The sequence below is a fragment of the Somniosus microcephalus genome, chromosome 2 (genome assembly GCF_052327205.1).
Source record: "Somniosus microcephalus isolate GS21.2 chromosome 2, FLI_Smic_1.0, whole genome shotgun sequence".
NCBI classification, from domain to species: Eukaryota; Metazoa; Chordata; class Chondrichthyes; order Squaliformes; family Somniosidae; genus Somniosus; species Somniosus microcephalus.
In genome coordinates this window covers 115,974,356-116,109,461 of record NC_140988.1, presented here as the reverse complement: position 1 = coordinate 116,109,461, position 135,106 = coordinate 115,974,356, and positions in this window count along the sequence as shown.

Below are 135,106 nucleotides of genomic sequence, written 5' to 3'. Positions count from 1 at the left end.
TGCACCGGCCGAGGAGAAGAAGTGCTGCACCAGCTGAGAAGAAGTGCTGCACCGGCCGAGAAGAAGTGCTGCACCGGCCGAGGAGAAGAGGTGCTGCACAGGCCGAGAAGAAGTGCTGAACCGGCCGAGGAGAAGAAGTGCTGCACCGGCCGATAAGAAGTGCTGCACCGGCCGAGGAGAAGAAGTGCTGCACCGGCCGAGAAGAAGTGCTGCACCAGCCGAGGAGAAGAAGTGCTGCACCGGCCGAGAAGAAGTGCTGCACCGGCCGAGGAGAAGAAGTGCTGCACCGGCCGACAAGAAGTGCTGCACTGGCCGAGGAGAAGAAGTGCTGCACCGGCCGAGAAGAAGTGCTGCACCGGCCGAGGAGAAGACGTGTTGCACCGGCCGAGAAGAAGTGCTGCACCGGCCGAGGAGAAGAAGTGCTGCACCGGCCGAGAAGAAGTGCTGCACCGGCCGAGGAGAAGAAGTGCTGCACCGGCCGAGGAGAAGAAGTGCTGCAAAGGCCGAGGAGAAGAAGTGCTGCACCAGCTGAGAAGAAGTGCTGCACCAGCCGAGGAGAAGAAGTGTTGCACCGGCCGAGAAGAAGTGCTGCACCGGCCGAGGAGAAGATGTGCTGCACCGGCCGAGAAGAAGTGCTGCACCGGCCGAGGAGAAGAAGTGCTGCACCGGCCGAGAAGAAGTGCTGCACCGGCCGAGGAGAAGAAGTGCTGCACCGGCCGAGAAGAAGTGCTGCACCAGCCGAGGAGAAGAAGTGCTGCGCCGGCCGAGAAGAAGTGCTGCACCGGCCGAGGAGAAGAAGTGCTGCACCGGCCGACAAGAAGTGCTGCACCGGCCGAGGAGAAGAAGTGCTGCACCGGCCGAGAAGAAGTGCTGCACCGGCCGAGGAGAAGACGTGTTGCACCGGCCGAGAAGAAGTGCTGCACCGGCCGAGGAGAAGAAGTGCTGCACCGGCCGAGAAGAAGTGCTGCACCGGCCGAGGAGAAGAAGTGCTGCACCGGCCGAGGCGAAGAAGTGCTGCACCGGCCGAGGAGAAGAAGTGCTGCACCGGCCGAGGAGAAGAAGTGCTGCACCAGCCGAGAAGAAGTGCTGCACCGGCCGAGAAGAAGTGCTGTACCGGCCAAGGAGAAGAAATGCTGCACCGGCCGAGAAGAAGCGCTGCACCGGCCGAGGAGAAGAAGTGCTGCACCGGCCGAGAAGAAGTGCTGCACCGGCCGAGTGGAAGACGTGCTGCACAGGCCGAGAAGAAGTGCTGCACCGGCTGAGGAGAAAAAGTGCTGCACCGGCCGAGGAGAGAAGTGCTGCACCAGCCGAGGAGAAGAAGTGCTGCACCGGCCGAGGAGAAGAAGTGCTGCACCGGCCGAGAAGAAGTGCTGCACCGGCCGAGAAGAAGTGCTGCACCGGCCGAGAAGAAGTGCTGCACCGGCCGAGGAGAAGAAGTGCTGCACCGGCCGAGAAGAAGTGCTGCACCGGCCGAGGAGAAGAAGTGCTGCACCGGCCAAGAAGAAGTGCTGCACCGGCCGAGGAGAAGAAGTGCTGCACCAGCCGAGAAGAAGTGCTGCACCGGCCGAGGAGAAGAAGTGCTGCACCGGCCGAGAAGAAGTGCTGCACCGGCTGAGAAGAGGTGCTGCACCGGCCGAGGAGAAGAAGTGCTGCACCGGCCGAGAAGAAGTGCTGCACCGGCCGAGAAGAAGTGCTGCACTGGCCGAGAAGAAGTGCTGCACCGGCCGAGGAGAAGAAGTGCTGCACCGGCCGAGAAGAAGTGCTGCACCGGCCGAGGAGAAGAAGTGCTGCACCGGCCGAGAAGAAGTGCTGCACCGGCCGAGGAGAAGAAGTGCTGCACTGGCCGAGGAGAAGAAGTGCCGCACCGGCCGAGAAGAAGTGCTGCACCGGCCGAGGAGAAGAAGTGCTGCAACGTCCGAGAAGAATTGCTGCACCGGCCGAGGAGAAGAAGTGCTGCACCGGCCGAGAAGAAGTGCTGCACCGGCCGAGGAGAAGAAGTGCTGCACCGGCCGAGGAACAGAACTGCTGCGCCGGCCGAGAAGAAGTGCTGCACAAGCCGAGAAGAAGCGCTGCACCGGCCGAGGAGAAGTTGTGCTGCACCGGCCGAGGAGAAGAAGTGCTGCGCCGGCCGAGAAGAAGTGCTGCACAAGCCGAGAAGAAGTGCTGCACCGGCCGAGGAGATGAAGTGCTGCACCGGCCGAGAAGAAGTGCTGCACCGGCTGAGGAGAAAAAGTGCTGCACCGGCCGAGGAGAGAAGTGCTGCACCAGCCGAGGAGAAGAAGTGCTGCACCGGCCGAGGAGAAGAAGTGCTGCACCGGCCGAGAAGAAGTGCTGCACCGGCCGAGAAGAAGTGCTGCACCGGCCGAGAAGATGTGCTGCACCGGCCGAGGAGAAGAAGTGCTGCACCGGCCGAGAAGAAGTGCTGCACCGGCCGAGGAGAAGAAGTGCTGCACCGGCCGAGAAGAAGTGCTGCACCGGCCGAGGAGAAGAAGTGCTGCACCGGCCGAGAAGAAGTGCTGCACCGGCTGAGGAGAAGAAGTGCTGCACCGGCCGAGAAGAAGTGCTGCACCGGCTGAGAAGAGGTGCTGCACCGGCCGAGGAGAAGAAGTGCTGCACCGGCCGAGAAGAAGTGCTGCACCGGCCGAGAAGAAGTGCGGCACTGGCCGAGAAAAAGTGCTGCACCGGCCGAGAAGAAGTGCTGCACCGGCCGAGGAGAAGAAGTGCTGCACCGGCCGACAAGAAGTGCTGCACCGGCCGAGGAGAAGAAGTGCTGCACCGGCCGAGAAGAAGTGCTGCACCGGCCGAGGAGAAGAAGTGCTGCACCGGCCGAGAAGAACTGCTGCACCGGCCGAGGAGACGAAGTGCTGCACCGGCCGAGAAGAAGTGCTGCACCGGCCGAGGAGAAGAAGTGCTGCACTGGCCGAGAAGAAGTGCTGCACCGGCCGAGGAGAAGAAGTGCTGCACTGGCCGAGAAGAAGTGCTGCACTGGCCGAGAAGAAGTGCTGCACTGGCCGAGAAGAGGTGCTGCACTGGCGGAGAAGAAATGCTGCACTGGCGGAGAAGAAGTGCTGCACTGGCCGAGAAGAAGTGCTGCACTGGCCGAGAAGAAGTGCTGCACTGGCCGAGAAGAAGTGCTGCACCGGCCGAGAAGAGGTGCTGCACTGTCCGAGAAGAACTGCTGCATCGGCCGAGAAGAAGTGCTGCACCGGCCGAGAAGAAGTGCTGCACCGGCCGAGGAGAAGAAGTGCTGCAAAGGCCGAGGAGAAGAAGTGCTGCACCAGCTGAGAAGAAGTGCTGCACCAGCCGAGGAGAAGAAGTGTTGCACCGGCCGAGAAGAAGTGCTGCACCGGCCGAGGAGAAGATGTGCTGCACCGGCCGAGAAGAAGTGCTGCACCGGCCGAGGAGAAGAAGTGCTGCACCGGCCGAGAAGAAGTGCTGCACCGGCCGAGGAGAAGAAGTGCTGCACCGGCCGAGAAGAAGTGCTGCACCGGCCGAGGAGAAGAAGTGCTGCACCAGCCGAGAAGAAGTGCTGCACCGGCCGAGGAGAAGAAGTGCTGCACCGGCCGAGAAGAAGTGCTGCACCGGCTGAGAAGAGGTGCTGCACCGGCCGAGGAGAAGAAGTGCTGCACCGGCCGAGAAGAAGTGCTGCACCGGCCGAGAAGAAGTGCTGCACCGGCCGAGAAGAAGTGCTGCACCGGCCGAGGAGAAGAAGTGCTGCACCGGCCGAGAAGAAGTGCTGCACCGGCCGAGGAGAAGAAGTGCTGCACCGGCCGAGAAGAAGTGCTGCACCGGCCGAGGAGAAGAAGTGCTGCACCGGCCGAGGAGAGGAAGTGCTGCACCGGCCGAGAAGAAGTGCTGCACCGGCCGAGGAGAAGAAGCGCTGCAACGGCCGAGAAGAATTGCTGCACCGGCCGAGGAGAAGAAGTGCTGCACCGGCCGAGAAGAAGTGCTGCACCGGCCGAGGAGAAGAAGTGCTGCACCGGCCGAGGAACAGAACTGCTGCGCCGGCCGAGAAGAAGTGCTGCACAAGCCGAGAAGAAGTGCTGCACCGGCCGAGGAGAAGAAGTGCTGCACTGGCCGAGAAGAAGTGCTGCAGCGGCCGAGGAGAAGAAGTGCTGCAGTGGCCGAGAAGAAGTGCTGCACTGGCCGAGAAGAAGTGCTGCACTGGCCGAGAAGAGGTGCTGCACTGGCGGAGAAGAAGTGCTGCACTGGCGGAGAAGAAGTGCTGCACTGGCCGAGAAGAAGTGCTGCACTGGCCGAGAAGAAGTGCTGCACTGGCCGAGAAGAAGTGCTGCACTGGCCGAGAAGAAGTGCTGCACCGTCCGAGAAGAACTGCTGCACCGGCCGAGAAGAAGTGCTGCACCGGCCGAGAAGAAGTGCTGCACAGGCCGAGGAGAAGAAGTGCTGCACCGGCCGAGGAGAAGAAGTGCTGCACCAGCTGAGAAGAAGTGCTGCACCGGCCGAGAAGAAGTGCTGCACCGGCCGAGGAGAAGAGGTGCTGCACCGGCCGAGAAGAAGTGCTGAACCGGCCGAGGAGAAGAAGTGCTGCACCGGCCGATAAGAAGTGCTGCACCGGCCGAGGAGAAGAAGTGCTGCACCGGCCGAGAAGAAGTGCTGCACCAGCCGAGGAGAAGAAGTGCTGCACCGGCCGAGAAGAAGTGCTGCACCGGCCGAGGAGAAGAAGTGCTGCACCGGCCGACAAGAAGTGCTGCACCGGCCGAGGAGAAGAAGTGCTGCACCGGCCGAGAAGAAGTGCTGCACCGGCCGAGGAGAAGACGTGTTGCACCGTCCGAGAAGAAGTGCTGCACCGGCCGAGGAGAAGAAGTGCTGCACCGGCCGAGAAGAAGTGCTGCACCGGCCGAGGAGAAGAAGTGCTGCACCGGCCGAGGAGAAGAAGTGCTGCAAAGGCCGAGGAGAAGAAGTGCTGCACCAGCTGAGAAGAAGTGCTGCACCAGCCGAGGAGAAGAAGTGTTGCACCGGCCGAGAAGAAGTGCTGCACCGGCCGAGGAGAAGATGTGCTGCACCGGCCGAGAAGAAGTGCTGCACCGGCCGAGGAGAAGAAGTGCTGCACCGGCCGAGAAGAAGTGCTGCACCGGCCGAGGAGAAGAAGTGCTGCACCGGCCGAGAAGAAGTGCTGCACCAGCCGAGGAGAAGAAGTGCTGCACCGGCCGAGAAGAAGTGCTGCACCGGCCGAGGAGAAGAAGTGCTGCACCGGCCGACAAGAAGTGCTGCACCGGCCGAGGAGAAGAAGTGCTGCACCGGCCGAGAAGAAGTGCTGCACCGGCCGAGGAGAAGACGTGTTGCACCGGCCGAGAAGAAGTGCTGCACCGGCCGAGGAGAAGAAGTGCTGCACCGGCCGAGAAGAAGTGCTGCACCGGCCGAGGAGAAGAAGTGCTGCACCGTCCGAGGCGAAGAAGTGCTGCACCGGCCGAGGAGAAGAAGTGCTGCACCGGCCGAGGAGAAGAAGTGCTGCACCAGCCGAGAAGAAGTGCTGCACCGGCCGAGAAGAAGTGCTGTACCGGCCAAGGAGAAGAAATGCTGCACCGGCCGAGAAGAAGCGCTGCACCGGCCGAGGAGAAGAAGTGCTGCACCGGCCGAGAAGAAGTGCTGCACCGGCCGAGTGGAAGACGTGCTGCACAGGCCGAGAAGAAGTGCTGCACCGGCTGAGGAGAAAAAGTGCTGCACCGGCCGAGGAGAGAAGTGCTGCACCAGCCGAGGAGAAGAAGTGCTGCACCGGCCGAGGAGAAGAAGTGCTGCACCGGCCGAGAAGAAGTGCTGCACCGGCCGAGAAGAAGTGCTGCACCGGCCGAGAAGAAGTGCTGCACCGGCCGAGGAGAAGAAGTGCTGCACCGGCCGAGAAGAAGTGCTGCACCGGCCGAGGAGAAGAAGTGCTGCACCGGCCGAGAAGAAGTGCTGCACCGGCCGAGGAGAAGAAGTGCTGCACCAGCCGAGAAGAAGTGCTGCACCGGCCGAGGAGAAGAAGTGCTGCACCGGCCGAGAAGAAGTGCTGCACCGGCTGAGAAGAGGTGCTGCACCGGCCGAGGAGAAGAAGTGCTGCACCGGCCGAGAAGAAGTGCTGCACCGGCCGAGAAGAAGTGCTGCACCGGCCGAGAAGAAGTGCTGCACCGGCCGAGGAGAAGAAGTGCTGCACCGGCCGAGAAGAAGTGCTGCACCGGCCGAGGAGAAGAAGTGCTGCACCGGCCGAGAAGAAGTGCTGCACCGGCCGAGGAGAAGAAGTGCTGCACCGGCCGAGGAGAAGAAGTGCTGCACCGGCCGAGAAGAAGTGCTGCACCGGCCGAGGAGAAGAAGTGCTGCACCGGCCGAGAAGAAGTGCTGCACCGGCCGAGAAGAAGTGCTGCACCGGCCGAGGAGAAGAAGTGCTGCACCGGCCGAGAAGAAGTGCTGCACCGGCCGAGGAGAAGAAGTGCTGCACCGGCCGAGAAGAAGTGCTACACCGGCCGAGGAGAAGAAGTGCTGCACCAGCCGAGAAGAAGTGCTGCACCGGCCGAGGAGAAGAAGTGCTGCACCGGCCGAGAAGAAGTGCTGCACCGGCTGAGAAGAGGTGCTGCACCGGCCGAGGAGAAGAAGTGCTGCACCGGCCGAGAAGAAGTGCTGCACCGGCCGAGAAGAAGTGCTGCACCGGCCGAGAAGAAGTGCTGCACCGGCCGAGGAGAAGAAGTGCTGCACCGGCCGAGAAGAAGTGCTGCACCGGCCGAGGAGAAGAAGTGCTGCAACGGCCGAGAAGAAGTGCTGCACCGGCCGAGGAGAAGAAGTGCTGCACCGGCCGAGGAGAAGAAGTGCTGCACCGGCCGAGAAGAAGTGCTGCACCGGCCGAGGAGAAGAAGTGCTGCAACGGCCGAGAAGAATTGCTGCACCGGCCGAGGAGAAGAAGTGCTGCACCGGCCGAGAAGAAGTGCTGCACCGGCCGAGGAGAAGAAGTGCTGCACCGGCCGAGGAACAGAACTGCTGCGCCGGCCGAGAAGAAGTGCTGCACAAGCCGAGAAGAAGTGCTGCACCGGCCGAGGAGAAGAAGTGCTGCACCGGCCGAGAAGAAGCGCTGCACCGGCCGAGGAGAGGTTGTGCTGCACCGGCCGAGGAGAAGAAGTGCTGCGCCGGCTGAGAAGAAGTGCTGCACAAGCCGAGAAGAAGTGCTGCACCGGCCGAGGAGATGAAGTGCTGCACCGGCCGAGAAGAAGTGGTGCACCAGCCGAGAAGAAGTGCTGCACCGGCCGAGAGGAAGTGCTGCACCGGCCGAGGAGAAGAAGTGCTGCACCGGCCGAGAAGAAGTGCTGCACCGGCCGAGGAGAAGAAGTGCTGCACCGGCCGAGAAGAAGTGCTCCACTGACCGAGGAGAAGAAGTGCTGCACCGGCCGAGGAGAAGAAGTGCTGCACCGGCCGAGGAGAAGAAGTGCTGCACCGGCCGAGAAGAAGTGCTGCACCGGCCGAGGAGAAGAAGTGCTGCACCGGCCGAGAAGAAGTGCTGCACCGGCCGAGGAGAAGAAGTGCTGCACCGGCCGAGAAGAAGTGCTGCACTGGCCGAGAAGAAGTGCTGCACCGGCCGAGAAAAAGTGCTGCACCGGCCGAGGAGAAGAAGTGCTGCACCGGCCGAGAAGAAGTGCTCCACCGGCCGAGGAGAAGAAGTGCTGCACCGGCCGAGAAGAAGTGCTGCACCGGCCGAGAAGAAGTGCTGCACCGGCCGAGGAGAAGAAGTGCTGCACCGGCCGAGAAGAAGTGCTGCACCGGCCGAGGAGAAGAAGTGCTGCACCGGCCGAGAAGAAGTGCTGCACCGGCTGAGGAGAAGAAGTGCTGCACCGGCCGAGAAGAAGTGCTGCACCGGCCGAGAAGAAGTGCGGCACCGGCCGAGAAAAAGTGCTGCACCGGCCGAGAAGAAGTGCTGCACCGGCCGAGGAGAAGAAGTGCTGCACCGGCCGACAGGAAGTGCTGCACCGGCCGAGGAGAAGAAGTGCTGCACCGGCCGAGAAGAAGTGCTGCACCGGCCGAGGAGAAGAAGTGCTGCACCGGCCGAGAAGAAGTGCTGCACCGGCCGAGAGGAAGTGCTGCACCGGCCGAGGAGAAGAAGTGCTGCACCGGCCGAGAAGAAGTGCTGCACCTGCCGAGGAGAAGAAGTGCTGCACCGGCCGAGAAGAAGTGCTGCACCGGCCGAGGAGAAGAAGTGCTGCACCGGCCGAGAAGAAGTGCTGCACCGGCCGAGGAGAAGAAATGCAGCACCGGCCGAGAAGAAGTGCTGCACAGGCCGAGGAGAAGAAGTGCTGCACCGGCCGAGAAGAATTGCTGCACCGGCCGAGGAGATGAAGTGCTGCACCGGCCGAGAAGAAGTGCTGCACCGGCCGAGGAGATGAAGTGCTGCACCGGCCGAGAAGAAGTGCTGCACCGGCCGAGGAGAAGAAGTGCTGCACCGGCCGAGGAGAAGTGCTGCACCGGCCGAGGAGAAGAAGTGCTGCACCGGCCGAGAAGAAGTGCTGCACCAGCCGAGGAGAAGAAGTGCTGCACCGGCCGAGGAGAAGAAGTGCTGCACCGGCCGAGAAGAAGTGCTGCACCGGCCGAGGAGAAGAAGTGCTGCACCGGCCGAGGAGAAGAAGTGCTGCGCCGGCCGAGGCGAAGAAGTGCTGCACCGGCCGAGGAGAGGAAGTGCTGCACCGGCCGAGAAGAAGTGCTGCACAAGCCGAGAAGAAGTGCTGCACCGGCCGAGGAGAAGAAGTGCTGCACCGGCCGAGGAGAAGAAGTGCTGCACCGGCCGAGGAGAAGAAGTGCTGCACCGGCCGAGAAGAAGTGCTGCACCGGCCGAGGTGAAGAAGTGCTGCACCGGCCGAGAAGAAGTGCTGCACCGGCCGAGGAGAAGAAGTGCTGCACCGGCCGAGAAGAAGTGCTGCACCGGCCGAGAAGAAGTGCTGCACCGGCCGACAAAAAGTGCTGCACCGGCCGAGAAGAAGTGCTGCACCGGCCGAGAAGAAGTGCTGCACAGGCCGAGAGGAAGTGCTGCACCGGCCGAGGAGAAGAAGTGCTGCACCGGTCGAGATGAAGTGCTGCACCGGCCGAGGAGAAGAAGTGCTGCACCGGCCGAGAAGAAGTGCTGCACCGGCCGAGGAGAAGTGCTGCACCGGCCGAGAAGAAGTGCTGTACCGGCCAAGGAGAAGAAGTGCTGCACCGGCTGAGGAGAAGAAGTGCTGCACCGGCCGAGAAGAAGTGCTGCACCGGCCGAGTGGAAGACGTGCTGCACCGGCCGAGAAGAAGTGCTGCACCGGCTGAGGAGAAAAAGTGCTGCACCGGCCGAGGAGAGAAGTGCTGCACCAGCCGAGGAGAAGAAGTGTTGCACCGGCCGAGGAGAAGAAGTGCTGCACCGGCCGAGAAGAAGTGCTGCACCGGCCGAGAAGAAGTGCTGCACCGGCCGAGAAGAAGTGCTGCACCGGCCGAGGAGAAGAAGTGCTGCACCGGCCGAGAAGAAGTGCTGCACCGGCCGAGGAGAAGAAGTGCTGCACCGGCCGAGAAGAAGTGCTGCACCGGCCGAGGAGAAGATGTGCTGCACCGGCCGAGAAGAAGTGCTGCACCGGCTGAGGAGAAGAAGTGCTGCACCGGCCGAGAAGAAGTGCTGCACCGGCTGAGAAGAGGTGCTGCACCGGCCGAGGAGAAGAAGTGCTGCACCGGCCGAGAAGAAGTGCTGCACCGGCCGAGAAGAAGTGCGGCACCGGCCGAGAAAAAGTGCTGCACCGGCCGAGAAGAAGTGCTGCACCGGCTGAGGAGAAGAAGTGCTGCACCGGCCGACAAGAAGTGCTGCACCGGCCGAGGAGAAGAAGTGCTGCACCGGCCGAGAAGAAGTGCTGCACCGGCCGAGGAGAAGAAGTGCTGCACCGGCCGAGAAGAACTGCTGCACCGGCCGAGGAGACGAAGTGCTGCACCGGCCGAGAAGAAGTGCTGCACCGGCCGAGGAGAAGAAGTGCTGCACTGGCCGAGAAGAAGTGCTGCACCGGCCGAGGAGAAGAAGTGCTGCACTGGCCGAGAAGAAGTGCTGCACTGGCCGAGAAGAAGTGCAGCACCGTCCGAGAAGAACTGCTGCACCGGCCGAGAAGAAGTGCTGCACCGGCCGAGAAGAAGTGCTGCACAGGCCGAGGAGAAGAAGTGCTGCACCGGCCGAGGAGAAGAAGTGCTGCACCAGCTGAGAAGAAGTGCTGCACCGGCCGAGAAGAAGTGCTGCACCGGCCGAGGAGAAGAGGTGCTGCACCGGCCGAGAAGAAGTGCTGAACCGGCCGAGGAGAAGAAGTGCTGCACCGGCCGATAAGAAGTGCTGCACCAGCCGAGGAGAAGAAGTGCTGCACCGGCCGAGAAGAAGTGCTGCACCAGCCGAGGAGAAGAAGTGCTGCACCGGCCGAGAAGAAGTGCTGCACCGGCCGAGGAGAAGAAGTGCTGCACCGGCCGACAAGAAGTGCTGCACCGGCCGAGGAGAAGAAGTGCTGCACCGGCCGAGAAGAAGTGCTGCACCGGCCGAGGAGAAGACGTGTTGCACCGGCCAAGAAGAAGTGCTGCACCGGCCGAGGAGAAGAAGTGCTGCACCGGCCGAGAAGAAGTGCTGCACCTGCCGAGGAGAAGAAGTGCTGCACCGTCCGAGGCGAAGAAGTGCTGCACCGGCCGAGGAGAAGAAGTGCTGCACCGGTCGAGGAGAAGAAGTGCTGCACCGGCCGAGAAGAAGTGCTGCACCGGCCGAGAAGAAGTGCTGTACCGGCCAAGGAGAAGAAGTGCTGCACCGGCCGAGGAGAAGAAGTGCTGCACCGGCCGAGAAGAAGTGCTGCACCGGCCGAGTGGAAGACGTGCTGCACCGGCCGAGAAGAAGTGCTGCACCGGCTGAGGAGAAAAAGTGCTGCACCGGCCGAGGAGAGAAGTGCTGCACCAGCCGAGGAGAAGAAGTGCTGCACCGGCCGAGGAGAAGAAGTGCTGCACTGGCCGAGAAGAAGTGCTGCACCGGCCGAGAAGAAGTGCTGCACCGGCCGAGAAGAAGTGCTGCACCGGCCGAGGAGAAGAAGTGCTGCACCGGCCGAGAAGAAGTGCTGCACCGGCCGAGGAGAAGAAGTGCTGCACCGGCCGAGAAGAAGTGCTGCACCGGCCGAGGAGAAGAAGTGCTGCACCGGCCGAGAAGAAGTGCTGCACCGGCTGAGGAGAAGAAGTGCTGCACCGGCCGAGAAGAAGTGCTGCACCGGCTGAGAAGAGGTGCTGCACCGGCCGAGGAGAAGAAGTGCTGCACCGGCCGAGAAGAAGTGCTGCACCGGCCGAGAAGAAGTGCGGCACCGGCCGAGAAAAAGTGCTGCACCGGCCGAGAAGAAGTGCTGCACCGGCCGAGGAGAAGAAGTGCTGCACTGGCCGACAAGAAGTGCTGCACCGGCCGAGGAGAAGAAGTGCTGCACCGGCCGAGAAGAAGTGCTGCACCGGCCGAGGAGAAGAAGTGCTGCACCGGCCGAGAAGAACTGCTGCACCGGCCGAGGAGACGAAGTGCTGCACCGGCCGAGAAGAAGTGCTGCACCGGCCGAGGAGAAGAAGTGCTGCACTGGCCGAGAAGAAGTGCTGCACCGGCCGAGGAGAAGAAGTGCTGCACTGGCCGAGAAGAAGTGCTGCACTGGCCGAGAAGAAGTGCTGCACTGGCCGAGAAGAGGTGCTGCACTGGCGGAGAAGAAATGCTGCACTGGCGGAGAAGAAGTGCTGCACTGGCCGAGAAGAAGTGCTGCACTGGCCGAGAAGAAGTGCTGCACTTGCCGAGAAGAAGTGCTGCACCGGCCGAGAAGAAGTGCTGCACTGTCCGAGAAGAACTGCTGCACCGGCCGAGAAGAAGTGCTGCACCGGCCGAGAAGAAGTGCTGCACCGGCCGAGGAGAAGAAGTGCTGCAAAGGCCGAGGAGAAGAAGTGCTGCACCAGCTGAGAAGAAGTGCTGCACCAGCCGAGGAGAAGAAGTGTTGCACCGGCCGAGAAGAAGTGCTGCACCGGCCGAGGAGAAGAAGTGCTGCACCGGCCGAGAAGAAGTGCTGCACCAGCCGAGGAGAAGAAGTGCTGCACCGGCCGAGAAGAAGTGCTGCACCGGCCGAGGAGAAGAAGTGCTGCACCGGCCGACAAGAAGTGCTGCACCGGCCGAGGAGAAGAAGTGCTGCACCGGCCGAGAAGAAGTGCTGCACCGGCCGAGGAGAAGACGTGTTGCACCGGCCGAGAAGAAGTGCTGCACCGGCCGAGGAGAAGAAGTGCTGCACCGGCCGAGAAGAAGTGCTGCACCGGCCGAGGAGAAGAAGTGCTGCACCGGCCGAGGCGAAGAAGTGCTGCACCGGCCGAGGAGAAGAAGTGCTGCACCGGCCGAGGAGAAGAAGTGCTGCACCAGCCGAGAAGAAGTGCTGCACCGGCCGAGAAGAAGTGCTGTACCGGCCAAGGAGAAGAAATGCTGCACCGGCCGAGAAGAAGCGCTGCACCGGCCGAGGAGAAGAAGTGCTGCACCGGCCGAGAAGAAGTGCTGCACCGGCCGAGTGGAAGACGTGCTGCACAGGCCGAGAAGAAGTGCTGCACCGGCTGAGGAGAAAAAGTGCTGCACCGGCCGAGGAGAGAAGTGCTGCACCAGCCGAGGAGAAGAAGTGCTGCACCGGCCGAGGAGAAGAAGTGCTGCACCGGCCGAGAAGAAGTGCTGCACCGGCCGAGAAGAAGTGCTGCACCGGCCGAGAAGAAGTGCTGCACCGGCCGAGGAGAAGAAGTGCTGCACCGGCCGAGAAGAAGTGCTGCACCGGCCGAGGAGAAGAAGTGCTGCACCGGCCGAGAAGAAGTGCTGCACCGGCCGAGGAGAAGAAGTGCTGCACCGGCCGAGAAGAAGTGCTGCACCGGCCGAGGAGAAGAAGTGCTGCACCGGCCGAGAAGAAGTGCTGCACCGGCTGAGAAGAGGTGCTGCACCGGCCGAGGAGAAGAAGTGCTGCACCGGCCGAGAAGAAGTGCTGCACCGGCCGAGAAGAAGTGCTGCACCGGCCGAGAAGAAGTGCTGCACCGGCCGAGGAGAAGAAGTGCTGCACCGGCCGAGAAGAAGTGCTGCACCGGCCGAGGAGAAGAAGTGCTGCACCGGCCGAGAAGAAGTGCTGCACCGGCCGAGGAGAAGAAGTGCTGCACCGGCCGAGGAGAAGAAGTGCTGCACCGGCCGAGAAGAAGTGCTGCACCGGCCGAGGAGAAGAAGTGCTGCAACGGCCGAGAAGAATTGCTGCACCGGCCGAGGAGAAGAAGTGCTGCACCGGCCGAGAAGAAGTGCTGCACCGGCCGAGGAGAAGAAGTGCTGCACCGGCCGAGGAACAGAACTGCTGCGCCGGCCGAGAAGAAGTGCTGCACAAGCCGAGAAGAAGTGCTGCACCGGCCGAGGAGAAGAAGTGCTGCACCGGCCGAGAAGAAGCGCTGCACCGGCCGAGGAGAAGTTGTGCTGCACCGGCCGAGGAGAAGAAGTGCTGCGCCGGCCGAGAAGAAGTGCTGCACAAGCCGAGAAGAAGTGCTGCACCGGCCGAGGAGATGAAGTGCTGCACCGGCCGAGAAGAAGTGGTGCACCGGCCGAGAAGAAGTGCTGCACCGGCCGAGAGGAAGTGCTGCACCGGCCGAGGAGAAGAAGTGCTGCACCGGCCGAGAAGAAGTGCTGCACCGGCCGAGGAGAAGAAGTGCTGCACCGGCCGAGAAGAAGTGCTCCACTGACCGAGGAGAAGAAGTGCTGCACCGGCCGAGGAGAAGAAGTGCTGCACCGGCCGAGGAGAAGAAGTGCTGCACCGGCCGAGAAGAAGTGCTGCACCGGCCGAGGAGAAGATGTGCTGCACCGGCCGAGAAGAAGTGCTGCACCGGCCGAGGAGAAGAAGTGCTGCACCGGCCGAGAAGAAGTGCTGCACTGGCCGAGAAGAAGTGCTGCACCGGCCGAGAAGAAGTGCTGCACCGGCCGAGGAGAAGAAGTGCTGCACCGGCCGAGAAGAAGTGCTCCACCGGCCGAGGAGAAGAAGTGCTGCACCGGCCGAGAAGAAGTGCTGCACCGGCTGAGGAGAAGAAGTGCTGCACCGGCCGAGAAGAAGTGCTGCACCGGCCGAGAAGAAGTGCGGCACCGGCCGAGAAAAAGTGCTGCACCGGCCGAGAAGAAGTGCTGCACCGGCCGAGGAGAAGAAGTGCTGCACCGGCCGACAAGAAGTGCTGCACCGGCCGAGGAGAAGAAGTGCTGCACCGGCCGAGAAGAAGTGCTGCACCGGCCGAGGAGAAGAAGTGCTGCACCGGCCGAGAAGAAGTGCTGCACCGGCCGAGGAGAAGAAGTGCTGCACCGGCCGAGAGGAAGTGCTGCACCGGCCGAGGAGAAGAAGTGCTGCACCGGCCGAGAAGAAGTGCTGCACCGGCCGAGGACAAGAAGTGCTGCACCGGCCGAGGTGAAGAAGTGCTGCACCGGCCGAGAAGAAGTGCTGCACCGGCCGAGGAGAAGAAGTGCTGCACCGGCCGAGAAGAAGTGCTGCACCGGCCGAGGAGAAGAAGTGCTGCACCGGCCGAGGAGAAGAAGTGCTGCACCGGCCGAGAAGAAGTGCTGCACCGGCCGAGGAGAAGAAGTGCTGCAACGGCCGAGAAGAATTGCTGCACCGGCCGAGGAGAAGAAGTGCTGCACCGGCCGAGTAGAACTGCTGCACCGGCCGAGGAGAAGAAGTGCTGCACCGGCCGAGGAACAGAACTGCTGCGCCGGCCGAGAAGAAGTGCTGCACAAGCCGAGAAGAAGTGCTGCACCGGCCGAGGAGAAGAAGTGCTGCACCGGCCGAGAAGAAGCGCTGCACCGGCCGAGGAGAAGTTGTGCTGCACCGGCCGAGGAGAAGAAGTGCTGCGCCGGCCGAGAAGAAGTGCTGCACAAGCCGAGAAGAAGTGCTGCACCGGCCGAGGAGATGAAGTGCTGCACCGGCCGAGAAGAAGTGGTGCACCGGCCGAGAAGAAGTGCTGCACCGGCCGAGAGGAAGTGCTGCACCGGCCGAGGAGAAGAAGTGCTGCACCGGCCGAGAAGAAGTGCTGCACCGGCCGAGGAGAAGAAGTGCTGCACCGGCCGAGAAGAAGTGCTCCACTGACCGAGGAGAAGAAGTGCTGCACCGGCCGAGGAGAAGAAGTGCTGCACCGGCCGAGGAGAAGAAGTGCTGCACCGGCCGAGAAGAAGTGCTGCACCGGCCGAGGAGAAGAAGTGCAGCACCGGCCGAGAAGAAGTGCTGCACCGGCCGAGGAGAAGAAGTGCTGCACCGGCCGAGAAGAAGTGCTGCACTGGCCGAGAAGAAGTGCTGCACCGGCCGAGAAGAAGTGCTGCACCGGCCGAGGAGAAGAAGTGCTGCACCGGCCGAGAAGAAGTGCTCCACCGGCCGAGGAGAAGAAGTGCTGCACCGGCCGAGAAGAAGTGCTGCACCGGCTGAGGAGAAGAAGTGCTGCACCGGCCGAGAAGAAGTGCTGCACCGGCCGAGAAGAAGTGCGGCACCGGCCGAGAAAAAGTGCTGCACCGGCCGAGAAGAAGTGCTGCACCGGCCGAGGAGAAGAAGTGCTGCACCGGCCGACAAGAAGTGCTGCACCGGCCGAGGAGAAGAAGTGCTGCACCGGCCGAGAAGAAGTGCTGCACCGGCCGAGGAGAAGAAGTGCTGCACCGGCCGAGAAGAAGTGCTGCACCGGCCGAGGAGAAGAAGTGCTGCACCGGCCGAGAGGAAGTGCTGCACCGGCCGAGGAGAAGAAGTGCTGCACCGGCCGAGAAGAAGTGCTGCACCGGCCGAGGAGAAGAAGTGCTGCACCGGCCGAGGAGAAGAAGTGCTGCACCGGCCGAGAAGAAGTGCTGCACCTGCCGAGGAGAAGAAGTGCTGCACCGGCCGAGAAGAAGTGCTGCACCGGCCGAGGAGCAGAAGTGCTGCACCGGCCGAGAAGAAGTGCTGCACCGGCCGAGGAGAAGAAATGCAGCACCGGCCGAGAAGAAGTGCTGCACAGGCCGAGGAGAAGAAGTGCTGCACCGGCCGAGAAGAATTGCTGCACCAGCCGAGGAGATGAAGTGCTGCACCGGCCGAGAAGAAGTGCTGCACCGGCCGAGGAGATGAAGTGCTGCACCGGCCGAGAAGAAGTGCTGCACCGGCCGAGGAGAAGAAGTGCTGCACCGGCCGAGGAGAAGTGCTGCACCGGCCGAGGAGAAGAAGTGCTGCACCGGCCGAGAAGAAGTGCTGCACCAGCCGAGGAGAAGAAGTGCTGCACCGGCCAAGGAGAAGAATTGCTGCACCGGCCGAGAAGAAGTGCTGCACCGGCCGAGGAGAAGAAGTGCTGCACCGGCCGAGAAGAAGTGCTGCACCGGCCGAGGAGAAGAAGTGCTGCACCGGCCGAGGAGAAGAAGTGCTGCGCCGGCCGAGGCGAAGAAGTGCTGCACCGGCCGAGGAGAGGAAGTGCTGCACCGGCCGAGAAGAAGTGCTGCACAAGCCGAGAAGAAGTGCTGCACCGGCCGAGGAGAAGAAGTGCTGCACCGGCCGAGGAGAAGAAGTGCTGCACCGGCCGAGGAGAAGAAGTGCTGCACCGGCCGAGAAGAAGTGCTGCACCGGCCGAGGTGAAGAAGTGCTGCACCGGCCGAGAAGAAGTGCTGCACCGGCCGAGGAGAAGAAGTGCTGCACCGGCCGAGAAGAAGTGCTGCACCGGCCGAGAAGAAGTGCTGCACCGGCCGACAAAAAGTGCTGCACCGGCCGAGAAGAAGTGCTGCACCGGCCGAGAAGAAGTGCTGCACAGGCCGAGAGGAAGTGCTGCACCGGCCGAGGAGAAGAAGTGCTGCACCGGCCGAGATGAAGTGCTGCACCGGCCGAGGAGAAGAAGTGCTGCACCGGCCGAGAAGAAGTGCTGCACCGGCCGAGGAGAAGTGCTGCACCGGCCGAGAAGAAGTGCTGTACCGGCCAAGGAGAAGAAGTGCTGCACCGGCCGAGGAGAAGAAGTGCTGCACCGGCCGAGAAGAAGTGCTGCACCGGCCGAGTGGAAGACGTGCTGCACCGGCCGAGAAGAAGTGCTGCACCGGCTGAGGAGAAAAAGTGCTGCACCGGCCGAGGAGAGAAGTGCTGCACCAGCCGAGGAGAAGAAGTGTTGCACCGGCCGAGGAGAAGAAGTGCTGCACCGGCCGAGAAGAAGTGCTGCACCGGCCGAGAAGAAGTGCTGCACCGGCCGAGGAGAAGAAGTGCTGCACCGGCCGAGAAGAAGTGCTGCACCGGCCGAGGAGAAGAAGTGCTGCACCGGCCGAGAAGAAGTGCTGCACCGGCCGAGGAGAAGAAGTGCTGCACCGGCCGAGAAGAAGTGCTGCACCGGCTGAGAAGAGGTGCTGCACCGGCCGAGGAGAAGAAGTGCTGCACCGGCCGAGAAGAAGTGCTGCACCGGCCGAGAAGAAGTGCGGCACCGGCCGAGAAAAAGTGCTGCACCGGCCGAGAAGAAGTGCTGCACCGGCCGAGGAGAAGAAGTGCTGCACCGGCCGACAAGAAGTGCTGCACCGGCCGAGGAGAAGAAGTGCTGCACCGGCCGAGAAGAAGTGCTGCACCGGCCGAGGAGAAGAAGTGCTGCACCGGCCGAGAAGAACTGCTGCACCGGCCGAGGAGACGAAGTGCTGCACCGGCCGAGAAGAAGTGTTGCACCGGCCGAGGAGAAGAAGTGCTGCACTGGCCGAGAAGAAGTGCTGCACCGGCCGAGGAGAAGAAGTGCTGCACTGGCCGAGAAGAAGTGCTGCACTGGCCGAGAAGAAGTGCTGCACTGGCCGAGAAGAGGTGCTGCACTGGCGGAGAAGAAATGCTGCACTGGCGGAGAAGAAGTGCTGCACTGGCCGAGAAGAAGTGCTGCACTGGCCGAGAAGAAGTGCTGCACTGGCCGAGAAGAAGTGCTGCACCGGCCGAGAAGAAGTGCTGCACTGTCCGAGAAGAACTGCTGCACCGGCCGAGAAGAAGTGCTGCACCGGCCGAGAAGAAGTGCTGCACCGGCCGAGGAGAAGAAGTGCTGCAAAGGCCGAGGAGAAGAAGTGCTGCACCAGCTGAGAAGAAGTGCTGCACCAGCCGAGGAGAAGAAGTGTTGCACCGGCCGAGAAGAAGTGCTGCACCGGCCGAGGAGAAGATGTGCTGCACCGGCCGAGAAGAAGTGCTGCACCGGCCGAGGAGAAGAAGTGCTGCACCGGCCGAGAAGAAGTGCTGCACCGGCCGAGGAGAAGAAGTGCTGCACCGGCCGAGAAGAAGTGCTGCACCAGCCGAGGAGAAGAAGTGCTGCACCGGCCGAGAAGAAGTGCTCCACCGGCCGAGGAGAAGAAGTGCTGCACCGGCCGACAAGAAGTGCTGCACCGGCCGAGGAGAAGAAGTGCTGCACCGGCCGAGAAGAAGTGCTGCATCGGCCGAGGAGAAGACGTGTTGCACCGGCCGAGAAGAAGTGCTGCACCGGCCGAGGAGAAGAAGTGCTGCACCGGCCGAGAAGAAGTGCTGCACCAGCCGAGAAGAAGTGCTGCACCGGCCGAGAAGAAGTGCTGTACCGGCCAAGGAGAAGAAATGCTGCACCGGCCGAGAAGAAGCGCTGCACCGGCCGAGGAGAAGAAGTGCTGCACCGGCCGAGAAGAAGTGCTGCACCGGCCGAGGAGAAGAAGTGCTGCACCGGCCGAGAAGAACTGCTGCACCGGCCGAGGAGACGAAGTGCTGCACCGGCCGAGAAGAAGTGCTGCACCGGCCGAGGAGAAGAAGTGCTGCACTGGCCGAGAAGAAGTGCTGCACCGGCCGAGGAGAAGAAGTGCTGCACTGGCCGAGAAGAAGTGCTGCACTGGCCGAGAAGAAGTGCTGCACTGGCCGAGAAGAGGTGCTGCACTGGCGGAGTGAAATGCTGCACTGGCGGAGAAGAAGTGCTGCACTGGCCGAGAAGAAGTGCTGCACTGGCCGAGAAGAAGTGCTGCACTGGCCGAGAAGAAGTGCTGCACCGGCCGAGAAGAAGTGCTGCACTGTCCGAGAAGAACTGCTGCACCGGCCGAGAAGAAGTGCTGCACCGGCCGAGAAGAAGTGCTGCACCGGCCGAGGAGAAGAAGTGCTGCAAAGGCCGAGGAGAAGAAGTGCTGCACCAGCTGAGAAGAAGTGCTGCACCAGCCGAGGAGAAGAAGTGTTGCACCGGCCGAGAAGAAGTGCTGCACCGGCCGAGGAGAAGATGTGCTGCACCGGCCGAGAAGAAGTGCTGCACCGGCCGAGGAGAAGAAGTGCTGCACCGGCCGAGAAGAAGTGCTGCACCGGCCGAGGAGAAGAAGTGCTGCACCGGCCGAGAAGAAGTGCTGCACCAGCCGAGGAGAAGTGCTGCACCGGCCGAGGAGAAGAAGTGCTGCACCGGCCGAGAAGAAGTGCTGCACCGGCCGAGGAGAAGAAGTGCTGCACCGGCCGAGAAGAAGTGCTGCACCAGCCGAGGAGAAGAAGTGCTGCACCGGCCGAGAAGAAGTGCTGCACCGGCCGAGGAGAAGAAGTGCTGCACCGGCCGACAAGAAGTGCTGCACCGGCCGAGGAGAAGAAGTGCTGCACCGGCCGAGAAGAAGTGCTGCACCGGCCGAGGAGAAGACGTGTTGCACCGGCCGAGAAGAAGTGCTGCACCGGCCGAGGAGAAGAAGTGCTGCACCGGCCGAGAAGAAGTGCTGCACCGGCCGAGGAGAAGAAGTGCTGCACCGGCCGAGGAGAAGAAGTGCTGCACCGGCCGAGAAGAAGTGCTGCACCGGCCGAGGAGAAGAAGTGCTGCACCGGCCGAGAAGAAGTGCTCCACTGACCGAGGAGAAGAAGTGCTGCACCGGCCGAGGAGAAGAAGTGCTGCACCGGCCGAGGAGAAGAAGTGCTGCACCGGCCGAGAAGAAGTGCTGCACCGGCCGAGGAGAAGAAGTGCTGCACCGGCCGAGAAGAAGTGCTGCACCGGCCGAGGAGAAGAAGTGCTGCACCGGCCGAGAAGAAGTGCTGCACCAGCCGAGGAGAAGAAGTGCTGCACCGGCCGAGAAGAAGTGCTGCACCGGCCGAGGAGAAGAAGTGCTGCACCGGCCGACAAGAAGTGCTGCACCGGCCGAGGAGAAGAAGTGCTGCACCGGCCGAGAAGAAGTGCTGCACCGGCCGAGAAGAAGTGCTGCACAGGCCGAGAGGAAGTGCTGCACCGGCCGAGGAGAATAAGTGCTGCACCGGCCGAGATGAAGTGCTGCACCGGCCGAGGAGAAGAAGTGCTGCACCGGCCGAGAAGAAGTGCTGCACCGGCCGAGGAGAAGTGCTGCACCGGCCGAGAAGAAGTGCTGTACCGGCCAAGGAGAAGAAGTGCTGCACCGGCCGAGGAGAAGAAGTGCTGCACCGGCCGAGAAGAAGTGCTGCACCGGCCGAGTGGAAGACGTGCTGCACCGGCCGAGAAGAAGTGCTGCACCGGCTGAGGAGAAAAAGTGCTGCACCGGCCGAGGAGAGAAGTGCTGCACCAGCCGAGGAGAAGAAGTGTTGCACCGGCCGAGGAGAAGAAGTGCTGCACCGGCCGAGAAGAAGTGCTGCACCGGCCGAGAAGAAGTGCTGCACCGGCCGAGGAGAAGAAGTGCTGCACCGGCCGAGAAGAAGTGCTGCACCGGCCGAGGAGAAGAAGTGCTGCACCGGCCGAGAAGAAGTGCTGCACCGGCCGAGGAGAAGAAGTGCTGCACCGGCCGAGAAGAAGTGCTGCACCGGCTGAGAAGAGGTGCTGCACCGGCCGAGGAGAAGAAGTGCTGCACCGGCCGAGAAGAAGTGCTGCACCGGCCGAGAAGAAGTGCGGCACCGGCCGAGAAAAAGTGCTGCACCGGCCGAGAAGAAGTGCTGCACCGGCCGAGGAGAAGAAGTGCTGCACCGGCCGACAAGAAGTGCTGCACCGGCCGAGGAGAAGAAGTGCTGCACCGGCCGAGAAGAAGTGCTGCACCGGCCGAGGAGAAGAAGTGCTGCACCGGCCGAGAAGAACTGCTGCACCGGCCGAGGAGACGAAGTGCTGCACCGGCCGAGAAGAAGTGTTGCACCGGCCGAGGAGAAGAAGTGCTGCACTGGCCGAGAAGAAGTGCTGCACCGGCCGAGGAGAAGAAGTGCTGCACTGGCCGAGAAGAAGTGCTGCACTGGCCGAGAAGAAGTGCTGCACTGGCCGAGAAGAGGTGCTGCACTGGCGGAGAAGAAATGCTGCACTGGCGGAGAAGAAGTGCTGCACTGGCCGAGAAGAAGTGCTGCACTGGCCGAGAAGAAGTGCTGCACTGGCCGAGAAGAAGTGCTGCACCGGCCGAGAAGAAGTGCTGCACTGTCCGAGAAGAACTGCTGCACCGGCCGAGAAGAAGTGCTGCACCGGCCGAGAAGAAGTGCTGCACCGGCCGAGGAGAAGAAGTGCTGCAAAGGCCGAGGAGAAGAAGTGCTGCACCAGCTGAGAAGAAGTGCTGCACCAGCCGAGGAGAAGAAGTGTTGCACCGGCCGAGAAGAAGTGCTGCACCGGCCGAGGAGAAGATGTGCTGCACCGGCCGAGAAGAAGTGCTGCACCGGCCGAGGAGAAGAAGTGCTGCACCGGCCGAGAAGAAGTGCTGCACCGGCCGAGGAGAAGAAGTGCTGCACCGGCCGAGAAGAAGTGCTGCACCAGCCGAGGAGAAGAAGTGCTGCACCGGCCGAGAAGAAGTGCTGCACCGGCCGAGGAGAAGAAGTGCTGCACCGGCCGACAAGAAGTGCTGCACCGGCCGAGGAGAAGAAGTGCTGCACCGGCCGAGAAGAAGTGCTGCATCGGCCGAGGAGAAGACGTGTTGCACCGGCCGAGAAGAAGTGCTGCACCGGCCGAGGAGAAGAAGTGCTGCACCGGCCGAGAAGAAGTGCTGCACCAGCCGAGAAGAAGTGCTGCACCGGCCGAGAAGAAGTGCTGTACCGGCCAAGGAGAAGAAATGCTGCACCGGCCGAGAAGAAGCGCTGCACCGGCCGAGGAGAAGAAGTGCTGCACCGGCCGAGAAGAAGTGCTGCACCGGCCGAGGAGAAGAAGTGCTGCACCGGCCGAGAAGAACTGCTGCACCGGCCGAGGAGACGAAGTGCTGCACCGGCCGAGAAGAAGTGCTGCACCGGCCGAGGAGAAGAAGTGCTGCACTGGCCGAGAAGAAGTGCTGCACCGGCCGAGGAGAAGAAGTGCTGCACTGGCCGAGAAGAAGTGCTGCACTGGCCGAGAAGAAGTGCTGCACTGGCCGAGAAGAGGTGCTGCACTGGCGGAGTGAAATGCTGCACTGGCGGAGAAGAAGTGCTGCACTGGCCGAGAAGAAGTGCTGCACTGGCCGAGAAGAAGTGCTGCACTGGCCGAGAAGAAGTGCTGCACCGGCCGAGAAGAAGTGCTGCACTGTCCGAGAAGAACTGCTGCACCGGCCGAGAAGAAGTGCTGCACCGGCCGAGAAGAAGTGCTGCACCGGCCGAGGAGAAGAAGTGCTGCAAAGGCCGAGGAGAAGAAGTGCTGCACCAGCTGAGAAGAAGTGCTGCACCAGCCGAGGAGAAGAAGTGTTGCACCGGCCGAGAAGAAGTGCTGCACCGGCCGAGGAGAAGATGTGCTGCACCGGCCGAGAAGAAGTGCTGCACCGGCCGAGGAGAAGAAGTGCTGCACCGGCCGAGAAGAAGTGCTGCACCGGCCGAGGAGAAGAAGTGCTGCACCGGCCGAGAAGAAGTGCTGCACCAGCCGAGGAGAAGTGCTGCACCGGCCGAGGAGAAGAAGTGCTGCACCGGCCGAGAAGAAGTGCTGCACCGGCCGAGGAGAAGAAGTGCTGCACCGGCCGAGAAGAAGTGCTGCACCAGCCGAGGAGAAGAAGTGCTGCACCGGCCGAGAAGAAGTGCTGCACCGGCCGAGGAGAAGAAGTGCTGCACCGGCCGACAAGAAGTGCTGCACCGGCCGAGGAGAAGAAGTGCTGCACCGGCCGAGAAGAAGTGCTGCACCGGCCGAGGAGAAGACGTGTTGCACCGGCCGAGAAGAAGTGCTGCACCGGCCGAGGAGAAGAAGTGCTGCACCGGCCGAGAAGAAGTGCTGCACCGGCCGAGGAGAAGAAGTGCTGCACCGGCCGAGGAGAAGAAGTGCTGCACCGGCCGAGAAGAAGTGCTGCACCGGCCGAGGAGAAGAAGTGCTGCACCGGCCGAGAAGAAGTGCTCCACTGACCGAGGAGAAGAAGTGCTGCACCGGCCGAGGAGAAGAAGTGCTGCACCGGCCGAGGAGAAGAAGTGCTGCACCGGCCGAGAAGAAGTGCTGCACCGGCCGAGGAGAAGAAGTGCTGCACCGGCCGAGAAGAAGTGCTGCACCGGCCGAGGAGAAGAAGTGCTGCACCGGCCGAGAAGAAGTGCTGCACTGGCCGAGAAGAAGTGCTGCACCGGCCGAGAAGAAGTGCTGCACCGGCCGAGGAGAAGAAGTGCTGCACCGGCCGAGAAGAAGTGCTCCACCGGCCGAGGAGAAGAAGTGCTGCACCGGCCGAGAAGAAGTGCTGCACCGGCCGAGAAGAAGTGCTGCACCGGCCGAGGAGAAGAAGTGCTGCACCGGCCGAGAAGAAGTGCTGCACCGGCCGAGGAGAAGAAGTGCTGCACCGGCCGAGAAGAAGTGCTGCACCGGCTGAGGAGAAGAAGTGCTGCACCGGCCGAGAAGAAGTGCTGTACCGGCCGAGAAGAAGTGCGGCACCGGCCGAGAAAAAGTGCTGCACCGGCTGAGAAGAAGTGCTGCACCGGCCGAGGAGAAGAAGTGCTGCACCGGCCGAGAAGAAGTGCTGCACCGGCCGAGGAGAAGAAGTGCTGCACCGGCCGAGAAGAAGTGCTGCACCGGTCGAGGAGAAGAAGTGCTGCACCGGCCGAGAAGAAGTGCTGCACCGGCCGAGGAGAAGAAGTGCTGCACCGGCCGAGAGGAAGTGCTGCACCGGCCGAGGAGAAGAAGTGCTGCACCGGCCGAGAAGAAGTGCTGCACCGGCCGAGGAGAAGAAGTGCTGCACCGGCCGAGGAGATGAAGTGCTGCACCGGCCGAGAAGAAGTGCTGCACCTGCCGAGGAGAAGAAGTGCTGCACCGGCCGAGAAGAAGTGCTGCACCGGCCGAGGAGAAGAAGTGCTGCACCGGCCGAGAAGAAGTGCTGCACCGGCCGAGGAGAAGAAATGCAGCACCGGCCGAGAAGAAGTGCTGCACCGGCCGAGGAGATGAAGTGCTGCACCGGCCGAGAAGAAGTGCTGCACCGGCCGAGGAGAAGAAGTGCTGCACCGGCCGAGGAGAAGTGCTGCACCGGCCGAGGAGAAGAAGTGCTGCACCGGCCGAGAAGAAGTGCTGCACCAGCCGAGGAGAAGAAGTGCTGCACCGGCCGAGGAGAAGAAGTGCTGCACCGGCCGAGAAGAAGTGCTGCACCGGCCGAGGAGAAGAAGTGCTGCACCGGCCGAGAAGAAGTGCTGCACCGGCCGAGGAGAAGAAGTGCTGCACCGGCCGAGGAGAAGAAGTGCTGCGCCGGCCGAGGCGAAGAAGTGCTGCACCGGCCGAGGAGAGGAAGTGCTGCACCGGCCGAGAAGAAGTGCTGCACAAGCCGAGAAGAAGTGCTGCACCGGCCGAGGAGAAGAAGTGCTGCACCGGCCGAGGAGAAGAAGTGCTGCACCGGCCGAGGAGAAGAAGTGCTGCACCGGCCGAGAAGAAGTGCTGCACCGGCCGAGGTGAAGAAGTGCTGCACCGGCCGAGAAGAAGTGCTGCACCGGCCGAGGAGAAGAAGTGCTGCACCGGCCGAGAAGAAGTGCTGCACCGGCCGAGAAGAAGTGCTGCACCGGCCGACAAAAGGTGCTGCACCGGCCGAGAAGAAGTGCTGCACCGGCCGAGAAGAAGTGCTGCACAGGCCGAGAGGAAGTGCTGCACCGGCCGAGGAGAAGAAGTGCTGCACCGGCCGAGATGAAGTGCTGCACCGGCCGAGGAGAAGAACTGCTGCACCGGCCGAGAAGAAGTGCTGCACCGGCCGAGGAGAAGAAGTGCTGCACCGGCCGAGAGGAAGTGCTGCACCGGCCGAGGAGAAGAAGTGCTGCACCGGCCGAGGAGAAGAAGTGCTGCACCGGCCGAGAAGAAGAAGTGCTGCACCAGCCGAGGAGAAGAAGTGCTGCACCGGCCGATGAGAAGAAGTGCTGCACCGGCCGAGGAGAAGAAGTGCTGCACCGGCCGAGGAGAAGAAGTGCTTCACCGGCCGAGGAGAAGAAGTGCTGCACCGGCCGAGGAGAAGAAGTGAAGCACCAGCCGAGGAGAAGAAGTGCTGCACCGGCCGAGAAGATGTGCTGCACCGGCCGAGGAGAAGAAGTGCTGCACCGGCCGAGAAGAAGTGCTGCACCGGCCGAGGAGAAGAAGTGCTGCACCGGCCGAGAAGAAGTGCTGCACCGGCCGAGGAGAAGAAGTGCTGCACCGGCCGAGGAGAAGTGCTGCACCGGCCGAGGAGAAGAAGTGCTGCACCGGCCGAGGAGAAGAAGTGCTGCACCGGCCGAGGAGAAGAAGTGCTGCACCGGCCGAGGAGAAGAAGTGCTGCACCGGCCGAGAAGAAGTGCTGCACAGGACGAGGAGAAGAAGTGCTGCACCGGCCGAGAAGAATTGCTGCACCGGCCGAGGAGAAGAAGTGCTGCACCGGCGGAGAAGAAGTGCTGCACCGGCCGAGGAGAAGAAGTGCTGCACCGGCCGAGAAGAAGTGCTGCACCGGCCGAGGAGAAGAAGTGCTGCACCGGCCGAGGAGAAGTGCTGCACCGGCCGAGGAGAAGAAGTGCTGCACCGGCCGAGAAGAAGTGCTGCACCGGCCGAGGAGAAGAAGTGCAGCACCGGCCGAGGAGAAGAAGTGCTGCACCGGCGAAGAAGAAGTGCTGCACCGGCCGAGAAGAAGTGCTGCACCGGCCGAGGAGAAGAAGTGCTGCACCGGCCGAGAAGAAGTGCTGCACCGGCCGAGAGGAAGTGCTGCACCGGCCGAGGAGAAGAAGTGCTGCACCGGCCGAGAAGAAGTGCTGCACCGGCCGAGGAGAAGAAGTGCTGCACCGGCCGAGAAGAAGTGCTCCACTGACCGAGGAGAAGAAGTGCTGCACCGGCCGAGGAGAAGAAGTGCTGCACCGGCCGAGGAGAAGTGCTGCACCGGCCGAGTGGAAGACGTGCTGCACCGGCCGAGAAGAAGTGCTGCACCGGCTGAGGAGAAAAAGTGCTGCACCGGCCGAGGAGAGAAGTGCTGCACCAGCCGAGGAGAAGAAGTGTTGCACTGGCCGAGGAGAAGAAGTGCTGCACCGGCCGAGAAGAAGTGCTGCACCGGCCGAGAAGAAGTGCTGCACCGGCCGAGAAGAAGTGCTGCACCGGCCGAGGAGAAGAAGTGCTGCACCGGCCGAGAAGAAGTGCTGCACCGGCCGAGGAGAAGAAGTGCTGCACCGGCCGAGAAGAAGTGCTGCACCGGCCGAGGAGAAGAAGTGCTGCACCGGCCGAGAAGAAGTGCTGCACCGGCTGAGGAGAAGAAGTGCTGCACCGGCCGAGAAGAAGTGCTGCACCGGCTGAGAAGAGGTGCTGCACCGGCCGAGGAGAAGAAGTGCTGCACCGGCCGAGAAGAAGTGCTGCACCGGCCGAGAAGAAGTGCGGCACCGGCCGAGAAAAAGTGCTGCACCGGCCGAGAAGAAGTGCTGCACCGGCCGAGGAGAAGAAGTGCTGCACCGGCCGACAAGAAGTGCTGCACCGGCCGAGGAGAAGAAGTGCTGCACCGGCCGAGAAGAAGTGCTGCACCGGCCGAGGAGAAGAAGTGCTGCACCGGCCGAGAAGAACTGCTGCACCGGCCGAGGAGACGAAGTGCTGCACCGGCCGAGAAGAAGTGCTGCACCGGCCGAGGAGAAGAAGTGCTGCACTGGCCGAGAAGAAGTGCTGCACCGGCCGAGGAGAAGAAGTGCTGCACTGGCCGAGAAGAAGTGCTGCACTGGCCGAGAAGAAGTGCTGCACCGTCCGAGAAGAACTGCTGCACCGGCCGAGAAGAAGTGCTGCACCGGCCGAGAAGAAGTGCTGCACAGGCCGAGGAGAAGAAGTGCTGCACCGGCCGAGGAGAAGAAGTGCTGCACCGGCTGAGAAGAAGTGCTGCACCGGCCGAGAAGAAGTGCTGCACCGGCCGAGGAGAAGAGGTGCTGCACCGGCCGAGAAGAAGTGCTGAACCGGCCGAGGAGAAGAAGTGCTGCACCGGCCGATAAGAAGTGCTGCACCAGCCGAGGAGAAGAAGTGCTGCACCGGCCGAGAAGAAGTGCTGCACCAGCCGAGGAGAAGAAGTGCTGCACCGGCCGAGAAGAAGTGCTGCACCGGCCGAGGAGAAGAAGTGCTGCACCGGCCGACAAGAAGTGCTGCACCGGCCGAGGAGAAGAAGTGCTGCACCGGCCGAGAAGAAGTGCTGCACCGGCCGAGGAGAAGACGTGTTGCACCGGCCGAGAAGAAGTGCTGCACCGGCCGAGGAGAAGAAGTGCTGCACCGGCCGAGAAGAAGTGCTGCACCGGCCGAGGAGAAGAAGTGCTGCACCGTCCGAGGCGAAGAAGTGCTGCACCGGCCGAGGAGAAGAAGTGCTGCACCGGCCGAGGAGAAGAAGTGATGCACCGGCCGAGAAGAAGTGCTGCACCGGCCGAGAAGAAGTGCTGTACCGGCCAAGGAGAAGAAGTGCTGCACCGGCCGAGGAGAAGAAGTGCTGCACCGGCCGAGAAGAAGTGCTGCACCGGCCGAGTGGAAGACGTGCTGCACCGGCCGAGAAGAAGTGCTGCACCGGCTGAGGAGAAAAAGTGCTGCACCGGCCGAGGAGAGAAGTGCTGCACCAGCCGAGGAGAAGAAGTGCTGCACCGGCCGAGGAGAAGAAGTGCTGCACCGGCCGAGAAGAAGTGCTGCACCGGCTGAGAAGAAGTGCTGCACCGGCCGAGAAGAAGTGCTGCACCGGCCGAGGAGAAGAAGTGCTGCACCGGCCGAGAAGAAGTGCTGCACCGGCCGAGGAGAAGAAGTGCTGCACCGGCCGAGAAGAAGTGCTGCACCGGCCGAGGAGAAGAAGTGCTGCACCGGCCGAGAAGAAGTGCTGCACCGGCTGAGGAGAAGAAGTGCTGCACCGGCCGAGAAGAAGTGCTGCACCGGCTGAGAAGAAGTGCTGCACCGGCCGAGGAGAAGAAGTGCTGCACCGGCCGAGAAGAAGTGCTGCACCGGCCGAGAAGAAGTGCGGCACCGGCCGAGAAAAAGTGCTGCACCGGCCGAGAAGAAGTGCTGCACCGGCCGAGGAGAAGAAGTGCTGCACCGGCCGACAAGAAGTGCTGCACCGGCCGAGGAGAAGAAGTGCTGCACCGGCCGAGAAGAAGTGCTGCACCGGCCGAGGAGAAGAAGTGCTGCACCGGCCGAGAAGAACTGCTGCACCGGCCGAGGAGACGAAGTGCTGCACCGGCCGAGAAGAAGTGCTGCACCGGCCGAGGAGAAGAAGTGCTGCACTGGCCGAGAAGAAGTGCTGCACCGGCCGAGGAGAAGAAGTGCTGCACTGGCCGAGAAGAAATGCTGCACTGGCCGAGAAGAAGTGCTGCACTGGCCGAGAAGAGGTGCTGCACTGGCGGAGAAGAAATGCTGCACTGGCGGAGAAGAAGTGCTGCACTGGCCGAGAAGAAGTGCTGCACTGGCCGAGAAGAAGTGCTGCACAGGTCGAGAAGAAGTGCTGCACCGGCCGAGAAGAAGTGCTGCACTGTCCGATAAGAACTGCTGCACCGGCCGAGAAGAAGTGCTGCACCGGCCGAGAAGAAGTGCTGCACCGGCCGAGGAGAAGAAGTGCTGCAAAGGCCGAGGAGAAGAAGTGCTGCACCAGCTGAGAAGAAGTGCTGCACCAGCCGAGGAGAAGAAGTGTTGCACCGGCCGAGAAGAAGTGCTGCACCGGCCGAGGAGAAGATGTGCTGCACCGGCCGAGAAGAAGTGCTGCACCGGCCGAGGAGAAGAAGTGCTGCACCGGCCGAGAAGAAGTGCTGCACCGGCCGAGGAGAAGAAGTGCTGCACCGGCCGAGAAGAAGTGCTGCACCAGCCGAGGAGAAGAAGTGCTGCACCGGCCGAGAAGAAGTGCTGCACCGGCCGAGGAGAAGAAGTGCTGCACCGGCCGACAAGAAGTGCTGCACCGGCCGAGGAGAAGAAGTGCTGCACCGGCCGAGAAGAAGTGCTGCACCGGCCGAGGAGAAGACGTGTTGCACCGGACGAGAAGAAGTGCTGCACCGGCCGAGGAGAAGAAGTGCTGCACCGGCCGAGAAGAAGTGCTGCACCGGCCGAGGAGAAGAAGTGCTGCACCGGCCGAGGCGAAGAAGTGCTGCACCGGCCGAGGAGAAGAAGTGCTGCACCGGCCGAGGAGAAGAAGTGCTGCACCAGCCGAGAAGAAGTGCTGCACCGGCCGAGAAGAAGTGCTGTACCGGCCAAGGAGAAGAAATGCTGCACCGGCCGAGAAGAAGCGCTGCACCGGCCGAGGAGAAGAAGTGCTGCACCGGCCGAGAAGAAGTGCTGCACCGGCCGAGTGGAAGACGTGCTGCACAGGCCGAGAAGAAGTGCTGCACCGGCTGAGGAGAAAAAGTGCTGCACCGGCCGAGGAGAGAAGTGCTGCACCAGCCGAGGAGAAGAAGTGCTGCACCGGCCGAGGAGAAGAAGTGCTGCACCGGCCGAGAAGAAGTGCTGCACCGGCCGAGAAGAAGTGCTGCACCGGCCGAGAAGAAGTGCTGCACCGGCCGAGGAGAAGAAGTGCTGCACCGGCCGAGAAGAAGTGCTGCACCGGCCGAGGAGAAGAAGTGCTGCACCGGCCGAGAAGAAGTGCTGCACCGGCCGAGGAGAAGAAGTGCTGCACCGGCCGAGAAGAAGTGCTGCACCGGCCGAGGAGAAGAAGTGCTGCACCGGCCGAGAAGAAGTGCTGCACCGGCCGAGGAGAAGAAGTGCTGCACCGGCCGAGAAGAAGTGCTGCACCGGCTGAGAAGAGGTGCTGCACCGGCCGAGGAGAAGAAGTGCTGCACCGGCCGAGAAGAAGTGCTGCACCGGCCGAGAAGAAGTGCTGCACCGGCCGAGAAGAAGTGCTGCACCGGCCGAGGAGAAGAAGTGCTGCACCGGCCGAGAAGAAGTGCTGCACCGGCCGAGGAGAAGAAGTGCTGCACCGGCCGAGAAGAAGTGCTGCACCGGCCGAGGAGAAGAAGTGCTGCACCGGCCGAGGAGAAGAAGTGCTGCACCGGCCGAGAAGAAGTGCTGCACCGGCCGAGGAGAAGAAGTGCTGCAACGGCCGAGAAGAATTGCTGCACCGGCCGAGGAGAAGAAGTGCTGCACCGGCCGAGAAGAAGTGCTGCACCGGCCGAGGAGAAGAAGTGCTGCACCGGCCGAGGAACAGAACTGCTGCGCCGGCCGAGAAGAAGTGCTGCACAAGCCGAGAAGAAGTGCTGCACCGGCCGAGGAGAAGAAGTGCTGCACCGGCCGAGAAGAAGCGCTGCACCGGCCGAGGAGAAGTTGTGCTGCACCGGCCGAGGAGAAGAAGTGCTGCGCCGGCCGAGAAGAAGTGCTGCACAAGCCGAGAAGAAGTGCTGCACCGGCCGAGGAGATGAAGTGCTGCACCGGCCGAGAAGAAGTGGTGCACCGGCCGAGAAGAAGTGCTGCACCGGCCGAGAGGAAGTGCTGCACCGGCCGAGGAGAAGAAGTGCTGCACCGGCCGAGAAGAAGTGCTGCACCGGCCGAGGAGAAGAAGTGCTGCACCGGCCGAGAAGAAGTGCTCCACTGACCGAGGAGAAGAAGTGCTGCACCGGCCGAGGAGAAGAAGTGCTGCACCGGCCGAGGAGAAGAAGTGCTGCACCGGCCGAGAAGAAGTGCTGCACCGGCCGAGGAGAAGAAGTGCTGCACCGGCCGAGAAGAAGTGCTGCACCGGCCGAGAAGAAGTGCTGCACCGGCCGAGGAGAAGAAGTGCTGCACCGGCCGAGAAGAAGTGCTGCACCGGCCGAGGAGAAGAAGTGCTGCACCGGCCGAGAAGAAGTGCTGCACCGGCCGAGGAGAAGAAGTGCTGCACCGGCCGAGAAGAAGTGCTGCACCGGCCGAGGAGAAGAAGTGCTGCACCGGCCGAGAAGAAGTGCTGCACCGGCTGAGAAGAGGTGCTGCACCGGCCGAGGAGAAGAAGTGCTGCACCGGCCGAGAAGAAGTGCTGCACCGGCCGAGAAGAAGTGCTGCACCGGCCGAGAAGAAGTGCTGCACCGGCCGAGGAGAAGAAGTGCTGCACCGGCCGATAAGAAGTGCTGCACCGGCCGAGGAGAAGAAGTGCTGCACCGGCCGAGAAGAAGTGCTGCACCGGCCGAGGAGAAGAAGTGCTGCACCGGCCGAGGAGAAGAAGTGCTGCACCGGCCGAGAAGAAGTGCTGCACCGGCCGAGGAGAAGAAGTGCTGCAACGGCCGAGAAGAATTGCTGCACCGGCCGAGGAGAAGAAGTGCTGCACCGGCCGAGAAGAAGTGCTGCACCGGCCGAGGAGAAGAAGTGCTGCACCGGCCGAGGAACAGAACTGCTGCGCCGGCCGAGAAGAAGTGCTGCACAAGCCGAGAAGAAGTGCTGCACCGGCCGAGGAGAAGAAGTGCTGCACCGGCCGAGAAGAAGCGCTGCACCGGCCGAGGAGAAGTTGTGCTGCACCGGCCGAGGAGAAGAAGTGCTGCGCCGGCCGAGAAGAAGTGCTGCACAAGCCGAGAAGAAGTGCTGCACCGGCCGAGGAGATGAAGTGCTGCACCGGCCGAGAAGAAGTGGTGCACCGGCCGAGAAGAAGTGCTGCACCGGCCGAGAGGAAGTGCTGCACCGGCCGAGGAGAAGAAGTGCTGCACCGGCCGAGAAGAAGTGCTGCACCGGCCGAGGAGAAGAAGTGCTGCACCGGCCGAGAAGAAGTGCTCCACTGACCGAGGAGAAGAAGTGCTGCACCGGCCGAGGAGAAGAAGTGCTGCACCGGCCGAGGAGAAGAAGTGCTGCACCGGCCGAGAAGAAGTGCTGCACCGGCCGAGGAGAAGAAGTGCTGCACCGGCCGAGAAGAAGTGCTGCACCGGCCGAGGAGAAGAAGTGTTGCACCGGCCGAGAAGAAGTGCTGCACTGGCCGAGAAGAAGTGCTGCACCGGCCGAGAAGAAGTGCTGCACCGGCCGAGGAGAAGAAGTGCTGCACCGGCCGAGAAGAAGTGCTCCACCGGCCGAGGAGAAGAAGTGCTGCACCGGCCGAGAAGAAGTGCTGCACCGGCTGAGGAGAAGAAGTGCTGCACCGGCCGAGAAGAAGTGCTGCACCGGCCGAGAAGAAGTGCGGCACCGGCCGAGAAAAAGTGCTGCACCGGCCGAGAAGAAGTGCTGCACCGGCCGAGGAGAAGAAGTGCTGCACCGGCCGACAAGAAGTGCTGCACCGGCCGAGGAGAAGAAGTGCTGCACCGGCCGAGAAGAAGTGCTGCACCGGCCGAGGAGAAGAAGTGCTGCACCGGCCGAGAAGAAGTGCTGCACCGGCCGAGGAGAAGAAGTGCTGCACCGGCCGAGAGGAAGTGCTGCACCGGCCGAGGAGAAGAAGTGCTGCACCGGCCGAGAAGAAGTGCTGCACTGGCCGAGGAGAAGAAGTGCTGCACCGGCCGAGGAGAAGAAGTGCTGCACCGGCCGAGAAGAAGTGCTGCACCGGCCGAGGAGAAGAAGTGCTGCACCGGCCGAGAAGAAGTGCTGCACCGGCCGAGGAGAAGAAGTGCTGCACCGGCCGAGGAGAAGAAGTGCTGCACCGGCCGAGAAGAAGTGCTGCACCGGCCGAGGAGAAGAAGTGCTGCAACGGCCGAGAAGAATTGCTGCACCGGCCGAGGAGAAGAAGTGCTGCACCGGCCGAGAAGAAGTGCTGCACCGGCCGAGGAGAAGAAGTGCTGCACCGGCCGAGGAACAGAACTGCTGCGCCGGCCGAGAAGAAGTGCTGCACAAGCCGAGAAGAAGTGCTGCACCGGCCGAGGAGAAGAAGTGCTGCACCGGCCGAGAAGAAGCGCTGCACCGGCCGAGGAGAAGTTGTGCTGCACCGGCCGAGGAGAAGAAGTGCTGCGCCGGCCGAGAAGAAGTGCTGCACAAGCCGAGAAGAAGTGCTGCACCGGCCGAGGAGATGAAGTGCTGCACCGGCCGAGAAGAAGTGGTGCACCGGCCGAGAAGAAGTGCTGCACCGGCCGAGAGGAAGTGCTGCACCGGCCGAGGAGAAGAAGTGCTGCACCGGCCGAGAAGAAGTGCTGCACCGGCCGAGGAGAAGAAGTGCTGCACCGGCCGAGAAGAAGTGCTCCACTGACCGAGGAGAAGAAGTGCTGCACCGGCCGAGGAGAAGAAGTGCTGCACCGGCCGAGGAGAAGAAGTGCTGCACCGGCCGAGAAGAAGTGCTGCACCGGCCGAGGAGAAGAAGTGCTGCACCGGCCGAGAAGAAGTGCTGCACCGGCCGAGGAGAAGAAGTGCTGCACCGGCCGAGAAGAAGTGCTGCACTGGCCGAGAAGAAGTGCTGCACCGGCCGAGAAGAAGTGCTGCACCGGCCGAGGAGAAGAAGTGCTGCACCGGCCGAGAAGAAGTGCTCCACCGGCCGAGGAGAAGAAGTGCTGCACCGGCCGAGAAGAAGTGCTGCACCGGCTGAGGAGAAGAAGTGCTGCACCGGCCGAGAAGAAGTGCTGCACCGGCCGAGAAGAAGTGCGGCACCGGCCGAGAAAAAGTGCTGCACCGGCCGAGAAGAAGTGCTGCACCGGCCGAGGAGAAGAAGTGCTGCACCGGCCGACAAGAAGTGCTGCACCGGCCGAGGAGAAGAAGTGCTGCACCGGCCGAGAAGAAGTGCTGCACCGGCCGAGGAGAAGAAGTGCTGCACCGGCCGAGAAGAAGTGCTGCACCGGCCGAGGAGAAGTGCTGCACCGGCCGAGAAGAAGTGCTGTACCGGCCAAGGAGAAGAAGTGCTGCACCGGCCGAGGAGAAGAAGTGCTGCACCGGCCGAGAAGAAGTGCTGCACCGGCCGAGTGGAAGACGTGCTGCACCGGCCGAGAAGAAGTGCTGTACCGGCTGAGGAGAAAAAGTGCTGCACCGGCCGAGGAGAGAAGTGCTGCACCAGCCGAGGAGAAGAAGTGTTGCACCGGCCGAGGAGAAGAAGTGCTGCACCGGCCGAGAAGAAGTGCTGCACCGGCCGAGAAGAATTGCTGCACCGGCCGAGAAGAAGTGCTGCACCGGCCGAGGAGAAGAAGTGCTGCACCGGCCGAGAAGAAGTGCTGCACCGGCCGAGGAGAAGAAGTGCTGCACCGGCCGAGAAGAAGTGCTGCACCGGCCGAGGAGAAGAAGTGCTGCACCGGCCGAGAAGAAGTGCTGCACCGGCCGAGGAGAAGAAGTGCTGCACCGGCCGAGAAGAAGTGCTGCACCGGCTGAGAAGAGGTGCTGCACCGGCCGAGGAGAAGAAGTGCTGCACCGGCCGAGAAGAAGTACTGCACCGGCCGAGAAGAAGTGCGGCACCGGCCGAGAAAAAGTGCTGCACCGGCTGAGAAGAAGTGCTGCACCGGCCGAGGAGAAGAAGTGCTGCACCGGCCGACAAGAAGTGCTGCACCGGCCGAGGAGAAGAAGTGCTGCACCGGCCGAGAAGAAGTGCTGCACCGGCCGAGGAGAAGAAGTGCTGCACCGGCCGAGAAGAACTGCTGCACCGGCCGAGGAGACGAAGTGCTGCACCGGCCGAGAAGAAGTGTTGCACCGGCCGAGGAGAAGAAGTGCTGCACTGGCCGAGAAGAAGTGCTGCACCGGCCGAGGAGAAGAAGTGCTGCACTGGCCGAGAAGAAGTGCTGCACTGGCCGAGAAGAAGTGCTGCACTGGCCGAGAAGAGGTGCTGCACTGGCGGAGAAGAAATGCTGCACTGGCGGAGAAGAAGTGCTGCACTGGCCGAGAAGAAGTGCTGCACTGGCCGAGAAGAAGTGCTGCACTGGCCGAGAAGAAGTGCTGCACCGGCCGAGAAGAAGTGCTGCACTGTCCGAGAAGAACTGCTGCACCGGCCGAGAAGAAGTGCTGCACCGGCCGAGAAGAAGTGCTGCACCGGCCGAGGAGAAGAAGTGCTGCAAAGGCCGAGGAGAAGAAGTGCTGCACCAGCTGAGAAGAAGTGCTGCACCAGCCGAGGAGAAGAAGTGTTGCACCGGCCGAGAAGAAGTGCTGCACCGGTGAGGAGAAGATGTGCTGCACCGGCCGAGAAGAAGTGCTGCACCGGCCGAGGAGAAGAAGTGCTGCACCGGCCGAGAAGAAGTGCTGCACCGGCCGAGGAGAAGAAGTGCTGCACCGGCCGAGAAGAAGTGCTGCACCAGCCGAGGAGAAGAAGTGCTGCACCGGCCGAGAAGAAGTGCTGCACCGGCCGAGGAGAAGAAGTGCTGCACCGGCCGACAAGAAGTGCTGCACCGGCCGAGGAGAAGAAGTGCTGCACCGGCCGAGAAGAAGTGCTGCACCGGCCGAGGAGAAGACGTGTTGCACCGGCCGAGAAGAAGTGCTGCACCGGCCGAGGAGAAGAAGTGCTGCACCGGCCGAGAAGAAGTGCTGCACCAGCCGAGAAGAAGTGCTGCACCGGCCGAGAAGAAGTGCTGTACCGGCCAAGGAGAAGAAATGCTGCACCGGCCGAGAAGAAGCGCTGCACCGGCCGAGGAGAAGAAGTGCTGCACCGGCCGAGAAGAAGTGCTGCACCGGCCGAGGAGAAGAAGTGCTGCACCGGCCGAGAAGAACTGCTGCACCGGCCGAGGAGACGAAGTGCTGCACCGGCCGAGAAGAAGTGCTGCACCGGCCGAGGAGAAGAAGTGCTGCACTGGCCGAGAAGAAGTGCTGCACCGGCCGAGGAGAAGAAGTGCTGCACTGGCCGAGAAGAAGTGCTGCACTGGCCGAGAAGAAGTGCTGCACTGGCCGAGAAGAGGTGCTGCACTGGCGGAGTGAAATGCTGCACTGGCGGAGAAGAAGTGCTGCACTGGCCGAGAAGAAGTGCTGCACTGGCCGAGAAGAAGTGCTGCACTGGCCGAGAAAAAGTGCTGCACCGGCCGAGAAGAAGTGCTGCACCGGCCGAGGAGAAGAAGTGCTGCACCGGCCGACAAGAAGTGCTGCACCGGCCGAGGAGAAGAAGTGCTGCACCGGCCGAGAAGAAGTGCTGCACCGGCCGAGGAGAAGAAGTGCTGCACCGGCCGAGAAGAAGTGCTGCACCGGCCGAGGAGAAGTGCTGCACCGGCCGAGAAGAAGTGCTGTACCGGCCAAGGAGAAGAAGTGCTGCACCGGCCGAGGAGAAGAAGTGCTGCACCGGCCGAGAAGAAGTGCTGCAACGGCCGAGTGGAAGACGTGCTGCACCGGCCGAGAAGAAGTGCTGCACCGGCTGAGGAGAAAAAGTGCTGCACCGGCCGAGGAGAGAAGTGCTGCACCAGCCGAGGAGAAGAAGTGTTGCACCGGCCGAGGAGAAGAAGTGCTGCACCGGCCGAGAAGAAGTGCTGCACCGGCCGAGAAGAAGTGCTGCACCGGCCGAGAAGAAGTGCTGCACCGGCCGAGGAGAAGAAGTGCTGCACCGGCCGAGAAGAAGTGCTGCACCGGCCGAGGAGAAGAAGTGCTGCACCGGCCGAGAAGAAGTGCTGCACCGGCCGAGGAGAAGAAGTGCTGCACCGGCCGAGAAGAAGTGCTGCACCGGCCGAGGAGAAGAAGTGCTGCACCGGCCGAGAAGAAGTGCTGCACCGGCTGAGAAGAGGTGCTGCACCGGCCGAGGAGAAGAAGTGCTGCACCGGCCGAGAAGAAGTACTGCACCGGCCGAGAAGAAGTGCGGCACCGGCCGAGAAAAAGTGCTGCACCGGCTGAGAAGAAGTGCTGCACCGGCCGAGGAGAAGAAGTGCTGCAGCGGCCGACAAGAAGTGCTGCACCGGCCGAGGAGAAGAAGTGCTGCACCGGCCGAGAAGAAGTGCTGCACCGGCCGAGGAGAAGAAGTGCTGCACCGGCCGAGAAGAACTGCTGCACCGGCCGAGGAGACGAAGTGCTGCACCGGCCGAGAAGAAGTGTTGCACCGGCCGAGGAGAAGAAGTGCTGCACTGGCCGAGAAGAAGTGCTGCACCGGCCGAGGAGAAGAAGTGCTGCACTGGCCGAGAAGAAGTGCTGCACTGGCCGAGAAGAAGTGCTGCACTGGCCGAGAAGAGGTGCTGCACTGGCGGAGAAGAAATGCTGCACTGGCGGAGAAGAAGTGCTGCACTGGCCGAGAAGAAGTGCTGCACTGGCCGAGAAGAAGTGCTGCACTGGCCGAGAAGAAGTGCTGCACCGGCCGAGAAGAAGTGCTGCACTGTCCGAGAAGAACTGCTGCACCGGCCGAGAAGAAGTGCTGCACCGGCCGAGAAGAAGTGCTGCACCGGCCGAGGAGAAGAAGTGCTGCAAAGGCCGAGGAGAAGAAGTGCTGCACCAGCTGAGAAGAAGTGCTGCACCAGCCGAGGAGAAGAAGTGTTGCACCGGCCGAGAAGAAGTGCTGCACCGGTGAGGAGAAGATGTGCTGCACCGGCCGAGAAGAAGTGCTGCACCGGCCGAGGAGAAGAAGTGCTGCACCGGCCGAGAAGAAGTGCTGCACCGGCCGAGGAGAAGAAGTGCTGCACCGGCCGAGAAGAAGTGCTGCACCAGCCGAGGAGAAGAAGTGCTGCACCGGCCGAGAAGAAGTGCTGCACCGGCCGAGGAGAAGAAGTGCTGCACCGGCCGACAAGAAGTGCTGCACCGGCCGAGGAGAAGAAGTGCTGCACCGGCCGAGAAGAAGTGCTGCACCGGCCGAGGAGAAGACGTGTTGCACCGGCCGAGAAGAAGTGCTGCACCGGCCGAGGAGAAGAAGTGCTGCACCGGCCGAGAAGAAGTGCTGCACCAGCCGAGAAGAAGTGCTGCACCGGCCGAGAAGAAGTGCTGTACCGGCCAAGGAGAAGAAATGCTGCACCGGCCGAGAAGAAGCGCTGCACCGGCCGAGGAGAAGAAGTGCTGCACCGGCCGAGAAGAAGTGCTGCACCGGCCGAGGAGAAGAAGTGCTGCACCGGCCGAGAAGAACTGCTGCACCGGCCGAGGAGACGAAGTGCTGCACCGGCCGAGAAGAAGTGCTGCACCGGCCGAGGAGAAGAAGTGCTGCACTGGCCGAGAAGAAGTGCTGCACCGGCCGAGGAGAAGAAGTGCTGCACTGGCCGAGAAGAAGTGCTGCACTGGCCGAGAAGAAGTGCTGCACTGGCCGAGAAGAGGTGCTGCACTGGCGGAGTGAAATGCTGCACTGGCGGAGAAGAAGTGCTGCACTGGCCGAGAAGAAGTGCTGCACTGGCCGAGAAGAAGTGCTGCACTGGCCGAGAAGAAGTGCTGCACCGGCCGAGAAGAAGTGCTGCACTGTCCGAGAAGAACTGCTGCACCGGCCGAGAAGAAGTGCTGCACCGGCCGAGAAGAAGTGCTGCACCGGCCGAGGAGAAGAAGTGCTGCAAAGGCCGAGGAGAAGAAGTGCTGCACCAGCTGAGAAGAAGTGCTGCACCAGCCGAGGAGAAGAAGTGTTGCACCGGCCGAGAAGAAGTGCTGCACCGGCCGAGGAGAAGATGTGCTGCACCGGCCGAGAAGAAGTGCAGCACCGGCCGAGGAGAAGAAGTGCTGCACCGGCCGAGAAGAAGTGCTGCACCGGCCGAGGAGAAGAAGTGCTGCACCGGCCGAGAAGAAGTGCTGCACCAGCCGAGGAGAAGTGCTGCACCGGCCGAGGAGAAGAAGTGCTGCACCGGCCGAGAAGAAGTGCTGCACCGGCCGAGGAGAAGAAGTGCTGCACCGGCCGAGAAGAAGTGCTGCACCAGCCGAGGAGAAGAAGTGCTGCACCGGCCGAGAAGAAGTGCTGCACCGGCCGAGGAGAAGAAGTGCTGCACCGGCCGACAAGAAGTGCTGCACCGGCCGAGGAGAAGAAGTGCTGCACCGGCCGAGAAGAAGTGCTGCACCGGCCGAGGAGAAGACGTGTTGCACCGGCCGAGAAGAAGTGCTGCACCGGCCGAGGAGAAGAAGTGCTGCACCGGCCGAGAAGAAGTGCTGCACCGGCCGAGGAGAAGAAGTGCTGCACCGGCCGAGGCGAAGAAGTGCTGCACCGGCCGAGGAGAAGAAGTGCTGCACCGGCCGAGGAGAAGAAGTGCTGCACCAGCCGAGAAGAAGTGCTGCACCGGCCGAGAAGAAGTGCTGTACCGGCCAAGGAGAAGAAATGCTGCACCGGCCGAGAAGAAGCGCTGTACCGGCCGAGGAGAAGAAGTGCTGCACCGGCCGAGAAGAAGTGCTGCACCGGCCGAGTGGAAGACGTGCTGCACAGGCCGAGAAGAAGTGCTGCACCGGCTGAGGAGAAAAAGTGCTGCACCGGCCGAGGAGAGAAGTGCTGCACCAGCCGAGGAGAAGAAGTGCTGCACCGGCCGAGGAGAAGAAGTGCTGCACCGGCCGAGAAGAAGTGCTGCACCGGCCGAGAAGAAGTGCTGCACCGGCCGAGAAGAAGTGCTGCACCGGCCGAGGAGAAGAAGTGCTGCACCGGCCGAGAAGAAGTGCTGCACCGGCCGAGGAGAAGAAGTGCTGCACCGGCCGAGAAGAAGTGCTGCACCGGCCGAGGAGAAGAAGTGCTGCACCGGCCGAGAAGAAGTGCTGCACCGGCCGAGGAGAAGAAGTGCTGCACCGGCCGAGAAGAAGTGCTGCACCGGCTGAGAAGAGGTGCTGCACCGGCCGAGGAGAAGAAGTGCTGCACCGGCCGAGAAGAAGTGCTGCACCGGCCGAGAAGAAGTGCTGCACCGGCCGAGAAGAAGTGCTGCACCGGCCGAGGAGAAGAAGTGCTGCACCGGCCGAGAAGAAGTGCTGCACCGGCCGAGGAGAAGCAGTGCTGCACCGGCCGAGAAGAAGTGCTGCACCGGCCGAGGAGAAGAAGTGCTGCACCGGCCGAGGAGAAGAAGTGCTGCACCGGCCGAGAAGAAGTGCTGCACCGGCCGAGGAGAAGAAGTGCTGCAACGGCCGAGAACAATTGCTGCTCCGGCCGAGGAGAAGAAGTGCTGCACCGGCCGAGAAGAAGTGCTGCACCGGCCGAGGAGAAGAAGTGCTGCACCGGCCGAGGAACAGAACTGCTGCGCCGGCCGAGAAGAAGTGCTGCACAAGCCGAGAAGAAGTGCTGCACCGGCCGAGGAGAAGAAGTGCTGCACCGGCCGAGAAGAAGCGCTGCACCGGCCGAGGAGAAGTTGTGCTGCACCGGCCGAGGAGAAGAAGTGCTGCGCCGGCCGAGAAGAAGTGCTGCACAAGCCGAGAAGAAGTGCTGCACCGGCCGAGGAGATGAAGTGCTGCACCGGCCGAGAAGAAGTGGTGCACCGGCCGAGAAGAAGTGCTGCACCGGCCGAGAGGAAGTGCTGCACCGGCCGAGGAGAAGAAGTGCTGCACCGGCCGAGAAGAAGTGCTGCACCGGCCGAGGAGAAGAAGTGCTGCACCGGCCGAGAAGAAGTGCTCCACTGACCGAGGAGAAGAAGTGCTGCACCGGCCGAGGAGAAGAAGTGCTGCACCGGCCGAGGAGAAGAAGTGCTGCACCGGCCGAGAAGAAGTGCTGCACCGGCCGAGGAGAAGAAGTGCTGCACCGGCCGAGAAGAAGTGCTGCACCGGCCGAGGAGAAGAAGTGCTGCACCGGCCGAGAAGAAGTGCTGCACTGGCCGAGAAGAAGTGCTGCACCGGCCGAGAAGAAGTGCTGCACCGGCCGAGGAGAAGAAGTGCTGCACCGGCCGAGAAGAAGTGCTCCACCGGCCGAGGAGAAGAAGTGCTGCATCGGCCGAGAAGAAGTGCTGCACCGGCCGAGAAGAAGTGCTGCACCGGCCAAGGAGAAGAAGTGCTGCACCGGCCGAGAAGAAGTGCTGCACCGGCCGAGGAGAAGAAGTGCTGCACCGGCCGAGAAGAAGTGCTGCACCGGCTGAGGAGAAGAAGTGCTGCACCGGCCGAGAAGAAGTGCTGCACCGGCCGAGAAGAAGTGCGGCACCGGCCGAGAAAAAGTGCTGCACCGGCCGAGAAGAAGTGCTGCACCGGCCGAGGAGAAGAAGTGCTGCACCGGCCGAGGAGAAGAAGTGCTGCACCGGCCGAGAGGAAGTGCTGCACCGGCCGAGGAGAAGAAGTGCTGCACCGGCCGAGAAGAAGTGCTGCACCGGCCGAGGAGAAGAAGTGCTGCACCGGCCGAGGAGAAGAAGTGCTGCACCGGCCGAGAAGAAGTGCTGCACCTGCCGAGGAGAAGAAGTGCTGCACCGGCCGAGAAGAAGTGCTGCACCGGCCGAGGAGAAGAAGTGCTGCACCGGCCGAGAAGAAGTGCTGCACCGGCCGAGAAGAAGTGCTGCACCGGCCGAGGAGAAGAAATGCAGCACCGGCCGAGAAGAAGTGCTGCACCGGCCGAGGAGATGAAGTGCTGCACCGGCCGAGAAGAAGTGCTGCACCGGCCGAGGAGAAGAAGTGCTGCACCGGCCGAGGAGAAGTGCTGCACCGGCCGAGGAGAAGAAGTGCTGCACCGGCCGAGAAGAAGTGCTGCACCAGCCGAGGAGAAGAAGTGCTGCACCGGCCGACAAAATGTGCTGCACCGGCCGAGAAGAAATGCTGCACCGGCCGAGAAGAAGTGCTGCACAGGCCGAGAGGAAGAGCTGCACCGGCCGAGGAGAAGAAGTGCTGCACCGGCCGAGATGAAGTGCTGCACCGGCCGAGGAGAAGAAGTGCTGCACCGGCCGAGAAGAAGTGCTGCACCGGCCGAGGAGAAGAAGTGCTGCACCGGCCGAGAGGAAGTGCTGCACCGGCCGAGGAGAAGAAGTGCTGCACCGGCCGAGGAGAAGAAGTGCTGCACCGGCCGAGAAGAAGAAGTGCTGCACCAGCCGAGGAGAAGAAGTGCTGCACCGGCCGATGAGAAGAAGTGCTGCACCGGCCGAGGAGAAGAAGTGCTGCACCGGCCGAGGAGAAGAAGTGCTTCACCGGCCGAGGAGAAGAAGTGCTGCACCGGCCGAGGAGAAGAAGTGAAGCACCAGCCGAGGAGAAGAAGTGCTGCACCGGCCGAGAAGAAGTGCTGCACCGGCCGAGGAGAAGAAGTGCTGCACCGGCCGAGAAGAAGTGCTGCACCGGCCGAGGAGAAGAAGTGCTGCACCAGCCGAGAAGAAGTGCTGCACCGGCCGAGGAGAAGAAGTGCTGCACCGGCCGAGGAGAAGTGCTGCACCGGCCGAGGAGAAGAAGTGCTGCACCGGCCGAGGAGAAGAAGTGCTGCACCGGCCGAGGAGAAGAAGTGCTGCACCGGCCGAGGAGAAGAAGTGCTGCACCGGCCGAGGAGAAGAAGTGCTGCACCGGCCGAGAAGAAGCGCTGCACCGGCCGAGGAGAAGAAGTGCTGGACCGGCCGAGAAGAAGTGCTGCACCGGCCGAGGTGAAGAAGTGCTGCACCGGCCGAGAAGAAGTGCTGCACCGGCCGAGGAGAAGAAGTGCTGCACCGGCCGAGCAGAAGTGCTGCACAGGCCGAGAAGAAGTGCTGCACCGGCCGAGGAGAAGAAGTGCTGCACCGGCCGAGAAGAAGTGCTGCACCGGCCGAGGAGAAGAAGTGCTGCAATGGCCGAGAAGAAGTGCTGCACCGGCCGAGGAGAAGAAGTGCTGCACTGGCCGAGATGAAGTGCTGCACCGGCCGAGGAGAAGAAGTGCTGCACCGGCCGAGAAGAAGTGCTGCACCGGCCGAGGAGAAGAAGTGCTGCACCGGCCGAGAAGAAGTGCTGCACCGGCCGAGGAGCAGAAGTGCTGCACCGGCCGAGGAGCAGAAGTGCTGCACCGGCCGAGAAGAAGTGCTGCACCGGCCGAGGAGAAGAAGTGCTGCACCGGCCGAGAAGAAGTGCTGCACTGGCCGAGAAGAAGTGCTGCACTGGCCGAGAAGAAGTGCTGCACTGGCCGAGAGGAAGTGCTGCACTGGCCGAGAAGAAGTGCTGCACTGGCCGAGAATAAGTGCTGCACTGGCCGAGGAGAAGAAGTGCTGCACTGGCGGAGAAGAAGTGCTGCACTGGCGGAGAAGAAGTGCTGCACTGGCTGTGGAGAAGATGTGCTGCACTGGCCGAGAAGAAGTGCTGCACTGGCCGAGAAGAAGTGCTGCACTGGCCGAGAAGTAGTGCTGCAATGGCCGAGAAGAAGTGCTGCACCGGCCGAGGAGAAGAAGTGCTGCACCGGCCGAGAAGAAGTGCTGCACCGGCCGAGGAGAAGAAGTGCTGCACTGGCCGAGAAGAAGTGTTGCACCGGCCGAGGAGAAGAAGTGCTGCACCGGCCGAGAAGGAGTGCTGCACCGGCCGAGGAGAAGAAGTGCTGCACCGGCCGAGAAGAAGTGCTGCACCGGCCGAGGAGAAGAAGTGCTGCACCGGCCGGGGAGAAGAAGTGCTGCGCCGGCCGAGGCGAAGAAGTGGTGCACCGGCCGAGGAGAGGAAGTGCTGCACCGGCCGAGAAGAAGTGCTGCACAAGCCGAGAAGAAGTGCTGCACCGGCCGAGGAGAAGAAGTGCTGCACCGGCCGAGAAGAAGCGCTGCACCGGCCGAGGAGAAGAAGTGCTGCACCGGCCGAGAAGAAGTGCTGCACCGGCCGAGGTGAAGAAGTGCTGCACCGGCCGAGAATAAGTGCTGCACCGGCCGAGGAGAAGAAGTGCTGCACCGGCCGAGAAGAAGTGCTGCACCGGCCGAGATGAAGTGCTGCACCGGCCGAGGAGAAGAAGTGCTGCACCGGCCGAGAAGAAGTGCTGCACCAGCCGAGGAGAAGAAGTGCTGCACCTGCCGAGGAGAAGAAGTGCTGCACCGGCCGAGAAGAAGTGCTGCACCGGCCGAGGAGAAGAAGTGCTGCACCGGCCGAGAAGAAGTGCTGCACCGGCCGAGGAGAAGAAGTGCAGCACTGGCCGAGAAGAAGTGCTGCACTGGCCGAGGAGAAGAACTGCTGCACCGGCCGAGAAGAACTGCTGCACCGGCCGAGGAGAAGAAGTGCTGCACCGGCCGAGAGGAAGTGCTGCACCGGCCGAGGAGAAGAAGTGCTGCACCGGCCGAGAAGAAGTGCTGCACCGGTCGAGGAGAAGAAGTGCTGCACCGGCCGAGAAGAAGTGCTGCACCGGCCGAGGAGAAGAAGTGCTGCATCGGCCGAGAGGAAGTGCTGCACCGGCCGAGGAGAAGAAGTGCTGCACCGGCCGAGGAGAAGAAGTGCTGCACCGGCCGAGGAGAAGAAGTGCTGCACCGGCCGAGGAGAAGAAGTGCAGCACCGGCCGAGAAGAAGTGCTGCACAGGCCGAGGAGAAGAAGTGCTGCACCGGCCGAGAAGAATTGCCGCACCGGCCGAGGAGAAGAAGTGCTGCACCGGCCGAGGAGAAGAAGTGCTGCACCGGCCGAGAAGAAGTGCTGCACCGGCCGAGAAGAAGTGCTGCACCAGCCGAGGAGAAGAAGTGCTGCACCGGCCGAGGAGAAGAAGTGCTGCCCCGGCCGAGAAGAAGTGCTGCACCGGCCGAGGAGAAGTGCTGCACCGGCCGAGGAGAAGAAGTGCTGCACCGGCCGAGAAGAAGTGCTGCACCGGCCGAGGAGAAGAAGTGCTGCACCGGCCGAGGAGAAGAAGTGCTGCGCCGGCCGAGGCGAAGAAGTGCTGCACCGGCCGAGGAGAGGAAGTGCTGCACCGGCCGAGAAGAAGTGCCGCACCGGCCGACAAAAAGTGCTGCACCGGCCGAGAAGAAGTGCTGCACCGGCCGAGGAGAAGAAGTGCTGCACCGGCCGAGGAGAAGAAGTGCTGCACCGGCCGAGAAGAAGTGCTGCACCGGCCGAGGAGAAGAAGTGCTGCACCGGCCGAGAAGAAGTGCTGCACCGGCCGAGGAGAATACGTGCTGCACCGGCCGAGAAGAAGTGCTGCACCGGCCGAGGAGAAGAAGTGCTGCACCGGCCGAGAAGAAGTGCTGCACCGGCCGAGGAGAAGAAGTGCTGCACCGGCCGAGGAGAAGAAGTGCTGCGCCGGCCGAGGCGAAGTAGTGCTGCACCGGCCGAGGAGAGGAAGTGCTGCACCGGCCGAGAAGAAGTGCTGCACAAGCCGAGAAGAACTGCTGCACCGGCCGAGGAGAAGAAGTGCTGCACCGGCCGAGAAGAAGCGCTGCACCGGCCGAGGAGAAGAAGTGCTGGACCGGCCGAGAAGAAGTGCTGCACCGGCCGAGGTGAAGAAGTGCTGCACCGGCCGAGAAGAAGTGCTGCACCGGCCGAGGAGAAGAAGTGCTGCACCGGCCGAGCAGAAGTGCTGCACAGGCCGAGAAGAAGTGCTGCACCGGCCGAGGAGAAGAAGTGCTGCACCGGCCGAGAAGAAGTGCTGCACCGGCCGAGGAGAAGAAGTGCTGCAATGGCCGAGAAGAAGTGCTGCACCGGCCAAGGAGAAGAAGTGCTGCACTGGCCGAGATGAAGTGCTGCACCGGCCGAGGAGAAGAAGTGCTGCACCGGCCGAGAAGAAGTGCTGCACCGGCCGAGGAGAAGAAGTGCTGCACCGGCCGAGAAGAAGTGCTGCACCGGCCGAGGAGCAGAAGTGCTGCACCGGCCGAGGAGCAGAAGTGCTGCACCGGCCGAGAAGAAGTGCTGCACCGGCCGAGGAGAAGAAGTGCTGCACCGGCCGAGAAGAAGTGCTGCACCGGCCGAGGAGAATACGTGCTGCACCGGCCGAGAAGAAGTGCTGCACCGGCCGAGGAGAAGAAGTGCTGCACCGGCCGAGAAGAAGTGCTGCACCGGCCGAGGAGAAGAAGTGTTGCACCGGCCGAGAAGAAGTGCTGCACCGGCCGAGGAGAAGAAGTGCTGCACCGGCCGAGGCGAAGAAGTGCTGCACCGGCCGAGGAGAAGAAGTGCTGCACCGGCCGAGAAGAAGTGCTGCACCGGCCGAGGAGAAGAAGTGCTGCACCGGCCGAGAAGAAGTGCTGCACCGGCCGAGGAGAAGAAGTGCTGCACAGGCCGAGAAGAAGTGCTGCACCGGCTGAGAAGAGGTGCTGCACCGGCCGAGGAGAAGAAGTGCTGCACCGGCCGAGAAGAAGTGCTGCACCGGCCGAGAAGAAGTGCTGCACCGGCCGAGAAGAAGTGCTGCACCGGCCGAGGAGAAGAAGTGCTGCACCGGCCGAGAAGAAGTGCTGCACCGGCCGAGGAGAAGCAGTGCTGCACCGGCCGAGAAGAAGTGCTGCACCGGCCGAGGAGAAGAAGTGCTGCACCGGCCGAGGAGAAGAAGTGCTGCACCGGCCGAGAAGAAGTGCTGCACCGGCCGAGGAGAAGAAGTGCTGCAACGGCCGAGAACAATTGCTGCTCCGGCCGAGGAGAAGAAGTGCTGCACCGGCCGAGAAGAAGTGCTGCACCGGCCGAGGAGAAGAAGTGCTGCACCGGCCGAGGAACAGAACTGCTGCGCCGGCCGAGAAGAAGTGCTGCACAAGCCGAGAAGAAGTGCTGCACCGGCCGAGGAGAAGAAGTGCTGCACCGGCCGAGAAGAAGCGCTGCACCGGCCGAGGAGAAGTTGTGCTGCACCAGCCGAGGAGAAGAAGTGCTGCGCCGGCCGAGAAGAAGTGCTGCACTGGCCGAGAAGAAGTGCTGCACCGGCCGAGAAGAAGTGCTGCACCGGCCGAGGAGAAGAAGTGCTGCACCGGCCGAGAAGAAGTGCTCCACCGGCCGAGGAGAAGAAGTGCTGCATCGGCCGAGAAGAAGTGCTGCACCGGCCGAGAAGAAGTGCTGCACCGGCCGAGGAGAAGAAGTGCTGCACCGGCCGAGAAGAAGTGCTGCACTGGCCGAGAAGAAGTGCTGCACCGGCCGAGAAGAAGTGCTGCACCGGCCGAGGAGAAGAAGTGCTGCACCGGCCGAGAAGAAGTGCTCCACCGGCCGAGGAGAAGAAGTGCTGCATCGGCCGAGAAGAAGTGCTGCACCGGCCGAGAAGAAGTGCTGCACCGGCCGAGGAGAAGAAGTGCTGCACCGGCCGAGAAGAAGTGCTGCACCTGCCGAGGAGAAGAAGTGCTGCACCGGCCGAGAAGAAGTGCTGCACCGGCCGAGGAGAAGAAGTGCTGCACCGGCCGAGAAGAAGTGCTGCACTGGCCGAGGAGAAGAAATGCAGCACCGGCCGAGAAGAAGTGCTGCACCGGCCGAGGAGATGAAGTGCTGCACCGGCCGAGAAGAAGTGCTGCACCGGCCGAGGAGAAGAAGTGCTGCACCGGCCGAGGAGAAGTGCTGCACCGGCCGAGGAGAAGAAGTGCTGCACCGGCCGAGAAGAAGTGCTGCACCAGCCGAGGAGAAGAAGTGCTGCACCGGCCGAGGAGAAGAAGTGCTGCACCGGCCGAGAAGAAGTGCTGCACCGGCCGAGGAGAAGAAGTGCTGCACCGGCCGAGAAGAAGTGCTGCACCGGCCGAGGAGAAGAAGTGCTGCACCGGCCGAGGAGAGGAAGTGCTGCACCGGCCGAGAAGAAGTGCTGCACAAGCTGAGAAGAAGTGCTGCACCGGCCGAGGAGAAGAAGTGCTGCACCGGCCGAGGAGAAGAAGTGCTGCACCGGCCGAGGAGAAGAAGTGCTGCACCGGCCGAGAAGAAGTGCTGCACCGGCCGAGGTGAAGAAGTGCTGCACCGGCCGAGAAGAAGTGCTGCACCGGCCGAGGAGAAGAAGTGCTGCACCGGCCGAGAAGAAGTGCTGCACCGGCCGAGAAGAAGTGCTGCACCGGCCGACAAAATGTGCTGCACCGGCCGAGAAGAAATGCTGCACCGGCCGAGAAGAAGTGCTGCACAGGCCGAGAGGAAGAGCTGCACCGGCCGAGGAGAAGAAGTGCTGCACCGGCCGAGATGAAGTGGTGCACCGGCCGAGGAGAAGAAGTGCTGCACCGGCCGAGAAGAAGTGCTGCACCGGCCGAGGAGAAGAAGTGCTGCACCGGCCGAGAGGAAGTGCTGCACCGGCCGAGGAGAAGAAGTGCTGCACCGGCCGAGGAGAAGAAGTGCTGCACCGGCCGAGAAGAAGAAGTGCTGCACCAGCCGAGGAGAAGAAGTGCTGCACCGGCCGATGAGAAGAAGTGCTGCACCGGCCGAGGAGAAGAAGTGCTGCACCGGCCGAGGAGAAGAAGTGCTTCACCGGCCGAGGAGAAGAAGTGCTGCACCGGCCGAGGAGAAGAAGTGAAGCACCAGCCGAGGAGAAGAAGTGCTGCACCGGCCGAGAAGAAGTGCTGCACCGGCCGAGGAGAAGAAGTGCTGCACCGGCCGAGAAGAAGTGCTGCACCGGCCGAGGAGAAGAAGTGCTGCACCAGCCGAGAAGAAGTGCTGCACCGGCCGAGGAGAAGAAGTGCTGCACCGGCCGAGGAGAAGTGCTGCACCGGCCGAGGAGAAGAAGTGCTGCACCGGCCGAGGAGAAGAAGTGCTGCACCGGCCGAGGAGAAGAAGTGCTGCACCGGCCGAGGAGAAGAAGTGCTGCACCGGCCGAGGAGAAGAAGTGCTGCACCGGCCGAGAAGAAGCGCTGCACCGGCCGAGGAGAAGAAGTGCTGGACCGGCCGAGAAGAAGTGCTGCACCGGCCGAGGTGAAGAAGTGCTGCACCGGCCGAGAAGAAGTGCTGCACCGGCCGAGGAGAAGAAGTGCTGCACCGGCCGAGCAGAAGTGCTGCACAGGCCGAGAAGAAGTGCTGCACCGGCCGAGGAGAAGAAGTGCTGCACCGGCCGAGAAGAAGTGCTGCACCGGCCGAGGAGAAGAAGTGCTGCAATGGCCGAGAAGAAGTGCTGCACCGGCCGAGGAGAAGAAGTGCTGCACTGGCCGAGATGAAGTGCTGCACCGGCCGAGGAGAAGAAGTGCTGCACCGGCCGAGAAGAAGTGCTGCACCGGCCGAGGAGAAGAAGTGCTGCACCGGCCGAGAAGAAGTGCTGCACCGGCCGAGGAGCAGAAGTGCTGCACCGGCCGAGGAGCAGAAGTGCTGCACCGGCCGAGAAGAAGTGCTGCACCGGCCGAGGAGAAGAAGTGCTGCACCGGCCGAGAAGAAGTGCTGCACTGGCCGAGAAGAAGTGCTGCACTGGCCGAGAAGAAGTGCTGCACTGGCCGAGAGGAAGTGCTGCACTGGCCGAGAAGAAGTGCTGCACTGGCCGAGAATAAGTGCTGCACTGGCCGAGGAGAAGAAGTGCTGCACTGGCGGAGAAGAAGTGCTGCACTGGCGGAGAAGAAGTGCTGCACTGGCTGTGGAGAAGATGTGCTGCACTGGCCGAGAAGAAGTGCTGCACTGGCCGAGAAGAAGTGCTGCACTGGCCGAGAAGTAGTGCTGCAATGGCCGAGAAGAAGTGCTGCACCGGCCGAGGAGAAGAAGTGCTGCACCGGCCGAGAAGAAGTGCTGCACCGGCCGAGGAGAAGAAGTGCTGCACTGGCCGAGAAGAAGTGTTGCACCGGCCGAGGAGAAGAAGTGCTGCACCGGCCGAGAAGGAGTGCTGCACCGGCCGAGGAGAAGAAGTGCTGCACCGGCCGAGAAGAAGTGCTGCACCGGCCGAGGAGAAGAAGTGCTGCACCGGCCGGGGAGAAGAAGTGCTGCGCCGGCCGAGGCGAAGAAGTGGTGCACCGGCCGAGGAGAGGAAGTGCTGCACCGGCCGAGAAGAAGTGCTGCACAAGCCGAGAAGAAGTGCTGCACCGGCCGAGGAGAAGAAGTGCTGCACCGGCCGAGAAGAAGCGCTGCACCGGCCGAGGAGAAGAAGTGCTGCACCGGCCGAGAAGAAGTGCTGCACCGGCCGAGGTGAAGAAGTGCTGCACCGGCCGAGAATAAGTGCTGCACCGGCCGAGGAGAAGAAGTGCTGCACCGGCCGAGAAGAAGTGCTGCACCGGCCGAGATGAAGTGCTGCACCGGCCGAGGAGAAGAAGTGCTGCACCGGCCGAGAAGAAGTGCTGCACCAGCCGAGGAGAAGAAGTGCTGCACCTGCCGAGGAGAAGAAGTGCTGCACCGGCCGAGAAGAAGTGCTGCACCGGCCGAGGAGAAGAAGTGCTGCACCGGCCGAGAAGAAGTGCTGCACCGGCCGAGGAGAAGAAGTGCAGCACTGGCCGAGAAGAAGTGCTGCACTGGCCGAGGAGAAGAACTGCTGCACCGGCCGAGAAGAACTGCTGCACCGGCCGAGGAGAAGAAGTGCTGCACCGGCCGAGAGGAAGTGCTGCACCGGCCGAGGAGAAGAAGTGCTGCACCGGCCGAGAAGAAGTGCTGCACCGGTCGAGGAGAAGAAGTGCTGCACCGGCCGAGAAGAAGTGCTGCACCGGCCGAGGAGAAGAAGTGCTGCATCGGCCGAGAGGAAGTGCTGCACCGGCCGAGGAGTAGAAGTGCTGCACCGGCCGAGGAGAAGAAGTGCTGCACCGGCCGAGGAGAAGAAGTGCTGCACCGGCCGAGGAGAAGAAGTGCAGCACCGGCCGAGAAGAAGTGCTGCACAGGCCGAGGAGAAGAAGTGCTGCACCGGCCGAGAAGAATTGCCGCACCGGCCGAGGAGAAGAAGTGCTGCACCGGCCGAGGAGAAGAAGTGCTGCACCGGCCGAGAAGAAGTGCTGCACCGGCCGAGAAGAAGTGCTGCACCAGCCGAGGAGAAGAAGTGCTGCACCGGCCGAGGAGAAGAAGTGCTGCCCCGGCCGAGAAGAAGTGCTGCACCGGCCGAGGAGAAGTGCTGCACCGGCCGAGGAGAAGAAGTGCTGCACCGGCCGAGAAGAAGTGCTGCACCGGCCGAGGAGAAGAAGTGCTGCACCGGCCGAGGAGAAGAAGTGCTGCGCCGGCCGAGGCGAAGAAGTGCTGCACCGGCCGAGGAGAGGAAGTGCTGCACCGGCCGAGAAGAAGTGCCGCACCGGCCGACAAAAAGTGCTGCACCGGCCGAGAAGAAGTGCTGCACCGGCCGAGGAGAAGAAGTGCTGCACCGGCCGAGGAGAAGAAGTGCTGCACCGGCCGAGAAGAAGTGCTGCACCGGCCGAGGAGAAGAAGTGCTGCACCGGCCGAGAAGAAGTGCTGCACCGGCCGAGGAGAATACGTGCTGCACCGGCCGAGAAGAAGTGCTGCACCGGCCGAGGAGAAGAAGTGCTGCACCGGCCGAGAAGTAGTGCTGCACCGGCCGAGGAGAAGAAGTGCTGCACCGGCCGAGGAGAAGAAGTGCTGCGCCGGCCGAGGCGAAGTAGTGCTGCACCGGCCGAGGAGAGGAAGTGCTGCACCGGCCGAGAAGAAGTGCTGCACAAGCCGAGAAGAAGTGCTGCACCGGCCGAGGAGAAGAAGTGCTGCACCGGCCGAGAAGAAGCGCTGCACCGGCCGAGGAGAAGAAGTGCTGGACCGGCCGAGAAGAAGTGCTGCACCGGCCGAGGTGAAGAAGTGCTGCACCGGCCGAGAAGAAGTGCTGCACCGGCCGAGGAGAAGAAGTGCTGCACCGGCCGAGCAGAAGTGCTGCACAGGCCGAGAAGAAGTGCTGCACCGGCCGAGGAGAAGAAGTGCTGCACCGGCCGAGAAGAAGTGCTGCACCGGCCGAGGAGAAGAAGTGCTGCAATGGCCGAGAAGAAGTGCTGCACCGGCCGAGGAGAAGAAGTGCTGCACTGGCCGAGATGAAGTGCTGCACCGGCCGAGGAGAAGAAGTGCTGCACCGGCCGAGAAGAAGTGCTGCACCGGCCGAGGAGAAGAAGTGCTGCACCGGCCGAGAAGAAGTGCTGCACCGGCCGAGGAGCAGAAGTGCTGCACCGGCCGAGGAGCAGAAGTGCTGCACCGGCCGAGAAGAAGTGCTGCACCGGCCGAGGAGAAGAAGTGCTGCACCGGCCGAGAAGAAGTGCTGCACCGGCCGAGGAGAATACGTGCTGCACCGGCCGAGAAGAAGTGCTGCACCGGCCGAGGAGAAGAAGTGCTGCACCGGCCGAGAAGAAGTGCTGCACCGGCCGAGGAGAAGAAGTGCTGCACCGGCCGAGGAGAAGAAGTGCTGCGCCGGCCGAGGCGAAGTAGTGCTGCACCGGCCGAGGAGAGGAAGTGCTGCACCGGCCGAGAAGAAGTGCTGCACAAGCCGAGAAGAAGTGCTGCACCGGCCGAGGAGAAGAAGTGCTGCACCGGCCGAGAAGAAGCGCTGCACCGGCCGAGGAGAAGAAGTGCTGGACCGGCCGAGAAGAAGTGCTGCACCGGCCGAGGTGAAGAAGTGCTGCACCGGCCGAGAAGAAGTGCTGCACCGGCCGAGGAGAAGAAGTGCTGCACCGGCCGAGCAGAAGTGCTGCACAGGCCGAGAAGAAGTGCTGCACCGGCCGAGGAGAAGAAGTGCTGCACCGGCCGAGAAGAAGTGCTGCACCGGCCGAGGAGAAGAAGTGCTGCAATGGCCGAGAAGAAGTGCTGCACCGGCCGAGGAGAAGAAGTGCTGCACTGGCCGAGATGAAGTGCTGCACCGGCCGAGGAGAAGAAGTGCTGCACCGGCCGAGAAGAAGTGCTGCACCGGCCGAGGAGAAGAAGTGCTGCACCGGCCGAGAAGAAGTGCTGCACCGGCCGAGGAGCAGAAGTGCTGCACCGGCCGAGGAGCAGAAGTGCTGCACCGGCCGAGAAGAAGTGCTGCACCGGCCGAGGAGAAGAAGTGCTGCACCGGCCGAGAAGAAGTGCTGCACTGGCCGAGAAGAAGTGCTGCACTGGCCGAGAAGAAGTGCTGCACTGGCCGAGAGGAAGTGCTGCACTGGCCGAGAAGAAGTGCTGCACCGGCCGAGAAGAAGTGCTGCACTGGCCGAGGAGAAGAAGTGCTGCACCGGCCGAGAAGAAGTGCTGCACCGGCCGAGAAGAAGTGCTGCACCGGCCGAGAAGAGGTGCTGCACCGGCCGAGAAGAAGTGCTGCACCGGCCGAGGAGAAGAAGTGCTGCACCGGCCGAGAAGCAGTGCTGCACCGGTCGAGAAGAAGTGCTGCACCGGCCGAGAAGAGGTGCTGCACCGGCCGAGGAGAAGAAGTGCTGCACCGGCCGAGAAGAAGTGCTGCACTGGCCGAGGAGAAGAAGTGCTGCACCGGCCGAGAAGAAGTGCTGCACCGGCCGAGGAGAAGAAGTGCTGCACCGGCCGAGAAGAAGTGCTGCACCGGCCGAGGAGAAGAAGTGCTGCACCGGCCGAGAAGAAGTGCTGCACCGGCCGAGGAGAAGAAGTGCTGCACCGGCCGAGAAGAAGTGCTGCACCGGCCGAGAAGATGTGCTGCACCGGCCGAGGAGAAGAAGTGCTGCACCGGCCGAGAAGATGTGCTGCACCGGCCGAGGAGAAGAAGTGCTGCACCGGCCGAGGAGAAGAAGTGCTGCACCGGCCGAGAAGAAGCGCTGCACCGGCCGACGGGAAGAAGTGCTGGACCGGCCGAGAAGAAGTGCTGCACCGGCCGAGGTGAAGAAGTGCTGCACCGGCCGAGAAGAAGTGCTGCACCGGCCGAGGAGAAGAAGTGCTGCACCGGCCGAGCAGAAGTGCTGCACAGGCCGAGAAGAAGTGCTGCACCGGCCGAGGAGAAGAAGTGCTGCACCGGCCGAGAAGAAGTGCTGCACCGGCCGAGGAGAAGAAGTGCTGCAATGGCCGAGAAGAAGTGCTGCACCGGCCGAGGAGAAGAAGTGCTGCACTGGCCGAGATGAAGTGCTGCACCGGCCGAGGAGAAGAAGTGCTGCACCGGCCGAGAAGAAGTGCTGCACCGGCCGAGGAGAAGAAGTGCTGCACCGGCCGAGAAGAAGTGCTGCACCGGCCGAGGAGCAGAAGTGCTGCACCGGCCGAGGAGCAGAAGTGCTGCACCGGCCGAGAAGAAGTGCTGCACCGGCCGAGGAGAAGAAGTGCTGCACCGGCCGAGAAGAAGTGCTGCACTGGCCGAGAAGAAGTGCTGCACTGGCCGAGAAGAAGTGCTGCACTGGCCGAGAGGAAGTGCTGCACTGGCCGAGAAGAAGTGCTGCACTGGCCGAGAATAAGTGCTGCACTGGCCGAGGAGAAGAAGTGCTGCACTGGCGGAGAAGAAGTGCTGCACTGGCGGAGAAGAAGTGCTGCACTGGCCGTGGAGAAGATGTGCTGCACTGGCCGAGCAGAAGTGCTGCACAGGCCGAGAAGAAGTGCTGCACCGGCCGAGGAGAAGAAGTGCTGCACCGGCCGAGAAGAAGTGCTGCACCGGCCGAGGAGAAGAAGTGCTGCAATGGCCGAGAAGAAGTGCTGCACCGGCCGAGGAGAAGAAGTGCTGCACTGGCCGAGATGAAGTGCTGCACCGGCCGAGGAGAAGAAGTGCTGCACCGGCCGAGAAGAAGTGCTGCACCGGTCGAGGAGAAGAAGTGCTGCACCGGCCGAGAAGAAGTGCTGCACCGGCCGAGGAGCAGAAGTGCTGCACCGGCCGAGGAGCAGAAGTGCTGCACCGGCCGAGAAGAAGTGCTGCACCGGCCGAGGAGAAGAAGTGCTGCACCGGCCGAGTAGAAGTGCTGCACTGGCCGAGAAGAAGTGCTGCACTGGCCGAGAAGAAGTGCTGCACTGGCCGAGAGGAAGTGCTGCACTGGCCGAGAAGAAGTGCTGCACTGGCCGAGAATAAGTGCTGCACTGGCCGAGGAGAAGAAGTGCTGCACTGGCGGAGAAGAAGTGCTGCACTGGCGGAGAAGAAGTGCTGCACTGGCCGTGGAGAAGATGTGCTGCACTGGCCGAGAAGAAGTGCTGCACTGGCCGAGAAGAACTGCTGCACTGGCCGAGAAGTAGTGCTGCAATGGCCGAGAAGAAGTGCTGCACCGGCCGAGGAGAAGAAGTGCTGCACTGGCCGAGAAGAAGTGCTGCACCGGCCGAGGAGAAGAAGTGCTGCACCGGCCGAGAAGAAGTGCTGCACCGGCCGAGGAGAAGAAGTGCTGCACTGGCCGAGAAGAAGTGTTGCACCGGCCGAGGAGAAGAAGTGCTGCACCGGCCGAGAAGGAGTGCTGCACCGGCCGAGGAGAAGAAGTGCTGCACCGGCCGAGAAGAAGTGCTGCACCGGCCGAGGAGAAGAAGTGCTGCACCGGCCGGGGAGAAGAAGTGCTGCGCCGGCCGAGGCGAAGAAGTGGTGCACCGGCCGAGGAGAGGAAGTGCTGCACCGGCCGAGAAGAAGTGCTGCACAAGCCGAGAAGAAGTGCTGCACCGGCCGAGGAGAAGAAGTGCTGCACCGGCCGAGAAGAAGCGCTGCACCGGCCGAGGAGAAGAAGTGCTGCACCGGCCGAGAAGAAGTGCTGCACCGGCCGAGGTGAAGAAGTGCTGCACCGGCCGAGAATAAGTGCTGCACCGGCCGAGGAGAAGAAGTGCTGCACCGGCCGAGAAGAAGTGCTGCACCGGCCGAGATGAAGTGCTGCACCGGCCGACGAGAAGAAGTGCTGCACCGGCCGAGAAGAAGTGCTGCACCAGCCGAGGAGAAGAAGTGCTGCACCTGCCGAGGAGAAGAAGTGCTGCACCGGCCGAGAAGAAGTGCTGCACCGGCCGAGGAGAAGTGCTGCACCGGCCGAGGAGAAGAAGTGCTGCACCGGCCGAGAAGAAGTGCTGCACCGGCCGAGGAGAAGAAGTGCTGCACCGGCCGAGGAGAAGAAGTGCTGCGCCGGCCGAGGCGAAGAAGTGCTGCACCGGCCGAGGAGAGGAAGTGCTGCACCGGCCGAGAAGAAGTGCTGCACCGGCCGACAAAAAGTGCTGCACTGGCCGAGAAGAAGTGCTGCACCGGCCGAGGAGAAGAAGTGCTGCACCGGCCGAGGAGAAGAAGTGCTGCACCGGCCGAGAAGAAGTGCTGCACCGGCCGAGGAGAAGAAGTGCTGCACCGGCCGAGAAGAAGTGCTGCACCGGCCGAGGAGAATACGTGCTGCACCGGCCGAGAAGATGTGCTGCACCGGCCGAGGAGAAGAAGTGCTGCACCGGCCGAGAAGAAGTGCTGCACCGGCCGAGGAGAAGAAGTGCTGCACCGGCCGAGGAGAAGAAGTGCTGCGCCGGCCGAGGCGAAGTAGTGCTGCACCGGCCGAGGAGAGGAAGTGCTGCACCGGCCGAGAAGAAGTGCTGCACAAGCCGAGAAGAAGTGCTGCACCGGCCGAGGAGAAGAAGTGCTGCACCGGCCGAGAAGAAGCGCTGCACCGGCCGAGGAGAAGAAGTGCTGGACCGGCCGAGAAGAAGTGCTGCACCGGCCGAGGTGAAGAAGTGCTGCACCGGCCGAGAAGAAGTGCTGCACCGGCCGAGGAGAAGAAGTGCTGCACCGGCCGAGCAGAAGTGCTGCACAGGCCGAGAAGAAGTGCTGCACCGGCCGAGGAGAAGAAGTGCTGCACCGGCCGAGAAGAAGTGCTGCACCGGCCGAGGAGAAGAAGTGCTGCAATGGCCGAGAAGAAGTGCTGCACCGGCCGAGGAGAAGAAGTGCTGCACTGGCCGAGATGAAGTGCTGCACCGGCCGAGGAGAAGAAGTGCTGCACCGGCCGAGAAGAAGTGCTGCACCGGCCGAGGAGAAGAAGTGCTGCACCGGCCGAGAAGAAGTGCTGCACCGGCCGAGGAGCAGAAGTGCTGCACCGGCCGAGGAGCAGAAGTGCTGCACCGGCCGAGAAGAAGTGCTGCACCGGCCGAGGAGAAGAAGTGCTGCACCGGCCGAGAAGAAGTGCTGCACTGGCCGAGAAGAAGTGCTGCACTGGCCGAGAAGAAGTGCTGCACTGGCCGAGAATAAGTGCTGCACTGGCCGAGGAGAAGAAGTGCTGCACTGGCGGAGAAGAAGTGCTGCACTGGCGGAGAAGAAGTGCTGCACTGGCCGTGGAGAAGATGTGCTGCACTGGCCGAGAAGAAGTGCTGCACTGGCCGAGAAGAAGTGCTGCACTGGCCGAGAAGTAGTGCTGCAATGGCCGAGAAGAAGTGCTGCACCGGCCGAGGAGAAGAAGTGCTGCACTGGCCGAGAAGAAGTGCTGCACCGGCCGAGGAGAAGAAGTGCTGCACCGGCCGAGAAGAAGTGCTGCACCGGCCGAGGAGAAGAAGTGCTGCACTGGCCGAGAAGAAGTGTTGCACCGGCCGAGGAGAAGAAGTGCTGCACCGGCCGAGAAGAAGCGCTGCACCGGCCGAGGAGAAGAAGTGCTGCACCGGCCGAGAAGAAGTGCTGCACCGGCCGAGGTGAAGAAGTGCTGCACCGGCCGAGAATAAGTGCTGCACCGGCCGAGGAGAAGAAGTGCTGCACCGGCCGAGAAGAAGTGCTGCACCGGCCGAGATGAAGTGCTGCACCGGCCGAGGAGAAGAAGTGCTGCACCGGCCGAGAAGAAGTGCTGCACCAGCCGAGGAGAAGAAGTGCTGCACCTGCCGAGGAGAAGAAGTGCTGCACCGGCCGAGAAGAAGTGCTGCACCGGCCGAGGAGAAGAAGTGCTGCACCGGCCGAGAAGAAGTGCTGCACCGGCCGAGGAGAAGAAGTGCAGCACTGGCCGAGAAGAAGTGCTGCACTGGCCGAGGAGAAGAACTGCTGCACCGGCCGAGAAGAACTGCTGCACCGGCCGAGGAGAAGAAGTGCTGCACCGGCCGAGAGGAAGTGCTGCACCGGCAGAGGAGAAGAAGTGCTGCACCGGCCGAGAAGAAGTGCTGCACCGGTCGAGGAGAAGAAGTGCTGCACCGGCCGAGAAGAAGTGCTGCACCGGCCGAGGAGAAGAAGTGCTGCATCGGCCGAGAGGAAGTGCTGCACCGGCCGAGGAGAAGAAGTGCTGCACCGGCCGAGGAGAAGAAGTGCTGCACCGGCCGAGGAGAAGAAGTGCTGCACCGGCCGAGGAGAAGAAGTGCAGCACCGGCCGAGAAGAAGTGCTGCACAGGCCGAGGAGAAGAAGTGCTGCACCGGCCGAGAAGAATTGCTGCACCGGCCGAGGAGAAGAAGTGCTTCACCGGCCGAGGAGAAGAAGTGCTGCACCGGCCGAGAAGAAGTGCTGCACCGGCCGAGAAGAAGTGCTGCACCAGCCGAGGAGAAGAAGTGCTGCACCGGCCGAGGAGAAGAAGTGCTGCCCCGGCCGAGAAGAAGTGCTGCACCGGCCGAGGAGAAGTGCTGCACCGGCCGAGGAGAAGAAGTGCTGCACCGGCCGAGAAGAAGTGCTGCACCGGCCGAGGAGAAGAAGTGCTGCACCGGCCGAGAAGAAGTGCTGCACCGGCCGAGGAGAAGAAGTGCTGCACCGGCCAAGGAGAAGAAGTGCTGCGCCGGCCGAGGCGAAGTAGTGCTGCACCGGCCGAGGAGAGGAAGTGCTGCACCGGCCGAGAAGAAGTGCTGCACAAGCCGAGAAGAAGTGCTGCACCGGCCGAGGAGAAGAAGTGCTGCACCGGCCGAGAAGAAGCGCTGCACCGGCCGAGGAGAAGAAGTGCTGGACCGGCCGAGAAGAAGTGCTGCACCGGCCGAGGTGAAGAAGTGCTGCACCGGCCGAGAAGAAGTGCTGCACCGGCCGAGGAGAAGAAGTGCTGCACCGGCCGAGCAGAAGTGCTGCACAGGCCGAGAAGAAGTGCTGCACCGGCCGAGGAGAAGAAGTGCTGCACCGGCCGAGAAGAAGTGCTGCACCGGCCGAGGAGAAGAAGTGCTGCAATGGCCGAGAAGAAGTGCTGCACCGGCCGAGGAGAAGAAGTGCTGCACTGGCCGAGATGAAGTGCTGCACCGGCCGAGGAGAAGAAGTGCTGCACCGGCCGAGAAGAAGTGCTGCACCGGCCGAGGAGAAGAAGTGCTGCACCGGCCGAGAAGAAGTGCTGCACCGGCCGAGGAGCAGAAGTGCTGCACCGGCCGAGGAGCAGAAGTGCTGCACCGGCCGAGAAGAAGTGCTGCACCGGCCGAGGAGAAGAAGTGCTGCAGCGGCCGAGAAGAAGTGCTGCACTGGCCGAGAAGAAGTGCTGCACTGGCCGAGAAGAAGTGCTGCACTGGCCGAGAGGAAGTGCTGCACTGGCCGAGAAGAAGTGCTGCACTGGCCGAGAATAAGTGCTGCACTGGCCGAGGAGAAGAAGTGCTGCACTGGCGGAGAAGAAGTGCTGCACTGGCGGAGAAGAAGTGCTGCACTGGCCGTGGAGAAGATGTGCTGCACTGGCCGAGAAGAAGTGCTGCACTGGCCGAGAAGAAGTGCTGCACTGGCCGAGAAGTAGTGCTGCAATGGCCGAGAAGAAGTGCTGCACCGGCCGAGGAGAAGAAGTGCTGCACTGGCCGAGAAGAAGTGCTGCACCGGCCGAGGAGAAGAAGTGCTGCACCGGCCGAGAAGAAGTGCTGCACCGGCCGAGGAGAAGAAGTGCTGCACTGGCCGAGAAGAAGTGTTGCACCGGCCGAGGAGAAGAAGTGCTGCACCGGCCGAGAAGGAGTGCTGCACCGGCCGAGGAGAAGAAGTGCTGCACCGGCCGAGAAGAAGTGCTGCACCGGCCGAGGAGAAGAAGTGCTGCACCGGCCGGGGAGAAGAAGTGCTGCGCCGGCCGAGGCGAAGAAGTGGTGCACCGGCCGAGGAGAGGAAGTGCTGCACCGGCCGAGAAGAAGTGCTGCACAAGCCGAGAAGAAGTGCTGCACCGGCCGAGAAGAAGTGCTGCACCGGCCGAGAAGAAGCGCTGCACCGGCCGAGGAGAAGAAGTGCTGCACCGGCCGAGAAGAAGTGCTGCACCGGCCGAGGTGAAGAAGTGCTGCACCGGCCGAGAATAAGTGCTGCACCGGCCGAGGAGAAGAAGTGCTGCACCGGCCGAGAAGAAGTGCTGCACCGGCCGAGATGAAGTGCTGCACCGGCCGAGGAGAAGAAGTGCTGCACCGGCCGAGAAGAAGTGCTGCACCAGCCGAGGAGAAGAAGTGCTGCACCTGCCGAGGAGAAGAAGTGCTGCACCGGCCGAGAAGAAGTGCTGCACCGGCCGAGGAGAAGAAGTGCTGCACCGGCCGAGAAGAAGTGCTGCACCGGCCGAGGAGAAGAAGTGCAGCACTGGCCGAGAAGAAGTGCTGCACTGGCCGAGGAGAAGAACTGCTGCACCGGCCGAGAAGAACTGCTGCACCGGCCGAGGAGAAGAAGTGCTGCACCGGCCGAGAGGAAGTGCTGCACCGGCCGAGGAGAAGAAGTGCTGCACCGGCCGAGAAGAAGTGCTGCACCGGTCGAGGAGAAGAAGTGCTGCACCGGCCGAGAAGAAGTGCTGCACCGGCCGAGGAGAAGAAGTGCTGCATCGGCCGAGAGGAAGTGCTGCACCGGCCGAGGAGAAGAAGTGCTGCACCGGCCGAGGAGAAGAAGTGCTGTACCGGCCGAGGAGAAGAAGTGCTGCACCGGCCGAGGAGAAGAAGTGCAGCACCGGCCGAGAAGAAGTGCTGCACAGGCCGAGGAGAAGAAGTGCTGCACCGGCCGAGAAGAATTGCTGCACCGGCCGAGGAGAAGAAGTGCTGCACCGGCCGAGGAGAAGAAGTGCTGCACCGGCCGAGAAGAAGTGCTGCACCGGCCGAGAAGAAGTGCTGCACCAGCCGAGGAGAAGAAGTGCTGCACCGGCCGAGGAGAAGAAGTGCTGCCCCGGCCGAGAAGAAGTGCTGCACCGGCCGAGGAGAAGTGCTGCACCGGCCGAGGAGAAGAAGTGCTGCACCGGCCGAGGAGAAGAAGTGCTGCACCGGCCGAGGAGAAGAAATGCTGCACCGGCCGAGGAGAAGAAGTGCTGCGCCGGCCGAGGCGAAGAAGTGCTGCACCGGCCGAGGAGAGGAAGTGCTGCACCGGCCGAGAAGAAGTGCTGCACCGGCCGACAAAAAGTGCTGCACCGGCCGAGAAGAAGTGCTGCACCGGCCGAGGAGAAGAAGTGCTGCACCGGCCGAGGAGAAGAAGTGCTGCACCGGCCGAGAAGAAGTGCTGCACCGGCCGAGGAGAAGAAGTGCTGCACCGGCCGAGAAGAAGTGCTGCACCGGCCGAGGAGAATACGTGCTGCACCGGCCGAGAAGAAGTGCTGCACCGGCCGAGGAGAAGAAGTGCTGCACCGGCCGAGAAGAAGTGCTGCACCGGCCGAGGAGAAGAAGTGCTGCACCGGCCGAGGAGAAGAAGTGCTGCGCCGGCCGAGGCGAAGTAGTGCTGCACCGGCCGAGGAGAGAAAGTGCTGCACCGGCCGAGAAGAAGTGCTGCACAAGCCGAGAAGAAGTGCTGCACCGGCCGAGGAGAAGAAGTGCTGCACCGGCCGAGAAGAAGTGCTGCACCGGCCGAGGAGAAGAAGTGCTGGACCGGCCGAGAAGAAGTGCTGCACCGGCCGAGGAGAAGAAGTGCTGCACCGGCCGGGGAGAAGAAGTGCTGCGCCGGCCGAGGCGAAGAAGTGGTGCACCGGCCGAGGAGAGGAAGTGCTGCACCGGCCGAGAAGAAGTGCTGCACAAGCCGAGAAGAAGTGCTGCACCGGCCGAGGAGAAGAAGTGCTGCACCGGCCGAGAAGAAGCGCTGCACCGGCCGAGGAGAAGAAGTGCTGCACCGGCCGAGAAGAAGTGCTGCACCGGCCGAGGTGAAGAAGTGCTGCACCGGCCGAGAATAAGTGCTGCACCGGCCGAGGAGAAGAAGTGCTGCACCGGCCGAGAAGAAGTGCTGCACCGGCCGAGATGAAGTGCTGCACCGGCCGAGGAGAAGAAGTGCTGCACCGGCCGAGAAGAAGTGCTGCACCAGCCGAGGAGAAGAAGTGCTGCACCTGCCGAGGAGAAGAAGTGCTGCACCGGCCGAGAAGAAGTGCTGCACCGGCCGAGGAGAAGAAGTGCTGCACCGGCCGAGAAGAAGTGCTGCACCGGCCGAGGAGAAGAAGTGCAGCACTGGCCGAGAAGAAGTGCTGCACTGGCCGAGGAGAAGAACTGCTGCACCGGCCGAGAAGAACTGCTGCACCGGCCGAGGAGAAGAAGTGCTGCACCGGCCGAGAGGAAGTGCTGCACCGGCCGAGGAGAAGAAGTGCTGCACCGGCCGAGAAGAAGTGCTGCACCGGTCGAGGAGAAGAAGTGCTGCACCGGCCGAGAAGAAGTGCTGCACCGGCCGAGGAGAAGAAGTGCTGCATCGGCCGAGAGGAAGTGCTGCACCGGCCGAGGAGAAGAAGTGCTGCACCGGCCGAGGAGCAGAAGTGCTGTACCGGCCGAGGAGAAGAAGTGCTGCACCGGCCGAGGAGAAGAAGTGCAGCACCGGCCGAGAAGAAGTGCTGCACAGGCCGAGGAGAAGAAGTGCTGCACCGGCCGAGAAGAATTGCTGCACCGGCCGAGGAGAAGAAGTGCTGCACCGGCCGAGGAGAAGAAGTGCTGCACCGGCCGAGAAGAAGTGCTGCACCGGCCGAGAAGAAGTGCTGCACCAGCCGAGGAGAAGAAGTGCTGCACCGGCCGAGGAGAAGAAGTGCTGCCCCGGCCGAGAAGAAGTGCTGCACCGGCCGAGGAGAAGTGCTGCACCGGCCGAGGAGAAGAAGTGCTGCACCGGCCGAGGAGAAGAAGTGCTGCACCGGCCGAGGAGAAGAAATGCTGCACCGGCCGAGGAGAAGAAGTGCTGCGCCGGCCGAGGCGAAGAAGTGCTGCACCGGCCGAGGAGAGGAAGTGCTGCACCGGCCGAGAAGAAGTGCTGCACCGGCCGACAAAAAGTGCTGCACCGGCCGAGAAGAAGTGCTGCACCGGCCGAGGAGAAGAAGTGCTGCACCGGCCGAGGAGAAGAAGTGCTGCACCGGCCGAGAAGAAGTGCTGCACCGGCCGAGGAGAAGAAGTGCTGCACCGGCCGAGAAGAAGTGCTGCACCGGCCGAGGAGAATAAGTGCTGCACAAGCCGAGAAGAAGTGCTGCACCGGCCGAGGAGAAGAAGTGCTGCACCGGCCGAGAAGAAGTGCTGCACCGGCCGAGGAGAAGAAGTGCTGGACCGGCCGAGAAGAAGTGCTGCACCGGCCGAGGTGAAGAAGTGCTGCACCGGCCGAGAAGAAGTGCTGCACCGGCCGAGGAGAAGAAGTGCTGCACCGGCCGAGCAGAAGTGCTGCACAGGCCGAGAAGAAGTGCTGCACCGGCCGAGGAGAAGAAGTGCTGCACCGGCCGAGAAGAAGTGCTGCACCGGCCGAGGAGAAGAAGTGCTGCAATGGCCGAGAAGAAGTGCTGCACCGGCCGAGGAGAAGAAGTGCTGCACTGGCCGAGATGAAGTGCTGCACCGGCCGAGGAGAAGAAGTGCTGCACCGGCCGAGAAGAAGTGCTGCACCGGCCGAGGAGAAGAAGTGCTGCACCGGCCGAGAAGAAGTGCTGCACCGGCCGAGGAGCAGAAGTGCTGCACCGGCCGAGGAGCAGAAGTGCTGCACCGGCCGAGAAGGAGTGCTGCACCGGCCGAGGAGAAGAAGTGCTGCACCGGCCGAGAAGAAGTGCTGCACTGGCCGAGAAGAAGTGCTGCACTGGCCGAGAAGAAGTGCTGCACTGGCCGAGAGGAAGTGCTGCACTGGCCGAGAAGAAGTGCTGCACTGGCCGAGAATAAGTGCTGCACTGGCCGAGGAGAAGAAGTGCTGCACTGGCGGAGAAGAAGTGCTGCACTGGCGGAGAAGAAGTGCTGCACTGGCCGTGGAGAAGATGTGCTGCACTGGCCGAGAAGAAGTGCTGCACTGGCCGAGAAGAAGTGCTGCACTGGCCGAGAAGTAGTGCTGCAATGGCCGAGAAGAAGTGCTGCACCGGCCGAGGAGAAGAAGTGCTGCACTGGCCGAGAAGAAGTGCTGCACCGGCCGAGGAGAAGAAGTGCTGCACCGGCCGAGAAGAAGTGCTGCACCGGCCGAGGAGAAGAAGTGCTGCACTGGCCGAGAAGAAGTGTTGCACCGGCCGAGGAGAAGAAGTGCTGCACCGGCCGAGAAGGAGTGCTGCACCGGCCGAGGAGAAGAAGTGCTGCACCGGCCGAGAAGAAGTGCTGCACCGGCCGAGGAGAAGAAGTGCTGCACCGGCCGGGGAGAAGAAGTGCTACGCCGGCCGAGGCGAAGAAGTGGTGCACCGGCCGAGGAGAGGAAGTGCTGCACCGGCCGAGAAGAAGTGCTGCACAAGCCGAGAAGAAGTGCTGCACCGGCCGAGGAGAAGAAGTGCTGCACCGGCCGAGAAGAAGCGCTGCACCGGCCGAGGAGAAGAAGTGCTGCACCGGCCGAGAAGAAGTGCTGCACCGGCCGAGGTGAAGAAGTGCTGCACCGGCCGAGAATAAGTGCTGCACCGGCCGAGGAGAAGAAGTGCTGCACCGGCCGAGAAGAAGTGCTGCACCGGCCGAGATGAAGTGCTGCACCGGCCGAGGAGAAGAAGTGCTGCACCGGCCGAGAAGAAGTGCTGCACCAGCCGAGGAGAAGAAGTGCTGCACCTGCCGAGGAGAAGAAGTGCTGCACCGGCCGAGAAGAAGTGCTGCACCGGCCGAGGAGAAGAAGTGCTGCACCGGCCGAGAAGAAGTGCTGCACCGGCCGAGGAGAAGAAGTGCAGCACTGGCCGAGAAGAAGTGCTGCACTGGCCGAGGAGAAGAACTGCTGCACCGGCCGAGAAGAACTGCTGCACCGGCCGAGGAGAAGAAGTGCTGCACCGGCCGAGAGGAAGTGCTGCACCGGCCGAGGAGAAGAAGTGCTGCACCGGCCGAGAAGAAGTGCTGCACCGGTCGAGGAGAAGAAGTGCTGCACCGGCCGAGAAGAAGTGCTGCACAAGCCGAGAAGAAGTGCTGCACCGGCCGAGGAGAAGAAGTGCTGCACCGGCCGAGAAGAAGCGCTGCACCGGCCGAGGAGAAGAAGTGCTGGACCGGCCGAGAAGAAGTGCTGCACCGGCCGAGGTGAAGAAGTGCTGCACCGGCCGAGAAGAAGTGCTGCACCGGCCGAGGAGAAGAAGTGCTGCACCGGCCGAGCAGAAGTGCTGCACAGGCCGAGAAGAAGTGCTGCACCGGCCGAGGAGAAGAAGTGCTGCACCGGCCGAGAAGAAGTGCTGCACCGGCCGAGGAGAAGAAGTGCTGCAATGGCCGAGAAGAAGTGCTGCACCGGCCGAGGAGAAGAAGTGCTGCACTGGCCGAGATGAAGTGCTGCACCGGCCGAGGAGAAGAAGTGCTGCACCGGCCGAGAAGAAGTGCTGCACCGGCCGAGGAGAAGAAGTGCTGCACCGGCCGAGAAGAAGTGCTGCACCGGCCGAGGAGCAGAAGTGCTGCACCGGCCGAGGAGCAGAAGTGCTGCACCGGCCGAGAAGAAGTGCTGCACCGGCCGAGGAGAAGAAGTGCTGCAGCGGCCGAGAAGAAGTGCTGCACTGGCCGAGAAGAAGTGCTGCACTGGCCGAGAAGAAGTGCTGCACTGGCCGAGAGGAAGTGCTGCACTGGCCGAGAAGAAGTGCTGCACTGGCCGAGAATAAGTGCTGCACTGGCCGAGGAGAAGAAGTGCTGCACTGGCGGAGAAGAAGTGCTGCACTGGCGGAGAAGAAGTGCTGCACTGGCCGTGGAGAAGATGTGCTGCACTGGCCGAGAAGAAGTGCTGCACTGGCCGAGAAGAAGTGCTGCACTGGCCGAGAAGTAGTGCTGCAATGGCCGAGAAGAAGTGCTGCACCGGCCGAGGAGAAGAAGTGCTGCACTGGCCGAGAAGAAGTGCTGCACCGGCCGAGGAGAAGAAGTGCTGCACCGGCCGAGAAGAAGTGCTGCACCGGCCGAGGAGAAGAAGTGCTGCACTGGCCGAGAAGAAGTGTTGCACCGGCCGAGGAGAAGAAGTGCTGCACCGGCCGAGAAGGAGTGCTGCACCGGCCGAGGAGAAGAAGTGCTGCACCGGCCGAGAAGAAGTGCTGCACCGGCCGAGGAGAAGAAGTGCTGCACCGGCCGGGGAGAAGAAGTGCTGCGCCGGCCGAGGCGAAGAAGTGGTGCACCGGCCGAGGAGAGGAAGTGCTGCACCGGCCGAGAAGAAGTGCTGCACAAGCCGAGAAGAAGTGCTGCACCGGCCGAGGAGAAGAAGTGCTGCACCGGCCGAGAAGAAGCGCTGCACCGGCCGAGGAGAAGAAGTGCTGCACCGGCCGAGAAGAAGTGCTGCACCGGCCGAGGTGAAGAAGTGCTGCACCGGCCGAGAATAAGTGCTGCACCGGCCGAGGAGAAGAAGTGCTGCACCGGCCGAGAAGAAGTGCTGCACCGGCCGAGATGAAGGGCTGCACCGGCCGAGGAGAAGAAGTGCTGCACCGGCCGAGAAGAAGTGCTGCACCAGCCGAGGAGAAGAAGTGCTGCACCTGCCGAGGAGAAGAAGTGCTGCACCGGCCGAGAAGAAGTGCTGCACCGGCCGAGGAGAAGAAGTGCTGCACCGGCCGAGAAGAAGTGCTGCACCGGCCGAGGAGAAGAAGTGCAGCACTGGCCGAGAAGAAGTGCTGCACTGGCCGAGGAGAAGAACTGCTGCACCGGCCGAGAAGAACTGCTGCACCGGCCGAGGAGAAGAAGTGCTGCACCGGCCGAGAGGAAGTGCTGCACCGGCCGAGGAGAAGAAGTGCTGCACCGGCCGAGAAGAAGTGCTGCACCGGTCGAGGAGAAGAAGTGCTGCACCGGCCGAGAAGAAGTGCTGCACCGGCCGAGGAGAAGAAGTGCTGCATCGGCCGAGAGGAAGTGCTGCACCGGCCGAGGAGAAGAAGTGCTGCACCGGCCGAGGAGAAGAAGTGCTGTACCGGCCGAGGAGAAGAAGTGCTGCACCGGCCGAGGAGAAGAAGTGCAGCACCGGCCGAGAAGAAGTGCTGCACAGGCCGAGGAGAAGAAGTGCTGCACCGGCCGAGAAGAATTGCTGCACCGGCCGAGGAGAAGAAGTGCTGCACCGGCCGAGGAGAAGAAGTGCTGCACCGGCCGAGAAGAAGTGCTGCACCGGCCGAGAAGAAGTGCTGCACCAGCCGAGGAGAAGAAGTGCTGCACCGGCCGAGGAGAAGAAGTGCTGCCCCGGCCGAGAAGAAGTGCTGCACCGGCCGAGGAGAAGTGCTGCACCGGCCGAGGAGAAGAAGTGCTGCACCGGCCGAGGAGAAGAAGTGCTGCACCGGCCGAGGAGAAGAAATGCTGCACCGGCCGAGGAGAAGAAGTGCTGCGCCGGCCGAGGCGAAGAAGTGCTGCACCGGCCGAGGAGAGGAAGTGCTGCACCGGCCGAGAAGAAGTGCTGCACCGGCCGACAAAAAGTGCTGCACCGGCCGAGAAGAAGTGCTGCACCGGCCGAGGAGAAGAAGTGCTGCACCGGCCGAGGAGAAGAAGTGCTGCACCGGCCGAGAAGAAGTGCTGCACCGGCCGAGGAGAAGAAGTGCTGCACCGGCCGAGAAGAAGTGCTGCACCGGCCGAGGAGAATACGTGCTGCACCGGCCGAGAAGAAGTGCTGCACCGGCCGAGGAGAAGAAGTGCTGCACCGGCCGAGAAGAAGTGCTGCACCGGCCGAGGAGAAGAAGTGCTGCACCGGCCGAGGAGAAGAAGTGCTGCGCCGGCCGAGGCGAAGTAGTGCTGCACCGGCCGAGGAGAGAAAGTGCTGCACCGGCCGAGAAGAAGTGCTGCACAAGCCGAGAAGAAGTGCTGCACCGGCCGAGGAGAAGAAGTGCTGCACCGGCCGAGAAGAAGTGCTGCACCGGCCGAGGAGAAGAAGTGCTGGACCGGCCGAGAAGAAGTGCTGCACCGGCCGAGGAGAAGAAGTGCTGCACCGGCCGGGGAGAAGAAGTGCTGCGCCGGCCGAGGCGAAGAAGTGGTGCACCGGCCGAGGAGAGGAAGTGCTGCACCGGCCGAGAAGAAGTGCTGCACAAGCCGAGAAGAAGTGCTGCACCGGCCGAGGAGAAGAAGTGCTGCACCGGCCGAGAAGAAGCGCTGCACCGGCCGAGGAGAAGAAGTGCTGCACCGGCCGAGAAGAAGTGCTGCACCGGCCGAGGTGAAGAAGTGCTGCACCGGCCGAGAATAAGTGCTGCACCGGCCGAGGAGAAGAAGTGCTGCACCGGCCGAGAAGAAGTGCTGCACCGGCCGAGATGAAGTGCTGCACCGGCCGAGGAGAAGAAGTGCTGCACCGGCCGAGAAGAAGTGCTGCACCAGCCGAGGAGAAGAAGTGCTGCACCTGCCGAGGAGAAGAAGTGCTGCACCGGCCGAGAAGAAGTGCTGCACCGGCCGAGGAGAAGAAGTGCTGCACCGGCCGAGAAGAAGTGCTGCACCGGCCGAGGAGAAGAAGTGCAGCACTGGCCGAGAAGAAGTGCTGCACTGGCCGAGGAGAAGAACTGCTGCACCGGCCGAGAAGAACTGCTGCACCGGCCGAGGAGAAGAAGTGCTGCACCGGCCGAGAGGAAGTGCTGCACCGGCCGAGGAGAAGAAGTGCTGCACCGGCCGAGAAGAAGTGCTGCACCGGTCGAGGAGAAGAAGTGCTGCACCGGCCGAGAAGAAGTGCTGCACCGGCCGAGGAGAAGAAGTGCTGCATCGGCCGAGAGGAAGTGCTGCACCGGCCGAGGAGAAGAAGTGCTGCACCGGCCGAGGAGAAGAAGTGCTGTACCGGCCGAGGAGAAGAAGTGCTGCACCGGCCGAGGAGAAGAAGTGCAGCACCGGCCGAGAAGAAGTGCTGCACAGGCCGAGGAGAAGAAGTGCTGCACCGGCCGAGAAGAATTGCTGCACCGGCCGAGGAGAAGAAGTGCTGCACCGGCCGAGGAGAAGAAGTGCTGCACCGGCCGAGAAGAAGTGCTGCACCGGCCGAGAAGAAGTGCTGCACCAGCCGAGGAGAAGAAGTGCTGCACCGGCCGAGGAGAAGAAGTGCTGCCCCGGCCGAGAAGAAGTGCTGCACCGGCCGAGGAGAAGTGCTGCACCGGCCGAGGAGAAGAAGTGCTGCACCGGCCGAGGAGAAGAAGTGCTGCACCGGCCGAGGAGAAGAAATGCTGCACCGGCCGAGGAGAAGAAGTGCTGCGCCGGCCGAGGCGAAGAAGTGCTGCACCGGCCGAGGAGAGGAAGTGCTGCACCGGCCGAGAAGAAGTGCTGCACCGGCCGACAAAAAGTGCTGCACCGGCCGAGAAGAAGTGCTGCACCGGCCGAGGAGAAGAAGTGCTGCACCGGCCGAGGAGAAGAAGTGCTGCACCGGCCGAGAAGAAGTGCTGCACCGGCCGAGGAGAAGAAGTGCTGCACCGGCCGAGAAGAAGTGCTGCACCGGCCGAGGAGAATAAGTGCTGCACAAGCCGAGAAGAAGTGCTGCACCGGCCGAGGAGAAGAAGTGCTGCACCGGCCGAGAAGAAGTGCTGCACCGGCCGAGGAGAAGAAGTGCTGGACCGGCCGAGAAGAAGTGCTGCACCGGCCGAGGTGAAGAAGTGCTGCACCGGCCGAGAAGAAGTGCTGCACCGGCCGAGGAGAAGAAGTGCTGCACCGGCCGAGCAGAAGTGCTGCACAGGCCGAGAAGAAGTGCTGCACCGGCCGAGGAGAAGAAGTGCTGCACCGGCCGAGAAGAAGTGCTGCACCGGCCGAGGAGAAGAAGTGCTGCAATGGCCGAGAAGAAGTGCTGCACCGGCCGAGGAGAAGAAGTGCTGCACTGGCCGAGATGAAGTGCTGCACCGGCCGAGGAGAAGAAGTGCTGCACCGGCCGAGAAGAAGTGCTGCACCGGCCGAGGAGAAGAAGTGCTGCACCGGCCGAGAAGAAGTGCTGCACCGGCCGAGGAGCAGAAGTGCTGCACCGGCCGAGGAGCAGAAGTGCTGCACCGGCCGAGAAGGAGTGCTGCACCGGCCGAGGAGAAGAAGTGCTGCACCGGCCGAGAAGAAGTGCTGCACTGGCCGAGAAGAAGTGCTGCACTGGCCGAGAAGAAGTGCTGCACTGGCCGAGAGGAAGTGCTGCACTGGCCGAGAAGAAGTGCTGCACTGGCCGAGAATAAGTGCTGCACTGGCCGAGGAGAAGAAGTGCTGCACTGGCGGAGAAGAAGTGCTGCACTGGCGGAGAAGAAGTGCTGCACTGGCCGTGGAGAAGATGTGCTGCACTGGCCGAGAAGAAGTGCTGCACTGGCCGAGAAGAAGTGCTGCACCGGCCGAGGAGAAGAAGTGCTGCACTGGCCGAGAAGAAGTGCTGCACCGGCCGAGGAGAAGAAGTGCTGCACCGGCCGAGAAGAAGAAGTGCTGCGCCGGCCGAGGCGAAGAAGTGCTGCACCGGCCGAGGAGAGGAAGTGCTGCACCGGCCGAGAAGAAGTGCTGCACCGGCCGACAAAAAGTGCTGCACCGGCCGAGAAGAAGTGCTGCACCGGCCGAGGAGAAGAAGTGCTGCACCGGCCGAGGAGAAGAAGTGCTGCACCGGCCGAGAAGAAGTGCTGCACCGGCCGAGGAGAAGAAGTGCTGCACCGGCCGAGAAGAAGTGCTGCACCGGCCGAGGAGAATAAGTGCTGCACAAGCCGAGAAGAAGTGCTGCACCGGCCGAGGAGAAGAAGTGCTGCACCGGCCGAGAAGAAGTGCTGCACCGGCCGAGGAGAAGAAGTGCTGGACCGGCCGAGAAGAAGTGCTGCACCGGCCGAGGTGAAGAAGTGCTGCACCGGCCGAGAAGAAGTGCTGCACCGGCCGAGGAGAAGAAGTGCTGCACCGGCCGAGCAGAAGTGCTGCACAGGCCGAGAAGAAGTGCTGCACCGGCCGAGGAGAAGAAGTGCTGCACCGGCCGAGAAGAAGTGCTGCACCGGCCGAGGAGAAGAAGTGCTGCAATGGCCGAGAAGAAGTGCTGCACCGGCCGAGGAGAAGAAGTGCTGCACTGGCCGAGATGAAGTGCTGCACCGGCCGAGGAGAAGAAGTGCTGCACCGGCCGAGAAGAAGTGCTGCACCGGCCGAGGAGAAGAAGTGCTGCACCGGCCGAGAAGAAGTGCTGCACCGGCCGAGGAGCAGAAGTGCTGCACCGGCCGAGGAGCAGAAGTGCTGCACCGGCCGAGAAGGAGTGCTGCACCGGCCGAGGAGAAGAAGTGCTGCACCGGCCGAGAAGAAGTGCTGCACTGGCCGAGAAGAAGTGCTGCACTGGCCGAGAAGAAGTGCTGCACTGGCCGAGAGGAAGTGCTGCACTGGCCGAGAAGAAGTGCTGCACTGGCCGAGAATAAGTGCTGCACTGGCCGAGGAGAAGAAGTGCTGCACTGGCGGAGAAGAAGTGCTGCACTGGCGGAGAAGAAGTGCTGCACTGGCCGTGGAGAAGATGTGCTGCACTGGCCGAGAAGAAGTGCTGCACTGGCCGAGAAGAAGTGCTGCACTGGCCGAGAAGTAGTGCTGCAATGGCCGAGAAGAAGTGCTGCACCGGCCGAGGAGAAGAAGTGCTGCACTGGCCGAGAAGAAGTGCTGCACCGGCCGAGGAGAAGAAGTGCTGCACCGGCCGAGAAGAAGTGCTGCACCGGCCGAGGAGAAGAAGTGCTGCACTGGCCGAGAAGAAGTGTTGCACCGGCCGAGGAGAAGAAGTGCTGCACCGGCCGAGAAGGAGTGCTGCACCGGCCGAGGAGAAGAAGTGCTGCACCGGCCGAGAAGAAGTGCTGCACCGGCCGAGGAGAAGAAGTGCTGCACCGGCCGGGGAGAAGAAGTGCTACGCCGGCCGAGGCGAAGAAGTGGTGCACCGGCCGAGGAGAGGAAGTGCTGCACCGGCCGAGAAGAAGTGCTGCACAAGCCGAGAAGAAGTGCTGCACCGGCCGAGGAGAAGAAGTGCTGCACCGGCCGAGAAGAAGCGCTGCACCGGCCGAGGAGAAGAAGTGCTGCACCGGCCGAGAAGAAGTGCTGCACCGGCCGAGGTGAAGAAGTGCTGCACCGGCCGAGAATAAGTGCTGCACCGGCCGAGGAGAAGAAGTGCTGCACCGGCCGAGAAGAAGTGCTGCACCGGCCGAGATGAAGTGCTGCACCGGCCGAGGAGAAGAAGTGCTGCACCGGCCGAGAAGAAGTGCTGCACCAGCCGAGGAGAAGAAGTGCTGCACCTGCCGAGGAGAAGAAGTGCTGCACCGGCCGAGAAGAAGTGCTGCACCGGCCGAGGAGAAGAAGTGCTGCACCGGCCGAGAAGAAGTGCTGCACCGGCCGAGGAGAAGAAGTGCAGCACTGGCCGAGAAGAAGTGCTGCACTGGCCGAGGAGAAGAACTGCTGCACCGGCCGAGAAGAACTGCTGCACCGGCCGAGGAGAAGAAGTGCTGCACCGGCCGAGAGGAAGTGCTGCACCGGCCGAGGAGAAGAAGTGCTGCACCGGCCGAGAAGAAGTGCTGCACCGGTCGAGGAGAAGAAGTGCTGCACCGGCCGAGGAGAAGAAGTGCTGCACCGGCCGAGGAGAAGAAGTGCTGCACCGGCCGAGAAGAAGTGCTGCACCGGCCGAGGAGAAGAAGTGCTGCACCGGCCGAGAAGAAGTGCTGCACCGGCCGAGGAGAATACGTGCTGCACCGGCCGAGAAGATGTGCTGCACCGGCCGAGGAGAAGAAGTGCTGCACCGGCCGAGAAGAAGTGCTGCACCGGCCGAGGAGAAGAAGTGCTGCACCGGCCGAGGAGAAGAAGTGCTGCGCCGGCCGAGGCGAAGTAGTGCTGCACCGGCCGAGGAGAGGAAGTGCTGCACCGGCCGAGAAGAAGTGCTGCACAAGCCGAGAAGAAGTGCTGCACCGGCCGAGGAGAAGAAGTGCTGCACCGGCCGAGAAGAAGCGCTGCACCGGCCGAGGAGAAGAAGTGCTGGACCGGCCGAGAAGAAGTGCTGCACCGGCCGAGGTGAAGAAGTGCTGCACCGGCCGAGAAGAAGTGCTGCACCGGCCGAGGAGAAGAAGTGCTGCACCGGCCGAGCAGAAGTGCTGCACAGGCCGAGAAGAAGTGCTGCACCGGCCGAGGAGAAGAAGTGCTGCACCGGCCGAGAAGAAGTGCTGCACCGGCCGAGGAGAAGAAGTGCTGCAATGGCCGAGAAGAAGTGCTGCACCGGCCGAGGAGAAGAAGTGCTGCACCGGCCGAGAAGAAGTGCTGCACCGGCCGAGGAGAAGAAGTGCTGCACCGGCCGGGGAGAAGTGCTGCACCGGCCGAGGAGAATACGTGCTGCACCGGCCGAGAAGAAGTGCTGCACCGGCCGAGGAGAAGAAGTGCTGCACCGGCCGAGAAGAAGTGCTGCACCGGCCGAGGAGAAGAAGTGCTGCACCGGCCGAGGAGAAGAAGTGCTGCGCCGGCCGAGGCGAAGTAGTGCTGCACCGGCCGAGGAGAGGAAGTGCTGCACCGGCCGAGAAGAAGTGCTGCACCGGCCGAGGAGAAGAAGTGCTGGACCGGCCGAGAAGAAGTGCTGCACCGGCCGAGGTGAAGAAGTGCTGCACCGGCCGAGAAGAAGTGCTGCACCGGCCGAGGAGAAGAAGTGCTGCACCGGCCGAGCAGAAGTGCTGCACAGGCCGAGAAGAAGTGCTGCACCGGCCGAGGAGAAGAAGTGCTGCACCGGCCGAGAAGAAGTGCTGCACCGGCCGAGGAGAAGAAGTGCTGCAATGGCCGAGAAGAAGTGCTGCACCGGCCGAGGAGAAGAAGTGCTGCACTGGCCGAGATGAAGTGCTGCACCGGCCGAGGAGAAGAAGTGCTGCACCGGCCGAGAAGAAGTGCTGCACCGGCCGAGGAGAAGAAGTGCTGCACCGGCCGAGAAGAAGTGCTGCACCGGCCGAGGAGCAGAAGTGCTGCACCGGCCGAGGAGCAGAAGTGCTGCACCGGCCGAGAAGGAGTGCTGCACCGGCCGAGGAGAAGAAGTGCTGCACCGGCCGAGAAGAAGTGCTGCACTGGCCGAGAAGAAGTGCTGCACTGGCCGAGAAGAAGTGCTGCACTGGCCGAGAGGAAGTGCTGCACTGGCCGAGAAGAAGTGCTGCACTGGCCGAGAATAAGTGCTGCACTGGCCGAGGAGAAGAAGTGCTGCACTGGCGGAGAAGAAGTGCTGCACTGGCGGAGAAGAAGTGCTGCACTGGCCGTGGAGAAGATGTGCTGCACTGGCCGAGAAGAAGTGCTGCACTGGCCGAGAAGAAGTGCTGCACTGGCCGAGAAGTAGTGCTGCAATGGCCGAGAAGAAGTGCTGCACCGGCCGAGGAGAAGAAGTGCTGCACTGGTCGAGAAGAAGTGCTGCACCGGCCGAGGAGAAGAAGTGCTGCACCGGCCGAGAAGAAGTGCTGCACCGGCCGAGGAGAAGAAGTGCTGCACTGGCCGAGAAGAAGTGTTGCAGCGGCCGAGGAGAAGAAGTGCTGCACCGGCCGAGAAGGAGTGCTGCACCGGCCGAGGAGAAGAAGTGCTGCACCGGCCGAGAAGAAGTGCTGCACCGGCCGAGGAGAAGAAGTGCTGCACCGGCCGGGGAGAAGAAGTGCTGCGCCGGCCGAGGCGAAGAAGTGGTGCACCAGCCGAGGAGAAGAAGTGCTGCACCTGCCGAGGAGAAGAAGTGCTGCACCGGCCGAGAAGAAGTGCTGCACCGGCCGAGGAGAAGAAGTGCTGCACCGGCCGAGAAGAAGTGCTGCACCGGCCGAGGAGAAGAAGTGCTGCACCGGCCGAGGAGAAGAAGTGCTGTACCGGCCGAGGAGAAGAAGTGCTGCACCGGCCGAGGAGAAGAAGTGCAGCACCGGCCGAGAAGAAGTGCTGCACAGGCCGAGGAGAAGAAGTGCTGCACCGGCCGAGAAGAATTGCTGCACCGGCCGAGGAGAAGAAGTGCTGCACCGGCCGAGGAGAAGAAGTGCTGCACCGGCCGAGAAGAAGTGCTGCACCGGCCGAGAAGAAGTGCTGCACCAGCCGAGGAGAAGAAGTGCTGCACCGGCCGAGGAGAAGAAGTGCTGCCCCGGCCGAGAAGAAGTGCTGCACCGGCCGAGGAGAAGTGCTGCACCGGCCGAGGAGAAGAAGTGCTGCACCGGCCGAGGAGAAGAAGTGCTGCACCGGCCGAGGAGAAGAAATGCTGCACCGGCCGAGGAGAAGAAGTGCTGCGCCGGCCGAGGCGAAGAAGTGCTGCACCGGCCGAGGAGAGGAAGTGCTGCACCGGCCGAGAAGAAGTGCTGCACCGGCCGACAAAAAGTGCTGCACCGGCCGAGAAGAAGTGCTGCACCGGCCGAGGAGAAGAAGTGCTGCACCGGCCGAGGAGAAGAAGTGCTGCACCGGCCGAGAAGAAGTGCTGCACCGGCCGAGGAGAAGAAGTGCTGCACCGGCCGAGAAGAAGTGCTGCACCGGCCGAGGAGAATAAGTGCTGCACAAGCCGAGAAGAAGTGCTGCACCGGCCGAGGAGAAGAAGTGCTGCACCGGCCGAGAAGAAGTGCTGCACCGGCCGAGGAGAAGAAGTGCTGGACCGGCCGAGAAGAAGTGCTGCACCGGCCGAGGTGAAGAAGTGCTGCACCGGCCGAGAAGAAGTGCTGCACCGGCCGAGGAGAAGAAGTGCTGCACCGGCCGAGCAGAAGTGCTGCACAGGCCGAGAAGAAGTGCTGCACCGGCCGAGGAGAAGAAGTGCTGCACCGGCCGAGAAGAAGTGCTGCACCGGCCGAGGAGAAGAAGTGCTGCAATGGCCGAGAAGAAGTGCTGCACCGGCCGAGGAGAAGAAGTGCTGCACTGGCCGAGATGAAGTGCTGCACCGGCCGAGGAGAAGAAGTGCTGCACCGGCCGAGAAGAAGTGCTGCACCGGCCGAGGAGAAGAAGTGCTGCACCGGCCGAGAAGAAGTGCTGCACCGGCCGAGGAGCAGAAGTGCTGCACCGGCCGAGGAGCAGAAGTGCTGCACCGGCCGAGAAGGAGTGCTGCACCGGCCGAGGAGAAGAAGTGCTGCACCGGCCGAGAAGAAGTGCTGCACTGGCCGAGAAGAAGTGCTGCACTGGCCGAGAAGAAGTGCTGCACTGGCCGAGAGGAAGTGCTGCACTGGCCGAGAAGAAGTGCTGCACTGGCCGAGAATAAGTGCTGCACTGGCCGAGGAGAAGAAGTGCTGCACTGGCGGAGAAGAAGTGCTGCACTGGCGGAGAAGAAGTGCTGCACTGGCCGTGGAGAAGATGTGCTGCACTGGCCGAGAAGAAGTGCTGCACTGGCCGAGAAGAAGTGCTGCACTGGCCGAGAAGTAGTGCTGCAATGGCCGAGAAGAAGTGCTGCACCGGCCGAGGAGAAGAAGTGCTGCACTGGCCGAGAAGAAGTGCTGCACCGGCCGAGGAGAAGAAGTGCTGCACTGGCCGAGATGAAGTGCTGCACCGGCCGAGGAGAAGAAGTGCTGCACCGGCCGAGAAGAAGTGCTGCACCGGCCGAGGAGAAGAAGTGCTGCACCGGCCGAGAAGAAGTGCTGCACCGGCCGAGGAGCAGAAGTGCTGCACCGGCCGAGGAGCAGAAGTGCTGCACCGGCCGAGAAGGAGTGCTGCACCGGCCGAGGAGAAGAAGTGCTGCACCGGCCGAGAAGAAGTGCTGCACTGGCCGAGAAGAAGTGCTGCACTGGCCGAGAAGAAGTGCTGCACTGGCCGAGAGGAAGTGCTGCACTGGCCGAGAAGAAGTGCTGCACTGGCCGAGAATAAGTGCTGCACTGGCCGAGGAGAAGAAGTGCTGCACTGGCGGAGAAGAAGTGCTGCACTGGCGGAGAAGAAGTGCTGCACTGGCCGTGGAGAAGATGTGCTGCACTGGCCGAGAAGAAGTGCTGCACTGGCCGAGAAGAAGTGCTGCACTGGCCGAGAAGTAGTGCTGCAATGGCCGAGAAGAAGTGCTGCACCGGCCGAGGAGAAGAAGTGCTGCACTGGTCGAGAAGAAGTGCTGCACCGGCCGAGGAGAAGAAGTGCTGCACCGGCCGAGAAGAAGTGCTGCACCGGCCGAGGAGAAGAAGTGCTGCACTGGCCGAGAAGAAGTGTTGCAGCGGCCGAGGAGAAGAAGTGCTGCACCGGCCGAGAAGGAGTGCTGCACCGGCCGAGGAGAAGAAGTGCTGCACCGGCCGAGAAGAAGTGCTGCACCGGCCGAGGAGAAGAAGTGCTGCACCGGCCGGGGAGAAGAAGTGCTGCGCCGGCCGAGGCGAAGAAGTGGTGCACCAGCCGAGGAGAAGAAGTGCTGCACCTGCCGAGGAGAAGAAGTGCTGCACCGGCCGAGAAGAAGTGCTGCACCGGCCGAGGAGAAGAAGTGCTGCACCGGCCGAGAAGAAGTGCTGCACCGGCCGAGGAGAAGAAGTGCTGCACCGGCCGAGGAGAAGAAGTGCTGTACCGGCCGAGGAGAAGAAGTGCTGCACCGGCCGAGGAGAAGAAGTGCAGCACCGGCCGAGAAGAAGTGCTGCACAGGCCGAGGAGAAGAAGTGCTGCACCGGCCGAGAAGAATTGCTGCACCGGCCGAGGAGAAGAAGTGCTGCACCGGCCGAGGAGAAGAAGTGCTGCACCGGCCGAGAAGAAGTGCTGCACCGGCCGAGAAGAAGTGCTGCACCAGCCGAGGAGAAGAAGTGCTGCACCGGCCGAGGAGAAGAAGTGCTGCCCCGGCCGAGAAGAAGTGCTGCACCGGCCGAGGAGAAGTGCTGCACCGGCCGAGGAGAAGAAGTGCTGCACCGGCCGAGGAGAAGAAGTGCTGCACCGGCCGAGGAGAAGAAATGCTGCACCGGCCGAGGAGAAGAAGTGCTGCGCCGGCCGAGGCGAAGAAGTGCTGCACCGGCCGAGGAGAGGAAGTGCTGCACCGGCCGAGAAGAAGTGCTGCACCGGCCGACAAAAAGTGCTGCACCGGCCGAGAAGAAGTGCTGCACCGGCCGAGGAGAAGAAGTGCTGCACCGGCCGAGGAGAAGAAGTGCTGCACCGGCCGAGAAGAAGTGCTGCACCGGCCGAGGAGAAGAAGTGCTGCACCGGCCGAGAAGAAGTGCTGCACCGGCCGAGGAGAATAAGTGCTGCACAAGCCGAGAAGAAGTGCTGCACCGGCCGAGGAGAAGAAGTGCTGCACCGGCCGAGAAGAAGTGCTGCACCGGCCGAGGAGAAGAAGTGCTGGACCGGCCGAGAAGAAGTGCTGCACCGGCCGAGGTGAAGAAGTGCTGCACCGGCCGAGAAGAAGTGCTGCACCGGCCGAGGAGAAGAAGTGCTGCACCGGCCGAGCAGAAGTGCTGCACAGGCCGAGAAGAAGTGCTGCACCGGCCGAGGAGAAGAAGTGCTGCACCGGCCGAGAAGAAGTGCTGCACCGGCCGAGGAGAAGAAGTGCTGCAATGGCCGAGAAGAAGTGCTGCACCGGCCGAGGAGAAGAAGTGCTGCACTGGCCGAGATGAAGTGCTGCACCGGCCGAGGAGAAGAAGTGCTGCACCGGCCGAGAAGAAGTGCTGCACCGGCCGAGGAGAAGAAGTGCTGCACCGGCCGAGAAGAAGTGCTGCACCGGCCGAGGAGCAGAAGTGCTGCACCGGCCGAGGAGCAGAAGTGCTGCACCGGCCGAGAAGGAGTGCTGCACCGGCCGAGGAGAAGAAGTGCTGCACCGGCCGAGAAGAAGTGCTGCACTGGCCGAGAAGAAGTGCTGCACTGGCCGAGAAGAAGTGCTGCACTGGCCGAGAGGAAGTGCTGCACTGGCCGAGAAGAAGTGCTGCACTGGCCGAGAATAAGTGCTGCACTGGCCGAGGAGAAGAAGTGCTGCACTGGCGGAGAAGAAGTGCTGCACTGGCGGAGAAGAAGTGCTGCACTGGCCGTGGAGAAGATGTGCTGCACTGGCCGAGAAGAAGTGCTGCACTGGCCGAGAAGAAGTGCTGCACTGGCCGAGAAGTAGTGCTGCAATGGCCGAGAAGAAGTGCTGCACCGGCCGAGGAGAAGAAGTGCTGCACTGGCCGAGAAGAAGTGCTGCACCGGCCGAGGAGAAGAAGTGCTGCACCGGCCGAGAAGAAGTGCTGCACCGGCCGAGGAGAAGAAGTGCTGCACTGGCCGAGAAGAAGTGTTGCACCGGCCGAGGAGAAGAAGTGCTGCACCGGCCGAGAAGGAGTGCTGCACCGGCCGAGGAGAAGAAGTGCTGCACCGGCCGAGAAGAAGTGCTGCACCGGCCGAGGAGAAGAAGTGCTGCACCGGCCGGGGAGAAGAAGTGCTACGCCGGCCGAGGCGAAGAAGTGGTGCACCGGCCGAGGAGAGGAAGTGCTGCACCGGCCGAGAAGAAGTGCTGCACAAGCCGAGAAGAAGTGCTGCACCGGCCGAGGAGAAGAAGTGCTGCACCGGCCGAGAAGAAGCGCTGCACCGGCCGAGGAGAAGAAGTGCTGCACCGGCCGAGAAGAAGTGCTGCACCGGCCGAGGTGAAGAAGTGCTGCACCGGCCGAGAATAAGTGCTGCACCGGCCGAGGAGAAGAAGTGCTGCACCGGCCGAGAAGAAGTGCTGCACCGGCCGAGATGAAGTGCTGCACCGGCCGAGGAGAAGAAGTGCTGCACCGGCCGAGAAGAAGTGCTGCACCAGCCGAGGAGAAGAAGTGCTGCACCTGCCGAGGAGAAGAAGTGCTGCACCGGCCGAGAAGAAGTGCTGCACCGGCCGAGGAGAAGAAGTGCTGCACCGGCCGAGAAGAAGTGCTGCACCGGCCGAGGAGAAGAAGTGCAGCACTGGCCGAGAAGAAGTGCTGCACTGGCCGAGGAGAAGAACTGCTGCACCGGCCGAGAAGAACTGCTGCACCGGCCGAGGAGAAGAAGTGCTGCACCGGCCGAGAGGAAGTGCTGCACCGGCCGAGGAGAAGAAGTGCTGCACCGGCCGAGAAGAAGTGCTGCACCGGTTGAGGAGAAGAAGTGCTGCACCGGCCGAGGAGAAGAAGTGCTGCACCGGCCGAGGAGAAGAAGTGCTGCACCGGCCGAGAAGAAGTGCTGCACCGGCCGAGGAGAAGAAGTGCTGCACCGGCCGAGAAGAAGTGCTGCACCGGCCGAGGAGAATACGTGCTGCACCGGCCGAGAAGATGTGCTGCACCGGCCGAGGAGAAGAAGTGCTGCACCGGCCGAGAAGAAGTGCTGCACCGGCCGAGGAGAAGAAGTGCTGCACCGGCCGAGGAGAAGAAGTGCTGCGCCGGCCGAGGCGAAGTAGTGCTGCACCGGCCGAGAAGAAGTGCTGCACCGGCCGAGGAGAAGAAGTGCTGCACCGGCCGAGCAGAAGTGCTGCACAGGCCGAGAAGAAGTGCTGCACCGGCCGAGGAGAAGAAGTGCTGCACCGGCCGAGAAGAAGTGCTGCACCGGCCGAGGAGAAGAAGTGCTGCAATGGCCGAGAAGAAGTGCTGCACCGGCCGAGGAGAAGAAGTGCTGCACCGGCCGAGAAGAAGTGCTGCACCGGCCGAGGAGAAGAAGTGCTGCACCGGCCGGGGAGAAGTGCTGCACCGGCCGAGGAGAATACGTGCTGCACCGGCCGAGAAGAAGTGCTGCACCGGCCGAGGAGAAGAAGTGCTGCACCGGCCGAGAAGAAGTGCTGCACCGGCCGAGGAGAAGAAGTGCTGCACCGGCCGAGGAGAAGAAGTGCTGCGCCGGCCGAGGCGAAGTAGTGCTGCACCGGCCGAGGAGAGGAAGTGCTGCACCGGCCGAGAAGAAGTGCTGCACCGGCCGAGGAGAAGAAGTGCTGGACCGGCCGAGAAGAAGTGCTGCACCGGCCGAGGTGAAGAAGTGCTGCACCGGCCGAGAAGAAGTGCTGCACCGGCCGAGGAGAAGAAGTGCTGCACCGGCCGAGCAGAAGTGCTGCACAGGCCGAGAAGAAGTGCTGCACCGGCCGAGGAGAAGAAGTGCTGCACCGGCCGAGAAGAAGTGCTGCACCGGCCGAGGAGAAGAAGTGCTGCAATGGCTGAGAAGAAGTGCTGCACCGGCCGAGGAGAAGAAGTGCTGCACTGGCCGAGATGAAGTGCTGCACCGGCCGAGGAGAAGAAGTGCTGCACCGGTCGAGAAGAAGTGCTGCACCGGCCGAGGAGAAGAAGTGCTGCACCGGCCGAGAAGAAGTGCTGCACCGGCCGAGGAGCAGAAGTGCTGCACCGGCCGAGGAGCAGAAGTGCTGCACCGGCCGAGAAGGAGTGCTGCACCGGCCGAGGAGAAGAAGTGCTGCACCGGCCGAGAAGAAGTGCTGCACTGGCCGAGAAGAAGTGCTGCACTGGCCGAGAAGAAGTGCTGCACTGGCCGAGAGGAAGTGCTGCACTGGCCGAGAAGAAGTGCTGCACTGGCCGAGAATAAGTGCTGCACTGGCCGAGGAGAAGAAGTGCTGCACTGGCGGAGAAGAAGTGCTGCACTGGCGGAGAAGAAGTGCTGCACTGGCCGTGGAGAAGATGTGCTGCACTGGCCGAGAAGAAGTGCTGCACTGGCCGAGAAGAAGTGCTGCACTGGCCGAGAAGTAGTGCTGCAATGGCCGAGAAGAAGTGCTGCACCGGCCGAGGAGAAGAAGTGCTGCACTGGTCGAGAAGAAGTGCTGCACCGGCCGAGGAGAAGAAGTGCTGCACCGGCCGAGAAGAAGTGCTGCACCGGCCGAGGAGAAGAAGTGCTGCACTGGCCGAGAAGAAGTGTTGCAGCGGCCGAGGAGAAGAAGTGCTGCACCGGCCGAGAAGGAGTGCTGCACCGGCCGAGGAGAAGAAGTGCTGCACCGGCCGAGAAGAAGTGCTGCACCGGCCGAGGAGAAGAAGTGCTGCACCGGCCGGGGAGAAGAAGTGCTGCGCCGGCCGAGGCGAAGAAGTGGTGCACCGGCCGAGGAGAGGAAGTGCTGCACCGGCCGAGAAGAAGTGCTGCACAAGCCGAGAAGAAGTGCTGCACCGGCCGAGGAGAAGAAGTGCTGCACCGGCCGAGAAGAAGCGCTGCACCGGCCGAGGAGAAGAAGTGCTGCACCGGCCGAGAAGAAGTGCTGCACCGGCCGAGGTGAAGAAGTGCTGCACCGGCCGAGAATAAGTGCTGCACCGGCCGAGGAGAAGAAGTGCTGCACCGGCCGAGAAGAAGTGCTGCACCGGCCGAGATGAAGTGCTGCACCGGCCGAGGAGAAGAAGTGCTGCACCGGCCGAGAAGAAGTGCTGCACCAGCCGAGGAGAAGAAGTGCTGCACCTGCCGAGGAGAAGAAGTGCTGCACCGGCCGAGAAGAAGTGCTGCACCGGCCGAGGAGAAGAAGTGCTGCACCGGCCGAGAAGAAGTGCTGCACCGGCCGAGGAGAAGAAGTGCAGCACTGGCCGAGAAGAAGTGCTGCACTGGCCGAGGAGAAGAACTGCTGCACCGGCCGAGAAGAACTGCTGCACCGGCCGAGGAGAAGAAGTGCTGCACCGGCCGAGAGGAAGTGCTGCACCGGCCGAGGAGAAGAAGTGCTGCACCGGCCGACAAAAAGTGCTGCACCGGCCGAGAAGAAGTGCTGCACCGGCCGAGGAGAAGAAGTGCTGCACCGGCCGAGGAGAAGAAGTGCTGCACCGGCCGAGAAGAAGTGCTGCACCGGCCGAGGAGAAGAAGTGCTGCACCGGCCGAGAAGAAGTGCTGCACCGGCCGAGGAGAATACGTGCTGCACCGGCCGAGAAGATGTGCTGCACCGGCCGAGGAGAAGAAGTGCTGCACCGGCCGAGAAGAAGTGCTGCGCCGGCCGAGGCGAAGTAGTGCTGCACCGGCCGAGGAGAGGAAGTGCTGCACCGGCCGAGAAGAAGTGCTGCACAAGCCGAGAAGAAGTGCTGCACCGGCCGAGGAGAAGAAGTGCTGCACCGGCCGAGAAGAAGCGCTGCACCGGCCGAGGAGAAGAAGTGCTGGACCGGCCGAGAAGAAGTGCTGCACCGGCCGAGGTGAAGAAGTGCTGCACCGGCCGAGAAGAAGTGCTGCACCGGCCGAGGAGAAGAAGTGCTGCACCGGCCGAGCAGAAGTGCTGCACAGGCCGAGAAGAAGTGCTGCACCGGCCGAGGAGAAGAAGTGCTGCACCGGCCGAGAAGAAGTGCTGCACCGGCCGAGGAGAAGAAGTGCTGCAATGGCCGAGAAGAAGTGCTGCACCGGCCGAGGAGAAGAAGTGCTGCACCGGCCGAGAAGAAGTGCTGCACCGGCCGAGGAGAAGAAGTGCTGCACCGGCTGGGGAGAAGAAGTGCTGCGCCGGCCGAGGCGAAGAAGTGGTGCACCGGCCGAGGAGAGGAAGTGCTGCACCGGCCGAGAAGAAGTGCTGCACCGGCCGAGGAGCAGAAGTGCTGCACCGGCCGAGAAGAAGTGCTGCACCGGCCGAGGAGAAGAAGTGCTGCACCGGCCGAGAAGAAGTGCTGCACTGGCCGAGAAGAAGTGCTGCACTGGCCGAGAAGAAGTGCTGCACTGGCCGAGAGGAAGTGCTGCACTGGCCGAGAAGAAGTGCTGCACTGGCCGAGAATAAGTGCTGCACTGGCCGAGGAGAAGAAGTGCTGCACTGGCGGAGAAGAAGTGCTGCACTGGCGGAGAAGAAGTGCTGCACTGGCCGTGGAGAAGATGTGCTGCACTGGCCGAGAAGAAGTGCTGCACTGGCCGAGAAGAAGTGCTGCACTGGCCGAGAAGTAGTGCTGCAATGGCCGAGAAGAAGTGCTGCACCGGCCGAGGAGAAGAAGTGCTGCACTGGCCGAGAAGAAGTGCTGCACCGGCCGAGGAGAAGAAGTGCTGCACCGGCCGAGAAGAAGTGCTGCACCGGCCGAGGAGAAGAAGTGCTGCACTGGCCGAGAAGAAGTGTTGAACCGGCCGAGGAGAAGAAGTGCTGCACCGGCCGAGAAGGAGTGCTGCACCGGCCGAGGAGAAGAAGTGCTGCACCGGCCGAGAAGAAGTGCTGCACCGGCCGAGGAGAAGAAGTGCTGCACCGGCCGGGGAGAAGAAGTGCTGCGCCGGCCGAGGCGAAGAAGTGGTGCACCGGCCGAGGAGAGGAAGTGCTGCACCGGCCGAGAAGAAGTGCTGCACAAGCCGAGAAGAAGAGCTGCACCGGCCGAGGAGAAGAAGTGCTGCACCGGCCGAGAATAAGTGCTGCACCGGCCGAGGAGAAGAAGTGCTGCACCGGCCGAGAAGAAGTGCTGCACCGGCCGAGAATAAGTGCTGCACCGGCCGAGGAGAAGAAGTGCTGCACCGGCCGAGAAGAAGTGCTGCACCGGCCGAGATGAAGTGCTGCACCGGCCGAGGAGAAGAAGTGCTGCACCGGCCGAGAAGAAGTGCTGCACCAGCCGAGGAGAAGAAGTGCTGCACCTGCCGAGGAGAAGAAGTGCTGCACCGGTCGAGGAGAAGAAGTGCTGCACCGGCCGAGGAGAAGAAGTGCTGCACCGGCCGAGGAGAAGAAGTGCTGCACCGGCCGAGAAGAAGTGCTGCACCGGCCGAGGAGAAGAAGTGCTGCACCTGCCGAGAAGAAGTGCTGCACCGGCCGAGGAGAATACGTGCTGCACCGGCCGAGAAGATGTGCTGCACCGGCCGAGGAGAAGAAGTGCTGCACCGGCCGAGAAGAAGTGCTGCACCGGCCGAGGAGAAGAAGTGCTGCACCGGCCGAGGAGAAGAAGTGCTGCGCCGGCCGAGGCGAAGTAGTGCTGCACCGGCCGAGGAGAGGAAGTGCTGCACCGGCCGAGAAGAAGTGCTGCACAAGCCGAGAAGAAGTGCTGCACCGGCCGAGGAGAAGAAGTGCTGCACCGGCCGAGAAGAAGCGCTGCACCGGCCGAGGAGAAGAAGTGCTGGACCGGCCGAGAAGAAGTGCTGCACCGGCCGAGGTGAAGAAGTGCTGCACCGGCCGAGAAGAAGTGCTGCACCGGCCGAGGAGAAGAAGTGCTGCACCGGCCGAGCAGAAGTGCTGCACAGGCCGAGAAGAAGTGCTGCACCGGCCGAGGAGAAGAAGTGCTGCACCGGCCGAGAAGAAGTGCTGCACCGGCCGAGGAGAAGAAGTGCTGCAATGGCCGAGAAGAAGTGCTGCACCGGCCGAGGAGAAGAAGTGCTGCACCGGCCGAGAAGAAGTGCTGCACCGGCCGAGGAGAAGAAGTGCTGCACCGGCCGGGGAGAAGTGCTGCACCGGCCGAGGAGAATACGTGCTGCACCGGCCGAGAAGAAGTGCTGCACCGGCCGAGGAGAAGAAGTGCTGCACCGGCCGAGAAGAAGTGCTGCACCGGCCGAGGAGAAGAAGTGCTGCACCGGCCGAGGAGAAGAAGTGCTGCGCCGGCCGAGGCGAAGTAGTGCTGCACCGGCCGAGGAGAGGAAGTGCTGCACCGGCCGAGAAGAAGTGCTGCACCGGCCGAGGAGAAGAAGTGCTGGACCGGCCGAGAAGAAGTGCTGCACCGGCCGAGGTGAAGAAGTGCTGCACCGGCCGAGAAGAAGTGCTGCACCGGCCGAGGAGAAGAAGTGCTGCACCGGCCGAGCAGAAGTGCTGCACAGGCCGAGAAGAAGTGCTGCACCGGCCGAGGAGAAGAAGTGCTGCACCGGCCGAGAAGAAGTGCTGCACCGGCCGAGGAGAAGAAGTGCTGCAATGGCCGAGAAGAAGTGCTGCACCGGCCGAGGAGAAGAAGTGCTGCACTGGCCGAGATGAAGTGCTGCACCGGCCGAGGAGAAGAAGTGCTGCACCGGCCGAGAAGAAGTGCTGCACCGGCCGAGGAGAAGAAGTGCTGCACCGGCCGAGAAGAAGTGCTGCACCGGCCGAGGAGCAGAAGTGCTGCACCGGCCGAGGAGCAGAAGTGCTGCACCGGCCGAGAAGGAGTGCTGCACCGGCCGAGGAGAAGAAGTGCTGCACCGGCCGAGAAGAAGTGCTGCACTGGCCGAGAAGAAGTGCTGCACTGGCCGAGAAGAAGTGCTGCACTGGCCGAGAGGAAGTGCTGCACTGGCCGAGAAGAAGTGCTGCACTGGCCGAGAATAAGTGCTGCACTGGCCGAGGAGAAGAAGTGCTGCACTGGCGGAGAAGAAGTGCTGCACTGGCGGAGAAGAAGTGCTGCACTGGCCGTGGAGAAGATGTGCTGCACTGGCCGAGAAGAAGTGCTGCACTGGCCGAGAAGAAGTGCTGCACTGGCCGAGAAGTAGTGCTGCAATGGCCGAGAAGAAGTGCTGCACCGGCCGAGGAGAAGAAGTGCTGCACTGGCCGAGAAGAAGTGCTGCACCGGCCGAGGAGAAGAAGTGCTGCACCGGCCGAGAAGAAGTGCTGCACCGGCCGAGGAGAAGAAGTGCTGCACTGGCCGAGAAGAAGTGTTGCAGCGGCCGAGGAGAAGAAGTGCTGCACCGGCCGAGAAGGAGTGCTGCACCGGCCGAGGAGAAGAAGTGCTGCACCGGCCGAGAAGAAGTGCTGCACCGGCCGAGGAGAAGAAGTGCTGCACCGGCCGGGGAGAAGAAGTGCTGCGCCGGCCGAGGCGAAGAAGTGGTGCACCGGCCGAGGAGAGGAAGTGCTGCACCGGCCGAGAAGAAGTGCTGCACAAGCCGAGAAGAAGTGCTGCACCGGCCGAGGAGAAGAAGTGCTGCACCGGCCGAGAAGAAGCGCTGCACCGGCCGAGGAGAAGAAGTGTTGCACCGGCCGAGAAGAAGTGCTGCACCGGCCGAGGTGAAGAAGTGCTGCACCGGCCGAGAATAAGTGCTGCACCGGCCGAGGAGAAGAAGTGCTGCACCGGCCGAGAAGAAGTGCTGCACCGGCCGAGATGAAGTGCTGCACCGGCCGAGGAGAAGAAGTGCTGCACCGGCCGAGAAGAAGTGCTGCACCAGCCGAGGAGAAGAAGTGCTGCACCTGCCGATGAGAAGAAGTGCTGCACCGGCCGAGAAGAAGTGCTGCACCGGCCGAGGAGAAGAAGTGCTGCACCGGCCGAGAAGAAGTGCTGCACCGGCCGAGGAGAAGAAGTGCAGCACTGGCCGAGAAGAAGTGCTGCACTGGCCGAGGAGAAGAACTGCTGCACCGGCCGAGAAGAACTGCTGCACCGGCCGAGGAGAAGAAGTGCTGCACCGGCCGAGAGGAAGTGCTGCACCGGCCGAGGAGAAGAAGTGCTGCACCGGCCGAGAAGAAGTGCTGCACCGGTCGAGGAGAAGAAGTGCTGCACCGGCCGAGAAGAAGTGCTGCACCGGCCGAGGAGAAGAAGTGCTGCATCGGCCGAGAGGAAGTGCTGCACCGGCCGAGGAGAAGAAGTGCTGCACCGGCCGAGGAGAAGAAATGCTGCACCGGCCGAGGAGAAGAAGTGCTGCACCGGCCGAGGAGAAGAAGTGCAGCACCGGCCGAGAAGAAGTGCTGCACAGGCCGAGGAGAAGAAGTGCTGCACCGGCCGAGAAGAATTGCTGCACCGGCCGAGGAGAAGAAGTGCTGCACCGGCCGAGAAGAAGTGCTGCACCGGCCGAGAAGAAGTGCTGCACCGGCCGAGAAGAAGTGCTGCACCGGCCGAGGAGAAGACGTGCTGCACCGGTCGAGAAGAAGTGCTGCACCGGCCGAGGAGAAGAAGTGCTGCACCGGCCGAGAAGAAGTGCTGCACCGGCCGAGGAGAAGAAGTGCTGCACCGGCCGAGGAGAAGAAGTGCTGCACCGGCCGAGAAGAAGTGCTGCACCGGCCGAGGAGAAGAAGTGCTGCACCGGCCGAGAAGAAGTGCTGCACCGGCCGAGGAGAAGACGTGCTGCACCGGCCGAGAAGAAGTGCTGCACCGGCCGAGGAGAAGAAGTGCTGCACCGGCCGAGAAGAAGTGCTGCACCGGCTGAGGAGAAGAAGTGCTGCACCGGCCGAGGAGAAGAAGTGCTGCGCCGGCCGAGGCGAAGTAGTGCTGCACCGGCTGAGGAGAGGAAGTGCTGCACCGGCCGAGAAGAAGTGCTGCACAAGCCGAGAAGAAGTGCTGCACCGACCGAGGAGAAGAAGTGCTGCACCGGCCGAGAAGAAGCGCTGCACCGGCCGAGGAAAAGAAGTGCTGCACCAGCCGAGAAGAAGTGCTGCACCGGCCGAGGTGAAGAAGTGCTGCACCGGCCGAGAAGAAGTGCTGCACCGGCCGAGGAGAAGAAGTGCTGCACCGGCCGAGAGGAAGTGCTGCACCGGCCGAGAGGAAGTGCTGCACCGGCCGAGGAGAAGAAGTGCTGCACCGGCCGAGCAGAAGAAGTGCTGCACCGGCCGAGAAGAAGAAGTGCTGCACCAGCCGAGGAGAAGAAGTGCTGCACCGGCCGATGAGAAGAAGTGCTGCACCGGCTGAGGAGAAGAAGTGCTGCACCGGCCGAGAATAAGTGCTGCACCGGCCGAGAAGAAGTGCTGCACCGGCCGACAAAAAGTGCTGCACCGGCCGAGAAGAAGTGCTGCACCGGCCGAGAAGAAGTGCTGCACCGGCCGAGAGGAAGTGCTGCACCGGCTGAGGAGAAGAAGTGCTGCACCGGCCGAGATGAAGTGCTGCACCGGCCGAGGAAAAGAAGTGCTGCACCAGCCGAGAAGAAGTGCTGCACCGGCCGAGGTGAAGAAGTGCTGCACCGGCCGAGAAGAAGTGCTGCACCGGCCGAGGAGAAGAAGTGCTGCACCGGCCGAGAAGAAGTGCTGCACCGGCCGAGAAGAAGTGCTGCACCGGCCGAGGCGAAGAAGTGGTGCACCGGCCGAGGAGAGGAAGTGCTGCACCGGCCGAGAAGAAGTGCTGCACAAGCCGAGAAGAAGTGCTGCACCGGCCGAGGAGAAGAAGTGCTGCACCGGCCGAGAAGAAGTGCTGCACCGGCCGAGGAGCAGAAGTGCTGCACCGGCCGAGGAGCAGAAGTGCTGCACTGGCCGAGGAGAAGAACTGCTGCACCGGCCGAGAAGAACTGCTGCACCGGCCGAGGAGAAGAAGTGCTGCACCGGCCGAGAGGAAGTGCTGCACCGGCCGAGGAGAAGAAGTGCTGCACCGGCCGAGAAGAAGTGCTGCACCGGTCGAGGAGAAGAAGTGCTGCACCGGCCGAGAAGAAGTGCTGCACCGGCCGAGGAGAAGAAGTGCTGCATCGGCCGAGAGGAAGTGCTGCACCGGCCGAGGAGAAGAAGTGCTGCACCGGCCGAGGAGAAGAAGTGCTGCACCGGCCGAGGAGAAGAAGTGCTGCACCGGCCGAGGAGAAGAAGTGCAGCACCGGCCGAGAAGAAGTGCTGCACAGGCCGAGGAGAAGAAGTGCTGCACCGGCCGAGAAGTATTGCTGCACCGGCCGAGGAGAAGAAGTGCTGCACCGGCCGAGGAGAAGAAGTGCTGCACCGGCCGAGAAGAAGTGCTGCACCGGCCGAGAAGAAGTGCTGCACCAGCCGAGGAGAAGAAGTGCTGCACCGGCCGAGGAGAAGAAGTGCTGCCCCGGCCGAGAAGAAGTGCTGCACCGGCCGAGGAGAAGTGCTGCACCGGCCGAGGAGAAGAAGTGCTGCACCGGCCGAGAAGAAGTGCTGCACCGGCCGAGGAGAAGAAGTGCTGCACCGGCCGAGGAGAAGAAGTGCTGCGCCGGCCGAGGCGAAGAAGTGCTGCACCGGCCGAGGAGAGGAAGTGCTGCACCGGCCGAGAAGAAGTGCTGCACCGGCCGACAAAAAGTGCTGCACCGGCCGAGAAGAAGTGCTGCACCGGCCGAGGAGAAGAAGTGCTGCACCGGCCGAGGAGAAGAAGTGCTGCACCGGCCGAGAAGAAGTGCTGCACCGGCCGAGGAGAAGAAGTGCTGCACCGGCCGAGAAGAAGTGCTGCACCGGCCGAGGAGAATACGTGCTGCACCGGCCGAGAAGAAGTGCTGCACCGGCCGAGGAGAAGAAGTGCTGCACCGGCCGAGAAGAAGTGCTGCACCGGCCGAGGAGAAGAAGTGCTGCACCGGCCGAGGAGAAGAAGTGCTGCGCCGGCCGAGGCGAAGTAGTGCTGCACCGGCCGAAGAGAGGAAGTGATGCACCGGCCGAGAAGAAGTGCTGCACAAGCCGAGAAGAAGTGCTGCACCGGCCGAGGAGAAGAAGTGCTGCACCGGCCGAGAAGAAGTGCTGCACCGGCCGAGGAGAAGAAGTGCTGGACCGGCCGAGAAGAAGTGCTGCACCGGCCGAGGTGAAGAAGTGCTGCACCGGCCGAGAAGAAGTGCTGCACCGGCCGAGGAGAAGAAGTGCTGCACCGGCCGAGCAGAAGTGCTGCACAGGCCGAGAAGAAGTGCTGCACCGGCCGAGGAGAAGAAGTGCTGCACCGGCCGAGAAGAAGTGCTGCACCGGCCGAGGAGAAGAAGTGCTGCAATGGCCGAGAAGAAGTGCTGCACCGGCCGAGGAGAAGAAGTGCTGCACTGGCCGAGATGAAGTGCTGCACCGGCCGAGGAGAAGAAGTGCTGCACCGGCCGAGAAGAAGTGCTGCACCGGCCGAGGAGAAGAAGTGCTGCACCGGCCGAGAAGAAGTGCTGCACCGGCCGAGGAGCAGAAGTGCTGCACCGGCCAAGGAGCAGAAGTGCTGCACCGGCCGAGAAGAAGTGCTGCACCGGCCGAGGAGAAGAAGTGCTGCACTGGCCGAGAGGAAGTGCTGCACTGGCCGAGAAGAAGTGCTGCACTGGCCGAGAATAAGTGCTGCACTGGCCGAGGAGAAGAAGTGCTGCACTGGCGGAGAAGAAGTGCTGCACTGGCGGAGAAGAAGTGCTGCACTGGCCGTGGAGAAGATGTGCTGCACTGGCCGAGAAGAAGTGCTGCACTGGCCGAGAAGAAGTGCTGCACTGGCCGAGAAGTAGTGCTGCAATGGCCGAGAAGAAGTGCTGCACCGGCCGAGGAGAAGAAGTGCTGCACTGGCCGAGAAGAAGTGCTGCACCGGCCGAGGAGAAGAAGTGCTGCACCGGCCGAGAAGAAGTGCTGCACCTGCCGAGGAGAAGAAGTGCTGCACTGGCCGAGAAGAAGTGTTGCACCGGCCGAGGAGAAGAAGTGCTGCACCGGCCGAGAAGGAGTGCTGCACCGGCCGAGGAGAAGAAGTGCTGCACCGGCCGAGAAGAAGTGCTGCACCGGCCGAGGAGAAGAAGTGCTGCACCGGCCGGGGAGAAGAAGTGCTGCGCCGGCCGAGGCGAAGAAGTGCTGCACCGGCCGAGGAGAGGAAGTGCTGCACCGGCCGAGAAGAAGTGCTGCACAAGCCGAGAAGAAGTGCTGCACCGGCCGAGGAGAAGAAGTGCTGCACCGGCCGAGAAGAAGCGCTGCACCGGCCGAGGAGAAGAAGTGCTGCACCGGCCGAGAAGAAGTGCTGCACCGGCCGAGGTGAAGAAGTGCTGCACCGGCCGAGAATAAGTGCTGCACCGGCCGAGGAGAAGAAGTGCTGCACCGGCCGAGAAGAAGTGCTGCACCGGCCGAGATGAAGTGCTGCACCGGCCGAGGAGAAGAAGTGCTGCACCGGCCGGGGAGAAGAAGTGCTGCGCCGGCCGAGGCGAAGAAGTGGTGCACCGGCCGAGGAGAGGAAGTGCTGCACCGGCCGAGAAGAAGTGCTGCACAAGCCGAGAAGAAGTGCTGCACCGGCCGAGGAGAAGAAGTGCTGCACCGGCCGAGAAGAAGCGCTGCACCGGCCGAGGAGAAGAAGTGCTGCACCGGCCGAGAAGAAGTGCTGCACCGGCCGAGGTGAAGAAGTGCTGCACCGGCCGAGAATAAGTGCTGCACCGGCCGAGGAGAAGAAGTGCTGCACCGGCCGAGAAGAAGTGCTGCACCGGCCGAGAAGAAGTGCTGCACCAGCCGAGGAGAAGAAGTGCTGCACCTGCCGAGGAGAAGAAGTGCTGCACCGGCCGAGAAGAAGTGCTGCACCGGCCGAGGAGAAGAAGTGCTGCACCGGCCGAGAAGAAGTGCTGCACCGGCCGAGGAGAAGAAGTGCTGCACCGGCCGAGAAGAAGTGCTGCACCGGCCGAGAAGAAGTGCTGCACCGGCCGAGGCGAAGAAGTGGTGCACCGGCCGAGGAGAGGAAGTGCTGCACCGGCCGAGAAGAAGTGCTGCACAAGCCGAGAAGAAGTGCTGCACCGGCCGAGGAGAAGAAGTGCTGCACCGGCCGAGAAGAAGTGCTGCACCGGCCGAGGAGCAGAAGTGCTGCACCGGCCGAGGAGCAGAAGTGCTGCACTGGCCGAGGAGAAGAACTGCTGCACCGGCCGAGAAGAACTGCTGCACCGGCCGAGGAGAAGAAGTGCTGCACCGGCCGAGAGGAAGTGCTGCACCGGCCGAGGAGAAGAAGTGCTGCACCGGCCGAGAAGAAGTGCTGCACCGGTCGAGGAGAAGAAGTGCTGCACCGGCCGAGAAGAAGTGCTGCACCGGCCGAGGAGAAGAAGTGCTGCATCGGCCGAGAGGAAGTGCTGCACCGGCCGAGGAGAAGAAGTGCTGCACCGGCCGAGGAGAAGAAGTGCTGCACCGGCCGAGGAGAAGAAGTGCTGCACCGGCCGAGGAGAAGAAGTGCAGCACCGGCCGAGAAGAAGTGCTGCACAGGCCGAGGAGAAGAAGTGCTGCACCGGCCGAGAAGAATTGCTGCACCGGCCGAGGAGAAGAAGTGCTGCACCGGCCGAGGAGAAGAAGTGCTGCACCGGCCGAGAAGAAGTGCTGCACCGGCCGAGAAGAAGTGCTGCACCAGCCGAGGAGACGAAGTGCTGCACCGGCCGAGGAGAAGAAGTGCTGCCCCGGCCGAGAAGAAGTGCTGCACCGGCCGAGGAGAAGTGCTGCACCGGCCGAGGAGAAGAAGTGCTGCATCGGCCGAGAGGAAGTGCTGCACCGGCCGAGGAGAAGAAGTGCTGCACCGGCCGAGGAGAAGAAGTGCTGCACCGGCCGAGGAGAAGAAGTGCTGCACCGGCCGAGGAGAAGAAGTGCAGCACCGGCCGAGAAGAAGTGCTGCACAGGCCGAGGAGAAGAAGTGCTGCACCGGCCGAGAAGAATTGCTGCACCGGCCGAGGAGAAGAAGTGCTGCACCGGCCGAGGAGAAGAAGTGCTGCACCGGCCGAGAAGAAGTGCTGCACCGGCCGAGAAGAAGTGCTGCACCAGCCGAGGAGAAGAAGTGCTGCACCGGCCGAGGAGAAGAAGTGCTGCCCCGGCCGAGAAGAAGTGCTGCACCGGCCGAGGAGAAGTGCTGCACCGGCCGAGGAGAAGAAGTGCTGCACCGGCCGAGAAGAAGTGCTGCACCGGCCGAGGAGAAGAAGTGCTGCACCGGCCGAGGAGAAGAAGTGCTGCGCCGGCCGAGGCGAAGAAGTGCTGCACCGGCCGAGGAGAGGAAGTGCTGCACCGGCCGAGAAGAAGTGCTGCACCGGCCGACAAAAAGTGCTGCACCGGCCGAGAAGAAGTGCTGCACCGGCCGAGGAGAAGAAGTGCTGCACCGGCCGAGGAGAAGAAGTGCTGCACCGGCCGAGAAGAAGTGCTGCACCGGCCGAGGAGAAGAAGTGCTGCACCGGCCGAGAAGAAGTGCTGCACCGGCCGAGGAGAATACGTGCTGCACCGGCCGAGAAGAAGTGCTGCACCGGCCGAGGAGAAGAAGTGCTGCACCGGCCGAGAAGAAGTGCTGCACCGGCCGAGGAGAAGAAGTGCTGCACCGGCCGAGGAGAAGAAGTGCTGCGCCGGCCGAGGCGAAGTAGTGCTGCACCGGCCGAGGAGAGGAAGTGATGCACCGGCCGAGAAGAAGTGCTGCACAAGCCGAGAAGAAGTGCTGCACCGGCCGAGGAGAAGAAGTGCTGCACCGGCCGAGAAGAAGTGCTGCACCGGCCGAGGAGAAGAAGTGCTGGACCGGCCGAGAAGAAGTGCTGCACCGGCCGAGGTGAAGAAGTGCTGCACCGGCCGAGAAGAAGTGCTGCACCGGCCGAGGAGAAGAAGTGCTGCACCGGCCGAGCAGAAGTGCTGCACAGGCCGAGAAGAAGTGCTGCACCGGCCGAGGAGAAGAAGTGCTGCACCGGCCGAGAAGAAGTGCTGCACCGGCCGAGGAGAAGAAGTGCTGCAATGGCCGAGAAGAAGTGCTGCACCGGCCGAGGAGAAGAAGTGCTGCACTGGCCGAGATGAAGTGCTGCACCGGCCGAGGAGAAGAAGTGCTGCACCGGCCGAGAAGAAGTGCTGCACCGGCCGAGGAGAAGAAGTGCTGCACCGGCCGAGAAGAAGTGCTGCACCGGCCGAGGAGCAGAAGTGCTGCACCGGCCAAGGAGCAGAAGTGCTGCACCGGCCGAGAAGAAGTGCTGCACCGGCCGAGGAGAAGAAGTGCTGCACTGGCCGAGAGGAAGTGCTGCACTGGCCGAGAAGAAGTGCTGCACTGGCCGAGAATAAGTGCTGCACTGGCCGAGGAGAAGAAGTGCTGCACTGGCGGAGAAGAAGTGCTGCACTGGCGGAGAAGAAGTGCTGCACTGGCCGTGGAGAAGATGTGCTGCACTGGCCGAGAAGAAGTGCTGCACTGGCCGAGAAGAAGTGCTGCACTGGCCGAGAAGTAGTGCTGCAATGGCCGAGAAGAAGTGCTGCACCGGCCGAGGAGAAGAAGTGCTGCACTGGCCGAGAAGAAGTGCTGCACCGGCCGAGGAGAAGAAGTGCTGCACCGGCCGAGAAGAAGTGCTGCACCTGCCGAGGAGAAGAAGTGCTGCACTGGCCGAGAAGAAGTGTTGCACCGGCCGAGGAGAAGAAGTGCTGCACCGGCCGAGAAGGAGTGCTGCACCGGCCGAGGAGAAGAAGTGCTGCACCGGCCGAGAAGAAGTGCTGCACCGGCCGAGGAGAAGAAGTGCTGCACCGGCCGGGGAGAAGAAGTGCTGCGCCGGCCGAGGCGAAGAAGTGCTGCACCGGCCGAGGAGAGGAAGTGCTGCACCGGCCGAGAAGAAGTGCTGCACAAGCCGAGAAGAAGTGCTGCACCGGCCGAGGAGAAGAAGTGCTGCACCGGCCGAGAAGAAGCGCTGCACCGGCCGAGGAGAAGAAGTGCTGCACCGGCCGAGAAGAAGTGCTGCACCGGCCGAGGTGAAGAAGTGCTGCACCGGCCGAGAATAAGTGCTGCACCGGCCGAGGAGAAGAAGTGCTGCACCGGCCGAGAAGAAGTGCTGCACCGGCCGAGATGAAGTGCTGCACCGGCCGAGGAGAAGAAGTGCTGCACCGGCCGGGGAGAAGAAGTGCTGCGCCGGCCGAGGCGAAGAAGTGGTGCACCGGCCGAGGAGAGGAAGTGCTGCACCGGCCGAGAAGAAGTGCTGCACAAGCCGAGAAGAAGTGCTGCACCGGCCGAGGAGAAGAAGTGCTGCACCGGCGGAGAAGAAGCGCTGCACCGGCCGAGGAGAAGAAGTGCTGCACCGGCCGAGAAGAAGTGCTGCACCGGCCGAGGTGAAGAAGTGCTGCACCGGCCGAGAATAAGTGCTGCACCGGCCGAGGAGAAGAAGTGCTGCACCGGCCGAGAAGAAGTGCTGCACCGGCCGAGAAGAAGTGCTGCACCAGCCGAGGAGAAGAAGTGCTGCACCTGCCGAGGAGAAGAAGTGCTGCACCGGCCGAGAAGAAGTGCTGCACCGGCCGAGGAGAAGAAGTGCTGCACCGGCCGAGAAGAAGTGCTGCACCGGCCGAGGAGAAGAAGTGCTGCACCGGCCGAGAAGAAGTGCTGCACCGGCCGAGAAGAAGTGCTGCACCGGCCGAGGCGAAGAAGTGGTGCACCGGCCGAGGAGAGGAAGTGCTGCACCGGCCGAGAAGAAGTGCTGCACAAGCCGAGAAGAAGTGCTGCACCGGCCGAGGAGAAGAAGTGCTGCACCGGCCGAGAAGAAGTGCTGCACCGGCCGAGGAGCAGAAGTGCTGCACCGGCCGAGGAGCAGAAGTGCTGCACTGGCCGAGGAGAAGAACTGCTGCACCGGCCGAGAAGAACTGCTGCACCGGCCGAGGAGAAGAAGTGCTGCACCGGCCGAGAGGAAGTGCTGCACCGGCCGAGGAGAAGAAGTGCTGCACCGGCCGAGAAGAAGTGCTGCACCGGTCGAGGAGAAGAAGTGCTGCACCGGCCGAGAAGAAGTGCTGCACCGGCCGAGGAGAAGAAGTGCTGCATCGGCCGAGAGGAAGTGCTGCACCGGCCGAGGAGAAGAAGTGCTGCACCGGCCGAGGAGAAGAAGTGCTGCACCGGCCGAGGAGAAGAAGTGCTGCACCGGCCGAGGAGAAGAAGTGCAGCACCGGCCGAGAAGAAGTGCTGCACAGGCCGAGGAGAAGAAGTGCTGCACCGGCCGAGAAGAATTGCTGCACCGGCCGAGGAGAAGAAGTGCTGCACCGGCCGAGGAGAAGAAGTGCTGCACCGGCCGAGAAGAAGTGCTGCACCGGCCGAGAAGAAGTGCTGCACCAGCCGAGGAGACGAAGTGCTGCACCGGCCGAGGAGAAGAAGTGCTGCCCCGGCCGAGAAGAAGTGCTGCACCGGCCGAGGAGAAGTGCTGCACCGGCCGAGGAGAAGAAGTGCTGCACCGGCCGAGAAGAAGTGCTGCACCGGCCGAGGAGAAGAAGTGCTGCACCGGCCGAGGAGAAGAAGTGCTGCGCCGGCCGAGGCGAAGAAGTGCTGCACCGGCCGAGGAGAGGAAGTGCTGCACCGGCCGAGAAGAAGTGCTGCACCGGCCGACAAAAAGTGCTGCACCGGCCGAGAAGAAGTGCTGCACCGGCCGAGGAGAAGAAGTGCTGCACCGGCCGAGGAGAAGAAGTGCTGCACCGGCCGAGAAGAAGTGCTGCACCGGCCGAGGAGAAGAAGTGCTGCACCGGCCGAGAAGAAGTGCTGCACCGGCCGAGGAGAATACGTGCTGCACCGGCCGAGAAGAAGTGCTGCACCGGCCGAGGAGAAGAAGTGCTGCACCGGCCGAGAAGAAGTGCTGCACCGGCCGAGGAGAAGAAGTGCTGCACCGGCCGAGGAGAAGAAGTGCTGCGCCGGCCGAGGCGAAGTAGTGCTGCACCGGCCGAGGAGAGGAAGTGCTGCACCGGCCGAGAAGAAGTGCTGCACAAGCCGAGAAGAAGTGCTGCACCGGCCGAGGAGAAGAAGTGCTGCACCGGCCGAGAAGAAGTGCTGCACCGGCCGAGGAGAAGAAGTGCTGGACCGGCCGAGAAGAAGTGCTGCACCGGCCGAGGTGAAGAAGTGCTGCACCGGCCGAGAAGAAGTGCTGCACCGGCCGAGGAGAAGAAGTGCTGCACCGGCCGAGCAGAAGTGCTGCACAGGCCGAGAAGAAGTGCTGCACCGGCCGAGGAGAAGAAGTGCTGCACCGGCCGAGAAGAAGTGCTGCACCGGCCGAGGAGAAGAAGTGCTGCAATGGCCGAGAAGAAGTGCTGCACCGGCCGAGGAGAAGAAGTGCTGCACTGGCCGAGATGAAGTGCTGCACCGGCCGAGGAGAAGAAGTGCTGCACCGGCCGAGAAGAAGTGCTGCACCGGCCGAGGAGAAGAAGTGCTGCACCGGCCGAGAAGAAGTGCTGCACCGGCCGAGGAGCATAAGTGCTGCACCGGCCGAGGAGCAGAAGTGCTGCACCGGCCGAGAAGAAGTGCTGCACCGGCCGAGGAGAAGAAGTGCTGCACTGGCCGAGAGGAAGTGCTGCACTGGCCGAGAAGAAGTGCTGCACTGGCCGAGAATAAGTGCTGCACTGGCCGAGGAGAAGAAGTGCTGCACTGGCGGAGAAGAAGTGCTGCACTGGCGGAGAAGAAGTGCTGCACTGGCCGTGGAGAAGATGTGCTGCACTGGCCGAGAAGAAGTGCTGCACTGGCCGAGAAGAAGTGCTGCACTGGCCGAGAAGTAGTGCTGCAATGGCCGAGAAGAAGTGCTGCACCGGCCGAGGAGAAGAAGTGCTGCACTGGCCGAGAAGAAGTGCTGCACCGGCCGAGGAGAAGAAGTGCTGCACCGGCCGAGAAGAAGTGCTGCACCGGCCGAGGAGAAGAAGTGCTGCACTGGCCGAGAAGAAGTGTTGCACCGGCCGAGGAGAAGAAGTGCTGCACCGGCCGAGAAGGAGTGCTGCACCGGCCGAGGAGAAGAAGTGCTGCACCGGCCGAGAAGAAGTGCTGCACCGGCCGAGGAGAAGAAGTGCTGCACCGGCCGGGGAGAAGAAGTGCTGCGCCGGCCGAGGCGAAGAAGTGGTGCACCGGCCGAGGAGAGGAAGTGCTGCACCGGCCGAGAAGAAGTGCTGCACAAGCCGAGAAGAAGTGCTGCACCGGCCGAGGAGAAGAAGTGCTGCACCGGCCGAGAAGAAGCGCTGCACCGGCCGAGGAGAAGAAGTGCTGCACCGGCCGAGAAGAAGTGCTGCACCGGCCGAGGTGAAGAAGTGCTGCACCGGCCGAGAATAAGTGCTGCACCGGCCGAGGAGAAGAAGTGCTGCACCGGCCGAGAAGAAGTGCTGCACCGGCCGAGATGAAGTGCTGCACCGGCCGAGGAGAAGAAGTGCTGCACCGGCCGAGAAGAAGTGCTGCACCAGCCGAGGAGAAGAAGTGCTGCACCTGCCGAGGAGAAGAAGTGCTGCACCGGCCGAGAAGAAGTGCTGCACCGGCCGAGGAGAAGAAGTGCTGCACCGGCCGAGAAGAAGTGCTGCACCGGCCGAGGAGAAGAAGTGCAGCACTGGCCGAGAAGAAGTGCTGCACTGGCCGAGGAGAAGAACTGCTGCACCGGCCGAGAAGAACTGCTGCACCGGCCGAGGAGAAGAAGTGCTGCACCGGCCGAGAGGAAGTGCTGCACCGGCCGAGGAGAAGAAGTGCTGCACCGGCCGAGAAGAAGTGCTGCACCGGTCGAGGAGAAGAAGTGCTGCACCGGCCGAGAAGAAGTGCTGCACCGGCCGAGGAGAAGAAGTGCTGCATCGGCCGAGAGGAAGTGCTGCACCGGCCGAGGAGAAGAAGTGCTGCACCGGCCGAGGAGAAGAAATGCTGCACCGGCCGAGGAGAAGAAGTGCTGCACCGGCCGAGGAGAAGAAGTGCAGCACCGGCCGAGAAGAAGTGCTGCACAGGCCGAGGAGAAGAAGTGCTGCACCGGCCGAGAAGAATTGCTGCACCGGCCGAGGAGAAGAAGTGCTGCACCGGCCGAGAAGAAGTGCTGCACCGGCCGAGAAGAAGTGCTGCACCGGCCGAGAAGAAGTGCTGCACCGGCCGAGGAGAAGACGTGCTGCACCGGTCGAGAAGAAGTGCTGCACCGGCCGAGGAGAAGAAGTGCTGCACCGGCCGAGAAGAAGTGCTGCACCGGCCGAGGAGAAGAAGTGCTGCACCGGCCGAGGAGAAGAAGTGCTGCACCGGCCGAGAAGAAGTGCTGCACCGGCCGAGGAGAAGAAGTGCTGCACCGGCCGAGAAGAAGTGCTGCACCGGCCGAGGAGAAGACGTGCTGCACCGGCCGAGAAGAAGTGCTGCACCGGCCGAGGAGAAGAAGTGCTGCACCGGCCGAGAAGAAGTGCTGCACCGGCTGAGGAGAAGAAGTGCTGCACCGGCCGAGGAGAAGAAGTGCTGCGCCGGCCGAGGCGAAGTAGTGCTGCACCGGCTGAGGAGAGGAAGTGCTGCACCGGCCGAGAAGAAGTGCTGCACAAGCCGAGAAGAAGTGCTGCACCGACCGAGGAGAAGAAGTGCTGCACCGGCCGAGAAGAAGCGCTGCACCGGCCGAGGAAAAGAAGTGCTGCACCAGCCGAGAAGAAGTGCTGCACCGGCCGAGGAGAAGAAGTGCTGCACCGGCCGAGAAGAAGTGCTGCACCGGCCGAGGAGAAGAAGTGCTGCACCGGCCGAGAAGAAGTGCTGCACCGGCCGAGGAGCAGAAGTGCTGCACCGGCCGAGGAGCAGAAGTGCTGCACCGGCCGAGAAGAAGTGCTGCACCGGCCGAGGAGAAGAAGTGCTGCACTGGCCGAGAGGAAGTGCTGCACTGGCCGAGAAGAAGTGCTGCACTGGCCGAGAATAAGTGCTGCACTGGCCGAGGAGAAGAAGTGCTGCACTGGCGGAGAAGAAGTGCTGCACTGGCGGAGAAGAAGTGCTGCACTGGCCGTGGAGAAGATGTGCTGCACTGGCCGAGAAGAAGTGCTGCACTGGCCGAGAAGAAGTGCTGCACTGGCCGAGAAGTAGTGCTGCAATGGCCGAGAAGAAGTGCTGCACCGGCCGAGGAGAAGAAGTGCTGCACTGGCCGAGAAGAAGTGCTGCACCGGCCGAGGAGAAGAAGTGCTGCACCGGCCGAGAAGAAGTGCTGCACCGGCCGAGGAGAAGAAGTGCTGCACTGGCCGAGAAGAAGTGTTGCACCGGCCGAGGAGAAGAAGTGCTGCACCGGCCGAGAAGGAGTGCTGCACCGGCCGAGGAGAAGAAGTGCTGCACCGGCCGAGAAGAAGTGCTGCACCGGCCGAGGAGAAGAAGTGCTGCACCGGCCGGGGAGAAGAAGTGCTGCGCCGGCCGAGGCGAAGAAGTGGTGCACCGGCCGAGGAGAGGAAGTGCTGCACCGGCCGAGAAGAAGTGCTGCACAAGCCGAGAAGAAGTGCTGCACCGGCCGAGGAGAAGAAGTGCTGCACCGGCCGAGAAGAAGTGCTGCACCGGCCGAGGAGAAGAAGTGCTGCACCGGCCGAGAAGAAGTGCTGCACCGGCCGAGGTGAAGAAGTGCTGCACCGGCCGAGAATAAGTGCTGCACCGGCCGAGGAGAAGAAGTGCTGCACCGGCCGAGAAGAAGTGCTGCACCGGCCGAGATGAAGTGCTGCACCGGCCGAGGAGAAGAAGTGCTGCACCGGCCGAGAAGAAGTGCTGCACCAGCCGAGGAGAAGAAGTGCTGCACCTGCCGAGGAGAAGAAGTGCTGCACCGGCCGAGAAGAAGTGCTGCACCGGCCGAGGAGAAGAAGTGCTGCACTGGCCGAGAAGAAGTGCTGCACCGGCCGAGGAGAAGAAGTGCAGCACTGGCCGAGAAGAAGTGCTGCACTGGCCGAGGAGAAGAACTGCTGCACCGGCCGAGAAGAACTGCTGCACCGGCCGAGGAGAAGAAGTGCTGCACCGGCCGAGAGGAAGTGCTGCACCGGCCGAGGAGAAGAAGTGCTGCACCGGCCGAGAAGAAGTGCTGCACCGGTCGAGGAGAAGAAGTGCTGCACCGGCCGAGAAGAAGTGCTGCACCGGCCGAGGAGAAGAAGTGCTGCATCGGCCGAGAGGAAGTGCTGCACCGGCCGAGGAGAAGAAGTGCTGCACCGGCCGAGGAGAAGAAATGCTGCACCGGCCGAGGAGAAGAAGTGCTGCACCGGCCGAGGAGAAGAAGTGCAGCACCGGCCGAGAAGAAGTGCTGCACAGGCCGAGGAGAAGAAGTGCTGCACCGGCCGAGAAGAAGTGCTGCACCGGCCGAGAAGAAGTGCTGCACCGGCCGAGGAGAAGACGTGCTGCACCGGTCGAGAAGAAGTGCTGCACCGGCCGAGGAGAAGAAGTGCTGCACCGGCCGAGAAGAAGTGCTGCACCGGCCGAGGAGAAGAAGTGCTGCACCGGCCGAGGAGAAGAAGTGCTGCACCGGCCGAGAAGAAGTGCTGCACCGGCCGAGGAGAAGAAGTGCTGCACCGGCCGAGAAGAAGTGCTGCACCGGCCGAGGAGAAGACGTGCTGCACCGGCCGAGAAGAAGTGCTGCACCGGCCGAGGAGAAGAAGTGCTGCACCGGCCGAGAAGAAGTGCTGCACCGGCTGAGGAGAAGAAGTGCTGCACCGGCCGAGGAGAAGAAGTGCTGCGCCGGCCGAGGCGAAGTAGTGCTGCACCGGCTGAGGAGAGGAAGTGCTGCACCGGCCGAGAAGAAGTGCTGCACAAGCCGAGAAGAAGTGCTGCACCGACCGAGGAGAAGAAGTGCTGCACCGGCCGAGAAGAAGCGCTGCACCGGCCGAGGAAAAGAAGTGCTGCACCAGCCGAGAAGAAGTGCTGCACCGGCCGAGGTGAAGAAGTGCTGCACCAGCCGAGAAGAAGTGCTGCACCGGCCGAGGAGAAGAAGTGCTGCACCGGCCGAGAGGAAGTGCTGCACCGGCCGAGAGGAAGTGCTGCACCGGCCGAGGAGAAGAAGTGCTGCACCGGCCGAGCAGAAGAAGTGCTGCACCGGCCGAGAAGAAGAAGTGCTGCACCAGCCGAGGAGAAGAAGTGCTGCACCGGCCGATGAGAAGAAGTGCTGCACCGGCCGAGGAGAAGAAGTGCTGCACCGGCCGAGAATAAGTGCTGCACCGGCCGAGAAGAAGTGCTGTACCGGCCGACAAAAAGTGCTGCACCGGCCGAGAAGAAGTGCTGCACCGGCCGAGAAGAAGTGCTGCACCGGCCGAGAGGAAGTGCTGCACCGGCTGAGGAGAAGAAGTGCTGCACCGGCCGAGATGAAGTGCTGCACCGGCCGAGGAAAAGAAGTGCTGCACCAGCCGAGAAGAAGTGCTGCACCGGCCGAGGTGAAGAAGTGCTGCACCGGCCGAGAAGAAGTGCTGCACCGGCCGAGAAGAAGTGCTGCACCGGCCGAGGAGAAGAAGTGCTGCACCGGCCGAGCAGAAGAAGTGCTGCACCGGCCGAGAAGAAGAAGTGCTGCACCAGCCGAGGAGAAGAAGTGCTGCACCGGCCGATGAGAAGAAGTGCTGCACCGGCCGAGGAGAAGAAGTGCTGCACCGGCCGAGAATAAGTGCTGCACCGGCCGAGAAGAAGTGCTGCACCGGCCGACAAAAAGTGCTGCACCGGCCGAGAAGAAGTGCTGCACCGGCCGAGAAGAAGTGCTGCACCGGCCGAGAGGAAGTGCTGCACCGGCTGAGGAGAAGAAGTGCTGCACCGGCCGAGATGAAGTGCTGCACCGGCCGAGGAGAAGAAGTGCTGCACCGGCCGAGAAGAAGTGCTGCACCGGCCGAGGAGAAGAAGTGCAGCACTGGCCGAGAAGAAGTGCTGCACTGGCCGAGGAGAAGAACTGCTGCACCGGCCGAGAAGAACTGCTGCACCGGCCGAGGAGAAGAAGTGCTGCACCGGCCGAGAGGAAGTGCTGCACCGGCCGAGGAGAAGAAGTGCTGCACCGGCCGAGAAGAAGTGCTGCACCGGTCGAGGAGAAGAAGTGCTGCACCGGCCGAGAAGAAGTGCTGCACCGGCCGAGGAGAAGAAGTGCTGCATCGGCCGAGAGGAAGTGCTGCACCGGCCGAGGAGAAGAAGTGCTGCACCGGCCGAGGAGAAGAAATGCTGCACCGGCCGAGGAGAAGAAGTGCTGCACCGGCCGAGGAGAAGAAGTGCAGCACCGGCCGAGAAGAAGTGCTGCACAGGCCGAGGAGAAGAAGTGCTGCACCGGCCGAGAAGAATTGCTGCACCGGCCGAGGAGAAGAAGTGCTGCACCGGCCGAGAAGAAGTGCTGCACCGGCCGAGAAGAAGTGCTGCACCGGCCGAGAAGAAGTGCTGCACCGGCCGAGGAGAAGACGTGCTGCACCGGTCGAGAAGAAGTGCTGCACCGGCCGAGGAGAAGAAGTGCTGCACCGGCCGAGAAGAAGTGCTGCACCGGCCGAGGAGAAGAAGTGCTGCACCGGCCGAGGAGAAGAAGTGCTGCACCGGCCGAGAAGAAGTGCTGCACCGGCCGAGGAGAAGAAGTGCTGCACCGGCCGAGAGGAAGTGCTGCACCGGCCGAGGAGAAGAAGTGCTGCACCGGCCGAGCAGAAGAAGTGCTGCACCAGCCGAGAAGAAGAAGTGCTGCACCAGCCGAGGAGAAGAAGTGCTGCACCGGCCGATGAGAAGAAGTGCTGCACCGGCTGAGGAGAAGAAGTGCTGCACCGGCCGAGAATAAGTGCTGCACCGGCCGAGAAGAAGTGCTGCACCGGCCGACAAAAAGTGCTGCACCGGCCGAGAAGAAGTGCTGCACCGGCCGAGAAGAAGTGCTGCACCGGCCGAGAGGAAGTGCTGCACCGGCTGAGGAGAAGAAGTGCTGCACCGGCCGAGATGAAGTGCTGCACCGGCCGAGGAAAAGAAGTGCTGCACCAGCCGAGAAGAAGTGCTGCACCGGCCGAGGTGAAGAAGTGCTGCACCGGCCGAGAAGAAGTGCTGCACCGGCCGAGGAGAAGAAGTGCTGCACCGGCCGAGAAGAAGTGCTGCACCGGCCGAGAAGAAGTGCTGCACCGGCCGAGGCGAAGAAGTGGTGCACCGGCCGAGGAGAGGAAGTGCTGCACCGGCCGAGAAGAAGTGCTGCACAAGCCGAGAAGAAGTGCTGCACCGGCCGAGGAGAAGAAGTGCTGCACCGGCCGAGAAGAAGTGCTGCACCGGCCGAGGAGCAGAAGTGCTGCACCGGCCGAGGAGCAGAAGTACTGCACTGGCCGAGGAGAAGAACTGCTGCACCGGCCGAGAAGAACTGCTGCACCGGCCGAGGAGAAGAAGTGCTGCACCGGCCGAGAGGAAGTGCTGCACCGGCCGAGGAGAAGAAGTGCTGCACCGGCCGAGAAGAAGTGCTGCACCGGTCGAGGAGAAGAAGTGCTGCACCGGCCGAGAAGAAGTGCTGCACCGGCCGAGGAGAAGAAGTGCTGCATCGGCCGAGAGGAAGTGCTGCACCGGCCGAGGAGAAGAAGTGCTGGACCGGCCGAGAAGAAGTGCTGCACCGGCCGAGGTGAAGAAGTGCTGCACCGGCCGAGAAGAAGTGCTGCACCGGCCGAGGAGAAGAAGTGCTGCACCGGCCGAGCAGAAGTGCTGCACAGGCCGAGAAGAAGTGCTGCACCGGCCGAGGAGAAGAAGTGCTGCACCGGCCGAGAAGAAGTGCTGCACCGGCCGAGGAGAAGAAGTGCTGCAATGGCCGAGAAGAAGTGCTGCACCGGCCGAGGAGAAGAAGTGCTGCACTGGCCGAGATGAAGTGCTGCACCGGCCGAGGAGAAGAAGTGCTGCACCGGCCGAGAAGAAGTGCTGCACCGGCCGAGGAGAAGAAGTGCTGCACCGGCCGAGAAGAAGTGCTGCACCGGCCGAGGAGCATAAGTGCTGCACCGGCCGAGGAGCAGAAGTGCTGCACCGGCCGAGAAGAAGTGCTGCACCGGCCGAGGAGAAGAAGTGCTGCACTGGCTGAGAGGAAGTGCTGCACTGGCCGAGAAGAAGTGCTGCACTGGCCGAGAATAAGTGCTGCACTGGCCGAGGAGAAGAAGTGCTGCACTGGCGGAGAAGAAGTGCTGCACTGGCGGAGAAGAAGTGCTGCACTGGCCGTGGAGAAGATGTGCTGCACTGGCCGAGAAGAAGTGCTGCACTGGCCGAGAAGAAGTGCTGCACTGGCCGAGAAGTAGTGCTGCAATGGCCGAGAAGAAGTGCTGCACCGGCCGAGGAGAAGAAGTGCTGCACTGGCCGAGAAGAAGTGCTGCACCGGCCGAGGAGAAGAAGTGCTGCACCGGCCGAGAAGAAGTGCTGCACCGGCCGAGGAGAAGAAGTGCTGCACTGGCCGAGAAGAAGTGTTGCACCGGCCGAGGAGAAGAAGTGCTGCACCGGCCGAGAAGGAGTGCTGCACCGGCCGAGGAGAAGAAGTGCTGCACCGGCCGAGAAGAAGTGCTGCACCGGCCGAGGAGAAGAAGTGCTGCACCGGCCGGGGAGAAGAAGTGCTGCGCCGGCCGAGGCGAAGAAGTGGTGCACCGGCCGAGGAGAGGAAGTGCTGCACCGGCCGAGAAGAAGTGCTGCACAAGCCGAGAAGAAGTGCTGCACCGGCCGAGGAGAAGAAGTGCTGCACCGGCCGAGAAGAAGCGCTGCACCGGCCGAGGAGAAGAAGTGCTGCACCGGCCGAGAAGAAGTGCTGCACCGGCCGAGGTGAAGAAGTGCTGCACCGGCCGAGAATAAGTGCTGCACCGGCCGAGGAGAAGAAGTGCTGCACCGGCCGAGAAGAAGTGCTGCACCGGCCGAGATGAAGTGCTGCACCGGCCGAGGAGAAGAAGTGCTGCACCGGCCGAGAAGAAGTGCTGCACCAGCCGAGGAGAAGAAGTGCTGCACCTGCCGAGGAGAAGAAGTGCTGCACCGGCCGAGAAGAAGTGCTGCACCGGCCGAGGAGAAGAAGTGCTGCACCGGCCGAGAAGAAGTGCTGCACCGGCCGAGGAGAAGAAGTGCAGCACTGGCCGAGAAGAAGTGCTGCACTGGCCGAGGAGAAGAACTGCTGCACCGGCCGAGAAGAACTGCTGCACCGGCCGAGGAGAAGAAGTGCTGCACCGGCCGAGAGGAAGTGCTGCACCGGCCGAGGAGAAGAAGTGCTGCACCGGCCGAGAAGAAGTGCTGCACCGGTCGAGGAGAAGAAGTGCTGCACCGGCCGAGAAGAAGTGCTGCACCGGCCGAGGAGAAGAAGTGCTGCATCGGCCGAGAGGAAGTGCTGCACCGGCCGAGGAGAAGAAGTGCTGCACCGGCCGAGGAGAAGAAATGCTGCACCGGCCGAGGAGAAGAAGTGCTGCACCGGCCGAGGAGAAGAAGTGCAGCACCGGCCGAGAAGAAGTGCTGCACAGGCCGAGGAGAAGAAGTGCTGCACCGGCCGAGAAGAATTGCTGCACCGGCCGAGGAGAAGAAGTGCTGCACCGGCCGAGAAGAAGTGCTGCACCGGCCGAGAAGAAGTGCTGCACCGGCCGAGAAGAAGTGCTGCACCGGCCGAGGAGAAGACGTGCTGCACCGGTCGAGAAGAAGTGCTGCACCGGCCGAGGAGAAGAAGTGCTGCACCGGCCGAGAAGAAGTGCTGCACCGGCCGAGGAGAAGAAGTGCTGCACCGGCCGAGGAGAAGAAGTGCTGCACCGGCCGAGAAGAAGTGCTGCACCGGCCGAGGAGAAGAAGTGCTGCACCGGCCGAGAAGAAGTGCTGCACCGGCCGAGGAGAAGACGTGCTGCACCGGCCGAGAAGAAGTGCTGCACCGGCCGAGGAGAAGAAGTGCTGCACCGGCCGAGAAGAAGTGCTGCACAAGCCGAGAAGAAGTGCTGCACCGGCCGAGGAGAAGAAGTGCTGCACCGGCCGAGAAGAAGTGCTGCACCGGCCGAGGAGAAGAAGTGCTGCACCGGCCGAGAAGAAGTGCTGCACCGGCCGAGAAGAAGTGCTGCACCGGCCGAGGCGAAGAAGTGGTGCACCGGCCGAGGAGAGGAAGTGCTGCACCGGCCGAGAAGAAGTGCTGCACAAGCCGAGAAGAAGTGCTGCACCGGCCGAGGAGAAGAAGTGCTGCACCGGCCGAGAAGAAGTGCTGCACCGGCCGAGGAGCAGAAGTGCTGCACCGGCCGAGGAGCAGAAGTGCTGCACTGGCCGAGGAGAAGAACTGCTGCACCGGCCGAGAAGAACTGCTGCACCGGCCGAGGAGAAGAAGTGCTGCACCGGCCGAGAGGAAGTGCTGCACCGGCCGAGGAGAAGAAGTGCTGCACCGGCCGAGAAGAAGTGCTGCACCGGTCGAGGAGAAGAAGTGCTGCACCGGCCGAGAAGAAGTGCTGCACCGGCCGAGGAGAAGAAGTGCTGCATCGGCCGAGAGGAAGTGCTGCACCGGCCGAGGAGAAGAAGTGCTGCACCGGCCGAGGAGAAGAAGTGCTGCACCGGCCGAGGAGAAGAAGTGCTGCACCGGCCGAGGAGAAGAAGTGCAGCACCGGCCGAGAAGAAGTGCTGCACAGGCCGAGGAGAAGAAGTGCTGCACCGGCCGAGAAGAATTGCTGCACCGGCCGAGGAGAAGAAGTGCTGCACCGGCCGAGGAGAAGAAGTGCTGCACCGGCCGAGAAGAAGTGCTGCACCGGCCGAGAAGAAGTGCTGCACCAGCCGAGGAGAAGAAGTGCTGCACCGGCCGAGGAGAAGAAGTGCTGCCCCGGCCGAGAAGAAGTGCTGCACCGGCCGAGGAGAAGTGCTGCACCGGCCGAGGAGAAGAAGTGCTGCACCGGCCGAGAAGAAGTGCTGCACCGGCCGAGGAGAAGAAGTGCTGCACCGGCCGAGGAGAAGAAGTGCTGCGCCGGCCGAGGCGAAGAAGTGCTGCACCGGCCGAGGAGAGGAAGTGCTGCACCGGCCGAGATGAAGTGCTGCACCGGCCGACAAAAAGTGCTGCACCGGCCGAGAAGAAGTGCTGCACCGGCCGAGGAGAAGAAGTGCTGCACCGGCCGAGGAGAAGAAGTGCTGCACCGGCCGAGAAGAAGTGCTGCACCGGCCGAGGAGAAGAAGTGCTGCACCGGCCGAGAAGAAGTGCTGCACCGGCCGAGAAGAAGTGCTGCACCGGCCGAGAAGAAGTGCTGCACCGGCCGAGGAGAAGAAGTGCTGCACCGGCCGTGAAGAAGTGCTGCACCGGCCGAGGAGAAGAAGTGCTGCACCGGCCGAGAAGAAGTGCTGCACCGGCTGAGGAGAAGAAGTGCTGCACCGGCCGAGAAGAAGTGCTGCACCGGCCGAGAAGAAGTGCGGCACCGGCCGAGAAAAAGTGCTGCACCGGCCGAGAAGAAGTGCTGCACCGGCCGAGGAGAAGAAGTGCTGCACCGGCCGACAAGAAGTGCTGCACCGGCCGAGGAGAAGAAGTGCTGCACCGGCCGAGAAGAAGTGCTGCACCGGCCGAGGAGAAGAAGTGCTGCACCGGCCGAGAAGAAGTGCTGCACCGGCCGAGGAGAAGAAGTGCTGCACCGGCCGAGAGGAAGTGCTGCACCGGCCGAGGAGAAGAAGTGCTGCACCGGCCGAGAAGAAGTGCTGCACCGGCCGAGGAGAAGAAGTGCTGCACCGGCCGAGGAGAAGAAGTGCTGCACCGGCCGAGAAGAAGTGCTGCACCGGCTGAGGAGAAGAAGTGCTGCACCGGCCGAGGAGAAGAAGTGCTGCGCCGGCCGAGGCGAAGTAGTGCTGCACCGGCTGAGGAGAGGAAGTGCTGCACCGGCCGAGAAGAAGTGCTGCACAAGCCGAGAAGAAGTGCTGCACCGACCGAGGAGAAGAAGTGCTGCACCGGCCGAGAAGAAGCGCTGCACCGGCCGAGGAAAAGAAGTGCTGCACCAGCCGAGAAGAAGTGCTGCACCGGCCGAGGTGAAGAAGTGCTGCACCGGCCGAGAAGAAGTGCTGCACCGGCCGAGGAGAAGAAGTGCTGCACCGGCCGAGAGGAAGTGCTGCACCGGCCGAGAGGAAGTGCTGCACCGGCCGAGGAGAAGAAGTGCTGCACCGGCCGAGCAGAAGAAGTGCTGCACCGGCCGAGAAGAAGAAGTGCTGCACCAGCCGAGGAGAAGAAGTGCTGCACCGGCCGATGAGAAGAAGTGCTGCACCGGCCGAGGAGAAGAAGTGCTGCACCGGCCGAGAATAAGTGCTGCACCGGCCGAGAATAAGTGCTGCACCGGCCGACAAAAAGTGCTGCACCGGCCGAGAAGAAGTGCTGCACCGGCCGAGAAGAAGTGCTGCACCGGCCGAGAGGAAGTGCTGCACCGGCTGAGGAGAAGAAGTGCTGCACCGGCCGAGATGAAGTGCTGCACCGGCCGAGGAAAAGAAGTGCTGCACCAGCCGAGAAGAAGTGCTGCACCGGCCGAGGTGAAGAAGTGCTGCACCGGCCGAGAAGAAGTGCTGCACCGGCCGAGGAGAAGAAGTGCAGCACCGGCCGAGAAGAAGTGCTGCACAGGCCGAGAAGAAGAAGTGCTACACCGGCCGAGAAGAATTGCTGCACCGGCCGAGGAGAAGAAGTGCTGCACCGGCCGAGAAGAAGTGCTGCACCGGCCGAGGAGAAGAAGTGCTGCACCGGCCGAGAAGAAGTGCTGCACCGGCCGAGGAGAAGAAGTGCTGCACCGGCCGAGGAGAAGTGCTGCACCGGCCGAGGAGAAGAAGTGCTGCACCGGCTGAGAAGAAGTGCTGCACCGGCCGAGGAGAAGAAGTGCAGCACCGGCCGAGGAGAAGAAGTGCTGCACCGGCCAAGAAGAAGTGCTGCACCGGCCGAGAAGAAGTGCTGCACCGGCCGAGGAGAAGAAGTGCTGCACCGGCCGAGAAGAAGTGCTGCACCGGCCGAGGAGAAGAAGTGCTGCACCGGCCGAGGAGAAGAAGTGCTGCGCCGGCCGAGGCGAAGAAGTGCTGCACCGGCCGAGGAGAGGAAGTGCTGCACCGGCCGAGAAGAAGTGCTGCACAAGCCGAGAAGAAGTGCTGCACCGGCCGAGGAGAAGAAGTGCTGCACCGGCCGAGAAGGAGTGCTGCACCGGCCGAGGAGAAGAAGTGCTGCACCGGCCGAGAAGAAGTGCTGCACCGGCCGAGGAGAAGAAGTGCTGCACCGGCCGGGGAGAAGAAGTGCTGCGCCGGCCGAGGCGAAGAAGTGGTGCACCGGCCGAGGAGAGGAAGTGCTGCACCGGCCGAGAAGAAGTGCTGCACAAGCCGAGAAGAAGTGCTGCACCGGCCGAGGAGAAGAAGTGCTGCACCGGCCGAGAAGAAGCGCTGCACCGGCCGAGGAGAAGAAGTGCTGCACCGGCCGAGAAGAAGTGCTGCACCGGCCGAGGTGAAGAAGTGCTGCACCGGCCGAGAATAAGTGCTGCACCGGCCGAGGAGAAGAAGTGCTGCACCGGCCGAGAAGAAGTGCTGCACCGGCCGAGATGAAGTGCTGCACCGGCCGAGGAGAAGAAGTGCTGCACCGGCCGAGAAGAAGTGCTGCACCAGCCGAGGAGAAGAAGTGCTGCACCTGCCGAGGAGAAGAAGTGCTGCACCGGCCGAGAAGAAGTGCTGCACCGGCCGAGGAGAAGAAGTGCTGCACCGGCCGAGAAGAAGTGCTGCACCGGCCGAGGAGAAGAAGTGCAGCACTGGCCGAGAAGAAGTGCTGCACTGGCCGAGGAGAAGAACTGCTGCACCGGCCGAGAAGAACTGCTGCACCGGCCGAGGAGAAGAAGTGCTGCACCGGCCGAGAGGAAGTGCTGCACCGGCCGAGGAGAAGAAGTGCTGCACCGGCCGAGAAGAAGTGCTGCACCGGTCGAGGAGAAGAAGTGCTGCACCGGCCGAGAAGAAGTGCTGCACCGGCCGAGGAGAAGAAGTGCTGCACCGGCCGAGAAGAAGTGCTGCACCGGCCGAGGAGAAGAAGTGCTGCACCGGCCGAGAAGAAGTGCTGCACCGGCCGAGGAGAAGAAGTGCTGCACCGGCCGAGGAGAAGTGCTGCACCGGCCGAGGAGAAGAAGTGCTGCACCGGCCGAGGAGAAGAAGTGCTGCACCGGCCGAGGAGAAGAAGTGCTGCACCGGCCGAGGAGAAGAAGTGCTGCACCGGCCGAGAAGAAGTGCTGCACAGGACGAGGAGAAGAAGTGCTGCACCGGCCGAGAAGAATTGCTGCACCGGCCGAGGAGAAGATGTGCTGCACCGGCGGAGAAGAAGTGCTGCACCGGCCGAGGAGAAGAAGTGCTGCACCGGCCGAGAAGAAGTGCTGCACCGGCCGAGGAGAAGAAGTGCTGCACCGGCCGAGGAGAAGTGCTGCACCGGCCGAGGAGAAGAAGTGCTGCACCGGCCGAGAAGAAGTGCTGCACCGGCCGAGGAGAAGAAGTGCAGCACCGGCTGAGGAGAAGAAGTGCTGCACCGGCGAAGAAGAAGTGCTGCACCGGCCGAGAAGAAGTGCTGCACCGGCCGAGGAGAAGAAGTGCTGCACCGGCCGAGAAGAAGTGCTGCACCGGCCGAGAGGAAGTGCTGCACCAGCCGAGGAGAAGAAGTGCTGCACCGGCCGAGAAGAAGTGCTGCACCGGCCGAGGAGAAGAAGTGCTGCACCGGCCGAGAAGAAGTGCTCCACTGACCGAGGAGAAGAAGTGCTGCACCGGCCGAGGAGAAGAAGTGCTGCACCGGCCGAGGAGAAGAAGTGCTGCACCGGCCGAGAAGAACTGCTGCACCGGCCGAGGAGAAGAAATGCTGCACCGGCCGAGAAGAAGTGCTGCACCGGCCGAGGAGAAGAAGTGCTGCACCGGCCGAGAAGAAGTGCTGCACTGGCCGAGAAGAAGTGCTGCACCGGCCGAGAAGAAGTGCTGCACCGGCCGAGGAGAAGAAGTGCTGCACCGGCCGAGAAGAAGTGCTCCACCGGCCGAGGAGAAGAAGTGCTGCACCGGCCGAGAAGAAGTGCTGCACCGGCCGAGAAGAAGTGCTGCACCGGCCGAGGAGAAGAAGTGCTGCACCGGCCGAGAAGAAGTGCTGCACCGGCCGAGGAGAAGAAGTGCTGCACCGGCCGAGAAGAAGTGCTGCACCGGCTGAGGAGAAGAAGTGCTGCACCGGCCGAGAAGAAGTGCTGCACCGGCCGAGAAGAAGTGCGGCACCGGCCGAGAAAAAGTGCTGCACCGGCCGAGAAGAAGTGCTGCACCGGCCGAGGAGAAGAAGTGCTGCACCGGCCGACAAGAAGTGCTGCACCGGCCGAGGAGAAGAAGTGCTGCACCGGCCGAGAAGAAGTGCTGCACCGGCCGAGGAGAAGAAGTGCTGCACCGGCCGAGAAGAAGTGCTGCACCGGCCGAGGAGAAGAAGTGCTGCACCGGCCGAGAGGAAGTGCTGCACCGGCCGAGGAGAAGAAGTGCTGCACCGGCCGAGAAGAAGTGCTGCACCGGCCGAGGAGAAGAAGTGCTGCACCGGCCGAGGAGAAGAAGTGCTGCACCGGCCGAGAAGAAGTGCTGCACCGGCTGAGGAGAAGAAGTGCTGCACCGGCCGAGGAGAAGAAGTGCTGCGCCGGCCGAGGCGAAGTAGTGCTGCACCGGCTGAGGAGAGGAAGTGCTGCACCGGCCGAGAAGAAGTGCTGCACAAGCCGAGAAGAAGTGCTGCACCGACCGAGGAGAAGAAGTGCTGCACCGGCCGAGAAGAAGCGCTGCACCGGCCGAGGAAAAGAAGTGCTGCACCAGCCGAGAAGAAGTGCTGCACCGGCCGAGGTGAAGAAGTGCTGCACCGGCCGAGAAGAAGTGCTGCACCGGCCGAGGAGAAGAAGTGCTGCACCGGCCGAGAGGAAGTGCTGCACCGGCCGAGAGGAAGTGCTGCACCGGCCGAGGAGAAGAAGTGCTGCACCGGCCGAGCAGAAGAAGTGCTGCACCGGCCGAGAAGAAGAAGTGCTGCACCAGCCGAGGAGAAGAAGTGCTGCACCGGCCGATGAGAAGAAGTGCTGCACCGGCCGAGGAGAAGAAGTGCTGCACCGGCCGAGAATAAGTGCTGCACCGGCCGAGAATAAGTGCTGCACCGGCCGACAAAAAGTGCTGCACCGGCCGAGAAGAAGTGCTGCACCGGCCGAGAAGAAGTGCTGCACCGGCCGAGAGGAAGTGCTGCACCGGCTGAGGAGAAGAAGTGCTGCACCGGCCGAGATGAAGTGCTGCACCGGCCGAGGAAAAGAAGTGCTGCACCAGCCGAGAAGAAGTGCTGCACCGGCCGAGGTGAAGAAGTGCTGCACCGGCCGAGAAGAAGTGCTGCACCGGCCGAGGAGAAGAAGTGCAGCACCGGCCGAGAAGAAGTGCTGCACAGGCCGAGAAGAAGAAGTGCTACACCGGCCGAGAAGAATTGCTGCACCGGCCGAGGAGAAGAAGTGCTGCACCGGCCGAGAAGACGTGCTGCACCGGCCGAGGAGAAGAAGTGCTGCACCGGCCGAGAAGAAGTGCTGCACCGGCCGAGGAGAAGAAGTGCTGCACCGGCCGAGGAGAAGTGCTGCACCGGCCGAGGAGAAGAAGTGCTGCACCGGCTGAGAAGAAGTGCTGCACCGGCCGAGGAGAAGAAGTGCAGCACCGGCCGAGGAGAAGAAGTGCTGCACCGGCCAAGAAGAAGTGCTGCACCGGCCGAGAAGAAGTGCTGCACCGGCCGAGGAGAAGAAGTGCTGCACCGGCCGAGAAGAAGTGCTGCACCGGCCGAGGAGAAGAAGTGCTGCACCGGCCGAGGAGAAGAAGTGCTGCGCCGGCCGAGGCGAAGAAGTGCTGCACCGGCCGAGGAGAGGAAGTGCTGCACCGGCCGAGAAGAAGTGCTGCACAAGCCGAGAAGAAGTGCTGCACCGGCCGAGGAGAAGAAGTGCTGCACCGGCCGAGAAGGAGTGCTGCACCGGCCGAGGAGAAGAAGTGCTGCACCGGCCGAGAAGAAGTGCTGCACCGGCCGAGGAGAAGAAGTGCTGCACCGGCCGGGGAGAAGAAGTGCTGCGCCGGCCGAGGCGAAGAAGTGGTGCACCGGCCGAGGAGAGGAAGTGCTGCACCGGCCGAGAAGAAGTGCTGCACAAGCCGAGAAGAAGTGCTGCACCGGCCGAGGAGAAGAAGTGCTGCACCGGCCGAGAAGAAGCGCTGCACCGGCCGAGGAGAAGAAGTGCTGCACCGGCCGAGAAGAAGTGCTGCACCGGCCGAGGTGAAGAAGTGCTGCACCGGCCGAGAATAAGTGCTGCACCGGCCGAGGAGAAGAAGTGCTGCACCGGCCGAGAAGAAGTGCTGCACCGGCCGAGATGAAGTGCTGCACCGGCCGAGGAGAAGAAGTGCTGCACCGGCCGAGAAGAAGTGCTGCACCAGCCGAGGAGAAGAAGTGCTGCACCTGCCGAGGAGAAGAAGTGCTGCACCGGCCGAGAAGAAGTGCTGCACCGGCCGAGGAGAAGAAGTGCTGCACCGGCCGAGAAGAAGTGCTGCACCGGCCGAGGAGAAGAAGTGCAGCACTGGCCGAGAAGAAGTGCTGCACTGGCCGAGGAGAAGAACTGCTGCACCGGCCGAGAAGAACTGCTGCACCGGCCGAGGAGAAGAAGTGCTGCACCGGCCGAGAGGAAGTGCTGCACCGGCCGAGGAGAAGAAGTGCTGCACCGGCCGAGAAGAAGTGCTGCACCGGTCGAGGAGAAGAAGTGCTGCACCGGCCGAGAAGAAGTGCTGCACCGGCCGAGGAGAAGAAGTGCTGCATCGGCCGAGAGGAAGTGCTGCACCGGCCGAGGAGAAGAAGTGCTGCACCGGCCGAGGAGAAGAAATGCTGCACCGGCCGAGGAGAAGAAGTGCTGCACCGGCCGAGGAGAAGAAGTGCAGCACCGGCCGAGGAGAAGACGTGCTGCACCGGCCGAGAAGAAGTGCTGCACCGGCCGAGGAGAAGAAGTGCTGCACCGGCCGAGAAGAAGTGCTGCACCGGCTGAGGAGAAGAAGTGCTGCACCGGCCGAGGAGAAGAAGTGCTGCGCCGGCCGAGGCGAAGTAGTGCTGCACCGGCTGAGGAGAGGAAGTGCTGCACCGGCCGAGAAGAAGTGCTGCACAAGCCGAGAAGAAGTGCTGCACCGACCGAGGAGAAGAAGTGCTGCACCGGCCGAGAAGAAGCGCTGCTCCGGCCGAGGAAAAGAAGTGCTGCACCAGCCGAGAAGATGTGCTGCACCGGCCGAGGTGAAGAAGTGCTGCACCGGCCGAGAAGAAGTGCTGCACCGGCCGAGGAGAAGAAGTGCTGCACCGGCCGAGAGGAAGTGCTGCACCGGCCGAGAGGAAGTGCTGCACCGGCCGAGGAGAAGAAGTGCTGCACCGGCCGAGCAGAAGAAGTGCTGCACCGGCCGAGAAGAAGAAGTGCTGCACCAGCCGAGGAGAAGAAGTGCTGCACCGGCCGATGAGAAGAAGTGCTGCACCGGCCGAGGAGAAGAAGTGCTGCACCGGCCGAGAATAAGTGCTGCACCGGCCGAGAAGAAGTGCTGCACCGGCCGACAAAAAGTGCTGCACCGGCCGAGAAGAAGTGCTGCACCGGCCGAGAAGAAGTGCTGCACCGGCCGAGAGGAAGTGCTGCACCGGCTGAGGAGAAGAAGTGCTGCACCGGCCGAGATGAAGTGCTGCACCGGCCGAGGAAAAGAAGTGCTGCACCAGCCGAGAAGAAGTGCTGCACCGGCCGAGGTGAAGAAGTGCTGCACCGGCCGAGAAGAAGTGCTGCACCGGCCGAGAAGAAGTGCTGCACCGGCCGAGGAGAAGAAGTGCTGCACCGGCCGAGCAGAAGAAGTGCTGCACCGGCCGAGAAGAAGAAGTGCTGCACCAGCCGAGGAGAAGAAGTGTTGCACCGGCCGATGAGAAGAAGTGCTGCACCGGCCGAGGAGAAGAAGTGCTGCACCGGCCGAGAATAAGTGCTGCACCGGCCGAGAAGAAGTGCTGCACCGGCCGACAAAAACTGCTGCACCGGCCGAGAAGAAGTGCTGCACCGGCCGAGAAGAAGTGCTGCACCGGCCGAGAGGAAGTGCTGCACCGGCTGAGGAGAAGAAGTGCTGCACCGGCCGAGATGAAGTGCTGCACCGGCCGAGGAGAAGAAGTGCTGCACCGGCCGAGAAGAAGTGCTGCACCGGCCGAGGAGAAGAAGTGCTGCACCGGCCGAGAGGAAGTGCTGCACCGGCCGAGGAGAAGAAGTGCTGCACCGGCCGAGGAGAAGAAGTGCTGCACCGGCCGAGAAGAAGAAGTGCTGCACCAGCCGAGGAGAAGAAGTGCTGCACCGGCCGATGAGAAGAAGTGCTGCACCGGCCGAGGAGAAGAAGTGCTGCACCGGCCGAGGAGAAGAAGTGCTTCACCGGCCGAGGAGAAGAAGTGCTGCACCGGCCGAGGAGAAGAAGTGAAGCACCAGCCGAGGAGAAGAAGTGCTGCACCGGCCGAGAAGAAGTGCTGCACCGGCCGAGGAGAAGAAGTGCTGCACCGGCCGAGAAGAAGTGCTGCACCGGCCGAGGAGATGAAGTGCTGCACCGGCCGAGAGAAAGTGCTGCACCGGCCGAGGAGAAGAAGTGCTGCACCGGCCGAGGAGAAGAAGTGCTGCAGCGGCCGAGGAGAAGAAGTGCAGCACCGGCCGAGAAGAAGTGCTGCACAGGCCGAGGAGAAGAAGTGCTGCACCGGCCGAGAAGAATTGCTGCACCGGCCGAGGAGAAGAAGTGCTGCACCGGCCGAGAAGAAGTGCTGCACCGGCCGAGGAGAAGAAGTGTTGCACCGGCCGAGAAGAAGTGTTGCACCGGCCGAGGAGAAGAAGTGCTGCACCGACCGAGAAGAAGTGCTGCACCGGCCGAGGAGCAGAAGTGCTGCACCGGCCGAGGAGCAGAAGTGCTGCACCGGCCGAGAAGAAGTGCTGCACCGGCCGAGGAGAAGAAGTGCTGCACCGGCCGAGAAGAAGTGCTGCACTGGCCGAGAAGAAGTGCTGCACTGGCCGAGAAGAAGTGCTGCACTGGCCGAGAAGTAGTGCTGCAATGGCCGAGAAGAAGTGCTGCACCGGCCGAGGAGAAGAAGTGCTGCACTGGCCGAGAAGAAGTGTTGCACCGGCCGAGGAGAAGAAGTGCTGCACCGGCCGAGAAGAAGTGCTGCACCGGCCGAGGAGAAGAAGTGCTGCACAGGCCGAGAAGAAGTGCTGCACCGGCCGAGGAGAAGAAGTGCTGCACCGGCCGAGAAGAAGTGCTGCACCGGCCGAGGAGAAGAAGTGCTGCACCGGCCGAGAAGAAGTGCTGCACCGGCCGAGGAGAAGAAGTGCTGCACCGGCCGAGGAGAAGAAGTGCTGCACCGGACGAGAAGAAGTGCTGCACCTGCCGAGGAGAAGAAGTGCTGCACCGGCCGAGAAGAAGTGCTGCACCGGCCGAGGAGAAGAAGTGCTGCACCGGCCGAGAAGAAGTGCTGCACCGGCCGAGGAGAAGAAGTGCAGCACCGGCCGAGAAGAAGTGCTGCACTGGCCGAGGAGAAGAAGTGCTGCACCGGCCGAGAAGAAGTGCTGCACCGGCCGAGGAGAAGAAGTGCTGCACCGGCCGAGAAGAAGTGCTGCACCGGCCGAGGAGAAGAAGTGCTGCACCGGCCGAGGAGAAGAAGTGCTGCACCGGCCGAGGAGAAGAAGTGCTGCACCGGCCGAGGAGAAGAAGTGCTGCACCGGCCGAGGAGAAGAAGTGCTGCACCGGCCGAGGAGAAGAAGTGCTGCACCGGCCGAGAAGAAGTGCTGCACCGGCCGAGGAGAAAAGTGCTGCACCGGCCGAGAAGAAGTGCTGCACCGGCCGAGGAGAAGAAGTGCTGCACCGGCCGAGAAGAAGTGCTGCACCGGCCGAGGAGAAGAAGTGCTGCACCGGCCGAGGAGAAGAAGTGCTGCACCGGCCGAGAAGAAGTGCTGCACCGGCCGAGGAGAAGAAGTGCTGCACCGGCCGAGAAGAAGTGCTGCACCGGCCGAGGAGAAGACGTGCTGCACCGGCCGAGAAGAAGTGCTGCACCGGCCGAGGAGAAGAAGTGCTGCACCGGCCGAGAAGAAGTGCTGCACCGGCCGAGGAGAAGAAGTGCTGCACCGGCCGAGGAGAAGTGCGGCGCCGGCCGAGGCGAAGAAGTGCTGCACCGGCCGAGGAGAGGAAGTGCTGCACTGGCCGAGAAGAAGTGCTGCACAAGCCGAGAAGAAGTGCTGCACCGGCCGAGGAGAAGAAGTGCTGCACCGGCCGAGAAGAAGCGCTGCACCGTCCGAGGAGAAGAAGTGATGCACCGGCCGAGAAGAAGTGCTGCACCGGCCGAGGTGAAGAGGTGCTGCACCGGCCGAGAAGAAGTGCTGCACCGGCCGAGGAGAAGAAGTGCTGCACCGGCCGAGAAGAAGTGCTGCACCGGCCGAGAAGAAGTGCTGCACCGGCCGAGGAGAAGAAGTGCTGCACCGGCCGAGAAGAAGTGCTGCACCGGCCGAGGAGAAGAAGTGCTGCAATGGCCGAGAAGAAGTGCTGCACCGGCCGAGGAGAAGAAGTGCTGCACCGGCCGAGATGAAGTGCTGCACCGGCCGAGGAGAAGAAGTGCTGCACCGGCCGAGAAGAAGTGCTGCACCGGCCAAGGAGCAGAAGTGCTGCACCGGCCGAGAAGAAGTGCTGCACCGGCCGAGGAGAAGAAGTGCTGCACCGGCCGAGAAGAAGTGCTGCACTGGCCGAGAAGAAGTGCTGCACTGGCTGAGAAGAAGTGCTGCACTGGCCGAGAGGAAGTGCTGCACTGGCCGAGAAGAAGTGCTGCACTGGCCGAGAAGAAGTGCTGCACTGGCCGAGGAGAAGGAGTGCTGCACTGGCGGAGAAGAAGTGCTGCACTGGCGGAGAAGAAGTGCTGCACTGGCCGAGGAGAAGAAGTGCTGCACTGGCCGTGGAGAAGATGTGCTGCACTGGCCGAGAAGAAGTGCTGCACTGGCCGAGAAGAAGTGCTGCACTGGCCGAGAAGTAGTGCTGCAATGGCCAAGAAGAAGAAGTGCTGCACCGGCCGAGAAGAAGTGCTGCACCGGCTGAGAAGAAGCGCTGCACCGGCCGAGGAGAAGAAGTGCTGCACCGGCCGAGAAGAAGCGCTGCACCGGTCGAGGAGAAGAAGTGCTGCAATGGCCGAGAAGAAGTGCTGCACCGGCCGAGGAGAAGAAGTGCTGCACCGGCCGAGAAGAAGTGCTGCACCGGCCGAGAAGAAGTGCTGCACCGGCCGAGGAGAAGAAGTGCTGCAATGGCCGAGAAGAAGTGCTGCACCGGCCGAGGAGAAGAAGTGCTGCACCGGCCGAGATGAAGTGCTGCACCGGCCGAGGAGAAGAAGTGCTGCACCGGCCGAGAAGAAGTGCTGCACCGGCCGAGGAGCAGAAGTGCTGCACCGGCCGAGAAGAAGTGCTGCACCGGCCGAGGAGAAGAAGTGCTGCACCGGCCGAGAAGAAGTGCTGCACTGGCCGAGAAGAAGTGCTGCACTGGCTGAGAAGAAGTGCTGCACTGGCCGAGAGGAAGTGCTGCACTGGCCGAGAAGAAGTGCTGCACTGGCCGAGAAGAAGTGCTGCACTGGCCGAGGAGAAGGAGTGCTGCACTGGCGGAGAAGAAGTGCTGCACTGGCGGAGAAGAAGTGCTGCACTGGCCGAGGAGAAGAAGTGCTGCACTGGCCGTGGAGAAGATGTGCTGCACTGGCCGAGAAGAAGTGCTGCACTGGCCGAGAAGAAGTGCTGCACTGGCCGAGAAGTAGTGCTGCAATGGCCAAGAAGAAGAAGTGCTGCACCGGCCGAGAAGAAGTGCTGCACCGGCTGAGAAGAAGCGCTGCACCGGCCGAGGAGAAGAAGTGCTGCACCGGCCGAGAAGAAGCGCTGCACCGGTCGAGGAGAAGAAGTGCTGCAATGGCCGAGAAGAAGTGCTGCACCGGCCGAGGAGAAGAAGTGCTGCACTGGCCGAGATGAAGTGCTGCACCGGCCGAGGAGAAGAAGTGCTGCACCGGCCGAGAAGAATGCTGCACCGGCGGAGGAGAAGAACTGCTGCACCGGCCGAGAAGAAGTGCTGCACCGGCCGAGGAGCAGAAGTGCTGCACCGGCCGAGAAGAAGTGCTGCACCGGCCGAGGAGAAGAAGTGCTTCACCGGCCGCGAAGAAGTGCTGCACTGGCCGAGGAGAAGAAGTGCTACACCGGCCGAGATGAATTGCTGCACCGGCCGAGGAGGCGAAGTGCTGTACCGGCCGAGAGGAAGTGCTGCACCGGCCGAGGAGAAGAAGTGCTGCACTGGCCGAGAAGAAGTGCTGCACCGGCCGAGGAGAAGAAGTGCTGCTCTGGCCGAGAAGAAGTGCTGCACTGGCCGAGAAGAAGTGCTGCACCGGCCGAGAAGAAGTGCTGCACCGGCCGAGGAGAAGAAGTGCTGCACCGGCCGAGAAGAAGTGCTGCACCGGCCGAGGAGATGAAGTGCTGCACCGGCCGAGAGGAAGTGCTGCACCGGCCGAGGAGAAGAAGTGCTGCACCGGCCGAGGAGAAGTGCTGCACTGGCCGAGAAGAAGTGCTGCACTGGCCGAGAAGAAGTGCTGCACTGGCCGAGAAGAAGTGCTGCACTGGCCGAGAAGAAGTGCTGCACTGGCCGAGGAGAAGAAGTGCTGCACTGGCAGAGAGGAAGTGCTGCACTGGCGGAGAAGAAGTGCTGCACTGGCCGAGAAGAAGTGCTGCACCGGCCGAGGTGAAGAAGTGCTGCACCGGCCGAGAAGAAGTGCTGCAGCGGCCGAGGAGAAGAAGTGCTGCACCGGCCGAGAAGAAGTGCTGCACCGGCCGAGGAGAAGAAGTGCGGCACCGGCCGAGAAGAAGTGCTGCACCGGCCGAGAAGAAGTGCTGCACCGGCCGAGAAGAAGTGCTGCACCGGCCGAGGAGAAGAAGTGCAGCACCGGCCGAGAAGAAGTGCTGCACCGGCCGAGGAGATGAAGTGCTGCACCGGCCGAGGAGAAGAAGTGCTGCACCGGCCGAGAAGAAGTGCTGCACCGGCCGAGGAGAAGAACTGCTGCACCGGCCGAGAAGAAGTGCTGCACCGGCCGAGGAGCAGAAGTGCTGCACCGGCCGAGAAGAAGTGCTGCACCGGCCGAGGAGAAGAAGTGCTGCACCGGCCGAGAAGAAGTGCTGCACTGGCCGAGAAGAAGTGCTGCACTGGCTGAGAAGAAGTGCTGCACTGGCCGAGAGGAAGTGCTGCACTGGCCGAGAAGAAGTGCTGCACTGGCCGAGAAGAAGTGCTGCACTGGCCGAGGAGAAGGAGTGCTGCACTGGCGGAGAAGAAATGCTGCACTGGCGGAGAAGAAGTGCAGCACTGGCCGAGGAGAAGAAGTGCTGCACTGGCCGTGGAGAAGATGTGCTGCACTGGCCGAGAAGAAGTGCTGCACTGGCCGAGAAGAAGTGCTGCACTGGCCGAGAAGTAGTGCTGCAATGGCCAAGAAGAAGTGCTGCACCGGCCGTGGAGAAGAAGTGCTGCACTGGCCGAGAAGAATTGTTGCTCCGGCCGAGGAGAAGAAGTGCTGCACCGGCCGAGAAGAAGTGCTGCACCGGCCGAGGAGAAGAAGTGCTGCACCGGCCGAGAAGAAGTGCTGCACCGGCCGAGGAGAAGAAGTGCTGCACTGGCCGAGAAGAAGTGCTGCACCGGCCGAGGAGAAGAAGTGCTGCACCGGCCGAGGAGAAGAAGTGCTGCACCGGCCGAGGAGAAGAAGTGCTGCACCGGCCGAGGAGAAGAAGTGCTGCACCGGCCGAGGAGAAGAAGTGCTGCACCGGCCGAGAAGAAGTGCTGCACCGGCCGAGGAGAAAAGTGCTGCACCGGCCGAGAAGAAGTGCTGCACCGGCCGAGGAGAAGAAGTGCTGCACCGGCCGAGAAGAAGTGCTGCACCGGCCGAGGAGAAGAAGTGCTGCACCGGCCGAGGAGAAGAAGTGCTGCACCGGCCGAGAAGAAGTGCTGCACCGGCCGAGGAGAAGAAGTGCTGCACCGGCCGAGAAGAAGTGCTGCACCGGCCGAGGAGAAGAAGTGCTGCACCGGCCGAGGAGAAGAAGTGCTGCACCGGCCGAGAAGAAGTGCTGCACCGGCCGAGGAGAAGAAGTGCTGGACCAGCCGAGGAGAAGAAGTGCTGCTCCGGCCGAGGAGAAGAAGTGCTGCACCGGCCGAGAAGAAGTGCTGCACCGGCCGAGGAGAAGAAGTGCTGCAATGGCCGAGAAGAAGTGCTGCACTGGCCGAGAAGAAGTGCTGCACTGGCCGAGAAGTAGTGCTGCAATGGCCAAGAAGAAGTGCTGCACCGGCCGTGGAGAAGAAGTGCTGCACTGGCCGAGAAGAATTGTTGCACCGGCCGAGGAGAAGAAGTGCTGCACCGGCCGAGAAGAAGTGCTGCACCGGCCGAGGAGAAGAAGTGCTGCACCGGCCGAGAAGAAGTGCTGCACCGGCCGAGGAGAAGAAGTGCTGCACTGGCCGAGAAGAAGTGCTGCACCGGCCGAGGAGAAGAAGTGCTGCACCGGCCGAGAAGAAGTGCTGCACCGGCCGAGGAGAAGAAGTGCTGCACTGGCCGAGAAGAAGTGCTGCACCGGCCGAGGAGAAGAAGTGCTGCACCGGCCGAGAAGAAGTGCTGCACCGGCCGAGGAGAAGAAGTGCTGCACCGGCCGAGGAGAAGAAGTGCTGCACCGGCCGAGAAGAAGTGCTGCACCTGCCGAGGAGAAGAAGTGCTGCAGCGGCCGAGAAGAAGTGCTGCACCGGCCGAGGAGAAGAAGTGCTGCACCGGCCGAGAAGAAGTGCTGCACCGGCCGAGGAGAAGAAGTGCAGCACTGGCCGAGAAGAAGTGCTGCACCGGCCGAGGAGAAGAAGTGCTGCACCGGCCGAGAAGAAGTGCTGCACCGGCCGAGGAGAAGAAGTGCTGCACCGGCCGAGAAGAAGTGCTGCACCGGCCGAGGAGAAGAAGTGCTGCACCGGCCGAGGAGAAGAAGTGCTGCACCGGCCGAGAAGAAGTGCTGCACCGGCCGAGGAGAAGAAGTGCTGCACCGGCCGAGGAGAAGAAGTGCTGCACCGGCCGAGAAGAAGTGCTGCACCGGCCGAGGAGAAGAAGTGCTGGACCAGCCGAGGAGAAGAAGTGCTGCTCCGGCCGAGGAGAAGAAGTGCTGCACCGGCCGAGAAGAAGTGCTGCACCGGCCGAGGAGAAGAAGTGCTGCAATGGCCGAGAAGAAGTGCTGCACTGGCCGAGAAGAAGTGCTGCACTGGCCGAGAAGTAGTGCTGCAATGGCCAAGAAGAAGTGCTGCACCGGCCGTGGAGAAGAAGTGCTGCACTGGCCGAGAAGAATTGTTGCACCGGCCGAGGAGAAGAAGTGCTGCACCGGCCGAGAAGAAGTGCTGCACTGGCCGAGAAGAAGTGCTGCACTGGCCGAGAAGTAGTGCTGCAATGGCCAAGAAGAAGTGCTGCACCGGCCGTGGAGAAGAAGTGCTGCACTGGCCGAGAAGAATTGTTGCACCGGCCGAGGAGAAGAAGTGCTGCACCGGCCGAGAAGAAGTGCTGCACCGGCCGAGGAGAAGAAGTGCTGCACCGGCCGAGAAGAAGTGCTGCACCGGCCGAGGAGAAGAAGTGCTGCACTGGCCGAGAAGAAGTGCTGCACCGGCCGAGGAGAAGAAGTGCTGCACCGGCCGAGAAGAAGTGCTGCACCGGCCGAGGAGAAGAAGTGCTGCACCGGCCGAGAAGAAGTGCTGCACTGGCCGAGAAGAAGTGCTGCACTGGCCGAGAAGAAGTGCTGCACTGGCCGAGAAGAAGTGCTGCACCGGCCGTGGAGAAGAAGTGCTGCACTGGCCGAGAAGAATTGTTGCACCGGCCGAGGAGAAGAAGTGCTGCACCGGCCGAGAAGAAGTGCTGCACCGGCCGAGGAGAAGATGTGCTGCACCGGCCGAGAAGAAGCGCTGCACCGGTCGAGGAGAAGAAGTGCTGCAATGGCCGAGAAGAAGTGCTGCACCGGCCGAGGAGAAGAAGTGCTGCACTGGCCGAGATGAAGTGCTGCACCGGCCGAGGAGAAGAAGTGCTGCACAGGCCGAGAAGAAGTGCTGCACCGGCCGAGGAGAAGAAGTGCTGCACCGGCCGAGAAGAAGTGCTGCACCGGCCGAGGAGAAGAAGTGCTGCACCGGCCGAGAAGAAGTGCTGCACCGGCCGAGGAGAAGAAGTGCTGCACCGGCCGAGGAGAAGAAGTGCTGCACCGGACGAGAAGAAGTGCTGCACCTGCCGAGGAGAAGAAGTGCTGCACCGGCCGAGAAGAAGTGCTGCACCGGCCGAGGAGAAGAAGTGCTGCACCGGCCGAGAAGAAGTGCTGCACTGGCCTAGGAGAAGAAGTGCTGCACCGGCCGAGAAGAAGTGCTGCACCGGCCGAGGAGAAGAAGTGCTGCACCGGCCGAGAAGAAGTGCTGCACTTGCCGAGAAGAAGTGCTGCACTGGCCGAGAAGAAGTGCTGCACTGGCCGAGAAGAAGTGCTGCACCGGCCGAGGAGAAGAAGTGCTGCACTGGCCGAGAAGAAGTGTTGCACCGGCCGAGGAGAAGAAGTGCTGCACCGGCCGAGAAGAAGTGCTGCACCGGCCGAGGAGAAGAAGTGCTGCACAGGCCGAGAAGAAGTGCTGCACCGGCCGAGGAGAAGAAGTGCTGCACCGGCCGAGAAGAAGTGCTGCACCGGCCGAGGAGAAGAAGTGCTGCACCGGCCGAGAAGAAGTGCTGCACCGGCCGAGGAGAAGAAGTGCTGCACCGGCCGAGGAGAAGAAGTGCTGCACCGGACGAGAAGAAGTGCTGCACCTGCCGAGGAGAAGAAGTGCTGCACCGGCCGAGAAGAAGTGCTGCACCGGCCGAGGAGAAGAAGTGCTGCACCGGCCGAGAAGAAGTGCTGCACCGGCCGAGGAGAAGAAGTGCAGCACCGGCCGAGAAGAAGTGCTGCACTGGCCGAGGAGAAGAAGTGCTGCACCGGCCGAGAAGAAGTGCTGCACCGGCCGAGGAGAAGAAGTGCTGCACCGGCCGAGAAGAAGTGCTGCACCGGCCGAGGAGAAGAAGTGCTGCACCGGCCGAGGAGAAGAAGTGCTGCACCGGCCGAGGAGAAGAAGTGCTGCACCGGCCGAGGAGAAGAAGTGCTGCACCGGCCGAGGAGAAGAAGTGCTGCACCGGCCGAGGAGAAGAAGTGCTGCACCGGCCGATGAGAAGAAGTGCTGCACCGGCCGAGGAGAAGAAGTGCTGCACCGGCCGAGGAGAAGAAGTGCTTCACCGGCCGAGGAGAAGAAGTGCTGCACCGGCCGAGGAGAAGAAGTGAAGCACCAGCCGAGGAGAAGAAGTGCTGCACCGGCCGAGAAGAAGTGCTGCACCGGCCGAGGAGAAGAAGTGCTGCACCGGCCGAGAAGAAGTGCTGCACCGGCCGAGGAGATGAAGTGCTGCACCGGCCGAGAGAAAGTGCTGCACCGGCCGAGGAGAAGAAGTGCTGCACCGGCCGAGGAGAAGAAGTGCTGCAGCGGCCGAGGAGAAGAAGTGCAGCACCGGTCGAGAAGAAGTGCTGCACAGGCCGAGGAGAAGAAGTGCTGCACCGGCCGAGAAGAATTGCTGCACCGGCCGAGGAGAAGAAGTGCTGCACCGGCCGAGAAGAAGTGCTGCACCGGCCGAGGAGAAGAAGTGTTGCACCGGCCGAGAAGAAGTGCTGCACCGGCCGAGGAGAAGAAGTGCTGCACCGGCCGAGAAGAAGTGCTGCACCGGCCGAGGAGCAGAAGTGCTGCACCGGCCGAGAAGAAGTGCTGCACCGGCCGAGGAGAAGAAGTGCTGCACCGGCCGAGAAGAAGTGCTGCACTGGCCGAGAAGAAGTGCTGCACTGGCCGAGAAGAAGTGCTGCACTGGCCGAGAGGAAGTGCTGCACTGGCCGAGAAGAAGTGCTGCACTGGCCGAGAATAAGTGCTGCACTGGCCGAGGAGAAGAAGTGCTGCACTGGCGGAGAAGAAGTGCTGCACTGGCGGAGAAGAAGTGCTGCACTGGCCGTGGAGAAGGTGTGCTGCACTGGCCGAGAAGAAGTGCTGCACTGGCCGAGAAGAAGTGCTGCACTGGCCGAGAAGTAGTGCTGCAATGGCCGAGAAGAAGTGCTGCACCGGCCGAGGAGAAGAAGTGCTGCACTGGCCGAGAAGAAGTGTTGCACCGGCCGAGGAGAAGAAGTGCTGCACCGGCCGAGAAGAAGTGCTGCACCGGCCGAGGAGAAGAAGTGCTGCACAGGCCGAGAAGAAGTGCTGCACCGGCTGAGGAGAAGAAGTGCTGCACCGGCCGAGAAGAAGTGCTGCACCGGCCGAGGAGAAGAAGTGCTGCACCGGCCGAGAAGAAGTGCTGCACCGGCCGAGGAGAAGAAGTGCTGCACCGGCCGAGGAGAAGAAGTTCTGCACCGGACGAGAAGAAGTGCTGCACATGCCGAGGAGAAGAAGTGCTGCACCGGCCGAGAAGAAGTGCTGCACCGGCCGAGGATAAGAAGTGCTGCACCGGCCGAGAAGAAGTGCTGCACCGGCGAGGAGAAGAAGTGCAGCACCGGCCGAGAAGAAGTGCTGCACTGGCCGAGGAGAAGAAGTGCTGCACCGGCCGAGAAGAAGTGCTGCACCGGCCGAGGAGAAGAAGTGCTGCACCGGCCGAGAAGAAGTGCTGCACCGGCCGAGGAGAAGAAGTGCTGCACCGGCCGAGGAGAAGAAGTGCTGCACCGGCCGAGGAGAAGAAGTGCTGCACCGGCCGAGGAGAAGAAGTGCTGCACCGGCCGAGGAGAAGAAGTGCTGCACCGGCCGAGGAGAAGAAGTGCTGCACCGGCCGAGAAGAAGTGCTGCACCGGCCGAGGAGAAGAAGTGCTGCACCAGCCGAGAAGAAGTGCTGCACCGGCCGAGGAGAAGAAGTGCTGCACCGGCCGAGAAGAAGTGCTGCACCGGCCGAGGAGAAGAAGTGCTGCACCGGCCGAGGAGAAGAAGTGCTGCACCGGCCGAGAAGAAGTGCTGCACCGGCCGAGGAGAAGAAGTGCTGCACCGGCCGAGAAGAAGTGCTGCACCGGCCGAGGAGAAGACGTGCTGCACCGGCCGAGAAGAAGTGCTGCACCGGCCGAGGAGAAGAAGTGCTGCACCGGCCGAGAAGAAGTGCTGCACCGGCCGAGGAGAAGAAGTGCTGCACCGGCCGAGGAGAAGTGCGGCGCCGGCCGAGGCGAAGAAGTGCTGCACCGGCCGAGGAGAGGAAGTGCTGCACTGGCCGAGAAGAAGTGCTGCACAAGCCGAGAAGAAGTGCTGCACCGGCCGAGGAGAAGAAGTGCTGCACCGGCCGAGAAGAAGCGCTGCACCGTCCGAGGAGAAGAAGTGATGCACCGGCCGAGAAGAAGTGCTGCACCGGCCGAGGTGAAGAGGTGCTGCACCGGCCGAGAAGAAGTGCTGCACCGGCCGAGGAGAAGAAGTGCTGCACCGGCCGAGAAGAAGTGCTGCACCTGCCGAGAAGAAGTGCTGCACCGGCCGAGGAGAAGAAGTGCTGCACCGGCCGAGAAGAAGTGCTGCACCGGCCGAGGAGAAGAAGTGCTGCAATGGCCGAGAAGAAGTGCTGCACCGGCCGAGGAGAAGAAGTGCTGCACCGGCCGAGATGAAGTGCTGCACCGGCCGAGGAGAAGAAGTGCTGCACCGGCCGAGAAGAAGTGCTGCACCGGCCGAGGAGCAGAAGTGCTGCACCGGCCGAGAAGAAGTGCTGCACCGGCCGAGGAGAAGAAGTGCTGCACCGGCCGAGAAGAAGTGCTGCACTGGCCGAGAAGAAGTGCTGCACTGGCCGAGAAGAAGTGCTGCACTGGCCGAGAGGAAGTGCTGCACTGGCCGAGAAGAAGTGCTGCACTGGCCGAGAAGAAGTGCTGCACTGGCCGAGGAGAAGGAGTGCTGCACTGGCGGAGAAGAAGTGCTGCACTGGCGGAGAAGAAGTGCTGCACTGGCCGAGGAGAAGAAGTGCTGCACTGGCCGTGGAGAAGATGTGCTGCACTGGCCGAGAAGAAGTGCTGCACTGGCCGAGAAGTAGTGCTGCAATGGCCAAGAAGAAGAAGTGCTGCACCGGCCGAGAAGAAGTGCTGCACCGGCTGAGAAGAAGCGCTGCACCGGCCGAGGAGAAGATGTGCTGCACCGGCCGAGAAGAAGCGCTGCACCGGCCGAGGAGAAGAAGTGCTGCACTGGCCGAGAAGAAGTGCTGCACCGTCCGAGGAGAAGAAGTGCTGCACCGGCCGAGAGGAAGTGCTGCACCGGCCGAGGAGAAGAAGTGCTGCACCGGCCGAGAAGAATGCTGCACCGGCGGAGGAGAAGAACTGCTGCACCGGCCGAGGAGCAGAAGTGCTGCACCGGCCGAGAAGAAGTGCTGCACCGGCCGAGGAGAAGAAGTGCTTCACCGGCCGCGAAGAAGTGCTGCACTGGCCGAGGAGAAGAAGTGCTGCACCGGCCGAGATGAATTGCTGCACCGGCCGAGGAGGCGAAGTGCTGCACCGGCCGAGAAGAAGTGTTGCACCGGCCGAGGAGAAGAAGTGCTGCACTGGCCGAGAAGAAGTGCTGCACCGGCCGAGGAGAAGAAGTGCTGCTCTGGCCGAGAAGAAGTGCTGCACTGGCCGAGAAGAAGTGCTGCACCGGCCGAGAAGAAGTGCTGCACCGGCCGAGGAGAAGAAGTGCTGCACCGGCCGAGAAGAAGTGCTGCACCGGCCGAGGAGATGAAGTGCTGCACCGGCCGAGAGGAAGTGCTGCACCGGCCGAGGAGAAGAAGTGCTGCACCGGCCGAGGAGAAGTGCTGCACTGGCCGAGAAGAAGTGCTGCACTGGCCGAGAAGAAGTGCTGCACTGGCCGAGGAGAAGAAGTGCTGCACCGGCCGAGAAGAAGTGCTGCACTGGCCGAGGAGAAGAAGTGCTGCACTGGCAGAGAGGAAGTGCTGCACTGGCGGAGAAGAAGTGCTGCACTGGCCGAGAAGAAGTGCTGCACCGGCCGAGGTGAAGAAGTGCTGCACCGGCCGAGAAGAAGTGCTGCAGCGGCCGAGGAGAAGAAGTGCTGCACCGGCCGAGAAGAAGTGCTGCACCGGCCGAGGAGAAGAAGTGCGGCACCGGCCGAGAAGAAGTGCTGCACCGGCCGAGAAGAAGTGCTGCACCGGCCGAGAAGAAGTGCTGCACCGGCCGAGGAGAAGAAGTGCAGCACCGGCCGAGAAGAAGTGCTGCACCGGCCGAGGAGATGAAGTGCTGCACCGGCCGAGGAGAAGAAGTGCTGCACCGGCCGAGAAGAAGTGCTGCACCGGCCGAGGAGAAGAACTGCTGCACCGGCCGAGAAGAAGTGCTGCACCGGCCGAGGAGCAGAAGTGCTGCACCGGCCGAGAAGAAGTGCTGCACCGGCCGAGGAGAAGAAGTGCTGCACCGGCCGAGAAGAAGTGCTGCACTGGCCGAGAAGAAGTGCTGCACTGGCTGAGAAGAAGTGCTGCACTGGCCGAGAGGAAGTGCTGCACTGGCCGAGAAGAAGTGCTGCACTGGCCGAGAAGAAGTGCTGCACTGGCCGAGGAGAAGGAGTGCTGCACTGGCGGAGAAGAAATGCTGCACTGGCGGAGAAGAAGTGCTGCACTGGCCGAGGAGAAGAAGTGCTGCACTGGCCGTGGAGAAGATGTGCTGCACCGGCCGAGAAGAAGTGCTGCACTGGCCGAGAAGAAGTGCTGCACTGGCCGAGAAGTAGTGCTGCAATGGCCAAGAAGAAGTGCTGCACCGGCCGTGGAGAAGAAGTGCTGCACTGGCCGAGAAGAATTGTTGCTCCGGCCGAGGAGAAGAAGTGCTGCACCGGCCGAGAAGAAGTGCTGCACCGGCCGAGGAGAAGAAGTGCTGCACCGGCCGAGAAGAAGTGCTGCACCGGCCGAGGAGAAGAAGTGCTGCACTGGCCGAGAAGAAGTGCTGCACCGGCCGAGGAGAAGAAGTGCTGCACCGGCCGAGAAGAAGTGCTGCACCGGCCGAGGAGAAGAAGTGCTGCACCGGCCGAGGAGAAGAAGTGCTGCACCGGCCGAGAAGAAGTGCTGCACCTGCCGAGGAGAAGAAGTGCTGCACCGGCCGAGAAGAAATGCTGCACCGGCCGAGGAGAAGAAGTGCTGCACCGGCCGAGAAGAAGTGCTGCACCGGCCGAGGAGAAGAAGTGCAGCACTGGCCGAGAAGAAGTGCTGCACCGGCCGAGGAGAAGAAGTGCTGCACCGGCCGAGAAGAAGTGCTGCACCGGCCGAGGAGAAGAAGTGCTGCACCGGCCGAGAAGAAGTGCTGCACCGGCCGAGGAGAAGAAGTGCTGCACCGGCCGAGGAGAAGAAGTGCTGCACCGGCCGAGAAGAAGTGCTGCACCGGCCGAGGAGAAGAAGTGCTGCACCGGCCGAGAAGAAGTGCTGCACCGGCCGAGGAGAAGAAGTGCTGCACCGGCCGAGGAGAAGAAGTGCTGCACCGGCCGAGAAGAAGTGCTGCACCTGCCGAGGAGAAGAAGTGCTGCACCGGCCAAGAAGAAGTGCTGCACCGGCCGAGGAGAAGAAGTGCTGCACCGGCCGAGAAGAAGTGCTGCACCGGCCGAGGAGAAGAAGTGCAGCACTGGCCGAGAAGAAGTGCTGCACCGGCCGAGGAGAAGAAGTGCTGCACCGGCCGAGAAGAAGTGCTGCACCGGCCGAGGAGAAGTGCTGCACTGGCCGAGAAGTAGTGCTGCAATGGCCAAGAAGAAGTGCTGCACCGGCCGTGGAGAAGAAGTGCTGCACTGGCCGAGAAGAATTGTTGCACCGGCCGAGGAGAAGAAGTGCTGCACCGGCCGAGAAGAAGTGCTGCACCGGCCGAGGAGAAGAAGTGCTGCACCGGCCGAGAAGAAGTGCTGCACCGGCCGAGGAGAAGAAGTGCTGCACTGGCCGAGAAGAGGTGCTGCACCGGCCGAGGAGAAGAAGTGCTGCACCGGCCGAGAAGAAGTGCTGCACCGGCCGAGGAGAAGAAGTGCTGCACCGGCCGAGGAGAAGAAGTGCTGCACCGGACGAGAAGAAGTGCTGCACCTGCCGAGGAGAAGAAGTGCTGCACCGGCCGAGAAGAAGTGCTGCACCGGCCGAGGAGAAGAAGTGCTGCACCGGCCGAGAAGAAGTGCTGCACCGGCCGAGGAGAAGAAGTGCTGCACCGGCCGAGAAGAAGTGCTGCACCGGCCGAGGAGAAGAAGTGCTGCACCGGCCGAGAAGAAGTGCTGCACTGGCCGAGAAGAAGTGCTGCACTGGCCGAGAAGAAGTGCTGCACTGGCCGAGAAGAAGTGCTGCACCGGCCGAGGAGAAGAAGTGCTGCACTGGCCGAGAAGAAGTGTTGCACCGGCCGAGGAGAAGAAGTGCTGCACCGGCCGAGAAGAAGTGCTGCACCGGCCGAGGAGAAGAAGTGCTGCACAGGCCGAGAAGAAGTGCTGCACCGGCCGAGGAGAAGAAGTGCTGCACCGGCCGAGAAGAAGTGCTTCACCGGCCGAGGAGAAGAAGTGCTGCACCGGCCGAGAAGAAGTGCTGCACCGGCCGAGGAGAAGAAGTGCTGCACCGGCCGAGGAGAAGAAGTGCTGCACCGGACGAGAAGAAGTGCTGCACCTGCCGAGGAGAAGAAGTGCTGCACCGGCCGAGAAGAAGTGCTGCACCGGCCGAGGAGAAGAAATGCTGCACCGGCCGAGAAGAAGTGCTGCACCGGCCGAGGAGAAGAAGTGCAGCACCGGCCGAGAAGAAGTGCTGCACTGGCCGAGGAGAAGAAGTGCTGCACCGGCCGAGAAGAAGTGCTGCACCGGCCGAGGAGAAGAAGTGCTGCACCGGCCGAGAAGAAGTGCTGCACCGGCCGAGGAGAAGAAGTGCTGCACCGGCCGAGGAGAAGAAGTGCTGCACCGGCCGAGGAGAAGAAGTGCTGCACCGGCCGAGGAGAAGAAGTGCTGCACCGGCCGAGGAGAAGAAGTGCTGCACCGGCCGAGGAGAAGAAGTGCTGCACCGGCCGAGAAGAAGTGCTGCACCGGCCGAGGAGAAGAAGTGCTGCACCGGCCGAGAAGAAGTGCTGCACCGGCCGAGGAGAAGAAGTGCTGCACCGGCCGAGAAGAAGTGCTGCACCGGCCGAGGAGAAGAAGTGCTGCACCGGCCGAGGAGAAGAAGTGCTGCACCGGCCGAGAAGAAGTGCTGCACCGGCCGAGGAGAAGAAGTGCTGCACCGGCCGAGAAGAAGTGCTGCACCGGCCGAGGAGAAGACGTGCTGCACCGGCCGAGAAGAAGTGCTGCACCGGCCGAGGAGAAGAAGTGCTGCACCGGCCGAGAAGAAGTGCTGCACCGGCCGAGGAGAAGAAGTGCTGCACCGGCCGAGGAGAAGTGCGGCGCCGGCCGAGGCGAAGAAGTGCTGCACCGGCCGAGGAGAGGAAGTGCTGCACTGGCCGAGAAGAAGTGCTGCACAAGCCGAGAAGAAGTGCTGCACCGGCCGAGGAGAAGAAGTGCTGCACCGGCCGAGAAGAAGCGCTGCACCGTCCGAGGTGAAGAAGTGATGCACCGGCCGAGAAGAAGTGCTGCACCGGCCGAGGTGAAGAGGTGCTGCACCGGCCGAGAAGAAGTGCTGCACCGGCCGAGGAGAAGAAGTGCTGCACCGGCCGAGAAGAAGTGCTGCACCGGCCGAGAAGAAGTGCTGCACCGGCCGAGGAGAAGAAGTGCTGCACCGGCCGAGAAGAAGTGCTGCACCGGCCGAGGAGAAGAAGTGCTGCAATGGCCGAGAAGAAGTGCTGCACCGGCCGAGGAGAAGAAGTGCTGCACCGGCCGAGATGAAGTGCTGCACCGGCCGAGGAGAAGAAGTGCTGCACCGGCCGAGAAGAAGTGCTGCACCGGCCGAGGAGCAGAAGTGCTGCACCGGCCGAGAAGAAGTGCTGCACCTGCCGAGGAGAAGAAGTGCTGCACCGGCCGAGAAGAAGTGCTGCACTGGCCGAGAAGAAGTGCTGCACTGGCTGAGAAGAAGTGCTGCACTGGCCGAGAGGAAGTGCTGCACTGGCCGAGAAGAAGTGCTGCACTGGCCGAGAAGAAGTGCTGCACTGGCCGAGGAGAAGGAGTGCTGCACTGGCGGAGAAGAAGAGCTGCACTGGCGGAGAAAAAGTGCTGCACTGGCCGAGGAGAAGAAGTGCTGCACTGGCCGTGGAGAAGATGTGCTGCACTGGCCGAGAAGAAGTGCTGCACTGGCCGAGAAGAAGTGCTGCACTGGCCGAGAAGTAGTGCTGCAATGGCCAAGAAGAAGAAGTGCTGCACCGGCCGAGAAGAAGTGCTGCACCGGCTGAGAAGAAGCGCTGCACCGGCCGAGGAGAAGAAGTGCTGCACCGGCCGAGAAGAAGCGCTGCACCGGTCGAGGAGAAGAAGTGCTGCAATGGCCGAGAAGAAGTGCTGCACCGGCCGAGGAGAAGAAGTGCTGCACTGGCCGAGATGAAGTGCTGCACCGGCCGAGGAGAAGAAGTGCTGCACCGGCCGAGAAGAATGCTGCACCGGCGGAGGAGAAGAACTGCTGCACCGGCCGAGAAGAAGTGCTGCACCGGCCGAGGAGCAGAAGTGCTGCACCGGCCGAGAAGAAGTGCTGCACCGGCCGAGGAGAAGAAGTGCTTCACCGGCCGCGAAGAAGTGCTGCACTGGCCGAGGAGAAGAAGTGCTGCACCGGCCGAGATGAATTGCTGCACCGGCCGAGGAGGCGAAGTGCTGCACCGGCCGAGAGGAAGTGCTGCACCGGCCGAGGAGAAGAAGTGCTGCACTGGCCGAGAAGAAGTGCTGCACCGGCCGAGGAGAAGAAGTGCTGCTCTGGCCGAGAAGAAGTGCTGCACTGGCCGAGAAGAAGTGCTGCACCGGCCGAGAAGAAGTGCTGCACCGGCCGAGGAGAAGAAGTGCTGCACCGGCCGAGAAGAAGTGCTGCACCGGCCGAGGAGATGAAGTGCTGCACCGGCCGAGAGGAAGTGCTGCACCGGCCGAGGAGAAGAAGTGCTGCACCGGCCGAGGAGAAGTGCTGCACTGGCCGAGAAGAAGTGCTGCACTGGCCGAGAAGAAGTGCTGCACTGGCCGAGAAGAAGTGCTGCACTGGCCGAGAAGAAGTGCTGCACTGGCCGAGGAGAAGAAGTGCTGCACTGGCAGAGAGGAAGTGCTGCACTGGCGGAGAAGAAGTGCTGCACTGGCCGAGAAGAAGTGCTGCACCGGCCGAGGTGAAGAAGTGCTGCACCGGCCGAGAAGAAGTGCTGCAGCGGCCGAGGAGAAGAAGTGCTGCACCGGCCGAGAAGAAGTGCTGCACCGGCCGAGGAGAAGAAGTGCGGCACCGGCCGAGAAGAAGTGCTGCACCGGCCGAGAAGAAGTGCTGCACCGGCCGAGAAGAAGTGCTGCACCGGCCGAGGAGAAGAAGTGCAGCACCGGCCGAGAAGAAGTGCTGCACCGGCCGAGGAGATGAAGTGCTGCACCGGCCGAGGAGAAGAAGTGCTGCACCGGCCGAGAAGAAGTGCTGCACCGGCCGAGGAGAAGAACTGCTGCACCGGCCGAGAAGAAGTGCTGCACCGGCCGAGGAGCAGAAGTGCTGCACCGGCCGAGAAGAAGTGCTGCACCGGCCGAGGAGAAGAAGTGCTGCACCGGCCGAGAAGAAGTGCTGCACTGGCCGAGAAGAAGTGCTGCACTGGCTGAGAAGAAGTGCTGCACTGGCCGAGAGGAAGTGCTGCACTGGCCGAGAAGAAGTGCTGCACTGGCCGAGAAGAAGTGCTGCACTGGCCGAGGAGAAGGAGTGCTGCACTGGCGGAGAAGAAATGCTGCACTGGCGGAGAAGAAGTGCTGCACTGGCCGAGGAGAAGAAGTGCTGCACTGGCCGTGGAGAAGATGTGCTGCACTGGCCGAGAAGAAGTGCTGCACTGGCCGAGAAGAAGTGCTGCACTGGCCGAGAAGTAGTGCTGCAATGGCCAAGAAGAAGTGCTGCACCGGCCGTGGAGAAGAAGTGCTGCACTGGCCGAGAAGAATTGTTGCTCCGGCCGAGGAGAAGAAGTGCTGCACCGGCCGAGAAGAAGTGCTGCACCGGCCGAGGAGAAGAAGTGCTGCACCGGCCGAGAAGAAGTGCTGCACCGGCCGAGGAGAAGAAGTGCTGCACTGGCCGAGAAGAAGTGCTGCACCGGCCGAGGAGAAGAAGTGCTGCACCGGCCGAGAAGAAGTGCTGCACCGGCTGAGGAGAAGAAGTGCTGCACCGGCCAAGGAGAAGAAGTGCTGCACCGGCCGAGAAGAAGTGCTGCACCTGCCGAGGAGAAGAAGTGCTGCACCGGCCAAGAAGAAGTGCTGCACCGGCCGAGGAGAAGAAGTGCTGCACCGGCCGAGAAGAAGTGCTGCACCGGCCGAGGAGAAGAAGTGCAGCACTGGCCGAGAAGAAGTGCTGCACCGGCCGAGGAGAAGAAGTGCTGCACCGGCCGAGAAGAAGTGCTGCACCGGCCGAGGAGAAGAAGTGCTGCACCGGCCGAGAAGAAGTGCTGCACCGGCCGAGGAGAAGAAGTGCTGCACCGGCCGAGAAGAAGTGCTGCACCGGCCGAGGAGAAGAAGTGCTGCACCGGCCGAGGAGAAGAAGTGCTGCACCGGCCGAGAAGAAGTGCTGCACCGGCCGAGGAGAAGAAGTGCTGCACCGGCCGAGAAGAAGTGCTGCACCGGCCGAGGAGAAGAAGTGCTGCACCGGCCGAGGAGAAGAAGTGCTGCACCAGCCGAGGAGAAGAAGTGCTGCTCCGGCCGAGGAGAAGAAGTGCTGCACCGGCCGAGAAGAAGTGCTGCACCGGCCGAGGAGAAGAAGTGCTGCAATGGCCGAGAAGAAGTGCTGCACTGGCCGAGAAGAAGTGCTGCACTGGCCGAGAAGTAGTGCTGCAATGGCCAAGAAGAAGTGCTGCACCGGCCGTGGAGAAGAAGTGCTGCACTGGCCGAGAAGAATTGTTGCACCGGCCGAGGAGAAGAAGTGCTGCACCGGCCGAGAAGAAGTGCTGCACTGGC